The 106,168-nt window shown below is 49.2% G+C and overlaps 5 protein-coding genes and 1 long non-coding RNA gene across 14 annotated transcripts; 4 read left to right on the top strand and 2 right to left on the bottom strand.

The window, feature by feature from the left end:
- The first annotated feature begins 11,067 nt into the window (after positions 1–11,067).
- KDF1 (keratinocyte differentiation factor 1) lies at positions 11,068–21,980 on the top strand. Of its 6 annotated transcripts, XM_054664412.1 has the most exons (5): positions 11,136–11,205; positions 17,636–17,737; positions 19,136–20,206; positions 20,791–20,865; positions 21,396–21,980. In XM_054664412.1, the coding sequence occupies exons 3-5, from the start codon at positions 19,168–19,170 to the stop codon at positions 21,476–21,478; spliced, it is 1,197 nt and encodes a 398-aa protein (XP_054520387.1). In that variant the 5' UTR covers positions 11,136–11,205; positions 17,636–17,737; positions 19,136–19,167; the 3' UTR covers positions 21,479–21,980. The 6 variants fall into 6 exon arrangements, with proteins under 6 accessions (XP_016812530.1, XP_054520379.1, XP_001146912.1 ...); XM_016957041.3 differs by lacking the exon at positions 17,636–17,737 and having other exon boundaries at positions 11,068–11,146; XM_001146912.6 differs by lacking the exon at positions 17,636–17,737 and having other exon boundaries at positions 11,087–11,205.
- A 3,176-nt stretch (positions 21,981–25,156) lies between these two features.
- On the bottom strand, positions 25,157–49,885 carry NUDC (nuclear distribution C, dynein complex regulator). Of its 2 annotated transcripts, none has more exons than XM_063801474.1 (9): positions 49,121–49,855; positions 47,436–47,513; positions 29,893–30,096; positions 29,735–29,800; positions 28,780–28,899; positions 28,491–28,685; positions 26,084–26,167; positions 25,871–25,989; positions 25,157–25,424 (listed from the first exon to the last, which is right to left on the bottom strand). In XM_063801474.1, the coding sequence occupies exons 2-9, from the start codon at positions 47,445–47,447 to the stop codon at positions 25,373–25,375; spliced, it is 852 nt and encodes a 283-aa protein (XP_063657544.1). In that variant the 5' UTR covers positions 47,448–47,513; positions 49,121–49,855; the 3' UTR covers positions 25,157–25,372.
- A 7,678-nt stretch (positions 49,886–57,563) lies between these two features.
- On the top strand, positions 57,564–60,071 carry NR0B2 (nuclear receptor subfamily 0 group B member 2). 2 transcript variants are annotated; one of them, XM_063784049.1, is made up of 2 exons: positions 57,564–58,154; positions 59,157–59,335. In XM_063784049.1, exons 1-2 carry the CDS (start codon positions 57,623–57,625, stop codon positions 59,246–59,248), a joined length of 624 nt encoding a protein of 207 aa, XP_063640119.1. In that variant the 5' UTR covers positions 57,564–57,622; the 3' UTR covers positions 59,249–59,335. The 2 variants fall into 2 exon arrangements, with proteins under 2 accessions (XP_063640119.1, XP_001146990.1); XM_001146990.5 differs by lacking the exon at positions 59,157–59,335 and adding an exon at positions 59,475–60,071 and having other exon boundaries at positions 57,573–58,154.
- Positions 60,072–60,325: 254 nt separating this feature from the next.
- LOC134807348 (uncharacterized) lies at positions 60,326–70,996 on the bottom strand. Its single transcript, XR_010147549.1, has 3 exons — positions 70,799–70,996; positions 69,155–69,239; positions 60,326–60,433 (listed from the first exon to the last, which is right to left on the bottom strand). It is a non-coding gene; the product is annotated as an uncharacterized LOC134807348 (long non-coding RNA).
- Positions 70,881–81,043, top strand: GPATCH3 (G-patch domain containing 3). Of its 2 annotated transcripts, none has more exons than XM_513237.8 (7): positions 70,881–71,528; positions 73,798–74,222; positions 77,123–77,297; positions 78,085–78,144; positions 78,742–78,863; positions 78,995–79,122; positions 80,308–81,043. In XM_513237.8, exons 1-7 carry the CDS (start codon positions 71,078–71,080, stop codon positions 80,519–80,521), a joined length of 1,575 nt encoding a protein of 524 aa, XP_513237.3. In that variant the 5' UTR covers positions 70,881–71,077; the 3' UTR covers positions 80,522–81,043. The 2 variants fall into 2 exon arrangements, 1 of the variants encoding a protein (XP_513237.3); XR_010147547.1 differs by having other exon boundaries at positions 71,022–71,528; positions 78,085–78,235.
- On the top strand, positions 81,036–92,162 carry GPN2 (GPN-loop GTPase 2). The gene is made up of 5 exons (XM_001146839.7): positions 81,036–81,845; positions 82,410–82,566; positions 85,396–85,556; positions 87,245–87,375; positions 91,794–92,162. The coding sequence occupies exons 1-5, from the start codon at positions 81,435–81,437 to the stop codon at positions 91,864–91,866; spliced, it is 933 nt and encodes a 310-aa protein (XP_001146839.2). The 5' UTR covers positions 81,036–81,434; the 3' UTR covers positions 91,867–92,162.
- The last annotated feature ends 14,006 nt before the right edge of the window (positions 92,163–106,168 follow it).

Here is a 106,168-nt window from a genome sequence, read left to right on the forward strand (position 1 = left end):
AGCGCCTCCTCAAATTGAGAAGCACTCCTGGAATCCCTCCCCTGGGACCCAACGAGCCCTGGATAACCTTCCACTGCAGCATTAAACTGTCGCCTCTCACGTTGTGTTGGCATCTCTGGGCATAGTCTGTGTCCTGACACACTGTGGGCTCCCCAAGGTCACTCGCTGAGTCCTGTTCTCTCAGTGCTTGGCCCAGGGCTAGGCACGGAGTAGGGGCTCAGGGAGACCTCTTGGGTTCCCTACCTCGATTACTGCCCCCTCCCCACCCCCACTCCCACCCCACCCTGCCTCACCATACCTGCCAGGGACTTTGTGTCTCCACTGCTGCTGACTCTCCCAAGCCCAGTGTCCTCCTGTGTCTAATTTGGGAGGTCCTGGGCAGGACCCTGCACCATCACCCCATGACCTCTGGCAAACCCCACCCACTCCCCTCTACCCTTGAATTTCATTCATTTCCTTCTACCACAAATGTAGGGGGTGGTGCTAAACTGTTACACTGGTGGCCTCCAATGAACCATGGTCTTGTATGGTCCCCTCCCATGTTGACTCTGGGCTTGGCTGTAGGACTTGTTTTGGCAACGGGACACCAAGAAGCATGAAGCAAGCAGAGGCTTGATAAGCATTTGCACACTGGGGCTTGTCCTCTTGGAGGCCAGCTGCCACGCTAAAACACGGTCGGCTAGACTTCTGAATGATGAGAGGCCGTGGAGGAAGACAAGCCGTTTTGGGTGATCCAGTCTCAGCTAAGCTCCCAGCCACATGCATCAGCCAGGCGGAACCAGAACTGCCCTGCTGAGCCCCAGCCAAGCCACAGAATTTTTAGAAATAATATATCATTGTTGTTTTATGCCACTAAGTTTTGGGGATAGTTTGTTTCTCAGCAATAAGTAACTGAAATAAGGGATACCCTAAGTCCCCTCTTCCCTTACCCTCTGCATCCAGTCCTGTGGGATCCGCCTCTGGAATATTTCATGGATCTGACTACTTCTCACCATGTCCCCAGGTGCCATCATCTCTCACCTGGACTCCCCGCGTAAGCATTGCCTTCCTGCAATCACCATACAGCAACCAAGGCCACTCCCTGGCTCAACACCCTCCAGTCAGTTCCCATATCCCTTAGATTAAAAGAAGTCCCGGGCAGGCATGGTGGCTCACATCTGTAATCCTAGCACTTTGGGAGGCCAAGGCGGGCAGATCACGAGGTCAAGAGTTCGAGACTAGCCTGACCAACATGATGAACTCCTACTCTACTACAAACACGAAAATTAGCCAGGCATGGCGGTGCGCACCTGTAATTCCAGCTACTCAGGAGGCCGAGGCAAGAGAATCACTTGAACCCAGGAGGTGGAGGTTGCAGTGAGCCGAGATCGCACCACTGCACTCCAGCCTGGGTGACAGCATGAGACTCCGTCTCAAAAAGAAAGATTAAAAGAAGTCCCTCTCCCCCTTGCTCACTGCACTTGGACAACACTGGCTTCCTTCCTGTTCCTCTAACATGCTGAGCTTATCCCAACCTCAGGGCCTTTGCACCAGCTGTTCACCCTGCCTGGAACACTCTTCCTCTCGGTCTTTCCATCTAGGTCTTTCCATTCTCAGCTTAAATGTCTCCTCCTCAGGAATGCTATCTATAGAAGAGGAAACTGAGGCTCGGAAAAGTGAGGTCATTTCCCAAGTTCACACAGTTAGGAAAAGGCTGGACCAGGATTCCATCCCAGGTCTGTTTGACCCTCTCTCCAGGGCACTTTCTCCCACATCGATGGTTTGGGAGGCAAAGCTGGTGGTCACGGGCTCCTGAGAAAGGGGAAGAATTGGAGGGGCCTCCTTCACTTACCCCCTCCATAAACACTCCCAGCCAGAGCCTTTGGGCTCTGCCCTGGCTGGGTGCTGGGGACTCAGGGATGAATCAGAACAGACCTTGCCCACTGGGAGCTTCAGTCTGAAGGCAGGAAAAGCAGCAGGAGAGGTCAAGATCACTCAGGGACCCAGATGGCCTTGACTTAGCATAGGGGACAGCCTTCTAGCTGGGGGCTCTCTAGGAAGGCTTCCAAGAGGCATTGGCTCTTGGAAGTGACATTGGCTGGGGTGGGCAGAAAGTAGGGGGTGGTGTTCGGTGGCCAGAGCTGCAGTGCTCTCTCTGAGTGACCAGGAGCCTCAGCTTGGCCATGTGTAGCCTTGCCTGTGTGTGTGTGTGTGTGTAACAGTGAGGGAGTAGTATGGTGGGGGATGAGGGTGCAGCCAAGAGAAGGGCTGAATGAATAAATGCATTTCACTGATGTAGAAACTAAAGCCCAGAGAGTCTGAGTCACTTGTCCAGGCTCACAAAGCACCAAGCAGTAAAGGCAGGATCTGAACCCAGGTTTAACCTGACACCACACAGAGGCAGGTGAGGAAGCAGAGGTCCATATTCACCAAGGCCCACCCCTTACTCACTATGTGACCTCAACTAAGCTCGTTCCCCTCTCGCACCTCATTTTCTCATTGGCAAATTGAGGGGGTTGGGTGAAGCTTCTTTTAGCTCAAGGACTCTGGAAAATACTTTTACTAGGGACTTGGAACCAACCAGCAGATCCTGCCTCAACCTGGCACAAGATAGGATTCCTCAGCCTGCAGCTCCCTCTAGGCCCAGCCAATGGGGTGCAGCACTGGCTCAAGCCAGAGAACCCCAGGAATCCCTGGGGGCTCCCGTCTAACAGTGCAGCCTGGAGTTCCAGGGGGCTTCCCCTGCACCTCTCTCCACAGCTCTCACACAGTACAGAGCCCTGTTCGCTTGCCCCTCACCCCCTTCACCGCCACCCCCACCCCACAAGCATAACAGTTTTTTTGTTTTGTTTTGTTTTGTTTTTTGAGATGGAGTCTCGCTCTTGTTGCTCAGGCTGGAGTGCAATGGTGTGATCTCGGCTCACTGCAACCTCCACCTCCCAGGTTCAAGCGATTCTCCTGCCTCAGCCTCCCAAGTAGCTGGGATTACAGGCATGAGCCACCATGCCCAGCTAATTTTGTATTTGTAGTAGAGATGGAGTTTCTCCATGTTGGTTAGGCTGGTCTCGAACTCGTGACCTCAGGTGATCCGCCCACCTCGGCCTCCCAAAGTGCTAGGATTACAGGTGTGAGCCACCGCAGCCGGCCTCTAAGGACCCAGTTTCTGGGGGGCCCAGAGGAGCCACTGCAAAGAGCTCAGGCTCTGAACCAGAATGAACTTGGGCTCAGCTCTAGGCTCTGCCACTTACTAGCTATGTGACCCTGGGCAAGTGGTTTAAATCTCTGAGCCTCTGTTTTCTTAGCTGTAAAACAGGAGTTTGAGATCCGTTTACTGAGTTATTGTGAGGATTTTTTTTTTTCGCTTGGGGGACAGGGTCTTTCTCTGTCACCCAGGCTGGAGTGCAATGGCATGATCACTGCTCACTGCAACCTTGACCTCCTAGGCTCAAGTGATCCTCCTGCCTCAGCCTCCTGAGTAGCTGGGACCACAGGCGTGCATCACCATACTGGCTAATTTCTTTTCTTTCCTTTTTTTTGGCAGAGACAAGGTCTTGCTGTTTCCCAGCCTGGTCTGAACTCCTGAGCTCAAACGATCCTCCTGTCTTGGCCACTCAGAGTGCTGGGATTGCAGGTGTGAGCCACCCTGCTGGCCTTATTATGGGGATTAAATGGAATAAGGCACATAATAAACCTAACATGTTGTAGGCAGTCGTGGTCAATACCAGTAATTTGCTCAGCTTATTCTCAGAGGCAGTGGTCTTGCCTTTGAGAGTCCCAGCCCCAGAATGGCGGGGCAGGGAGCCAGAGGGTGGGGTGTGGAGGTGAGGAAGGGGGTTAATATAAAATAGCTAACATCTGTTTAGCATTTACCATGTGCTGGTCTCGGTTGTAATCACCACATGAAGCTATCACCCACACTTTACAGATGAGGTGTCTGAGGCACAGAGGAGTTCAATAACTTGGCCAAAGGAACACACAGCAAGTACGTGTATGAGCTGGGGCACGAGTTCAGATCCTGTGGCTCCAGAACTCACACTCTAAACCACTGTGTTATCTTACCTCATGTTAAAACCATTTTGGATGAGAAATGCTGAGGTCCAGGCCAGGCGTGGTGGCTCATGCCTATAATCCCAGCACTTTAGGAGGCCGAGGTGGGCGGATCACCTGAGGTCAGGAATTCGAGACCAGCCCGGTCACATGGTGAAACCCCATCTCTACTAAAAATACAAAAATTAGCTGCACGTGGTGGCCTGTGCCTGTAATCCCAGCTACTCCAGAGGCTGAGGCAGGAGAATCGCTTGAACCCAGGAGGCAGAGGTTGCAGTGAGCCAAGATCGCACCATTGCACTCCAGCCTGGGCAACAGAGCGAGACTCCGTTTCAAAAAAGAAAAAAAAAAAAAAAAAAAAGGAAATGCTGAGGTCCAAAGAGGCTAAGTTCACACCACAGCTGAGCATCTAGTATTCCAAGTCAGAACCTGTGACCCTGAAGTTCTGGAAATTTCCACTGTTGTGTGCTGTCCCCTAGTGCCCTTATGGGAGAAGCACACCAGAGGCAAGCAGCAGATACTCAGGGAAGGAAGGGAAGCAGGTCCACTGAAGCCGGCTCCACAGACCACTGCCCACATTCCCCTGACCCACGGCTCCTCCGCAGCCCCAGCGCTGTACGTGTTGCAGCTCCTAAACAGCACTCCAAAATGGCATCCATGGATACAATGGTGATATGTCTGGGCTATCTTACAGACCCTCAAATTCAATAGGTCTAACACTATGTTTGCATTCTTACACCCCAAACTGGTCCTCCCCAGTCATCTCCATTCATCCAGTAACACAGCCAGAAGCCCAGCGTCATCCTTGATACTTCCCTCCTCCCACCAAGCTGTCACCACCAGCCTGGGAGCCTAAACGGTGGCTGAGAAGGGTGATCAGAAAAGTAAAAATTGAACAGAGTGGAGCAACCATGGGGAAAGCAGGGGATTGGGACAATGGCCCCAGGTCAAGGCCAAAAGGAAAAACTGAGCTCAAGAGGCTGATGACAGAGGCAGTTGTCCACTCTGCTTAGAAAGAAACCCAGACACGCTGGGTGCGGTAGCTCATGCTTGTAATCCCAGCACTTTGGGAGGCTGAGGCGGGTGGATCACGAGGTCGGGAGATTGAGACCATCCTGGCTAACTCGATGCAACTCCGTCTCTACTAAAAATACAAAAAATTAGCCAGGTGTGGCAGTACACGCCTGTAGTCCTAGCTACTAGGGAGGCTGAGGCAGGAGAATCACTTGAACCTGGGAGGCGGAGGTTGCAGTGAGCCAAGATCACGCCACTCCACTCTAGCCTGGGAGACAGAGCAAGACTCTGTCTCAAAAAAAAGAAAGAAACCCAGACAGAGCTGTAAGGGCTTGGAGGAGGGCACAGTGAGGAACATTGTATGGGGAGTCAGAAAGATGGGGTTCCCACCCAGCTTTACTACTCATTAGAAGTGTGGCCTTGAGCAAATGGTCTAACCTTGATGGCCTCAGTTTCCCCACTTGTAAAAATGAATATGACATTGCCAACCTCATAGGGCTGTAATATGGATCAAATAAAAAATGTGTTTGTTTTGTAAAGTGTAAAGGAAAGTGCACAGGAGAGGCAGGTTGTGACCTGGAAAACTCACCCCAGTAGACCTCTCTCTCCTTTGTCGGCTGAATGATGGACCTATAAGGTACTCTGTTTTGCTTCAAAGAGTGTCAATTTTTTGTTTGTTTTTTGTTTGTTTGTTTGTTTTGTAGGGAGGGGGTTGGGTTTTTTTTTGTTTATTTTTATTTACTTATTTATTTTGAGACAGATTTTCGCTCTGGCGTCCAGGCTGGAGTGCAATGGCGCAATCTCACTGCAACCTCCGCCGCCTGGGTTCAAGCTATTCTCCTGCCTCAGCCTCCCGATTAGCTGGGATTACAGGCATGAGCCACCACGCCTGGCTAATTTTTTTGTATTTTTACCAGAGACGGGGTTTCACCATGTCAGTCAGGCTGGTCTCGAACTCCTGGCCTCAGGTGATCCGCCCACCTCGGCCTCCCAAAGTGTTGAGATTACAGGGTGAGCCACCGCGCCTGGCTTGTTTTGTTATTTATTTATTTATTTATTTTAAAAATTTTATTTATTTACTTAAATTGACTAATAAAAATTTATTTACTTAAATTGATTAATAAAATTATTAGTATTTTTATTATTGTTTGGTTTTTAATTGTGGGAAAATACTTCTACATAAAATCTGCCATTTAAACTATTTTAAAATATAAATTTAGTGGCATTAATTACATTCACAGTGTTGTGCAACCATCACAACTATCTATTTCCAAAACTTTTTTTTATCACTCCAAACAGAGACTCTGTACCCATTAAGCAGTAACTCCTCATTCCCCTCTCCCTCCAGCCCCTGATAATGGCTAACCTTTCTGTCTCTATTAATTCGACTATTCTAGATATTTCATGTAAGTGAGAATCATAGAATATTTGTCCTTTGTGTCTGGCTTATTTCACTTAGCATAATGTCTTCAAGGTTCATACCTGTTGTTGCATGTGTCAGAACTTCATTGTTTTTATGACTGAATAATATTCCCTTGTACGTATATATCACATTTTGTTCATCCATTCATCTGTTGGGTTGTTTCTACCTTTTGGCTATTGTGAATAATGCTGCAATGAACACTGGCATACAAGTATCTGTTTGAAGCCCTATTCTGATTATTTTTTGTATGTATCTAGAGTGTCACTGATTTTTTTTGGTTTTTTTTTTTTTTGAGACAGAGTTTTGCTCTTGTCACCTAGGCTGGAGTGCAATGGCGTGTTCTTGGCTCATTGCAACCTCCGCCTCCCAGGTTCAAGCGATTCTCCTGCCTCAGCCTCCTGAGTAGCTGCGATTACAGGCTTCTGCCACCATGCCTGTCTAATTTTTGTATTTTTAGTAGAGACAGGGTTTCACCATGTTGGCCAGGCTGGTCTCAAACTCCCGATCTTAGGTGATCTGCCAGCCTCGGCCTCCCAAAGTGCTAGGATTACAGGCGCCCACTACCACGCCTGGCTAATTTTGTATTTTCAGTAGAGACGGGGTTTCACCATGTTGGCCAGGCTGGTCTCGAACTTCTGATCTCAAGTGATCCACCTGCCTCGGCCTCCCAAAGTGCTAGGATTACAGGCATGAGCCACTGTGCCTGGCCCAAGAGTGTCATTGATTTTTGACAGACTTTTTGAATACACACCGTGGCAATGCGAAGGACCCTTCGGAACAGGGCCCAGTATCTTTGAGTGAGGGAGGGAGACGAGCAGAGAAAGGGGAGGTTTCAGTGTGGCTATAATTAGAATAACAGCTACCTTGTGCCTATTGCAAAACTCTTCACAAAACACTCACCAGAAAGCGTAGCCAGAGGTTCAGAGATCATATTTATTTATTTCCTTCCTTCCTTCCTTCCTTCCTTCCTTCCTTTATTCTTTCTAGGCAAGGAAAGTAGCTCTGAGCTGCTTCAGTCATCATATTCTTATTAATCTACAGCATTTTAGGTACCACAGAATTAGAATTTTGTAGAGCAATTCTGCACTTCTACAACTAAAGTTCTGGAAAAAGCAAAACTATGGAAACAGAAGAAAGATCAGTGGTTGTTAAGGGCTGGAGTCAAGGGGAGGAACTGACTACAGAGGGGTTCAGGGGAATTTCTGGGAGGTGATGGAACTGATCTATATCTTGATTGCTGTGGCGGTTGTGCCATTGTATGCATTTTTCAAAACTCACAAAACTGTACACTAAAAAGGGTGAATTTTACTATAGGTAAATTATACCTTAATTTTTTCTTTTTAAAAAAAGAATGAATAAATAAATGGGGAGAAAACTAAATAATACTTAATACTCCCAGCTACTCGGGAGGCTGAGGTGGGAGGATTCCTTGAACCCAGGAGGCGGAGGCTACTGTGAGCCAAGATCACATCTCTGCACTTCAGACTGGGTGACAAAGTGAGACCCTGTCTCAAACAACAGCAACAACAACAACAACAACAAAAACTAAATAAGAACCTAGGCCGGGCGCAGTGGCTCACGCCTGTAATCCCAGCACTTTGGGAGGTCGACGCTGGCGGATCATTGAGGTCAAGAGATTGAGACCATCCTGGCCAACATGGTGAAACCCTGTCTCTACTAAAAATACAAAAATTAGCTGGGCATGGTGGTGCACACCTGCAGTCCCAGCTACTTGGGAGGCTGAGGCAGAACTGCTTGAACCTGGGAGGCAGAGGTTGCAGCGAGCCGAGATCGTGCCACTGCACTCCAGCCTGGTGACAAAGCGAGACTCCATCTCAAAAAAATAAAATAAAATAAAATAAATAAGACCCTAGGCTCTCATGTGTTTGCATATCTTGAGAACTTTGCAAGTGACATTAACTCTAATTATTTAGCATTAGAGCATAAACTTCTATTTTTTCATTCATTCATTATAAAATGAAAGCCCCTGAATCCACTATTCACGAAAACCAGAACATTGCTAAAAATTAAATCTACCTATGGGTTTCTCTCCCACAGGTAGATTTAATAGGAGGATCCCTGCATCCTCCCCCAGGTAATTTTGTGTGTGTGTGTGTGTGTGTGTTTGTGTGTGTGTGTCTGTGGTGTGTTCCAGGCTGGAGGGCAGGGCAGTGGTGTTAATATGGTTCACTGCAGCCTTGACCTCCTGGGCTCAAGAAATCCTCCTGCCACAGCCTCCCAAGTAGCTGGGACCACAGATGCATGACCAGCCTTTTTTTTTTTTTTTTTTTTTTTTTTTCCTTCCATAGAGACAGGTCCTTCTATGTTGCCCAGACTGGTCTTGAAGTCCTGGGCTCAACCAAACCTCCCAAATCCTTGGCTTCCCAAAGTGCTGGGATTATAGGCATGAGCCACCATGCCTAGCCCCCCAGGTATTCATTATTCTGAACTTTGTGTTTCTCATTCCCTTGCTCTTTTATTTCTTTTCTTTTCTGAGATAGGGTCTTGCTATGTTGCCCAGGCTGGTCTTGAACTCCTTGGCTCAAGAGATTCTCTTGCCTCAGCCTCCCAAGTAGCTGGGATTACAGGCCCAGGCTATTGCACCCAACGCCCTGCTCTTTTCTTAGTTTTTTTTCACGTAAAAATTAGGCTGAAGCACATGAATTTGCCATTACTTTTAGATCAAAACAGGTCAAATAACAGCAAATTCATATGGTTCAACCAAATATTATGCTTAGATGTAGTAGTTCTAGTTATTTTTGAATCATATATAAAGGATGTCATTCCATATGTAGTCTTCTGAGATTTGCCTTTTTTCAACCCAATATTATATTACCATGATCCAACCACGTTGCTATTTTTCATTCATTTTCTACTGCTCTATAATTAATTCCTTCACATGAATATCCCACATTTCTCTATCTCCTGTCAGTAGCATTTCCGTGTTTTCGGTTTGGGGCTACCACAAACAATGTTTCTAGTAACATTCTTGTATACATTCTCTCCTGGTGCATTGCACAAGAGCTTACTGTGGCTGTACCATAGGAATGGACTTGCTAGGTTTTAGAGTACACAGATGTTCAACTGCACAAGATGTGACTGTGAAGTGAGGATGTGACTCATTCTCTGAGCTCCAAATAAGAATACAATGTGCACTTTCCTCAGGAGGGAATGTGGACAAGATGTGGTGGGAGGCGCTGGGATGGAGGGTCTCTGGTGGAAATTGAACACCTCTGCCTATGCATCCCAGTGATATCTTCCTGTTGCATCCATGATCTCTTTTAATCCTCCCAGTTAAAGAGAGGTACTACTATCTCCAGAGATTAGGTTTAGAGAAGGAAAGTGCCTTGCCAAAAGTCAGTTTGTGCCAACTGCCTGAGCAAACAATGTCCCCTCTCTAAGCTTCAGTTTCCTCTTACTGTAAAATGGATATGATAACACCTGACCCACTTCACAGATTAACGGCTTCGGCATGCATGGCTCCTGGAGATGCTCCCTAAAAGTCACTTGTTTGTTTGTTTGTTTTGTTTATTTGAGACAGAGTCTCGCTCTGTCGCCCAGGCTGGAGTGCAATGGCGCGATCTCGGCTCACTGCAACCTCTGCCTGCTGGGTTCAAGCCATTCTCCTGCCTCAGCCTCCCGAGTAGCTGGGATTACAGGCACTTGCTACCACGCCAGCCTAATTTTTTGTATTTTTAGTAGAGACTGGGTTTCACTATGTTGGCCAGGCTGGTCTCAAACTCCCACCTCGTGATCCTCCCGCCTCGGCCTCCCAAAGTGCTGGGATTACAGGCATGAGCCACTGCGCCCGGCCAAGTCACTTGTTTATTAATGCTATTGTTAAGTTATTGAGTTGTTATTAATATTAAGGGGAACAGTAACCCAGAATAGTCTGAGCCTTGCCTTATTGACATTCAATGGTGTTGCCTCTTGCAGAGACCTTTTTTGGATGTAGTGACCATGGCCCATTTTGGCCACCACTTCTGATCCTGGATGTATCTTTCAGAGCTGCATATCCGGTCCCCCTCCTCTACCCTACTCGGGGCCTCAGAGCTGAGGTTCCTGTCTTTACCTGCAGATTTCTCTGAACAAAAGAAAAGGTAAACTGATCAGCGGCCCAGGCTCCCAGTTCTGCCTCAGGGCAAAGGGAGAAATTGGGGCCCAGGGCCTCATTCAGTGGAAAATATTTGTTGAACACCTAGTATGTGCCAGGACCTGTGCTGAGCACCAGGAACACAGGGGAACAAGACCAAACCCTGCAAGGTAGGAGGCTAAAAGAGGAGACAGAAGACAAGAAAACGACAGTGTGCTGAGTACAGGAACTGTTCTAACCAACAGAAAAACAGACAGGATCAGGGAAAGCTTCCCAGAAGAGAGCTTCCCTTTGAGTTGGAGCTTTACGGCCGGGCAGAAGTTCCACAGGTGCTCAGAGACTGACAGGACCACCAGCCTGTTGAACAGAAGAGGAGACTGAGCCCCAGCGCCTCTCGACCCCTCCCCGCCACACCTCACCTACCCGGACTAGGCCGAACGGGCCGAGCACTCGAGCGGGGACGCGCAGCTCTCCAGAGCCCCGGGGCGGGGCCTCGGTCCAGGTGCGCGGTAGCGCTTCGCGGAGGCAGGAAGTGTGTCCCTAGCGGCGGCCCGTGCAGCGCTCCCGCGAGACGCTCACCTGCGCCCCAGGTGAGCGGCGAGGGGGCGGGGGAGGGGCTGAGCCGGAGGCGGCTCACCTGGCGGGACAGGTAAGCCCCGCGTGGGCCCAGGGGGGCGCAAGCCAGGGCGGCGCCGGTGTCGGGAGCCCCCCGAAGCTGAGCCCGGACAGGAGAGGGTCCCGGGCCCGGTTCCTCGGGGGCCACCCTCCTACTTCCGGGGTGCGCGGGCCGGGCTGGGGAGCGGCCTGAGCGGGCGCCCGGGCTGGGCGCGCAGAATGGGGTGAGGGGCCGCGTTCGCCCTCAGGGCTGCACTGGCTGGGTGCGGGGGCCGCACTCACCGGGGGGCAGGGTCGGGATGGGACAAACGCTGGTGCTCACCCCGAGGAACAGCATCGGGACGGGAGGGAGGCTGGGTCCGCCCGCGGGGTAGGGCCCTTGCAGCTGGAGAGGGTAGTGCTCGCCCCGAGGGCACAGTTGGTGTAGGGGCTGTGGTAGCCCGGGGGACAGTGCCAGGATCTGGTTCTTCCTTGTCCCCAGGACTAGGTGCCCGCGGATATGGGACTCTCGGGCTGCACCTTTGGGGCAGGAGGCCGAGGGTGCACTGAGCCGACGGCTGTTTCTCGAGCAGGACTGGGGTGGTCCTCCCCGACCGGGTGTCCGAGGCTTGGCACTGGGCTGGGGGCAGAGGCTGGTGCGGCCGGGCCTGTCCTGGGGACCCTAGGAGGAGGGGACGATACATAGACCCTTGAGTGTGTGTGTGTGTTCGCGGGACTAAGGGGGAAGAGGAAAGCATCAACGAGAAATCCAGGGAGGGCGGGCCGGGACCCTCTGACCCCCGGGAACATCCTTGCGGTGCCTTAGATCGCCTAGTGACCTAGCCCCTCCCATGGGCAAGGCCATTGCGGGAAGCCCCCTGCACTCAATATTTCATTTAAATCTCACGGGATTGGCGGGGCATGAAGATACTAGTCTCTCCTTATTTAAAGATGAGGAAAGTGAGGTTAAGAATCTTGCCTCAAGCCACAATAGGGACAGGGAGCCTCCCCTCACTAAACCAAGTGACCAGGTTCCTAGGATTGGGCGGGGTGGTGGCGGGGCGGTGGCAGCAGCAGGGTCGGGGAGATACAGCCTGGAAGAAACTGCCTGAGTTTGACTTCAGGAGGGTTCAATGGCTGGAGGGAAGTGGGGGAACTGAGGCAGGCATTGTCCTTATCCCAGGTCTTCTCTTCTCATCCCACCACCGCTGGAGATGTGTGGCACACACAAAGTACGCAGGCTCCAGAGCCTGGCGGGCCACAGTGCAAATCTTACTCCAGCCCTCTCTTGCTAGGTGTCTCTGGGCCAGTCACTTCACCTTTCTGAGCTTCAGATTCCTGATCTGTGAAATGGACATATACTACTTATTTTCAGAGCAATTGTGAGAGTCAAATAAGGTGAAAGTCCTCTGGCCCATTCACTGCTGTTTTCTCAGCATTTATCACAACGCTGGGCACCTCGTTGGATTAATTTAATCAATAATAGAGAGTCCTAAAGCTTTGGAGGTTGGGGAGAAGACAATAGCCAGTCCATCCTCAGGAGCCCCACGTACTTCCGAGCTCAGCATGGTTAACTGTAGATCTGTCCACTCTCCTGAAGGCTTGAGCCTGGAAGACAGGGCTCCCAACATGGGCTCTCTCTGGGCACACGCTGGTCCATGGAGCTGGCAGCTTTGACTGCCTCTTTTCTCCCAAGTAATAGATGGGATGGGGTAGTGGATAAGAGTCTGGGGCCAGGCCAATTGTGTACAGATAGATGTATGGCTTTGGACAACTTATTTAACCTGTCTGTGCTTTAGTATAATAATACAGGTAATAATATTACAAAGAGGGTTGTGAAAATTAATTGGTTATTATGTCTGAAGTACTTAGAACAGTGTAAGCCATCAATAATCAACTCTCACTGGATTGTAAACTCCTGAGGTTGAGGGATTTTGTCTGTTTTATCACTTTATCCATAGAATTTAGAACAGCTAGGCCAGGCGCGGTGGCTCACGCCTGTAATCCCAGTACTTTGAGAGGCCGAGGCGGGTGGATCACGAGATCAGGAGATCAGACCATCCTGACTAACATGGTGAAACCCCATCTCTACTAAAAATACAAAAAATTAGCCAGGCGTGGCACGCGCCTGTAGTCCCAGCCACTCAGGAGGCTGAGGCAGGAGAATCGCTTGCACCCGGGAGGCAGAGGTTGCAGTGAGCCAAGACCACGCCACTGCACTCCACTCCAGCCTGGGCAACAGAGTGAGACTCCATCTCAAGAAAAAAAAAAAATGAATTTAGAACAGCTGGCTGGGCGCGGTGGCTTATGCCTGTAATGTCAGCACTTTGGGAGGCTGAGGCAGGTGGATCACTTGAGGTCAGGAGTTCGAGACCAGCCTGGCCAACATGGTGAAACCCCATCTCTATTAAAAATACAAAAAAATTAGCTGGGTGTGGTGGCACGCACCTGTAATTCCAGCTACTCAGGAGGCTGAGGCATGAGAATTGCCTCCACCTGGGAGGCAGAGGTTGCAGTGAGCCAAGATCGTGCCATGCACTCCAGCGTTGGTGACAGAGTAAGACTGTCTCAAATAATAATAATAATAATAATAATAATAATAATAAATCCAGCATGTGGCACACAGTGGGCCCTCAGTAAATATCTGTTAATTGCGTGAATGTGTGAATCCATACCCCACATTTCTCAAACTAAAGCAAAGATTTTTAACCACTTAGCTCAGATTGCAAGGGAATTTAAAATCACCTGTTACAATTTTAGTTGGGATACCTTTGCAGATGGGATTTCACTCTCCCCCTCACCTCCTATCCCCCATCCATACTCTGGTCAACGTAGAGCCTAAGTCTTTTTTTCTTTGTACCCAGTGGTGCTGGTTCTACCCTGAGGCAACCTGAAATCTGTCAGTCCCCTGAGGCACCTAGTGTACCAAACCCTGTTCCAGACCCTGAGGCAGAAAAGAATTACACACAGTCCCTGCACTTCAGGGTCATGGTCCTTGGGGACATAGACTTATCCTCAAACAATCAGTACAAGGCTGACCCAGCTGACAGCCCAGCAGAAGGCCGTGGGGAGAGGGCCTCCCATCTGACTAGTGGTTCCAGAAGGTCCCTGGAGAAGGAGTGCTGAGTAAGGCCAGGAGAGTAGGTTAAAGAGTTGTAGGAATGGTTAAAGAACTGTATCCTAGGCCAGGCACAGAGGCTCATGCCTGTAATCCCAGCACTTTGGGAGGCCAGGGCAGGAGATCACTTGAGGCCAGGAATTCAAGACCACCTGAGCAACATAGCAAGATCCCATCTCTACCAAAAAACAAAACAAAACAAAAAACTAGTGGGGCAGGGTGGTATGCATCTATAGTCCTAGCTACTCAAGTGGCTGAGGCAGGAGGATCACTTGAGCCCTGTTGTTTGAGGCTTCATTGAGCTAGGGTTGCACCACTGCACTCCAATCTGGGTGACAGAGGGAGACCTTATCTCTAAAAATAAAATAAAATAAATAAAAGAACTGTATCCTTCACATCCCCATTTACCATGGGCAACATTCCCTCTTTCCCTTTCTCTACACACACATAACTTTTGTTCTTTTGTGTTTGAACCATTTGAGATTAGGTTGCAGATAATCCTGCCCCTTTATCCCCAAGTGCTTCAGTGTATGTTTCCTAAGAATAGAACATTATCTTATATAACCACAGTAATCAAATTCAGAAAATGTAACATTGATATAATACTATCAAATAACATATTTCACCAGTTATTCACATTATCCAATTTCCAATTTTTTCCTCCCAATCCAGGATCCTTTCTAGGATCACACTGCATTTAGTTGTCATGTTTCTCAACTTGGGCTTGTCTATTATTTCCTCATTATTACATTCAGGTTATGCATTTTTGACAGGAATACTTCGTGAGTTGTATCCTCCTTAGTACATAGTATCAGGAGGAACTTGATGTCAGTTCATCCCATTATGGTGATATTATCTTTGATCATTTGATTAAAGTGGTGTCTGCTGTGTTCCTCTAAACATTTTAAAGTTTTTACTTGCTACAGCAAGTAAGAGGGAATGGAAGTGGCCAGAATGGCGGCTGTGACAGTATTTGGGTGAGAGATAATGATGGCCCTCTTTAGGGAGGTGGCATTAATTTTCCCAAGTGCCAAATCTGGGGTTAGATTAGGGCCAGAACTGGAACTAAAACACAGATATCCCGATGCCCAGTTCTACGTTCCTCACACACCCCCGGTTTAAGACCCCAGTGCCATTAATTCAGGAATAAAAGGATAAGGGATCAGTGTCTCAGAAAATCCAAGCTAAGGATAGTTACTGCCTGGCAAACCCCTACATGAGATCAAGGACCTTCCCAAATACACTACTGCATAATCTTCCTTGACTCTCTCAGGCAGAGTTATTTACTCCCATGATGCTTCATATATCCTACATGCTCCATCTTACAAACTTTGTTTGTTTGTTTGAGATGGAGTCTCACTCTGTTGCATAGGCTGGAGTGCAGTGGTGCGATCTGGGCTCACTGCAACCTCCGCCTCCCAAGTTCAAGCGATTCTCCTGCCTCAGCCTCCTGCGTAGCTGGGATTACAGGCACGCTCCACCACGCCCAGCTAATTTTTGTATTTTTAGTAGAGACAGGGTTTCACCATGTTGGTCAGGCTGGTCTCGAAATCCTGACCTCGTGATCCACCCGCCTCAGCCTCCCAAAGTGCTGGGATTACTGGCATGAGCCACTGTGCCCGGCCCTCATCTTACAAACTCTTAAGCATCTGTTTTCCCTGCAAAACCATATGTGAATCATCAAGAACAGGATCTATAATTCATTCATCTTCGGTTCTACGGTACCCAGCACAGGGCCAGCCTCAGTGTTTATGAAGTAAAGGAAGTCCTAGCTCTGAGCTTCCTAGCAACCAGGTCAGAATGGGAAAGAAGACATATTTTGTGGCTCAGCTTTTTTATCTAATCAAAGGACACCAACAGTGGTTGGTGTTAAATGTTGCTAGCAGGGCAAATGTGAGTAAGACTGAAATATTGACAGACCTTGTAAATTCCCATATCTGATTTGAAGGACCAGGAGAGGGAAAAAGGTATTAATGATCAGGTTCCATAGCAAGTCTTATGGAAAGGCATTTGTTGAGCAGCCACAGAGGCTCTCAACAAGAAAAACTTACCAACAGCAGGAAGAAACTGGGGGAAACCACTTCACAGAAAGTGAGATCCAGGAGATCTTTCTGTAAAATAGCTATAAAAGTTACCATAGTAGGCTGGGTGCAGTGGCTCATGCCTGTAATCCCAGCACTTTGGGAGGTTGAGGTGGGCAGATCACCTGAGGTCAGGAGTTCGAGACCAGCCTGGCCAACATGGCGAAACCCCATCTCTACTAAAAATGCAAAAATTAGCTGGGCGTGGTAGCGGACGCCTGTAATCCCAGCTACTCCGAGGCTGAGGCAAGAGAATCGCTTGAACCTGGGAGGCAGAGGTTGCAGTGAGCCGAGAATGCGCCATTGCACTCCAGCCTGGGTGACAGAGCGAGACTCCATCTCAAAAAAAAAAAAGGTAACTTATTAACCTTTTTTTTTTTTTTTTTTTTTGAGACAGAGTCTTGCCACTCTGTCACCCAGGCTGGAGTGCAATGGCGCCATCTCGGCTCACTTCAACTTCTGCCTCCTGAGTTCAAGCGATTCTCCTGCCTCAGCCTCCTCAGTAACTGAGATTACACGTGCCCATCACCATACCTAGCTAATTTTTGTATTTTTAGTAAAGACAGGAGTTCACCATGTTGGCCAGGCTGGTCTCGAACTCCTGACCTCAGGTGATCTGCCCACCTCAGCCTCCCAAAGTGCTGGGATTACAGGCATTAGCCACTGCGCCTGGCCTAACCTTTTTTTAAAGAAACCACATTTGGCCAGGCGCAGTGGCTCATGCCTGTAATCTCAGCACTTTGGGAGGCTGAGGTGGGCAGATCACCTGAGGTCAGCAGTTTGAGACCAGCCTAGCCAACATGGCGAAATCCTGTCTCTACTAAAAATACAAAAATTAGCTGGGCGTGGTGGCACGTGCCTGTAATCCCAGCTACTTGGGAGGCTGAGGCAAGAGAATCACTTGAACCCAGGAGGCAGAGGTTGTAGTGAGCCGAGATGGTACCACTGTACTCCAGCCTCAGTAACGGAGTGAGACTCCATTTCAAAAAAAAAAACAAAAAAAAAACATATTTAAGCATCATTCCCATATTTAAGCATCATTCCTGTGGCATTAAATACATTCACATTGTTGTACAACTATTGCCACCATCCATCTCCAGACCTTTTTCATCTCCCCCAGCTGAAACTCCCTACCCATTCAACACTAACTCCCCAGTCCCCTCTGCCCCCAGCACCAGGCAACTACCATTCTACTTTGTGTCTCTATGAATTTGACTATTCTAGAGATGTCATATAAGTGGAATCTTACAATATTTGTCTTTTTTTTTTTTTTTTTTTTGAGACAGGGTCTGGCTTTGTTGCCCAGGCTGGAGTGCAATGGCACGATCTCAGCTCACTGCAACCTCCACCTCCAAGGCTCAAGTGGTCCTCCCACCTCAGTCCCCCAGGTAACTAGGACTACAGGTGTGCACCACCACGCCCAGCTAATTTTTGTATTTTCAGTAGGGATGGGCTTTCACCATGTTGGCCAGGCTGGTCTTGAACTCCTGCGCTCAAGTGATCCACCCATCCCAGCCTCCCAAATTGCTGGGATTACAGGCATGAGCCACCGCACCCGGGCTATTTGTCCTTTTGTGTCTGGCTTATTTCACTTAGCGTAAGTTCTTCAAGGTTCATCCATGTTGCAGCATGTATAAGAATTTCCTTTCCTTTTTAAGGCTGAGTAATATTCCATTGTATGTATATACCACATTTTGTTTAGTCATTCATCCATTGGTAGACACTGGGATTGTTTCCACCTTTTGGCTATTGTGAATAATGCTGCTGTGAACATTGTCTAAACATCTGAGTCCCTGCTCTCAATTAGATTGGGTATGTACCCAGAAGTGGAATTGCTGGGTCGTGTGGTAATTCGATGTTTAATTTTTGGAGGAACCACCATACTGTTTTCCATAGCAGCTGCACCATTTTACATTCCCACCAGAAATGCACAAGGGTTCCAGTTTTTCCACATTATTGCCAACACTCATTATTTTCTGGGGGAAGGGAGATTATTTTTAAATACAGATTGAGAGATTGAGTATCCCTAATCCAAAAATCCAAAACACTCCAAAATCTGAAAGTTGAGCACCAGCATGATACTTAAAGGAAATGCTCATTGGAGCATTTCAGATTTTTGGATGAGGAATGCTTAACAGGTAAGCATAATGTATACAATCCACAATTCAGAATCCAAAACATTTCTGGACCCAAGCATTTCAGATAAGATGTTCAACCTTTCTTTTTTTCTTTTTCTTTCTTTTTTTTTTTTTTTTTGAGACACAGTCTCGCCCTGTTGCCCAGGCTGGAGTGCAATGGCGTGATCTTGGCTCACTGCAACCTCTGCCACCCGGGTTCAAGCGATTCTCCTGCCTCAGCCTCCCAAGTAGCTGGGATTACAGGCACCCACCACTACACCTGGCTGATTTTTTTTGTATTTTTAGTAGAGACGGCGTTTCACCATGTTAGTCAGGTTGGTCTCGAACTCCTGACCTCAGGTGATCTGCCTGCCTCGGCCTCCCAAAGTGCTGGGATTACAGGCGTGAGCCACCGCGCCCAGCCAATGTTCAACCTTTCATAGCCATCCCAATAGGTCTAAGTCACAGGGAATTTTGAAATCTGGGTTAGACCACAGAGACTTTCTCTTTGTGGAGGGAGGGCCACAAGAGATAAGGGTTTTTGGGCATACTTGGGTCCATCCACATCCCAGGCCTCTCAGAAACTAGAAATGTGAAGCTGCTCAAGTCAGCCCAGGAGTTTGTCCCTCACCTCTGATCCTGACTCCTTCCTGGCCTCTCCCCCCACAGGTGCCTGGCTGCTGCAAACCATGCAATGAGCCATGCCCCGCCCTGGACACCCCCGCCCAGCATCTGGGCCTCCACGCTTGGGACCCTGGGAGCGGCCAACAGAGCTATGTCTGGAGACATATGATAAACCACCTCAGCCCCCACCAAGCCGCCGCACCCGTAGACCAGACCCCAAGGACCCTGGCCACCATGGGCCAGAGAGCATTACCTTCATCTCTGGCTCTGCTGAGCCGGCCCCTGAGTCCCCCACCTGCTGCCTGCTCTGGCGACCCTGGGTGTGGGAGTGGTGCCGGGCTGCCTTCTGCTTCCGCCGCTGCCGGGATTGCCTCCAGCGCTGTGGAGCCTGTGTGCGGGGATGCAGCCCCTGCCTGTCTACTGAGGACTCCACTGAGGGGACTGCCGAAGCCAACTGGGCCAAGGAGCACAATGGAGTGCCCCCCAGCCCTGATCGTGCACCCCCCAGCCGGCGGGATGGCCAGCGGCTCAAGTCAACCATGGGCAGCAGCTTCAGCTACCCCGATGTTAAGCTCAAAGGCATCCCTGTGTATCCCTACCCGAGGGCCACCTCCCCAGCCCCTGATGCGGACTCCTGCTGCAAGGAGCCACTGGCCGATCCCCCACCCATGCGACACAGCCTGCCCAGCACCCTTGCCAGTAGTCCTCGTGGCTCTGAGGAGTACTATTCTTTCCATGAGTCGGACCTGGACCTGCCGGAGATGGGCAGTGGCTCCATGTCGAGCCGAGAAATTGATGTGCTCATCTTCAAGAAGCTGACAGAGCTGTTCAGCGTACACCAGATCGATGAGCTGGCCAAGTGCACATCAGACACTGTGTTCCTGGAGAAGACCAGTAAGATCTCGGACCTTATCAGCAGCATCACGCAGGACTACCACCTGGATGAGCAGGATGCTGAGGGCCGCCTGGTACGCGGCATCATTCGCATTAGTACCCGAAAGAGCCGTGCTCGCCCACAGACCTCGGAGGGTCGTTCAACTCGGGCTGCTGCCCCAACCGCTGCTGCCCCTGACAGTGGCCATGAGACCATGGTGGGCTCAGGTCTCAGCCAGGATGGTAGGTGGGGGCCCCATGGGGCTGAGGGGCAGAGTAGGGGAGGCTCTGGCCAGGGGAGGGTTGGAATGGGGTCTTTAGTCACTGTGGGTCTACCCCTCAGCCAGTCCCTGCCTTTCCTCCTCCTTTCTGTCAACTCTTGCATCCCCTCTCCCCAGCTCCCACTTTGTCCCTTCCTGGTGAGGTCCGAGCAAGGCTGAGAGAAGCATGCAGACCCTGGGAGAGCTCTCTGGCCATCGCTGCTGTCCCCAGAAAGGACAAGGTTCCCTCTGCATTCAACAAGTTTACCCAAAAGGCTCCTCTCTCTGCTGTCTCCTGCCAGAGTAGCTTCTAGGCCTGGTCTGGTTAACAGGACCTAGGGACCCACATGAACTTGGGCCTCTGACCTGTTCTGGGCTAACCAAAACTCCCACTCATCCATCACTCTGCGCATGCACATGTTGTCTATGTCTCTGTCTTTAAGCATTATTTTTCTAGCCCTGCCCAGGAGTGAGTGGCTCCTCCCTCATCGGGCTGGGAACAGAAGTAGGAAATAGGGTTGAAAGAACGTGCTAATGACCACTGCTTGCCTCACGTTCCCTCCCTAGAGCTGACAGTGCAGATCTCCCAGGAGACGACTGCAGATGCCATCGCCCGGAAGCTGAGGCCTTATGGAGTTCCAGGTGTGGTCTTGACCTAATGAGGGGTGTGGAGGGTGGGGGACTACCCTAGGGGCCCCTCACCTGCTGCTCTCCCAGCTTTCTCTTGGGGTGATGAGGATGACATCAAAAAGGGACGGGGACCTAAGCAGCCACAGACCTGTCTCCATCTAGCAAGCTGGCTTAAAGTGGGTGCAGGTGCCCAGAACAGGCAAGCTGAAAGTGATCAGACCCCAACCTTCAAGCCCAGATGACTAGGAAAGTAGTGGGTGGGGGGCCATCCAGCATGGTGCTGGAAAGACACCCATGTGGTTCTGTTGCGGTCTTCTTGCCCTTGACAACAACCCCCTGAGAGTGGAATCATTATCCTTTTACAGAAAGGGAGGCTAGGGCTCAGAGAGGTCAATAAACTGAGTGGGTCATCCAGCCAGGATCAGACTGACCCAGGCTCAAGTCCCACTCTGCTCCTTCTCAGCAGGCTTCTCCCTGGTCGTGGGATCTGGATGAGCTCCTTCCCCTGAGCCTGTTTCCTCCTCTCCTCTCCTTCCTACCAGGGTACCCAGCAAGCCATGACTCATCCTTCCAGGGCACCGACACAGACTCGTCGGGGGCACCCTTGCTCCAGGTGTACTGCTAACTCCTGCCAGGCCCAGCTGCCACACCCTTTCTGGGAGAAGCACGGCCTACAGAATGAAGAGGGGGACCAGGAACCCCTGTGGGAGAGGCTTAGACCTGAAGCAGTGCCCACTCTGGCTCCTCCTGCCTTGGCTGACTGGGTTCCTGGACCATGTGCATTTCACTGGGCCATGGGGTCTACATCTCCTTGCATCCCCAGCTGGTCTGATCCCTGCCTGGGCCCCTTCCTTCCTGCTCATGGTCTTCAGGTGGCCTGATCATGGAAAGTAAGGACTTAGGCATTAACTTCTGGGAGTGAACCCTGACTCCATCCCCCTATTGCCACCCTAACCAATCATGCAAACTTCTCCCTCCCTGGGGTAATTCAACAGTTAAAAGAAGCTTATCTTAAATGTATTGTATTGGGGGGTGGGCAGGGCCCACTCTATGTTATGTTAAGGAGTTGGTTCTGGTTCTTGGCTGATGTTCTGTATCTTAACATGACCATAGTTTGTAAGTAGAAAGGTAATTGGTATCTGCCTGCTTATCTTGGCTGTCCTTTCTCTCCCATCTGCCTCACTTAACTGCTGCCCAGAGCAGGAGACAGGATATGTGTCCAGCCTGGCTTAGTGCCCTGCAGTTAAAGTAGGAAGGATAAAATGGGAGTAATGCTGCCCCCATTTCAGGTTCACTGTGAGTTCCAGGAGATAAAGAACCAAGCACAGAGTCTGTGCCTGAGAAAGGTTGGATAAATGGTTTCTGACATTGTTTGAGAGGTTCTTCTAGGGAGGCCTGTCCGAACTGCCTCTGCTCTCCCAGTCCACTGCCTGCAGGCTGGCCTGCTTCTGCCCAGCCCACAGTTTCCCCAAAGCCCTGATCATTTGTTGGCCCTACCCAGCCTTGGACCTGCTACTCCCCTTCCACTCTCTCTGTGGTAGTAACAGAGCACTGTGGGTTTTTTTTTTGTTTTTTTTTTTTTTTTTGAGATGGAGTTTTTGCTCTTGTTGCCCAAGCTGCTGGAGTGCAATGGCGCAATCTTGGCTCACCGCAACCTCCGCCTCTCGGGTTCAAGCGATTCTTCTAACTTAGCCTCCCGAGCAGTTGGGATTACAGGCATGCGCCACCACGCACAGCTAATTTTGTATTTTTTTAGTAGAGACAGGGTTTCTCCATGTTGGTCAGGCTGGTCTCGAACTCCTGACCTCAGGTGATCCGCCCGCCTCAGCCTCCCAAAGTGCCGGCATTAGAGGCGTGAGCCACCGCGCCTGGCCAGCACTGTGGTTTTCACCAGTATCTTCTTGGCCTCTCCAATAACGTTGGAGAAAGGACATTATTCTTTCACAGAGAGGAAACGTGGGGCTCACAGTGAGGTCAAGGAACTTAGTGGGACACGCAGTTAGTAACTGTGGCTCTGGCCTTGCTGGGGCAGATGCAGAATCCCTTCACTAGGTAGCAGAGCCCAGATGAGTTCAGGAGGATCCTACTTGGCTGCTCCTCACACACAGGCTTATCTACTGGTCCTTTTTCAGCAGAGAGGCCGGGGCAGGCCCACCAGCCCATTCTTAATTAACAAACAAGCTAGAAAGTGTTGAGGATCCCCCCACTCCAGCTCCCATTTGACCTGCTGCCCCCACCGCCCTTTTTATTGTTCCGAAAGGCACCCTTTGGAAAGTAACTACTAGACAAATTGTACTTGTTTGTCCAGTTTCCTAAGGGAAACAGGATGATCTCTCAGGGCTATGAACATAGGGTTCAGTTCTAACTCCAGGCTCTGCTGTCGCATCCGGGTCAAGGCCTCCAAAAGATTAAAATGACCACGGGGCAGAACAGGAGTACAGAGCGGTAGAGTGACACCACGAACCAAGCCTTAGCTCTAGAGCACCATTTTCCAAACCTAGCCTTTTAAACCATTATTTGCATTCCCAGAAAAAAAAAAAAAGGTTTAGCAAGTTTGGAAAACAGACAAAGCTATGTACTGCATAGCCTCTCTGAAATCTTTAACAAGCTATTCTGAATTTTTTTTTTTCCCCGAGACAGAGTCTTGCTCTATTGCCCAAGCTGGAGTGCAGTGGCACGATCTTGGCTCACCACAACCTCAGCCTCCCAGGTTCAAGTGATTCACCTGCCTCAGCCTCCCAAGTAGCTGTGATTACAGGCACGTGCCACCACACCCAGCTTTTTTTTTCTTTTTGGAGACGGAGTCTCACTCTGTTGCTCAGGCTGGAGTGCAGTGGCGCGATCTCGGCTCACTGCAAGCTCCACCTCCTGGGTTCACACCATTCTCCTGCCTCAGCCTCCCAAGTAGCTGGGACTACAGGCACCCGCCACCACACCCGGCTAATTTTTTGTATTTTTAGTAGAGACAGGGTTTCACCGTGTTAGCCAGGATGGTCTCGATCTCCTGACCTTGTGGTCCATCCACCTCGGCCTCCCAAAGTGCTGGGATTACAGGCCTGGGCCACTGCACCCAGCCAACACCCAGCTAACTTTTTATATTTTTGGCAGAGATGGAGTTTCTCCATGTTGGCCAGGCTGGTTTCGAACTCCTGACGTCAAGTGATCTGCCCGCCTTGGCCTCCCAAAGTGCTGGGATTACAGGCGTGAGCTACTGTGCCCAGCTATTCTCGAATTCTAAAAAAGACATCTGTGTTCCAGAAATTTAGGAGCCAAAGAACTAAGCACTCACAGCAAGTCTACCTAGACATTCTTGCTATAACCTCTGTGGCCCAAGCATTCTGACCTCCACCCTCTAGCCAAAGTGGGGCAGGGGTCAGCTCTGTGGGCTGGATCTGAGCAAAGGGGAGCACCTCTTCAGCCCTGGGAGCTGGCTTTGAGAAGGCCTAGAATCTGCAGAGGTCCAAGTCAGAGATACAAACAATGGAGCCTCACTGGACTTTACTCTGTCCTCCTGGTAAGGTCCCTGTACCACACACACCAGATCTGAGGCCTGAGCTGTCCTCCTGGTACCCCTCCCCTGAGCCAGGCAGTGTCACCTTGGCCCTTGCTGCTCTTCTGCCCTGGGACACAATAGTCTCTAGTTTCAAGAATACTTGATTCACGGCTAGAGGGCAGACCCGCTGCAGTGGGAAGTAAAAATCAGATCAACAAGTCCAGCGGTCTTAAAACTTTTTTGGGTCATGCGCCCCTTTGAGAATCTGACGTGTGTTCTGGTCTCTGTAGCCAGAAAAACTCAACCTTTGCTCAGAAACATACATAGACTAAAAGCCTTGTTTTATTTATTTATTTTTTTGAGATGGAGTCTCTGTCACCCAGGCTGGAGTGAAGTAGTGCAATCTCGGCTCACTGCAACCTCCGCCACCTGGGTTCAAGCGATTCTCCTGCCTCAGCCTCCCGAGTAGCTGGGATTACAGGTGTGCACCACCACACCCGGCTAATTTTTGTATTTTTAGTAGAGACTGGGTTTCTCCATGTTGGCCAAGCTGGTCTCAAACTCCTGACATCAGGTGATCTGCTCCCCTCAGCCTCCCAAAGTGCTGGGATTACAGGCGTGAACCATCACACCCGGCCAAGCCTTGTTTTAATCTTTAAGTAATGAGAAAATGAGGCCCAGAGAGGGGCAAGGATTTGCCCTAGGTCACATGGCAGAATCTGGGCTAGAAGCCAAACTCCCAGTTCCCAGCAGCAGCCGTAAGAGGCCTGTACCCCAGAGAAAGGCCAGAGGCAAGAGAGGACACAGAAGGAGCTGGGCAAATCGTTTTAATGTGTAACAGTAGGCCAACTGGGGAGGACAAGGTCCCAAGCCCCAGCCTTTCTCCTGATGCCCCGGGACCTGTGTGCCTGGGCCAGTCCCATGCCTGCCCCAAGCCCTGAGGCCCACAAGTCCCAGAGAAGAGTGGGAAAGAAAGTTGGGTGGTTGCAGCTCAGCCCCAAGAGTTCAGGGAGGAAAAAACAGGGGCTAGTTGAATTTAGCCTTGGAAAAATCCATCTCCGGATGTTGATCCATGAACCTGGAGAAAGGGAAGCAAGAAGATGAAACAGCTCATCCTTCTCTTCTAAAGCTGTCCCTTCTCCCAGCACCCCCGTGTCAAGTCTAATCTCTTTAGACCTCAGCAACACCAAGCCAGGCTGGGCAGGAGCAGGGCCCAGGGTATCTGAGACCCATTTGAGTCCCGAGGCTGGAAGCTGAGGCACCAACACTGGCATTGTTTTCCTGTAGGTGGCAATGACCGCCTGTTACCCCTTCCCTCCTATCATGCACCATGAGCCGGCCTTGCCCTCAAGATGACCTCAGCAAATGACAAGAGTAGGCAAGCCAAAGCCATAAAGCCATAAACATGGCTGGAAAGGGGGCAGGGCAGCTCCTGAGGCAGTGCAGTGATCCACTCACTGCTGTCACCGAAGTCTAAGCCCCCAGGCACCCACGGTCCCTCAACCCCGTCTCTGAATTGCTCACTTCTTCAGAATCTCCTGTTTCTTCTGTTCGTCTGAAGTTGGCAGCCCCATGGACTTCTGTCGCTGGTCATACATCATCTTTTCCACCATGCTGCGAGTCTCACTGTCCAGGTCCGACAGCTGAGGGCAGGCAGTGACAGGAATCGGTGAAGCTCTGGAAACAACGAGGCCCCTCACCTTCCTGCTGAAGCTCCCCCAACCAGCCAGGGCTCACCTTGGAATTCTCAGGGTTAATCTTCTTGGTGTTGATCTCAGGGTCACTGGACACCAAGCGGCTCCACCACTCCATCTTATTGATCTGTGAAGAGAACAACCAGAGGGTGGGAGGTGGCCTGCTCTGTGCACCAGGAATCACCCCTTAACCCTTTCACAACCAAACTCTCTCCCATCCACATCCTGCACCTGAGACCCTTGCAGGCCTACACTGGATCCAGAGGTACAAGACTGTGCCCTTCCTGCAGCTAGGGGAGACACAGAGGCAAAGAGTTACAAATCAGTGTGATAAGGGAAAGAAGAAAGCAGAAAGGGAGATATTCATCCAGGGTGGAGGGAGAAAAGTTTGAAAGTGACACTCGGGCTGAGTCTTAAGACACAAAGCAGTATTCCAGATTTAAAATGGGAAGAAAATAAATATATATATTTTTTGAGATGGAGTCTTGCTCTTCTTGTCCAGGCTGGAGTGCTGTGGCACCATCTCGGCTCACTGCAACCTCTGCCTCCTGGGTTCAAGCAATTCTCCGGCCTCAGCCTCCCGAGTAACTGGGATTATAGGCATGCACCACCACACCTGGCTAATTTTTGTATTTTTAGTAGAGACGGAGCTTCACCATATTGGGCCAGGCTGGTCTCAAACTCCTGACCTCAGATGATCTGCCTGCCTCAGTCTCCCAAAGTGTTGGGATTACAGGCGTGAGCCACCATGTGCAGTGGTGCAGTCAGCTCACTGCAACCTCCACCTCCTGGGTTCAAGCGATTCTCCTGCCTCAGACTCCCAAGTAGCTGGGATTACAGGCGCCCACCACCATGCCCAGCTAATTTTTTTGTATTTTTATTAGAGATGGGGTTTGCCATCTTGGCCAGGCTGGTCTCAAACTCCTGACCTCGTGATCTGCCCACCTCAGCCTCCCAAAGCGCTAGGATTACAGGCATGAGCTACCACGCCCAGCCAGAAAAAGTTTTTAAGCAGGGAAGTGCCAGGTGCAGTGGCTCCTACCTGTAATCCCAACACTTTGGGAAGCCAAGGCAGGAAGATCCCTTGAGCCCAGGAGTTTCAGACCAGCCTGGGCAACATGAGACCCTGTCTTTACAAAAAACATTTAAAAATTAGCCAGGTAGGGTGGCGCTCACAGTTACTCAGGAAGCTGAGGTGGGAGGGTCGTTTGAGCCCGGGAGGTCAAGGCTGCAGTAAGCCGTGATTGCGCCACTGCATTCTAGCCTGGGTGAGAACAAGACCCTGTCTCAAAAAATAAAAAATAAATTTAAAAGGCAGGGAAAGGGCTGGGCATGGTGGCTCACGCCTGTAATCCCAGCACTTTGGGAGGCCGAGGTGGGCGGATCACAAGGTCAGGAGATCGAGACCATCCTGGCTAACACGGTGAAACCCTGTCTCTACTAAAAAATAGAAAACAAAACAGACAAAAAAAAAATACAGGCATGGTGGCGGGCGCCTGTAGTCCCAGCTACACTAGAGGCTGAAGCAGGAGAATGGCATGAACCCAGGAGGCGGAGCTCGCAGTGAGCCGAGATCGCGCCACTGCACTCCAGCCTGGGCGACAAAGCAAGTGCAGAGGCATGGAGGGGTGAGTGAGTGAGGGCAGCCAGTGCCAGTCGGACAGGCTGTGACAGGGTCTTATGTGCCCTGGGAAGTTCTCCTCAGACCCTTGGCCCTTTTCAGACCACCTTTATTTACTGATCTCTGTGTCCTACCTCTCTGTAAAGGCAGTGAGGTTGAGAATGAAGGCTTCCTGAGGGCACATATTTTCCTATGTTTTGTTCACTGTTCTCTTTCCAGCACTTAGAACAAGAACAGTACCAGGCACAGAGTAGGTGTTCAAGTATTTGATGAATTGAATGCATGTACAAACCTAGTGAAAAAGAAGTGGCTTTAGAAACTAAGACTTTCAATTCTGACTCCACCCCTTCCCAGAGGTAGGAGCTTGGGTAAATCAACGAGCTCTTTTCCTGACTCAAGCCTGTAATCTCAGCACTTTGGGAGGCCAAGGTGTGAAGATCACTTGAGGCCAGGAGTTCAAAACCAGCCTGGGAAATATAGTGAGACCCCCCGGTCTCTACAAAAAAATTTATTAACAAAAATTAGCCGAGCGTGGTGGTGTACACCTGTAGTCTTAGCTACTCAGGAGGACAAGGCGAGAGAATTGCTTGGGCCCAAGAGTTCAAGGCTGCAGTGAGCTAAGAAGGTGTTACTGCACTCCAGCCTGGGCAACAGAGTGAGACCTTGTCTTTAAGAAAATAAAATAGAGACAGATCTACTTTAAAGAGTGTTGTCATGGGGATTAAGATAATCCCACAGTGCCCCCAGCATGGCTCCTGAGTAAAAAAGCACACATCCTCCCTTCTACTTCCATCAACACCCCAGGCTAGAAGGGCTGGGCCTCACATACCTTCTCCAGATGCACAGTCACCACCTTGCCGTCCTCAATGAGCCACGAGCTCTCCTCCACCTTCACTTCATTGTAGAGCTCCCCATCGATGATCGCTGGCTGCCCCTTGAGCCCCACCCGGAGGTGCCGCCGCTGGATGTCCACCACCACGTCCTTCCCTTTCAGCCGGAAGTTCACACAGAAAGGGACCGCCAGCTGCACAGGGCAGAGGCAGTCAGAAGAGGCCACCAAGTGCTGCTGGTACCCCAGGCTGGCCCCCTAAGCTTTACCTCTGGTCCCTGACACTCACGTCCAGCTCCGACAGGGTCTGGGTCCAGCGGTAATTGGGCAGGTCTGCCCCGTTGCCTAGGTTGGGCTTCAGTTTTCCTTTGTCCTTCTCATCTTCCTCCTCCTCATCTTCCTCAGTCTCCTGCTTACAATCAGGGACACTCAGCTACTTACTTGACAGACAAGACACAGATTGAACCCTCACTGGGCCAAGCCCAGGGCTAGCACTGGGCATACATCCACAAAAGAAAACAGACCTGGTCCCTGCCCACTCCACAGAGGGGCAGACCCCCAAGCCTTGGTCCACTGGGAACCAGGTAAAACTTGGTTCTGATCTCAGTCTGAGAGGAGCTCAGACTATTATACCATGTGACAAAGGATATGGCTGGGCCCACAGAACCCAGCCAACCTCAGATGGGACCTGTAATAGGCACTGCCCTCTCTGGCTATTGGGTTTTCTTGCCATAAATGGGTTAAGGTCAGTCGATTTTTATTTTATTTTTTTGGGAAGGAGTCTTGCTCTGTCGCCCAGGCTGGAGTGCAGTGGCGCGATCTCGGCTCATGGCAACCTCCGCCTCCCGGGTTCAAGCAATTCTCTGCCTCAGCCTCCCGAGTAGCTGGGATTACGGGCACCCACCACCATGCCTGGCTAATTTATGTATTTTTAGTAGAGATGGGGTTTCACCATCTTGGCCAAGTTGGTCTTGAACTCCTGACCTCGTGATTTACCCACCTCGGCCTCCCAAAGTGCTGGGATTACAGGTGTGAGCCACTGCGCCTGGCAGGTTTTTATTTTTTTAACCTGGATCCTTTGGTTCAATGTCTCTGAGTGTGATCTTAAAGTATGGGGAAGATTCCCAAAGCCAGGAGGGGAGGGGATAGGATAAGGAAGGGTATTCCAGAGAAAGCAGTAGGCAGGAGATTTCCTGTAAGTTCCAAGCTCCTGGCTCATCCCAAGTCCCTGCAGTCCATCTCACCTGCTTCCCTGGGGAGTCAAGGCTGCCGTTCTTGAGCTGGGCCTCATGATTCTCTGCATCCTTTTTCTGGGGCAAAGAGCACAGCAGTTGGCAACAGGACCCCACTGCTCAGTGCCAGGGGGGATCTGAAGGGTGGAGAAGGGAAGCCCACCCTTCACCTGGTCAATCTCTAGCTGCAGCCTCTCTGCCTCTTCATCAGTTAGCTCCTTGATCTGGGGCCCTGAGGTCTCTGACTTGGCTTCCTTGGCCAGTCTGGCTGCCCGCTCCGCCTTCTCCCGCCGCTCGGCCTCCTGCCGGGCTCTCTTCTCCCGCCGGGTCTTCTGTGCCAGCTGATTGTGGTGGCTGAAAGTCTGTGTGATAAGCTGGAGAGGGAAGAAAGGCCATGAGGCATCAGAGCAGGGGACAGTGTCCCATAGCCTGGAGTCCAGCCCCACTCTCTACCTGCTGGGTGCAAGGGCAAAGCACTGCACCCAGAAACTCGGTTTCCTCATCTGCAAAATGAGGAAAATACATCTATCTCATAGGGTTGTAATGACAATACCTGCAAAGCACCTGTCTCAATAAACTGGCTGTTTTAAAAAGTGATGCTTGGCCGGGCGCGCTGGCTCACACCTGTAATCCCAGCACCTGGGGAGGCTGAGGAGGGTGGATCACAAGGTCAAGACCATCCTGGCCAACATGGTGAAACCCTGTCTCTACCAAAAAAAAAAAAAAAAAAAAAAAAAAATAGCTGGGCATGGTGGCGGGGGCCTGTAATCCCAGCTACTCGAGAAGCTGAGGTGGGAGAATCGCTTGAACCTGGGAGGCAGAGGTTGCAGTGAGCAGAGATCGTGCCACTGCACTCCAGCCTGGTGACAGAGCAAGACTCCATCTCAAAAAAAAAATAATAATAATAAATAAAGGAATTGGAGACTAGTCTGGCCAACATGGTGAAACCCCGTCTCCACTAACAATACAAAAAAATTAGCCAGGCGCGGTGGCGTGCACCTGTAATCCCAGCTACTCAGGAGGCTGAGGCAGGGGAATTGCTTGAACTAGGGAGGTGGAGGTTGCAGTGAGCCGAGATCAGGCCACTGCACTCCAGCATGGGTGACAAAGCGAGACTCTGTCTCAAAAAAACCAAAACAAAAAAAGTGGCGCTGTTTAAAGTAAAAACTCAAGCCTCAGTCCCTCACAAGCCTTTCCTGAGTTCTCAGGCCCACTCCTCTGACTAATCACTCTTACTCTTAGTGCATCCTGTCTCCAAGACCACAGTCCAGCTATGCAAGACTTGACACCACAGCCAAAAAGGCCACGTTAGCAGAAAGCCAGGGAGCTTTTTTTTTTTTTTAATTTTTTTTTTTTGAGATGGAGTTTCACTCTTGTTGCCCAGGCTGGAGTGCAGTGGCGTGATCTTGGCTCACTGCAACCTCCGCCTCGCGGGTTCAAGTGATTCTCCTTCCTTAGCCTCCCGAGTAGCTGGGATTATAGGCATGTGCCACCACGCCTGGCTAATTTTGTATTTTTAGTAGAGATGGGGTTTCTCCATGTGGGTCAGGCTGGTCTCGAACTCCTGACCTCCAGTGATCCGCCTGCCTCGGCCTCCCAAAGTGCTGGGATTATAGGTGTGAGCCACCGTGCCCGGTCAAAGTGCTGGGATTATAGGTATGAGCTACCGCGCCAGGTCAAAGCCAGGGAGCTTTCTTGAAGGAAGAGCCTGTTCACCCTCTCTCCAGCCAGCAAGCTATCAACTTCAAATCCTTTTTCTCCACTACACCTTCCCAGGAGGTTTCCACTCCAGGATGTGCTAGCCAGCCTCCCTGCTACCCAAGGGCTACCCTCCACCCATACTATTGCCACCTGTCATTATTTGGCTCCTGGCCCTAGACAAGTGAACAACTTTGACTCTTTCTAAGCCTGTTTCCTTATCCGTCATGAGGATTGAGTATGACAGCACAAATCAAGAGCCTAGTGAGGTCCACATCACAGGGTTCCCCTGACCTGCAGCATCAGCATCACCTGGAACCTGTTAGAGACGCTAAATCTTAAGCCCCACTCCACATCTACCGGATCAGAAATTCTGGGGTATGGCCAGGCAATCTGTATTTTTAACAAGCCCTCCTGGCCAATTTCCATGCATACTTCAAAGTCACACCTAGATTTGAGTTCCTGGTCTACTCTTACCTGCGTGACCCTGAGGTCATGTCTCTGTGCCTCTATCTTGTTATTATTATTATTATTATTGAGACATGGTCTCACTCACCCAGGCTGGAATGCATTCGACCTCCCTGGGCTAAGGTGATCCTCCCACTTCAGCCTCCCCAGTGGCTGGGACTATAAGTACATGCCACCATGCCTGGCTAATTTTTGTATTTTTTTGTAGAGACAAGGTTTTGCCATGTTGCCCAGGCTGGTCTCAAACTCCTGGGTCAAGTGATCGACCTGCCTCATCTTCCCAAAGTGCTGGGATTACAAGTGTAAGCCATTATGCCTGGTCTATGTTATTATCTCTAAAAACAGTCTTGGCCAGGTGTGGTGGCTCATGCCCGTAATCCCAGCACTTTGGGAAGATGAGGCAGGTGGATCACTTGAGGCTGAGGCGGGCAGATCACCTGAGGTCAGGAGTTCTTGACCACCCTGGCCAACATGGTAAAACCCTGTCTCTACTAAAAATCCAAAAATGAGCCCGGTGTGGTGGCACATGCCAGTAGTCCCAGCTACCTGGGAGGCTGAGGTGGGAGAATCACTTGAACCCGGGAGGCAGAGGTTGCAGTGAGCAGAGATCGCGCCACCAGCCTGGGTAACAGAGGGAGACCCTGTCTCAAAATAAATAAAAGCAATCTTGGCATGTGTTGTTCTTTGCCTAGAATGTCTCATCCCCATTCTCAGGTCACCTGGCAAACCAATTCATCCTCCATGACCAGTCAAGTGTCAAAGTTTCACCTCTGGCCAGGAACATACCCTTAGGACACTCAACTCAATGCCAACCCATACACAGTGTGCATGTGCACACATACGCACATACCCCTAGAGGCCTTGCAGGGCACTTGCCATGTGATCAGTGGTCAATAAACCCTCTTTCAAGCATCTCTAAGGCAGAACTGCAGGGAAAGCTCTGCAGGGGCTCAAGGTCACAGAAGTCACCCACGGGCCCCCAGACCTGGGGTTCTGCTAAATGCCCTGTGGATTCTCACCCATTTGACGCCAAATTCTCCTGCTATGCCCAAACCCCCTGTCCCATGCCACACCACAGTAGCTCCGCACTCTACAAGGTTAAAGAACACCAAACGTACCCCCTAAACCACGAATTAAACTGGTAGGGGAGGCCATTCTGCTGTCAGTAGAAACAATAGGTCATAATTACACCAGCAGAGGCTGTTCCACCACAGGGCCTTGGTCCTAAGTCCCTAATCAGAGAGACCTTGAACTAAAGGCATTTGCCAACCAGTGGCCAAAGGGAGGTGGGAGCAGGGCCCTCCCCTCTCCCGGCTCCACTGAATCATGTCACATCCCATTTGTACTTCCTTCCTAGCTCCTGGAGGTTAAGCAAGGGCAGAGCTAAACCACCAGGCAGAGTCAAGGCCAATCACAGCAGCCTCTGACCCATCCTCCCATCAGCTTGACTTAGGCCCAGCCTCAGACAGATAACCCCAGGGGTGTGGAAGCTTACCCAGAGGCTGTCACCGATTCAAGCTTCGGTCACTGGACACATCTTTGGGAACCACAGCCAACCAGGGTGGGGAGGGCTGGGCCTGCTCTAAATCCAAGCCTGTCACTCTCCCCCAGAAGAGGCCCAGGACAGTACAGGCATGTGCCACCATGCCAGCCTTCTCAAATACTTTTCAGAAGGCAGAAGAATTTTATGAAATAGCTGTTATTCAAATGCTAATCCAGGTCGGGCACGGGGGCTCCCATCTGTAATCCCAGCACTTTAGGAAGCAGAGGCAGACAGATCACTTGAGCCCAGGAGTTTGAAACCAGCCTGGGCAACATAGGAAGACCCTGTCTCTATAAAAAATACAAAAATTAGCTGAGTGTAGTGGTACCTGTAGTTCCAGCTACTCGAGAGACTGAGGCAGGGGGATTGCTTGAGCCTGGGAGGTCAAGACTCCAGTGAGCCATGATCACATCACTGCACCCCAGCCTGGGTGACACAGCAAGACTCTGTCTCAAAAAAACAAACAAATAAATAGAAATAAAAATAAATAAATAAAATGCTAGCGCACTGAGGAACTACATCTGTGCAAATAAATTTAAGTTTACCGGGTACAGTGGCTCATACCGGTAATCCCAGCACTTTGGAAAGGTCGAGGCGGGCAGATCGCTTGAGCTCAGGAGGTTAAGACCAGCCTGGGCAACATGGTGAGACCCCGTCTATACCAAAAATACGAAAATATTAGCCAGACACGGTGGCATATGCCTGCAGTCCCAGCTACTCGGGAGGCTAAGATGGAAGGACTGCTTGAGCCTGGGAGCCGGAGGTTGCTGTGAACTGAAGGTTACAGTGAGCCGAGATTGTGCAGCTGCACTACAACCTGCGTGAGAGTGAGAACCTGTCTCAAAACAAAAACCCCCCTAAACAATGGGGTTTGGAGTTTCTAGGGTGGTGAACACATCAAGGTGTCGGGAGGGTGGCACACCCAGAGAGGGTATGGAGGCTCCAGGCCCCACCCCCATACCTAGCCCTACACAGCTATTTGGCTGTTCCTGAGTTATGTCCTTTATAATAAACCAGTAACAGTAAATAAAGCACTTTCCTGAGTTTTGAATCATTCTAGCAAATTATTAAACCTGAAAAGGTGGTCATGGCAAACCCCAGTTTACAGCTGGTTGGTCAGAAGTACACGAGGCAACTTGGAACTTACAACTGGTGTGTCAAGTGGGCACTGTCTTATGGGACTGAGTCCTTAACCTGTGGAGTCTGCAGTAATTCTGGGTAGTTACGGTCAGAATTCAATTGAATTGTAGGATACCCAGTTGGTGTCCAGAGAACTGGAGAACTGGTCGTCGAGTGGTGGAAAAACCCCACACATTTGGTGTCAGAACGGCTGTGAGTAAAAACCATTCTTAGGATGCAATACGCAAAATCCAGATTGTGGGAAACTTTGCCAGGACAAACGACCCTTTATTCAAAAAACAAATTGCAAGGAAAAAAGAGGTCTCTTGTGTTTTATTTTTTAAATCTTAAAATTTTTTTTTGTAGGCCAGGTAGGGTGACTCACGCCTGTAATCCCAGCGCTTCGGGAGGCCAAGGTGGGTGGATCACCTGAGGTCAGGATTTAGACCACTGGAGTTCGAGACCAGCCTGGCCAACAAGGTGAAACCCTGCCTCTACTAAAAATACAAAAATTAGGCTGGGCTCGGTGGCTCACACCTGTAAACCAGGCACTCTGGGAGGCCGAGGCAGGCGGATCACCTGAGGTCGGGAGTTCAAGACCAGCCTGACCAACTTGGAGAAACCCTGTCTCTACTAAAAATACAAAAATTAGCTGGGCGTGGTGGCGCATGCCTGTAATCCCAGCTACTTGGGAAGCTGAGGCAGGAGAATCGCTTGAACCCAGGAGGCAGAGGTTGTGGTGACCCGAGATCAGGCCACTGTACTCCAGCCTGGGCAACAACAGCATAACTCCATCTCAAAAAAAAAAAAAAATATATATATATATATATATATATATATATATATATATATTAATTAGCCGGGCGTGGTGGTGGGTGCCTGTAATCCCAGCTACTTGGGAGGCTGAGGCAGGAGAACTGCTTGAACTCAGGAGGCGGAGGCTGCAGTGAGCCAAGATCATGCCACTGCACTCCCGCCTCAGCACCAGAGACTCCAAGTCAAAAAAAAACAAAACATTTTTTTTTTTGTAGAGATGGAGTCTCACTATATTACCCAGGCTGGTCTTCAACTCCTGGGCTCAAGTGATCCTACCACCTCAGCCTCCCAAAGTGCTGTGATTACAGGCCTGAGCCACTGTGCCTGACCCTTAATTTTTTGTTTTTGTCTTTGTTTGAGGTCTCTTAATCTACAGGTTTCTATCACCCAGTGTAAAGTGTGAACCTTACTTGAATTAGGAATCAAACAATCGTAATCAAATACCCAATAAAAAAGACAAATGTCTTGACTAGATGATATATGATATCATCTAGTTCTGTGTCCCCACCCAAATCTCATCTTGAATTGTAGTTCCCATAATCCCCACATGTCATGGGAAGGACCTGGTGGGGGGTAATTTGAATCATGGGGGTGGCTACCCCCATGCTGCTTTCTTGATAGTGAGTTATCATGAGATCTGATGATTTTACAAGGGGCTTTTCCGCCTTTGCCTGGCACTTCTTCCTGCCACCTTGTAAAGGTGGTACCTGCTTCCCCTTCACCTTCCACCCTGACTGTAAGTTTCCTAAGGCTTCCTCAGCCATGCAGAACTATGAGTCAATTAAACCTCTTTCCTGGCCATAGCACATGAGGGTTCTGTATTAGTCTGTTCTCATGCTGCTATGAAGGAATACCCTAGACTGGGTAATTTATAAAGAAAAGAGGTTTACGGCTGGGCACGGTGGCTCACGCCTGTAATCCCAACACTTTGGGAGGCCAAGGGGGCACGGAACACCTGACGTCAGGAGTTCGAGACCAGGTTGGCCAACACAGTGAAACCCTGTCTCTACTAAAAATACAAAAATTAGCCAGGCGTGGTGGCAGGCACCTGTAATCCCAGCTACTTGGGAGGCTGAGGCAGGAGAATCGCTTGAACCCAGGAGGCAGAGGTTGCAGTGAGCTGAGATCGCCCCACTGCACTCCAGCCTGGGTGACAGAGCGAGACTCTGTCTCAAAAGAAAAAAAACAAAAAACAAAAACAAAAAAACCTCTGTCCTGGCCGGGCGCGGTGGTTCACGCCTGTAATCCCAGCACTTTGGGAGGCCAAGGCAAGTGGATCACGAGGCCAGGAGATCGAGACCATCCTGGCTAACACAGTGAAACCCCATCTTTACTAAAAACACAAAAAATTAGCCGGGCATGGTGGGGGGTGCCTGTAGTCCCAGCTACTGGAGGCTGAGGCAGGAGAATGGCGTGAACCCAGGAGGCGGAGCTTGCAGTGAGCCCAGATTGCGCCACTGCACTCCAGCCCGGGCGACAGAGCGAGACTCCATCTCAAAAAACAAAAAACAAACAAAAAAAAACCTCTGTCCTTTATAAATTACCCAGTCTTGGGTATTTCTTCACAGCAGCATGAGAACGAAGTAATACCTTGTCACAGATGAGCTTTGGACTGGGACTGATGGGTTAATGCAGAAATGAATTAAGACTTTGTGGGGCTGTTGGAAAGGCATGATTATGTTTTGAAATGTGAAGACATGAGATTTGGGGGGGGGGGACCAGGGGCAGAATGATACCGTTTGGCTCTGTTTCCCCACCCAAATCTCACCTTGAATTGTAATTCCCACATGTCAAAGGCAGTACCAGGTGGAGGTAACTGAATCACCAGGATGGTTTCCCCCATGCTGTTCTCATGATAAGAGTGAGTTCTCACAAGATCTGATGGTTTTATTAGCATCTGGCATTTCTTCTGCTGGCACTCATTCTCTCTCCTGCCAATCTGTGAAGAAATGCCTTCTTCCATGATTTTAAGTTTCCTGAGGCCTCCCCAGTCATGCAGAACTCTGAGTCAATTAAACCTTTTTTTTCTTTTTTGAGACGGAGTCTCGCTCTCTCGACAGGCTGGAGTGCCATAGCACAATCTCGACTCACTGCAACCTCTGCCTCCCAGGTTTAAGCGATTCTCTTGCCTCAGCCTCCTAAGTGGCTGGGAATACAGGCACACGCCACCACACCCAGTTAATTTTTGTATTTTTAGGAGAGCTGGGGTTTCACCATGTTGGCCGGGATGTTCTTGATCTCCTGACCTCGTGATCTGCCCACCTTGGCCACCCAAAGTGGTGGGATTACAGGCGTGAGCCACTGTGCTCAGCCGTAAACCTCTTTTCTTTATGAATTACCCAGTCTGGGGTATTCCTTCATAGCAGCATGAGAACAGACTAATACAGAATCCTCATGTACTATTAGTGGTAGTGTCAAATGGTGCATCTGCTATGGAAAAGATCATGGCATTTCCTCAAAAAACTAAAAACTGGCTGGATGCAGTGGCTCAAACCTGTAATCCCAGCACTTTGGGAGGCCGAGGCGGGTGGATCACCTGAGGTCAGGAGTTTGAGACCAACCTGGCCAACATGGTGAAACCCCGTCTCTACTAGAAATACAAAAATTAGCCAGGTGTGGTGGCAGGTGCCTGTAATCCCAGCTACTCAGGAAGCTGAGGCAGGAGAATCGCTTGAACCCAGGAGGCAGAGGTTGCAGTGAGCCGAGATTGCATCATTGCACTCCAGCCTGGGCAACAAGAGTAATACTGTCTTTAAAAAAAAACAAAAACAAAAACTACCATATGATCCAATAGATTACACTGCCGAGTAACACCTACAAGAATTGAAAATAGAATCTCAAAAGATTTGTGCACCTATGTTCACAAAAGTACTATGCACAATAACCAAGGGGTGAAAGCAACCCAAAAGTCCATCAGCAGAAGAATAGATTAAAAAAAAAAAATTGTGGCCGGGCGCGGTGGTCAAGCCTGTAATCCCAGCTCTTTGGGAGGCCGAGCCAGGCAGATCACAAAGTCAGGAGTTCAACACCAGCCTGACCAATATGGTAAAACCCCGACTCTAATAAAAATACAAAAATTAGCCGGGCGTGGTGGCGTGTGCCTGTAGTCCCAGGTACTCGGGAGGCTGAGGTTGCAGTGAGCCAAGATCGTGCCACTGCACTCCAGCCTGGGCAAGAAACAGAGCAAGACTTCTCTCAAAAAGAAAAAAAAAAATTGTGATATATACATATAATGGAATATTATTCAGCCTTAAAGGGGATGGAAATCCTGTCACATGCTACAATGTGGATAAATCTGTGGACATTACATTAAACGAAATAAGCCAGTCACAAAGAGATACATATTGTATGATTCCATTTATATGAAGTATCTACAGTAGTCAACCTACACAGAAAATAGAACAGCAGTTACCAGGAGGTAGGGGAGGGAACAAAGCGAAGTTGCTTAATGGGTACAGGGTTTCAGTTCCCTAAGATGCAAAGAGGTCTTACAAATATGTTTCTTAGTGTAAGTTCACTTAACACTACTGAACTGTACACTTAAAAATGGTTAACATGGGCCAGCACAGTGGCTCACATCTGTTATCCTAGAACTTTGGGAGGCCGAGTCAGGCAGATCACTTGAGCCCTGGAGTTAGAGACCAGCCTGGGAAACATGGTAAAACCTCATCTCTACAAAAAAAATAGAAAAATTAGCTGGGGGCCGGGCGCAGTGGCTCACACCTGTAATCCCAGCACTTTGGGAAGTCGAGGCAGGAGGATCATGCGGTCAGGAGTTCAAGACAGGTTTGACTGACATGGTGAAACCTCATCTCTACTAAAAATACAATAATTAGCCCGGCATGGTTGTGCGCACCTGTAATCCCAGCTACTCAGGAGGCTGAGGCAGGAGAATCGCTTGAACCCGGAAGGCAGAGGTTGCAGTGAGCCAAGGTCACACCACTATACTCCAGCCTGGGCAACAGAGCGAGACTCTGTCTCAAAAAAAAAAAAGAAAAAGAAAAAGAAAAATTAGCTGGGCATGATGGCACTGGAGTCCAAGCTACTTAAGGGGTTAAAGTGGGAGGATCACCTGAGCCTTGGGGAGGTCAAGGTAAGCAGTGATCATGCCACTGCACTCCAGTGGGTGACAGAGTGAGACTCTGTCTCAGAAAAATAAATAAATAAATAAATAAAATAAAAATTTAAAAAAAAAAAAAGGGCCAAGCGTGGTGGCTCACACCTATAATCCCAACATTTTAGGAGGCCAAGATGGGCGGATCACAAGGTCAAGAGTTCGAGACCAGCCTGGCCAATGCTACTGAAACCCTGTCTCTACTAAAAATACAAAAATTAGCCAGGCGTGGTGGTGGGCACCTGTAGTCCCAGCTACTTGGGAGGCTGAGGCAGGAGAAATCTCTTTTTTTTTGGGATGGAATCTCGTTCTGTCGCCAGGCTGGAGTGCAGTGGCGATCTTGGCTCACTGCAACCTCTGACTCCTGGGTTCAAGCGATTCTCCTCCCTTAGCCTCCCGAGTAGCTGGGATTATAGGAGAGTGCCACCATGCCCGGCTAATTTTTGTATTTTTAGTAGAGACAGGGTTTCACCGCGTTGGCCAGGATAGTCTTGATCTCCTGACCTCATGATCCGCCCACCTCGGCCTCCCAAAGTGCTGGGATTGCAGGTGTGAGCCACTGCGCCCAACCGGTACGAGAAATCTCTTGAACCCAGGAGGCACAGGTTGCAGTGAGCCGAAATGGTGCCACTGCACTCCAACCTGGGCGAAAAAGCGAGACTCTACCTCAAGAAAAAAAAAAAAAAAAAAAAAAAGGCCAGGCGCAGTGGTTCATGCCTGTAATCCCAGCACTTTGGGAGGCTGAGGCAGGCAGATCACCTGAGGTCAGGAGTTCGAGATCAGCCTGGCCAACATGGTAAAACCCCATCTCTACTAAAAATACAAAAATTAGCCAGGGGTGGTGGCACACGCCTGTAATCCCAGCTACTCGGGAGGCTGAGGTGGGAGAACTGCTGGAACCTGGGAGGCAGAGGTTGCAGTGAGCCAAGATGGCGCCACTGCACTCCAGGCTGGGCAACAGAGCGAGACTCCGTCTCAAACAAACAAACAAACAAAAACAAAACAAAGGTTAAGAAGGTAAATTTTATGATGTGCTTTTTACCACACTTTTTTTTCTGAGACAGAGTCTCGCTCTGTGGCCCAGGCTGGAGTGTAATGGCGTGATCTCGGCTCACTGCAACCTCTGTCTCCCAGGTTCAAGCAATTCTCCCACCTCAGCTTCTCGAGTAGCTGGGATTACAGGCCCCTGCCACCATGCCCAGCTAATTTTTGTATTTTTAGTAGAGACGAGGTTTCACCATTTGGCCGGGCTGGCCTCAAACTCCTGACCTCAGGTGATCTGCCCACCTCGGCCTTCCAAAGTGCTGGGATTACAGGTGTGAGCCACCGTGCCCAGCCCACTATTTTTTTTTTTTTTTTTTTTGAGACAGGGTTTAGCTCTGTTGCCCAGGATGGATTACAGTGCTGTTTATCATGGGTCACTGCAGCCTCAAACTCCTGGGCTCCAGAGATCCTCCCACCTTGGTCTGCAGAGTAGCTGGGACTACAGGCTTGTGCCACCACTCTTGGCTATGATTTTCTATTTTTTGTACAGATATGCTCTATGTTGGACCAGACTGGTCTGAACACTGGGCCTCAAGTGATCCCCCCATCTCAGCCCATATTTTTTAAAAAAACAAAAGAGCTGGGTACAATGGCGGCCGCAAAGGCGGGTAGGTCGCTTGAGATCAGAATCAGAAATTCAAGACCTGCTTGGGCAAGATGGTGAAACCCCCACTCTACAAAAAATACAAAAATTAGCTGGGTGTGGTGGGGCACGCCTATACTCCCAGTTACTCAGGAGGCTGAGGTGAGAGGACCGCCTGAGCCTAGTGGTCATGGCTGCAGTGAATCATGATCGCACTACTGGACACCATCCAGGCTGGGCAGCAGAGCGAGACCCTGTCTCAAAACAAAACAAAACACAATAGTAAGAGAGCATTGAGGGAAATCAGAACCCTGACTGGATGTGGATCTCTGGTAATATTTAAAGAATTGGTATGCTTTTCTGGAGAAGGTAATACCATTACAGTTACATTTGTTGTGGTTGTTGTTGTTGTTTTTGTTTTTGAGACGGAGTTTCACTCTTGTTGCCCAGGGTAGAGTACAGTGGTGCGATCTTGACTCACTGCAACCTCCGCCTCCTGGGTTCAAGTGATTCTCCTGCCTCAGCCTCCCGAGTAGCTGGGATTACAGGCGCCTACCACCATGCCCAGCTAATTTTTGTATTTTTAGTAGGGACACGGTTTCACCATATTGGCCAGGCTGGTCTCTAACTCCTGACCTCAGGTGATCTACCCACCTCAGCTTCCCATAGTGCTGGGATTACAGGTATGAGCCACTGTGCCCGGCCCTACAGTTATGTTTTTAAACAGTAACTTTTCTTTTAGATAGTCACATAATATTTACTCATCAAAAAATATGCCTTCAATTATATGTAAGTGGAATGCAATAGGGTAGTCCCACCGTACCCACGACGATTTGTTTCAGGACCACTCCCCAACACTAATTTCCGAGGATGCTCAAGTCCCTTATATAAAATGGCATTTTATTTGCATATAACCTACATGCATGCTCCTGTATACTCTCAATCATCTCTAGATTACCTAATACCTAATACAATGTAACTGCTACGGATGTAAGTAATTAGATTGTATTTTTTTAATTTGTTTTTTGTTTTTGTTTTTTCAGAAGGGGTCTTGCTATGTTGCCCAGGCTGATCTCAAATTCCTGGGCTCAAGCCATCCTCCCATCTCAGCCACCCAAGTAGCTGGGATTACAGGTGTGTGTCACCACGTCGGGCTTAATTCATATTTTTTTATTATTGTACTGTCATTTAAAAAAATTTTTTTTTCCAAATATTTTCCATCAGTGGTTGGTTAAGCTCATGGATGCAGAGCCCACGGATACAAAGGATCAACTGTATTTGTCCTTTTGTGACCAGCTTATTTCATATAACATGATGTCCTCCAAGGTACATCCATGTAGCAATGGACAGGATTTCTTTCCCTTTTAAGGCAGAATAACATCCCAGAGTATGTCTATACCACATTGTTTATCCATTCACCTGCTGATGGAGCCTTTGGTTCCTTCCACCTTTTGGCTGTTATGAATAAGGCTGCTGTGAACATGGGTGTGCAAATAAATCCTCCTTCTAATTATTTTGGGTATATACCCACAAGCATGACTGCTAGAACATACGATAGTTGTATTCTTTAACTTTTTGAGAAACCGCCATAACGTTTTCCATAGCAGATGCACCATTTGACATTCCCACCAACAGTGTACAAGGGTTCCAGTTTCTCCCTATCTTTGTCAACACTTGTTATTTTGTTTTATCTTTTAACGGATGCCATCCTAACAGATGTGAAATAGTATCTCATTGTGGGTTTTGTTTTGGAAACAAAGTCCTGCTCTGTCACCAAGACTGCAGCGTAGTGACACAATCACGGCTCACTGAAGCCTCAACCTCCCAGGCTCAAGCAATCCTCCTACCTCAGCCTCCTGAGTGGTTGGGACTAAAGGCATGTGCCACAAGGCCTGGCTAATTTTTATTTATGAGTTCCTAAATATGAAATTCACAATTAAATGTTATTTTTCCTCTGCACTGCATATTTTCTCATAATCTGGTGTTCTTCAATTGACTTAAATGTCTTTTACCATTTACAAAGTTTCAGCATCTGAAAAGGCAAAGAGCTATCTCTTCTTTTATAGCTTCCAGTTTTCTAATGCTGAAAAGTCTCCCCCACATAAGACTATAGTTTCCTAGCTTTCCTTACAGGATTTTTATTATTGGTATTTTTATAGAGTATGACAGATGGCAAATTTTGTTTTTTTAACCAAAAAAAATTCATGTAGCAGCATGACTTATTAAATCATGCTTTGCCTACTGAACTGAATTACCACAGTAGAGACATTAAATCTTCATAAATGCTAGACTTTATTTCAGGATTCTCTATTCTGCTTCACTGGTCCATTTTTCTCTTCTATCAATACCATATTGATTAGATCACTATGGCTGTATTCAAGTCTACAATTCCTAGCCCCAAAAGCTATAAAAACTAAAGTGCTTTTGTATTTTTTTGTAAGTTCGTGGCATGAGGTATTTACAGCCTTCATTTCTTCTACTTGGTATGTATATTGATATATATATCTCTGCAGAAATATTAATGTGTTTTGTTGCAGGATGCAGCTCCTGGCCTGGGATTAGATTATTGTATGTAATGCACATTATATGCACTGTATTGCCTTTCTGAAATCCAAATAATTTTAAATACCAAAACACATGTGGTCCCAAGGGATTCTGAAGTGGATTGTGGTCTTTGCCTTTTTTTAAATCCTCGTAACATCCTTGTAAGGTAAGGACTGCTCCCTCTTACAGTTAAGAAAAATTAGGGGCTGGGCGCGGTGGCTCATGACTGTAATCCCAGCACTTTGAGGGGCCAAAGCGGGCAGATCACGAGCTCAGGAGTTCGAGACCAACCTGACCAACATGGTGAAACCCCGGCTCTACTAAAAATACGAAAATTAGCCAGGCATAGTGGCGGGCGCCTGTAATCCCAGCTACTCAGGAGGCTGAGGCAGAAGAATCGCTTGAACCTGGGAGGCGGGGATTGCAGTGAGCTGAGATCGCTCCACTGCTCTCCTGCCTAGGTCATAGAGCAAGATTCCGTCTCAAAAAAAAAAAAAAAGAAAAAGAAAAATTAGGTAGTCCCAGCACTTTGGGAGGCTAAGGCGGCTGGATCACGCCACTGTGCTCCAGCTGGGACAACAGAGCAAGACCCTGACACACACACACACACACACACACACACACACACACACACACACGGTTCATCTCTCTCCCTTCTTACAGCCACTGTGCTCCAGCTGGGACAACAGAGCAAGACCCTGACACACACACACACACACACACACACACACACACACACACACACACGGTTCATCTCTCTCCCTTCTTACAGCTATTCATCCTTCATATCTGAAGCGTCACTTCCTCACAAAGTCTTCTCTGAGCCCCGAACCTAGGTTAGTTTTATGTTCCCAGGGATTCTGCCCCAACACCCACTACTTTTTCACTGCTTGTTTTTTTTATTTTGGCTACACTGTGAGATCCATGAAAACAAAGAACAAATCTGTATTCACCTCTGCAATCCCAAAAGGTTTGATATAGCACCTAACATAATCCAAAGTGTTAAGTGTTCAATAAACATTCATTGAAAAAAGTAGGCCGGGTGCAGTGGCTCACGCCTGTAATCCCAGCACTTTGGGAGGCTGAGGCTGGGGGATCACCTGAGGTCAGGAGTTTGAGAACAGCCTAACCAACATGGTGAAACCCGTCTCTACTAAAAATACAAAATTAGCCAGGCATGGTGGTGCATGCCTGTAATCCCACCTACTTAGGAGGCTGAGGCAGGAGAATCACTTACAACCTGGGAGGCAGAAGTTGCAGTGGGCTGAGATCGTGCCATTGCACTCCAGACTGGGCAACAAGCATGAAACTCCGTGTCAAAAAAAAAAAAAGAAAGAAAAAATAAATGACTAGTCCCAAAAGCTATAAAAACTAAAAGTGCTTTTGTATTTTTTTGTAAGTTTGTGGCATGAGGTTTTACAGGTAGTCTGACCCACAGAAAGGCCAGAGGTGTTAGTGACAATACAGAAAAAATATCTGAGCTAGAAGGGGTCTACTTTCTCCCATTTTACAGATGGAAAGATGGAAAAAACCAGAGCATTGCTGGGAACTCGACTAGGTGACAAAGCTAGACCAAGAACCTGGGACTCCTACTCTTAGGTAATGTGTCTATGACAGAGCGGCCTCAGACCTTCAGGACACATTAAAGAGTTTACCAACTTGTTAGAATCCTGAAGCCACAGAAAACGGTTTGCAAAGAACGTCTACGTCTCCTTCTTATTATGTCTCTTGTTTATGTCTATTATAAAGATAATGGCGCCGGGCGTGGTGGCTCACGCCTGTAATCTCAGCTACTCAGGAGGCTGAGCACAATAATTGCTTGAACCCAAGAGGCAGACATTGCAGTGAGCCAAGATCGCACCATTGCACTCCAGCCTGGATGAAAAGAGCGGGACTCCGTCTCAAAAAAAAAAAAGAAAAAAAAAAAAAGGCTGGGCATGGTGGCTCACACCTGTAATCCCAGCACTTTGGGAGGCCGAGGCAGGCGGATCACCTGAGGTTGGGAGTTCAAGACCAGCCTGGCCAACATGGTGAAACCCCATCTCTACTAAAAATACAAATATTATCCAGGCGTGGTGGTGCATGCCTGTAATCCCAGCTACTCGGGAGGCTGAGGCAGGAGAATTGCTTGAACTCGCAAGGCGGAGGTTGTGGTGAGCCGAGATCGTGCCATTGCACTGCAGCCTGGGCAACAGAGTGAAACTCTGTCTCAAAAAAAAAAAAAAAAATTCCTCATGATATAACAATTTTCAAAAGTATAATTACAACCTTAAGGAATCAGAAAGAAGTTCAACGTCTCAGAATCAATACTACAAAACAGAAATCCTTAAACTCTTGAGTCACAGCATCTGGGAAGACATGCCTCTGAGTATTTCTAAATTTATTTCTTTTTTTTTTTTTTTTTTTTGAGACGGAGTCTCACTGTTGCCCAGGCTGGGGTGCAGTGGCGCGATCTCGGCTCACTGCAAGCTCCGCCCCCCGGGGTTCACGCCATTCTCCTGCCTCAGCCTCCAGAGTAGCCGGGACTACAGGCGCCCGCCACCTCGCCTGGCTAATTTTTTGTGTTTTTAGTAGAGACGGGGTTTCACCGTGTTAGCCAGCATGGTCTCGATCTCCTGACCTCGTGATCCGCCAGCCTCGGCCTCCCAAAGTGCTGGGATTACAGGCGTGAGCCACCGCGCCCGGCCTTCTAAATTTATTTCTAAGCATCAGTTTCTAATATTTGCCCAGTCTCATCTCCTAGGTAATTAGTTAAAACCTCCTCAGGCCGGGTGCAGTGGCTCACACCTGTACTCCCAGCGCTTTAGAAGGCCGAGGTGGGTGGATCACTTGAGGTCAGGGGTTCGAGACCAGCCTGGCCAACATGGTGAAACCTCATCTCTACTAAAAATACAAAAATTAGCCAGGCATGGTAGCGCCTGCCTGTAATCCCAGCTACTTGGGAGGCTGAGGCACAAGAATCACTTAAACCCAGGAGGCGGAGGTTGCAGTGAGCCTACATTATGCCACTGCACTCCAGCCTGCGCAACAGAATGAGACTCCATTTCAAAAAATAAAATAAAATAAAATAAAATAAATAAAAGTAAAAATAAAACCTCCTGGCCAGGCACAGTGGCTTATACCTGTAATCCCAGCACTTTGGGAGGCCGAGGCGGGTGGATCATGAGGTCAGGAGTTCGAGACCAGCCTGGCCAATATGGTGAAACCTCGTCTCTATCAAAATACAAAAATTAGCCAGGTGTGGTGGCGGGCGCCTGTAATCCCACTTACTCGGGAGGCTGAGGCAGGAGAACTGCTTGAACCCGGGAGCCGAAAGTTGCAGTGAGCCGACATTGCGCCACTGCGCTTCAGCTTGGGTGACAAAGCAAGACTCTGTCTCAGAAAATAAATAAATAAATAAAACCTCCTCATTGGAAAAGGAACTGAGAGGCACTGTGTCGGGGCAGAGGACAGGTTTACAACAGACTGGTTTCAACCCTGGTTCTCCCACAGCTCAGCTCAAGACTTTGGATAAGGTGCAAAATTCTCTTGAGCCAATTTCCTCAATGGGGATAGTTAACACCTGCCCCTCTTGTAGAACTGCAAAAGTCATGGGAAATAAGGTAGATAGAGGGCTGAGCAAGGAATGGAGCTTGAAGAAATGACAGCTTCCTTCCCTTCCCCAATTCCTCACCTTTGGCATTTCGCTTCTGCTGAAAGTTACTATTATGCCAAAGAAAGGCCAGGTGAGCTTTTCTTCTGAAGAGACAGAGCCGCCCAAAGGACAGTGGTTTCCAACACTTACCTTCTCTGCCATCCCTTCTTCTCCTCCAATGAAAAAGTCTGTTTTGCGTCGAAGGAAGCTGAAGAAGGTGTTCACAAGCTGAAAGAGGGGGAGAAGATTAAAGTTGTAGAGCTGCATTTGGGAGCCCTTCAACTGCACACAAGTCAACTTGTTTTGTCTAGGAGGGAACTTGGGACTTGACTATTTTTCCTCTGAGCTTCCCAACTGAGGAGATTATCTCCCCAGCAGGTTCTCTTAGTCACTTCCACCATGAAGCAGATTTCTCATATCCTGTGTGTGTGTGCGTGTGTGTGCCTTTCACTTTCCTTGTGATGCTAGAAGCAGCCTAAGCGTATGGAACACTCCTCTGCATCCAGGGCATGAAAAGCCTGGGCCCAGCTTTCCTCTCCAGAAAGTAAAAAGCCCATCAAGACACTGGCTCACACCTGTAATCCCAGTACTTCAGGAGGCTCAGGTGGGCGGGTCACTTGACGTCAGGAGTTCAAGACCAGCCTGGCCAACATGGTGAAACCCCGTCTCTACTAAAAACACAAAAATTAGCTAGATTACAGGTGGTGGGCACCTGTAATCCCAGCTACTTGGGAGGCTGAGGCAGAGAATCGCTTGAACCCGGGAAGCAGAGGTTGCAGTGAGCCAAGATCGTGCCACCGCACTCCAGCCTGGGTGAGAGTGAAACTCTTGTCTAAACAAAAAAAAGACACTGGCTAAGTTACTGGCTCAAAGCAAGAAGGAGGAGAGCAAATGAAGCCACTTCAAAGGAGGATAAGATGCATTAATTCTGGCTGGAGTACAAGTGTAGCCAACGGTTTGAGTATCAGATGGACATATATTACCTTTTGACTTTGCAGAAGTTTCTTAACTCTGTACAACAGGAATAAGATGCAGTACCTATTTCTAGGGACCTGGTGAGGATCATGAGGTCATGGAGGTGAGGCCTTTAGCAATGTATGGCACAGAGCAAGAGACCCACTGGCAGAGGGTAAACACCTTACAAATAGGAACCATGAACCATGGCTTAGTCTATCTGCCACCTGCAATGCTGGGCACCAGATATGGCTAAAGGTACATGCTCAGTAAAATTCTTGCTGAATGAAACAATCTTGTGGTGACTCAAGGTCAGCACACACAAACCCTTTATTTGCCCAAGAGTGGGTCTAAATCTGATTAAATCTGATGCTAGAACATATCTCAATGGTTTCCGTTCTTGCTTCTAGACACTTTTTCAATTTGCTCAAAAATGAACTCGCTCCCAAATCCAGTTTTGTGCCAACAGTTTAGAGGAATGGAGACAGGAAGGCTTTTCACACTTGCAAATGAGAAACACTCTCCCCACCACAAAGGGCTTAGAAGTCCTTGGTCACCAGACACCTAGGTTACATAGGAATAGAAAGTTCAATGGAAACCTACCTCCAGTAAGACACAATCAGCCATGGACTCTGGGAAGCACATTGACCTGTCTAGGTGAGAACCATGTTGCATGATCTAGGCAAATCCTTGCCACTTCTCTGGCTCTGAGAAGGAGAGTTCTGATCCTGACAGACTTTTCTACCTCTAACTTTGTGTTTGTTCCAAAAAAACCAACTCCAGAATCTGTAACAGTTGGCCCTTATTGTTGAGTGTGGGACACACATCAATTACACGACAAATATTTGTTGAATGAAAAAGCCTTATTACTGAGAACTTACGGTTCTTAACTACTCTCTGGAAACCGGTATTCGCAGCTGTCTCACAGATAAGGAAACTCAGGCTTGGAGAGATGTAAAGGTTCCAAGTTGGTAGGTGGTGGAAACTAATCGTGAACACAGGCCTCCTATTCCCCCATTCAAGGCCTAACAAGACCACGTGCTAACATCAGCCCGCTCCCCTACCACACACATTCGACGGCTCGCCCCAAGCCTTGGTGGATCCAAATCACGATATTTGCGACGGTTCTTACTAAGGGATGCTCCTCGGAAGCCGCCATCAAAGTGGAAACGGGGGTGGGGGCATATGTGAAACTAAAGGGGGATCCTAAGCTCAAGGACGCGATAATTTGCTACTACTGAGGGGCGCCGGGGGCCCGGGACTGATGCGAACCGGGTGAGACCCGCTGGCAGGTGGCCAGGCCGGAAGCTGGGCGCAGTGAGAATGTGGGGGCATCCCAGAAGCCCGCGAGCCGCTGGGTGGGTCTCAGCCCTCGAAGGCAGAGAAGGGCGGAAGGAGCGTGGCCAAGGCCGCCGGGTGGGCCGACGCCGCGCGGGCCGTTACCTCCTGCACGCCGCCCTCGTGCTGCTGAGCCATGGCCAGCAACATGCCGTCGAACCGCTCCTCCTCCTGCTCTCCGCCCATCGCGCCGACTCCGATCCACGTCCCGAGCTCTGCACTCTAGTCCCGCGCTCTCTACGCTCCCGCGGGTCGCGCCGGGCCCAACGACTCTAGTCGTCCGCCTTCCGCAGCGGAGCCGGAAACACGCACGCGCGCGGCTGCCCAGGCCCGCCTCCACCTCCTCTCTTCCCGCCTTCCTCCCGGTTTGCGGCCATTGACCGTGCGGCAAGCAACCCGCTTCGCCGACCATTGGTCGACATTCGGAGCCAATCAACAAGCGCGTCCACGAAGCGGTAGGCGGAGCCGTGGGCCGGAGAGTTTGGCATGAGTTGCTATGGTCACCCGATGCCGTGGAGACTTCTAGAAAGCCCTGGACTCAAATCTGGCAGGGTTGGAAGTTAAAAAGGGACAAGTTTTGCTCCTCTCCCTTGCTAGTGACCCCCCAGCTTGTAGAGCAGTGAAGCTGAAAGTAGCCTTACTCATCTCTTCCAATCCTAGAAGGGACTTACCACAGGACAGCCTCCTCCTCATCGACCTCATTGCGTACTTGACTAGGGCCAGCTTCATGGGAGTACAAATTGCAGTCGCACAGCACCCAGGCTTAGAAAGGCTCCACGCTTGATTTCATGGCCTTCTGTTATAGTCTTGAAATTCTTAATAATTTTGGAATAAGGAGACCCACATTTTCATTTTGCACTGGGCCCAGGAAATTATGACAGGTGCTGAAATTGACTTTCACTTCTGTTAATGCGGGGACAGGACCCAGCCATCCAAGCTAATCCCTCCACTTGTGCAATGAATCTCATCATCTTAGTCTTTTCAGGAACTCTATCCCTGTTAATTATCCCTTTTTTTAGCTTCTGCATCACAAATATCTTTCTTCTTCCCTTCAATTTACAAACACGCTTTAATATCTTTTTGTCTGTTTTTAGAGATGGGGTTCTTGCATTGTCACCCAAGCTGGAGTGCAGTGGCACCATCATGGCTTACGGCAGCCTTGAACTCCTGGACTCAAGCCATCCTCCCCACTTCAGCCTCCAGAGTAGCTGGGACTACAGGCTCACATCACCACGCCCTGCTGTTTTTTTTGTTTGTTTTTTTTTTGTGTTTTTTTTTGGTAGAGATGGAGTCTGTGTTGCCCAGGCTAAGTCTCAAACTCCTGGTCTCAAGCACTCCTCCTGCCTCAGCCACTCAAAGTGCTGGGATTACAGGTGTGAGCCACCATGCCCAGCCCTGTTTTTATATTATTATTCCATGGCCCCACTTTCTTCTGCTGCTACCTCTCCAATTTTCAGCTCTCATTTGCAGCAAACTTGTTTGCTTGTTTTTCTACTCCCTCACCTTCCATCTCTCTACAGTATATTCTAGTCTATCTATTCTTCTTTTTTTTTTTTAGACCAAGTCTCACTCTGTTGCCCAGGCTGCAGTGCAGTGACACGATCTCAGCTCACTGCAACCTCTGCCTCCCAGGTTTAAGTGATTCTCAGCCTCCCAAGTAGCTGGGATTACAGGCACCACTATGCCTAACTAATTTTTTTTTGTATTTTTAGTAGAGGGGTTTTCACCATGTTGGCCAGGCTCGTTTCAAACTCCTGACCTCAAGTGATCCACCTGCCTCGGCCTCGCAACGCGCTAGGATTACAGGCATGAGCCACTGCGCCCGGCCTATTCTAGTCTATTTTTTAAAGGCTCTGATATGGTTACAGTGCTACATATTGCCAAAGCCAGTGAGCCACTATTATCTTACTCAACTTCTCAGGTGCATTTGACACAGTTGACGCCTTCTTCTTTCCTTTTTTCCTTTAGGTTTCTCTTTTGGTTGGAATTGCGTGTTCCCCACTTCAGACTAGAGACTTCTCCCTTTAGATTAGAGATTCCTGGAGTTGATCTGTGTCTTCTCCCTCAGACTGAGGGCTCTTGAGGGCAGGGCCTTGCACTTGCACGGGCCCATCCTAGGCACTGGGAGCAACCCCAGCAATGTCTTCATAGCGTCAAATACATATTTTTTTTTCTTTTAACGTGCAAAAGCAAAATTCTAAAATTGCAATTGGTTAAGACTACTATTTCTTCCCACTCTATCTCACTTTCCCTTGAATCAGGTGATATCAGAGATGCCATGAGGATTTGGTGATCCAGCTAAGGTGAAGTTGAGTTGGAAATACACTCAGTTTGGATTGATTTGGTGGGATATAGCTGGGTGGCTGGCAGTCACTTTTGTGTATAGTTAAGTCATTGTGAGCTGTCCTGGTGTGTGGAAAGGGCTTCCAGGAATATTCCTACCATTTGCTGTACCTCATGACCCTTGCTGTACAGGATCAGAAGTCTTATCCCAATATAAATGATTCCCAAGACAACTGGAAGTATGTGAGCAGTGAAAGAAACAAGTTTATGTGTGGAACAAGAAGCAGATCCAGGCCAACTGCGGAGGCTCATGCCTGTAATCCCAACACTTAGCAAAACATAGCAACACAGCAAAACCCTGTCTCTACAAAACAATTTAAAAATTAGCGGAGTTAAATAATGAGTTGATGGGTGCAGCACACCAACATGGCACATGTATACATATGTAACAAACCTGCACGTTGTGCACATGTACCCTAGAACTTAAAGTATAAAAAAAAAAATTAGCGGGGCATGGCAGTGGGAGCCTGTAATCCCAGCTACTCAGAAGGCTGAGATGGGAGAATCACTTGAGCCTGGGAGGTCAAGGCTGCAGTGAGCTGTGATCACGCCACTGCACTTCAGCGTGGGTGACAAAGCCAGACCCTGTCTCAAACAAAGAAAAAAAAAAAGTAGCTGGATGTGGTATTTCATGCCTGTAATCCCAGCACTTTAGGAGGCCGAGGCAAGTGGATCACTTGAGGCCCAGAGTTCAAGAGCAGCCCGGCCAACATGGTGAAACCCCATCTCTACTAAAAATACAAAGATTAGTTGGGTGTGGTGGTGTGCGCCTGTAATCCCAGCTACACGGGAGGCTGAGGTAGAAGAATCACTTAGGCCGGGTGCAGTGGCTCACGCCTGTAATCTTATCACTTTGGGAGGCTGAGGCAGGTGGATCACCTGAGGTCGGGAGTTCGAGACCAGCCTGCCTAACATGGTGAAACCCCATCTCTACTAAAAATACAAAAACTTAGCCAGGCATAGTGGTGGGAACCTGTAATCCCAGCTACTTGGGAGGCCGAGGCAGGAGAATCTCTTGAATCTGGGAGGTGGAAGTTGTAGTGAGCCGAGATTGTGCCATTGCATGCCAGCCTGGGCAAGAAGAGCAAAACTCCATCTCAAAAAAAAAAAAAAAAAAGCTGGGTGCGGTGGCTTATGCCTGTAATCTCAGCACTTTGGGAGGCCGAGGCGGGCAGATCATGAGGTCAGGAGTTCGAGACCAGCCTGGCCAAAATGGTAAAACCCCATCTCTACTAAAAAATACGAAAAATCAGCTGGGCGTGGTGGCAGGCGCCTGTAGTCCCAGCTACTCAGGAGGCTGAGGCAGGAGAATTGTTTGAACCCGGGAGGCGGAGGTTGCAGTGAGCCGAGATTGGGCCTCTGGGCCTGGGTGACAGTGAGACTCCGTCTCAAAAAAAAAAAAAAAAAAAGAATCACTTGAACCCTGAGGCAGAGGTTGCAGTGAGTCAAGATCACTCCACTGCACTCCAGCAGCTGGGGGATAGAGCATGACCCTGTCTCAAAAAAAAAAAAAAAAAAAGATAAATCAAGAATAATGGACACCAGATTCCTCAGTGTGAAAGACAGGAAGTATAAATACACAAGGGGCAAAAACTAGAATGAACCCCATGATATGAGCTTGGAATTGGAGATGATAGTCTGAATTCATGTTGTTTAGTATGTATAATTATAGAAATAAATATAATTGTAAATGTGTGTGTGTGTGTGTATGTGTGTGTGTGTACACATTCATTAGCTCTAGGAAGGACTGGGAGTAGTGACCCTCATAACAATGAACAGTTCTGGTTTCTTCTTTTTTTTTTTTTTTTTTTGAGACGCAGTCTCACTCTTGTCGCCTAGGCTGGAGTGCAGTGGTGGGATCTTGGCTCACTGCAACTTCCGCTTCCCAGGTTCAAGCGATTCTCCTGCCTCAGCCTCCCAAGTAGCTGGGATTACAGGTATGCACCACCATGTCTGGCTAATTTTTGTATTTTTAGTAGAGACAGTTTTGCCATGTTGGCCAGGCCGGTCTCAAATTCCTGGCCTCAAGTGATCCGGCCACCTCAGCTTCCCAAAGTGCTGAGATTACAGGCGTGAGCCACCATGCCCAGATGGTTTCTTTTATTTATTTATTTTTATTTATTATTAGTATTTTTAGAAAGAGTCTCACTGTGTCTCACCCAGTCTAGGCTGCAGTGGCATGATCTCAGCTCACTGAAACCTCTGCCTCCTGGGTTCAAGCGATTCTCCTACCTCAGCCTCCCGAAAAGCTGGGACTACAGGTGTGCACCACCATACCCGGCTGATTTTTGTATGTTTAGTAGAGATGGAGTTTTGCCATGTTGGCCAGGCTGGTCTCGAACTCCTGACTTCAGGTGATCCATCCGCCTCAGCCTCCCAAAGTGCTGGGATTACAGGTGTGAACCCCCACATCCAGCCCTATTATTATTATTATTATTTTGAGACAGGGTCTCACTCCGTTGCCCAGTCTGGAGTGCAGTGGCACTATCTTGGCTCCCTGCAACCTCTGCCTCCCAGGTTCAAGCTATCCTCCCGCTTCGGCCTCTCTAGTAGCTGGGACTACAGGGGCATGCCACCATGTCTGACTCATTTTTGTATTTTTAGAAGAAACAAGATTTCACCATGTTGGCCAGGATGGTCTCGAACTCCTGACCTCAGGTGTTCTGCCTGCCTTGGTCTCCCAAAGTGCTGGGGATTACAGGCGTGAGCCACCACGCCTGATTTTTATTTATTTATCTATTTTTAGTCAGGGTCTCACTCTGTTGCCCAGGCTAGAGTGCAGTGGCATGATCACAGCTCACTGCAGCCTTGCCCTCCTGGATTCAAGGAATCCTCCCACCTTAGTCTTTCAAGTAGCTGGAACTACAGGTGTGCACTACCTACCTAGCTAATTTTTGTATTTTTCTGTAGAGATGGGGTTTCACCATGTTTCCAAGCTGGTCTTGAGCTCCTGGGCTCAAGCAGCTCACCCACTGCAGCCCCCAAAGTCCAGATTACAGGTGTGAGCCACCGTGCCCGGCCAGTTCTTGGTTTTTTAGTATGATTCTAGTGCCTACTTCATGCTTTCTAAATATTATTTTCCACTAAAAGATTGAATCAGAGCTCTTTGGAGTATTGGTTGATTCCAGGGGCTGGAAAAGTTGATATCTTGCTATATCAGAAAGCAAGTGTTCCAGGAATTATGGAAGCAGGCCAAAATGACACAGACACCAGCTTGAAAGGGTTCCCATTGACCACATTGATCAAATAAATATAAATATTCAGGGTCTAAGGGGAGGTTTTGTGTGTGGGGTTTTTTTGTTTTTTTTTAGACAGAGTCTTGCTCTGTCTAGAGCAAGGCAGGAGGGCAGTAACACAGTCATAACTCACTGTAGCCTTGAAGTCCTGGGCTCAAACCATCCTCTTGCCTCAGCCTCTCAAGTAGTTGGGACTACAGATATGCCCCACCACACTGGCTAATTTTTTTTTTTGGTAGAGATGAGGTCTCACTGTGTTGACCAGGCTGATCTTGAACTCCTGAAGCCTCAAGTGATCCTCCCACCTCAACTTCCCAAAGTGCTGTGATTACAGGCGTGAGCCACCGTAACCGAGTGTGTATTCTATTCTTAAAGAGGGTCCTCCAAATCGTAACCTTCAGGCCCCATAAAACCAATATCCACCTCCAGACATTCTTGTCACCGTTTTAAAAATGAGGAAACTGAGGCACAGAAAGAGAAAGTGATTTGCCCAAGGTCACTCAGCTAAGTGAAGCAGGATTTGAACCCAGCCAGTCTGACTCCAGAGTCTGCTTCAAGGGGACACTGTGAGAATTCAGTGAGATTTAAAGACATGAAAGGAACTTTATAAATTTAAGGATTAAGACTAATAATCAAATGAAAGAGGTGTGCCTGTTTGTCCACTGGTGCTCAGCTCCACAGAGGAAAGGGGCAGAAAAATCCTCCTACCGTATGCCAGAAACCACTTGGAATTTAACAACCAGGACCTCATTTTGTCCCCATGGCAGCCCTACAGCCAGGCATTATTGTCCCAGGGAGGCTTATCGAGGTTCAAGGATCAACCCAAGTCACATAACCGAAAAGTGATGGATTCTGGAGCAGATGCCAGGGCTAGTGATGCCAGAGCCTCTCTCTCCCCATCCAGGGCACCAGGCTGCCCAACAGCATGCAGCAGAAGGCTTGCCACACTGGACTGGCCAAGGTCCAGGAACATGACACAATCAAGGGCCTCTCCACCTTCTCTCATCCCCTGTGCTCCACCATCTGAGAAAGATGCCCGGGACAGAGGAGCCACGTGGCAGCAGAGCAACATTTCTGCCCAGATCACAAGTGGGCAACGTCTGCAAAGCAGGCAGCAGCAAGGTGGGGGCAGCTAGCCACAAGCTCTGAGAATCTCAGGCTCTGGCTGTGCAATTGGGCCAGTGGGTCCAGGGAAACAAACAAGGACTTTGGAGTCAGGCAAGATCTGGGCTTTGCCTTCCTGGTGGGATGACCTTGGGCAAGTCACTTTAGCTTTTTTAGTCTCATAAAGTAAGAATCTAGCCTTAGGAAGAGGCTGCCAATATTAGAGTGGGAAGGGCCTGACACATAATAAGTGCTTAGAGAATGGCAACCATATATATATATATATATATATGTATATATATACACATATACATATACATATACATATATATATTTTTTGAGACAGGATCTTGCTCTGTTGCCCAGGCTGGAGAGCAGTGGCATGATCTCAGCTCACTGTAACCTCTGCCTCCCAGTTTCGAGTGATTCTTTTGCCTCAGCCTCTAGAGTAGCTGGGACTACAGGCACATGCCACCATGCCCGGCTAATTTTTGTATTTTTAGTAGAGACGGGATTTTGCCATGTTGGCCAGGCTGGTCTCGAACTCCTGACCTCAAATGATCCCCCTTCCTCAGCCTCCCAAAGTGCTGGGATTACAGGCATGAGCCACCGTGCCCGGCCGGCAACTATCTTTTATTATAATTCTGTGAGTTCTCAGCAGACCTGGCCTTTCAGGAGTGGTAGGAATCTGGCTGGGGATAAGGATTCTGAAGGACCTTATTCCTGCAGGGGGCCCAGAACTGGAATCAGAGGAGGAGGCCTCCTAGACTGGACAGTGGGCAAAGTCCTCCCAGCCCCCAGGGTCCTGGCTCCCTTCCCTGTAGCCTGCTTCTGGCTGACAACAGAAGCAGGGCCCCAAGGTTAGGCAAACAAGCTAGTGATAAGGCACTTCCAGGTTGGGCCTTGCATTCAAGGCCCACCCAGCACTGGGGCTGGCTTCCTGGCTTAGCAAAAGCCCTAGTCTTTTGTGCACACAAGAGCGGGCACCAATGGGGACACCTGCTGATTGTGCACCTGGGGCCTTGGTGCCCTGGTACAGCCTGAGTTAATGACCTTGTTTATCCACTTGAGTCATCTGATAAGGGGCAGCTGAGTGAGCGGCAGGTGGCCCTGTGCCCTGCACCGGCCACTTCATTGACTGAGATGATATCAGCGCCACGTGGGGTTCCCAATGCCGCCTCCCCCACCACTTCCCCACCATTCCTGCCAGGGGCAATGTCTGTGTGTTTTTTTCAATGAACATGACTTCTGGAGTCAAGGTTGTTGGGCCATTCCCCCCGTTCCACCCACTGGGAATATAAATAGCACCCACAGCGCAGAACAGAGAGCCAGAGAGCTGGAAGTGAGAGCAGATCCCTAACCATGAGCACCAGCCAACCAGGGGCCTGCCCATGCCAGGGAGCTGCAAGCCGCCCCGCCATTCTCTACGCACTTCTGAGCTCCAGCCTCAGGGCTGTCCCCCGACCCCGTAGCCGCTGCCTGTGTAGGCAGCACCGGCCCGTCCAGCTATGTGCACCTCATCGCACCTGCAGGGAGGCCTTGGATGTTCTGGCCAAGACAGTGGCCTTCCTCAGGAACCTGCCATCCTTCTGGCAGCTGCCTCCCCAGGACCAGCGGCGGCTGCTGCAGGGTTGCTGGGGCCCCCTTTTCCTGCTTGGGTTGGCCCAAGATGCTGTGACCTTTGAGGTGGCTGAGGCCCCGGTGCCCAGCATACTCAAGAAGATTCTGCTGGAGGAGCCCAGCAGCAGTGGAGGCAGTGGCCAACTGCCGGACAGACCCCAGCCCTCCCTGGCTGCGGTGCAGTGGCTTCAATGCTGTCTGGAGTCCTTCTGGAGCCTGGAGCTTAGCCCCAAGGAATATGCCTGCCTGAAAGGGACCATCCTCTTCAACCCCGGTGAGCTCCCAGACACTCCTGGGTGGGGGGCAAGGCCGAAGCAGGGGCCAGCCAGGGAAGGTAGCTTCTAAGGGTTTGATATCTGTTATCTCATTGGGTCCTCATTTTCTTTTTATTTTTCTGAGACAGAGTCTCACTCTGTCACCCAGTCTGGAGTGCAGTGGTGCGATCTTGGCTCACTGCAACCTCTGCCTCCTGGGTTCAAGCAATTTTCTCTGCCTCAGCCTCCCGAGTAGCTGGGATTACAGATGGCCGCCACCACTCCCGGCTAATTTTTGTACTTTTTAGTAGAGATGGGCTTTCACCATGTTGATCAAGCTGGTCTTGAACTCCTAACCCCTCAGGTGATCCACCCACCTTGGCCTCCCAAAGTGCTGGGATTACAGGCGTGAGTCACCGTGCTTGGCCAGTCCTCATTTTCATCAAATAGCCATCTCACAGAAGAGGCACAGAGAAGCTAAGTGACTAGCTAAAGGTAACACAGCCAGGTAGGGACAGACCAGGATGGCAACTCAGGTCTATTCACTCCAGAGACTGGCCCTTGCCACTCTGCCTGAGAAATTTGCTCTGACCTTTACAGAAGGCTGTGGGGAGATGGGGTGGGCAGACACAGCTGTGTCTCAGTCACATCCTCAAAGGAAGGCTGCATGGTGAAGCTCTAGAGCTAAAACTCCTCTGTGGGTTCAGAAAGATCACAGAAGAGATGACTGAAAGGGGTGTAGGGAGGACAGGAAAGGAGTCTTTATGGAATTTGGCCAGGAGAGCGGCAGATGGAGACAGTGCTGTTTGTAATCTGGAGAGCATCTGAGATGAGAGTTCCCCAGGAGTCCCTTGTGGCACGCATAAATCGTAGTAATTAATTGTAATAATAGTAGCAAATACTCATATCACACTTACCATATGTTAGGCCCTATTCTAAGGGTTTTACATATACTAGTTCATTTAAATCTCATAAAAGCCTAGGAGACAGGTCCTATTAATATTATTATTCCCGTTTTACAGATAAAGAAACTGAAGCCCAGAGATTAAGTGACTTGCCCAAGGTCACCCAGCTAATAAGTGACAGTGCTGGGATTCATACCCAGGAAGCCTAATTCTTAACCATTACTCCACACTGCCTCTTCATAAATGGATGGATGAATACATTGAAAATTGATAAATAAATTACCTCCTCTAAAGGAGGAGGTAGTAGTGGGACCTCAAAGGCCGAGCAAAGGAGGCAGAGGGGTGTCTCTGATGGCCCAGATCTTGGGCCAGTCTTGTCCTTTGGTGGCTGGGAGTAGGGTGCTCACCAGCCCTCTTCTCCCTCTCTGCCCACAGATGTGCCAGGCCTCCAAGCCGCCTCCCACATTGGGCACCTGCAGCAGGAGGCTCACTGGGCACTGTGTGAAGTCCTGGAACCCTGGTGCCCAGCAGCCCAAGGCCGCCTGACCCGTGTCCTCCTCACGGCCTCCACCCTCAAGTCCATTCCGACCAGCCTGCTTGGGGACCTCTTCTTTCGCCCTATCATTGGAGATGTTGACATCGCTGGCCTTCTTGGGGACATGCTTTTGCTCAGGTGACCTGTTCCAGCCCAGGCAGAGATCAGGTGGGCAGAGGCTGGCAGTGCTGATTCAGCCTGGCCATCCCCAGAGGTGACCCAATGCTCCTGGAGGGGGCAAGGCTGTATAGACAGCACTTGGCTCCTTAGGAACAGCCCTTCACTCAGCCACACCCCACATTGGACTTCCTTGGTTTGGACACAGTGCTCCAGCTGCCTGGGAGGCTTTTGGTGGTCCCCACAGCCTCTGGGCCAAGACTCCTGTCCCTTCTTGGGATGGGAATGGAAGCTTAAGCTGCTTATTGGACCAGAAGTCCTACCGACTTTATACAGAACTGAATTAAGTTATTGATTTTTGTAATAAAAGGTATGAAACACTTGGAGCCTGATACTGTCATTTGTGCATATGGAAGGGACTGTCTCACCTCCAGGGCCTACCCTGCTGCTATCAGAGGTAGCCCAAGGGAAAAAATCCACAGGGTTGCTGGAGCTAATTTTCCAGGGAACAGTATCAGTTCACAATCCCATCACCTCATTGTCTTTATCCTCAGGGGAAGGAGGTTGCTCTCCCATTCCCAAACCCTTCACTAACCGCTCCCCTGGCTCCTACCCACTTCAGGCGCCCTCTTACCACAGTGAAAGCCCAATCACAGCCAATCAGGAAGCAGCCCACTCCCGAATTGAAACAGACAAGTTCACTGCCATTTCTGTAGTTTGAGATCATTCACTTCCCCCATTCCTGCAGATGACAAAAGAGAGTGGTCCATTATTTTCCCAAAGGGAAGGGAAAAGGGTACCCAGGGCTGGCCTGGCAACTGCTTGAAGGCCAAGGCAGACCAAGGTTTAGCTGGACCACCAGGATTTGACTACATCAGTTGTTTAAGTCTGAAACCCTTCCATGACACTTGGCTCACAGCCACCGCCCTGAGGCCTCCCCAGTTTCCTTCCCTGCCCCTCTGCCCCAGCCCCTCTCCTGGGATTCTCCTCCCAGACATTCCCACTGTCTAGCAACTAAAGAGGCAACTCTTGGCATAGCCATGACCTCCCTGACTGCTCCATTCAGAATATGACTTGTGTCTATTCTGACTGGTCAATATCTGTGCCTCACTGTTTGTTAAATATTTTGACCCAGTTGCCATGGGTCAGGGTGAGTGACCTGAAGGGTGGGCAGGAAGGAGTGATAACAACACACATGCCTATAGGATTTTCCGGCCTCCCCCTTTCACCCGCAGTAAGTCCTGCCCTGACCAGTCCCCACCCTCTTCACCATAACAGTTTGGATTCTTCTCACAGGGGCCAAGTTAATGATTGCTCAATAAGAGGCCATTCACTTGGGGATAACAGTCTAGGCGTCATCATTCAGGCCTCTCTCTAAGCCCCCCAGGTTAGGACTATAGCTAATTAGCCTCGTACCCATTATGGTGACCCAGTGCCAGCAGCAAGGGGAACCCTGTCCCTTACCCAGCCTCTCACTCACAAGTAAGACACCAGATAGAGACAAAAACACAGCTGAGATCTCACACAAATACAAACAACACAACTTGGACACCCCCCAACACACACATACTAAGATGTACAACTCAGGCACACCTACACAGACCCATAAAACAGACTCTCCAACCACCCACTTATAGCCCAGAAAAGCACTGCCCAGATACAGTCACTCAGCAATGTACTGCAGACTCCCACACAGTCACACAGCAGAAGCACGCACCCTTGCACCTGAGGGTGGGGCACACAGTGGGGAGACACCCCCATGCCAGAGTGTGTTCATCTTCCCTGCGTCATAGTAAAGGGAAAAGTGGCCCCCTAAGTAGGCAGACCTGTGTCTGTGCATCTTCAGGATCCTCTTGGAGTCTGTAAGCCCAGGCCAAACTGCTCTGCCTGGCATTTGGGACCCCAACTAGCCATTCATCCTCTTTCCCCCTGGTGACTTCAATGTCCCTCCTCCTCTCAGCTCAACAACTGTCCCCACCAGGACCTAATCAAATCCCCAATAAAGGCATCCTTCAGGGCCCAGAACAAGGCCTGTATCCCCCCACCTCCCACCAGATGCCCCAAACTCAGACCTCAGGCCCCCAGGACTCTCTCTGACCTGCCCTCCCCATCCCTCTGGCACATACCACCCCGTGTAACCTTGTAGACGCATGAGACCACTCTTTCAAGAGCAGAAGCCCTGTTTCCCACATAGGACCCAAATCCAGAAGATTCAGGGATTTAGGGTCATTCTACATCTTTTATGCCCTACCAGTTTCTGCCTCTATTAGTTAATTGCCACATCTCTCTGAATCCTCAAGCTGGGTCTTCCCACCTCTTACCCTTCTCCTTCTCCGGCCCTGAACAACCGTTAGGAAGCATTCCTCTCTATGCCCCACCCTAGGCTTTTTCCCTCAACTTATTTAATTTTTTCCATCATCCAAACAGCTTCCCTTATTAACTCTACCTTGCCAGGCACCACTGATGGCTCATGCCTGTAATCCCAGCACTTTGGGAGGCTGAGGTGATAGGATCGCTTGAGCCCAGGAGTTCAAGATCAGCCTGGGCAATGTAATGAGACTCCTGCCTCTACAAAAAATTATAAAATTAGCTAGGGGCCGGGCTCAGTGGCTCACACCTGTAATCCCAGCACTTTTGGAGGCCAAGCCAGGTGGATCACCTGAGGTTAGGAGTTCAAGACCAGCCTGGCCAACATGGTGAAACCCTGTCTCTACTAAAAATACAAAAATTAGCCAGGCATGGCAGCACTCGCCTGTAATCGCAGCTACTTGGGAGGCTGAGACAGGAGAATCGGTTGAACCCGGGAGGTGGAGGTTGCAGTGAGCCGAGATCGCACCACTGCACTCCAGCCTGGGCGACAGAGTGAGACTCTGTCTCAAAAAAATTAAAAAATAAGGCCAGGCAGATCACGAGGTCGGAGTTCAAGACCAGCCTGGCCAAGATGGTGAAACACCGTCTCTACTAAAACAAAAATTAGCCAGGTGCGGTGGCTCCCAGCTACTCGGGAGGCCGAGGCACGAAAATCACTTGAACCCAGGCGGCAGAGGTTGCAGTGAATCGAGATTGCACCACTGCACTCCAGCCTGGGCGACAAAGTGAGACGCCATCTCAAAAAATAAATAAATAATAGTAAAATAAAATAAAGTAAGCTAGGTATGGTGGCTTATGTCTGTAGTCCCAGCCACTCAAGAGGCTGAAGTGGGAGGATCACTTGAGCTGGGAGTTGGAGGCTGCAGTGAGCATGGGAGCATCACTGCACTCCAGCCTGGGTGACAGAGCAAGACCCTGTCTCAAAACAAATAAAAAAACAACAACAAGAAAAATCTCTACCTTGATCCTTTTCAAATTTCTTCCCTACCAATCCACATGGTTGGGGAGCTACACTTCTGTTTCTTGTCTGCGTTTCTTGAGTCATTCCCCGTGCCCTATTTCCTTGCCTTGAGCAAAGAACATAAAGACAAATATGGCAAAACTAAAGAGATAATTACGGTACAATGTGGTAAGGGGAATCGTGCTTTCTCCATGAGACTGTAGGCTTTCCAAAAGTGGGGAAGTATGTCTCCATGATCAGCATCCTGGGTTGGGATCTGTGTCTCATTGCCAGTGAGGGAAGAGGAGGAAACAGGCTCAGATGGCGTATGTAACTTAAGGTCTGGGCTGATCACTGTCTGTGCTAAGACTTTTTTTTTTTTTAGATGGAGTTTCACTCTTGCTGCCCAGGCTGGAGTGCAGTGGCGCCATCTCGGCTCACTGCAACCTCCGCCTCCCAGGTTCAAGCAATTCCCTTGCTTCAGCCTCCCGAGTAGCTGGGATTACAGGCACCCACCACCACGCCTGGCTAATTTTTGTATTTTTAGTAGAGATAGAGTTTCACGATGTTGGCCAGGCTAGTCTCAAACTCCTGACCTCAGGTGATCCACCTGCCTTGGCCTTCCAAAGTGCTGGGATTACAGGCATGAGCCACCGCACCTGGCCTGTGCTGAGACTTGTACTCAAACCTGTGAAGTTCTGGAGGGTTCTTGTCAGCTGCACAAGCTGGAGTGAGTCATGGCCAGGATCAAGCCGTCAGGAACCAGCTCAGCCACTGTTGACTGACCATCTACCTCTGAGCCATGATTCCTGTCCTCAGGCCCAGCCAGGAATGACTCACTGGAAAGCAGGAGAGTGGCTGTGGCTCTGGGTCAGCCTAGAGTACCATTTTATTGTCATCATTATCTCTATCTTCATTAGCCAAATCGTTGACTGCCTATTAAGTAGTCAGACAGCTGACGCATGCTGTGTCCCCCATTAACCCCACCCTGTCCTTGGGGCATTCAAATATCCTAGAACCCGTGATGCTGGCAAAAAGCCAACACCCACTATCCATCCATTAATTCATTCTATCACTCAATGTCTCTCAACCTCCATTTGTACCAACCCCTGTGCTAGATGCTGGGGTAGGCGGCACAGAATAAATAAGATACATTTCTTACTCTCATGAAACATCTTGTCTGTGGCAGAGGAAGACACGTAAGTAATTGTAATGCAGAGTGATCTGAGCTGTGATAGGGGTACATACAACAGGCAACAGGAGAGATTAAATCTGCCTGAAGGTGGGAAAAATGCTTTACCCAAGTGGTGACTGGTTTGAGCTAAAGAGAATGAACAGGGTTTTGCTAGGCAACCCAAGGGATGGGCATTCCAAACAGATATATGCAAAGGCACAGAGATGTCAGAGAGCAAGAGGTGCTTAGTTAACTGCAAGTGATGTGTGGGGCCCAGGGTAGGAGGAAATGGGCCTGGAGAGATGACAGGGACCACCTCACAGAACAAGACAGCAAAGAAAGGAAATCCCAATGAAACTGGTGGAGGTGACAATGCTAAGATCTCAGGGGAATCAGAGTTAACAAAGGAGACCTCCTCTTCCTGGCAGGGTATGGCCAGAAGAAACCCCAGGCTGTGGGTGCTCACTCTGGGTAGCTACTAAACTATAACCACATTAACATTTATTTATTTATGTATTTATTTATTTTTATTATTATTATTATTTTGAGACGGAGTCTTGCTCATTCGCCCAGGCTGGAGTGCAGTGGTGCAATCTCGGCTCACTGCAAGCTCCGCTTCCTGGGTTCACACCATTCTCCTGCCTCAGCCTCCCGAGTAGCTGGGACTACAGGCGCCCGCCACCATGCCCGGCCAATTTTTTGTATTTTTAGTAGAGACAGGGTTTCACCATGTTAGCCAGGATGGTCTTGATCTCCTGACCTCATGATCCGCCTGCCTTGGCCTCCCAAAGTGCTGGGATTACGGGTGTGAGCCACCACGCCCGGCCCACGTAACATTTATTGAGAGCTGTGCTCTAAACACATTTCCTGGATTATGGTATTTCACTCTCACAACTCTGTGCTGGAAGTACTATCATTATCTCCAACCGCTTTATCTTTCTTTTTGAGACACAGTCTCATTCTGTTGCCCAGGGTGGAGTGCTGTGGTGCGATCTCGGCTCACTGCAACCTCCTGGGTTCAAGCGGTTCTCGTGCCTCAGCCTCCCGAGTAGCTGGGATTACAGGCATGCGCCACCACACCCAGCTAATGCTTTTTGCATTTTTTCGTTTTTTTTTGAGACAGAGTCTCACTCTCTTGCCCAGGGTGGAGTTCAGTGGCGCGATCTCAGCTCACCGCAACCTCCACCTCCCAGATTCAAATGATTCTCCTGCCTAACCTCCCAAGTAGCTGGGATTACAGGCATGCGCCACCACGCCCTGCTAATTGTGTATTTTTAGTAGAGACGGGGTTTCTACATTTGGTCAGGCTGGTCTCAAGCTCCCAACCTCAGGTGATCCGCCCGCCTCGCCCTCCCAAAGTGCTGGGATTACAGGCGTGAGCCACTGCGCTCGGCCTTTTATGTATTTTTTAGTAAAGGCGGGGTTTCACCATGTTAGCCAGGTTGGTCTCAAAGTCCTGACCTCAGGTGATCCACCCACCTCCACCTCCCAAGGTGCTGAGATTATAGGCATGAGCCACTATGCCCGGCCTCCATCCATTTTATAGACAAAGAAACTCAAGGAGTGAAGGATGTGCCAATGTGCCAAACTGGTATCTTGATCATTTTGGGTTGAAAATCTTGGAGAAATTGTAGTTTCAGAAAGGGTGAGCTGACCTGCCTCTTCCTGCATGCAGCAAGCCATCAAGATTCCTCTGTGAGGGATACCCTCCCTATACCAGGGCAAAAAATTACCCCTGATTACCAGAGACTGGGAACTCGGGGCTGCAACGGACCTGAATAAATATACTTTTCAAAGTAACCCTTATCTTCCACTAGTTTTACACTTCCACCTCAAATATATCCTCATCACTCACCTAGAAATTTACTGCCCCTAGCCAGATGTCCCTTGTCCTATGACTTCTCAAATTTATTGTTGTCTAAAAAGTATAAAAGCATCTTGTGGCTGGGCTCACGCCTGTAATCCCAACACTTTGGGAGGCTGAGGCGGGAGGATCACCTGAGGTCTGGAGTTCGAGACCAGCCTGGCCAGCATGGTGAAACCCCGTCTCTACTAAAAATACAAAAATTAGCCAGGCGTGTTGGCAGGTTCCTGTAATCCCAGCTACTTGGGAAGCTGAGGCAGGAGAATCGCCTGAACCCAGGAGGCGGAGGTTGCAGTGAGCCGAGATTGTGCCATTGCACTCCAGCCTAGGCAACAGAGTGAGACTCTGTCTCAAAAAAAAAAAAAAAATAATAATAATAATAATAATAGGCCAGGCTCAGTCGCTCACGCCTGTAATCCCAGCACTTTGGGAGGCCGAGGTGGGCAGATCATCTAAGGGTCAGGAGTTCGAGATCAGCCTGGCCAACATGGTGAAACCCCATCTCTACTAAAAATACAAAAATTAGCTGGGCGTGGTGGCGCATGCCTGTAAGCCCAGCTACTCAGGAGGCTGATGCAGGAGAATCACTTGAACCCAGGAGGCGGAGGTTGTAGTGAGCCAAGATCTGCCTGGGCGACAGAGCAAGACTCTGTCTCAGAAAAAAAAAAAATTATATAATAATAATGTATGTTTTTCTCCTGTTAATTTACCATGTGTGAACTTAGTTTCTATATCCAGCAGAAGAATTCCCATAAGAGCTAAGGGGGGTTGGAGGTGATCTCTCACTCTCCTGTAGAGGTACAGAGAGATTAAGTAAAGTGCTCGAGGTTACACAGTTAATAAGTGACAGAATCAGGATTTGAACTTAGATGATCTGTCTTCAGGGCCCATGCTCTTAAACACTATACTTGTGTCTTTAAAAGTCAGGGGTGAGCCAGGTGCAGTGTTTCAAGTCTGTTATCCCAGCTACTGGGGAGGCTGAGGCAGGGGGATGGCTTGAGGCCAGCAGTTCAAGGCTGCAGTGAGCTATGATTGCGCCAATGGACTCTAGGCTAGGCAACAGACTGAGACACTATCTCTAAAAAATATGTGTGTAATAATGAGTTGGGTGGATCACTTGAGGCCAGGAGTTCAAGATCAGCCTGGTCAACATGATGAAACCCCGTCTCTACTAAAAATACAAAAATTAGCTGGGTGTGGTGCTTGCCTGTAGTCCCAGTTACTTAGGATAGGAGGCTGAGGCAGGAGAATGGCCTGAACCCGGCAGGCAGAGGTTGCAGTGAGCCAAGATTGCATCACTGCATGCACTCCAGCCTGGGTGACAAAAAAAAAAAAAAGTATGTAATAAAATAAAAAATAAATAAAATCCAGATATGATGTGGGTTTAAACCTAGATATAATGGTCCTATCTACAATTTCTCACTCATTAGAAGACTTTGTTATTTTTATTTTTGTATGTTTGTTTATTTATTTATTTATTTATTTATTTATTTATTTATTTTGAGACGGAGTCTTGCTCTGTCACCCAGGCTGGAGTGCAGTGGCGCGATCTCGGCTCACTGCAAGCTCCGCCTCCCGGGTTCACACCATTCTCCTGCCTCAGCCTCCCGAGTAGCTGGGACTACAGGTGCCCGCCACCACGCCCAGCTAATTTTTTTGTATTTTTAGTAGAGATGGGGTTTCACCGTGTTAGCCAGGATGGTCTCAATCTCCTGACCTTGTGATCCGCCCACCTCGGCCTCCCAAAGTGCTGGAATTACAGGTGTGAGCCACCGCGCCCGGCTTATTTTTTATTTTTATTATTTTTTGTAGAGACAGGGTCTCACTATGTTGCCCAGGCTGGTCTCCAACTCCTGGCCTCAAGCAATCCTTCTGCCTCGGCCTCTCAAAGCGATGGGATTATAAGCATGAGCCACCATGCCTGGCCATGTTTTTCAATTTTTAAAATTCATCATATAGCTGTATATTTGCTATCACAAGGTAACTATTGCTTTCTGAAATGAGTTATTTTCACTTTTAATATTTTTACATTTTAAACATTGAGTAAAACAAAATAATATTAATAAATATGTGTAAAGTATAAAGAATAACAGAATGAACTCTGAAGTCCCTTTCTAAATCTATCATTTCCCTCCAAAGGTAACAACTACCCTGGATTTTATGTTAATCATTTATTTGCTTTTCTTCCTGATTTTAAAGCTTATTTATTTATGTAGCCCTAAGAATATTTTTTAGTTTGCATTTTGGGAACTTTGCATAAATAAAACAATTCTGTGTTTTCTGACTGGCTTTACCTGAGATTATTAGTACAAAAAGCCAGCTTTTTGCACTTAAAAAGACTGTAGCTATGAATATTTATATATACTGTGAAATAAAAAACAAATCCAGGCTTGGTAAGGAGAGATTTTATTATAATTTTTTTTTTTTTTTGAGACACAGTCTCGCTCTATTGCCCAGGATGGAGTGTGCAGTGGTGTGATCTCAGCTCACTGCAACGTCCGCCTCCTGGGTTCAAGCGATTCTCGTGCCTCAGCTTCCCTGAGGAGCTGAGATTACAGGCGCATACCACCATGAGTGGCTAATTTTTGTATTTTTAGTAGAGACGGGGTTTCACCATGTTGCCCAGGCTGGTCTCGAACTCCGGACCTCAAGTGATCCGCCCACCTCAGCCTCCCAAAGTGCTGGGATTACAGGCATTAGCCACTGCGCCCAGCCATTATAATTTTTTTTTTTTTTGAGACAGATTCTCATTCTGCTGCCCACCGAATGCATGGCACAATCATGGCTCACTGCAGCCTTGCTCTCTTGGGCTCAAGTGATCCTCCCACCTCAACCTCCCGACGTGCTAAGATTACAGGTGTGAGTTACCACACCCTGCCAGGAGAGATTTTATTTGAAAGGATTATTACAAGGGAAGAAAGGAACTATTGCAATAGAAGGAGGAAGAATATTGCAGCAGGGAGGACCCTCTGACCATAATATCTGCAAGTGACTCAAGGGTTAGGCAAAAAGGGTTCTTCTCTCATAGAGAGGAGTAAACAGGGCAGAACTGGGTGGGAGGAAGTGGGATGATCAGGAGTGGCATGATGGGACAGTAGATCAGATAATGCTTTACCTTGAAGCCAGCCTATTCTCAAGAGAGGCTGTTAAGGAGGAGATGTGCGCTGGCTCAAGCTGAGGGTAAGCCAAAGTTCGGGAAGCTGGGGGAAGGAGAGAAGTTTTAACCAAAGTTTGTTCCAACTGATCAGTGGGGACAAGAAGTTCCTCAAAGCTTTCATGAGGAGATTTGGAATATGGAGTCTGTGTCTGGCTTTGTCATTGGTGAACCAGAGGGGCATACACCAGTCTTACCTAACTCACTTGGGGAAGGATGTTTTTTTGCAATATGCTGTGTTTCAGAACACAAAACAGTGGGAAGGCATTTCTTAAGGTTTAGTTTTCCAGGATCACAGGGCTTGGGTAAAAGTCAACATTATCAGTAAGTCTTCTGATAAACATGTGCAGTCATTTTTTTTATTGTTTAGACAAGGGTCTTGCCAACTTGGCCAGGCTGGTCTCAAACTTCTAAGCTCAAGGGATCCTCCTACACCAGCTTGCCAAAGTGCTGGGATTACAGGCGTGAACCACTGAGCTTGGCCCTTTATTTTTTGCTTTTGTTTGAGGTCTCTCAATCTACAGGTTCCTCCTATCACCCAGTATAATGTGTAGACTTTGTCTGAATTATGAATCAATGAATCAATAGTAATCAAATAACCCAATTAAAAAACGGACAAAGAGGGCCGGGTGCGGTGGCTTACATCTGTAATCTCAGCACTTTGGGAGGCCAAGGCGGGTGGATCACCTGAGGTCAGGAGTTCGAGACCAGCCTGACCAATATGGTGAAACCCCGTCTCTACTAAAAATATAAAAATTAGCCGGGCGTGGTGGCACGCACCTGTAGTCCCAGCTACTCGGGAGGCTGAGACAGGAGAATTGCTTGAACCCGGGAGGCGGAGGTTGCAGTGAGCCGAGATCGCACCATCGCATTCCAGCCTGGATGACAGAGCGAGGCTCCATCTCAAAAAAAAAAAAAAAAAAAAAAAAAAAGACAAAAAGCCGGGGACCGTGGCTCACACCTGTAATCCTAACACTTTGGGAGGCTGAGGCCAGTGGATCACTTGAGCCCTGGAGTTCAATATCAGCCTGGGCAATGCAGTGAGACCCCATCTCTACAAATAGTTTAAAAAATTAGCCAGGCATAGTGGGTTGCATCTGTGGTCCCAGCACTCCAGCCTGGGCGACAGAGCGAGACCCCAACTCAAAAATAAATAAAATATTACCTACAAGTGCTGAGTCAAATGATGTGTAGCTTTGCTTTTACTAGATAACGCCAATTGTTTCCCAAAGTGGTTGTATCAACTTACATTTCCACCAACAGTGTATGAGAGCTCCAGTTCCACCATGTTGTCATCGACTGAAGGTCTTAAAGTTTGCCAACATAGTGGATGCAAAGTGGGTCTCGCTGCATTTCTTTTATTATTGAGTTGCGCATCTTTTCTTTAACGTAAGCCTCTAGCAACTCATAGCACTTTCATTGTAAATTGGACCTGCGTTTCCTCTTTTGCGAAGTATCTGCGGCCCATTTTTCTACCGGGTTATCTTTTTCTTACCGATTTGTGGGAGTTCATCAACACATTTTGGAAAAATAAATGGAAGAACGAGTAAAGGTTCAGAACTGAGGAAGGTTGAGATTAGGTGTGCAATATCCACAACTAAATACCTCAAAAATGACCCCTCCCGCAGGCTTCTTATTTGGTCCTCATGAGAGCTTTATGAAAGAACTCTATGACCTCATTTTCCAGGTGAGTTTTTCCATCATCGCCGGCTTCCCTCTGTGGGAAAGGAACACAGAAGACTTCGGATCTTCCAGCTCCGGGTTCCACAACCCCAACCCCAAAGGACTAGTTAGAATTTTCACAATCTCGCGACGCAGGCGCTGGAGCGTTGCTCGCGGTGTTCTCGCGAGACTTGGTTCTAGCCGATCATGTGACAATCCAAGATGGCGGTGCCCGGCGAGGCGGAGGAGGAGGCGACAGTTTACCTGGTAGTGAGCGGTATCCCCTCCGTGTTGCGCTCGGCCCATTTACGGAGCTACTTTAGCCAGTTCCGAGAAGAGCGCGGCGGTGGCTTCCTCTGTTTCCACTACCGGCATCGGCCTGAGCGGGCCCCTCCGCAGGCCGCTCCTAACTCTGCCCTAATTCCTACCGACCCAGCCGCTGAGGGCCAGCTTCTCTCTCAGACTTCCGCCACCGATGTCCGGCCTCTCTCCACTCGAGACTCTACTCCAATCCAGACCCGCACCTGCTGCTGCGTCATCTCGGTAAGGGGGTTGGCTCAAGCTCAGAGGCTTATTCGCATGTACTCGGGCCGCCGGTGGCTGGATTCTCACGGGACTTGGCTACCGGGTCGCTGTCGCATCCGCAGACTTCGGCTACCTACGGAGGCATCAGGTAAGAGTGAGAAAGTTAATAGACTGGGCCTACGGGCCTGGAACAGAGGCACCTTTTCAGAGAAGTGGTGAGGATAAGTCAGGCCTCTGGTTAGGACTCTATTAGTTTAGTTCATATTCTAGACAGAGCCTCAGGCTCAACTTGCAGGGAGTTAGTCCAATACATGGAGAAAAATAAACCGGAGAGGCTTTTTCGGAAGAGCCTTCATTTTGTTAGGTCCCTTTTGAGACCCTTTCTCTATCCAAGGGGTTGATTTTGCACTAACACAGAAAGAAAAAAGGAAATCCAGTCTCTAACCCTCTTACTGTCTTTCTCTCCTGCTCTCTCTGTGCTTCCTACCCAGTCCTTTCAGTAAGATACAAATGAAGAGACAATCTTTTCTCTGGACAGCTCCCACTTTCATGGGAAATCAGTTTGGTGGGGAAACAGGACAGTGCAGAGCCCTCCAGTTCACACATTCAACAAATGCTTACATTGCTAGACCTAGTGTGACTAGCTGGGTATGCAGAGAACAGTTGGACATAGTGTGTGCTCAGAATCCACAAAGGAAGAGATTTGGAAAAAGGTAATTGCCACAGAGATGTCATTCTAATTGTTAGCATTCACTGAGTACTCTGTGTATTTAGTAGGCACTGTTCTAAGCCTTTTGTTTTCTTACCCCTCTCAACAGTCCTATGAGATAGGAGCTATTGTTTCTCCCATTTCATAGGTGAAGAAACTGAGGGAAGCCGAAGTTATGTGACTTGCCTGAGGTTACAGAGTTAGTTAGTGTCAGAGCTACAACAAACCTAGGCATCTGTTCCAGAGCCTATACTGTTTATCACCAAGTGCTGTGAGATGACAGAGAAGGGAGAAACTAACTTCCTAGACGGATCATGAAATGTGACTTTCCATCTGGGTCTTGAAAAATAAATAGGAGTTAATAGGAGAGAATGGTGTTTCTGGGTTTCAGGGTAAATGGCGTTTGCAAAGACACAGCTTTGAAAGCCCGTGAAAAACTTTCAGGGCATGTTAAATTGTTCATTGTGGGCTGGGTTGCAATGGCTCGTGCCTGTAATCCCAGCACTTTGGGAGGCACAGGTGGGCGGATCTCTTGAGCTCAGGAGTTCCATACCAGCCTGGGCAACATGGTGAAACCCTGTCTCTACCAAAAATACAAATTAGCCGGTTGTGGTGGCGCATGCCTGTAGTCCCAGCTACTTGTGAGGTTGAGGTGGGGTGATCACTTGAGCCCAGGAGGTGGAGGTTGCAATGAGTCAAGATCGCGCCACTGTACTCCAGCCTGGGTGACAGAACGAGACCCCATCTCAAAAAAAAAAAAAAAGAAGAAAAAAAGAAATTAGGAGAAAAATTGTTTGGTGTGGCTGGAACACATCGTATGAAGACATGCAGGAGGTGGGAGTTGGTGACAGCCGAGAATCAAAAGGTCATCAGGTGGGTAGATATCACTTGAGGCCAGGACCAGCCTGGACAACATGGCGTAACCCTGTCTGTACTAGAAATACAAAAATCAGCCAGGCATGGTGGCACATGCCTGTAATCCCAGCTACTTGGGAAGCTGAAGTATGAGAATCACTTGAACCCGGGAGGCGGAGGTTGCAGTGAGCTGAGATCGCACCACTGCATACGCCAGTCTGGGTGACAGAGTGAGAATCTGTCTCAAAAAAAAGAAAAAAAAAGTTCATCAGGAGCCAGAGCTGGAAGAAACTTGTATGCCCAGCCAAGGTGATGAGAAGTGACATGAAACTACTAGGTAGTTCTGTAGTTCCGCTTGGGGAGAGATGAAAAGACCTGGAGAAGTTTGAGAGGGAGGAACAGCATGAGGCTAATGGATTTATTTTATTATTTATTTATTTATTTTTGAGACAGGGTACTCTGTCGCCCGAGATGAAGTGCAGTGGTGCAATCTCGGCTCACTACAGCCTCACCTCCCAGGCTCAAGCAGTCCTCCTGCTTCAGCCTCCCAAGGAGCTGGGATCACAGGGTGCACCACCACTCCCAGCTAATTTTTTTATATTTTGTAGAGATAAGGGTCTCACCATTTTGCCCAGGCTGGTCTTGAACTCCTGAGCTCAAGCAATCCTCCTGCCTCAGCCTCCCAAAGTGCTGGGATCACAAGCGTGAGCCACTGTGTCAGCCTAGATTTTTACTAGGGATTTACTAGATGTTTACTAGGGAAAGGGTAACAGATTTAAACATTGGCCAATTTCTGGCTCAAGTGTTGCTGGAGGCTTCTGGGTTTCAAGATCTATTCTCCCTCCTTTCCAAGGTCTGGGATCCTTTCCCTTCAAGACCCGGAAGGAACTGCAGAGTTGGAAGGCAGAGAATGAAGCCTTCACCCTGGCTGACCTGAAGCAACTGCCAGAGCTGAACCCACCAGTGCTGATGCCCAGTGGGAATGTGGGGACTCCCCTGCGGGTCTTTTTGGAGTTGATCCGGGCCTGCCGCCTACCCCCTCGGATCATCACCCAGCTGCAGCTCCAGTTCCCCAAGACAGGTTCCTCCCGGCGCTACGGCAATGTGCCTTTTGAGTATGAGGACTCAGAGACTGTGGAGCAGGAAGAGCTTGTGTATACAGCAGAGGGTGAAGAAATACCCCAAGGAACCTACCTGGCAGATATACCAGCCAGCCCCTGTGGAGAGCCTGAGGAAGAAGTGGGGAAGGAAGAGGAAGAAGAGTCTCACTCAGATGAGGTGAGTACAGTGTGCTACCCTGTCCTTGCTGGCAGCTGAAAGAGGCCGAAGGCATTAATAATACCACTCTTCAATTGTCTATTACAAGGGTTCTTAACCTGGGGTCCTCAGGAGGGTTCCAAGGAGTCCAAGAAGGAATGTAAAACTATATTTGCATGTGTGTTTCTGTATTTCTCTAGGGAGATGGTCCAGAGCTTTTACCAGAAGATTCGTAAGTGGGTCTTATTTTTCATTCCCTTGGAAGGGATATATAAGGATGGTTCCTTTTTTTTTTTTGAGACGGAGTCTTGCTCTGTCGTCCAGGCTGGAGTGCAGTGGCACGATCTCGGCTCACTGCAAGCTCCGCCTCCCGGGTTCACGCCATTCTCCTGCCTCAGCCTCCCAAGTAGCTGGGACTACAGGCGGCCACCACCATACCCGGCTAATTTTTTGTATTTTTAGTAGAGACGAGGTTTCACTGTGTTAGCCAGGATGGTCTCAATCTCCTGACCTCGTGACCCGCCTGCCTCAGCCTCCCAAAGTGCTGGGATTATAGGCGTGAGCCACTGCGCCTGGCCAGGATGGTTCCTCTTTATTCATTTTTTTCTTTTTTTTTTTGAGACAGAGTCTCACTGTGTCACCCAGGCTGGAGTGAAGTGGTGCGATCTCGGCTCACTGCAACCTCCACCTCCTGGGTTTAAGTGATTCTCCTGCCTCAGCCTCCCGAGTAAGCTGGGACTTCAGGCATGTGCCACCACACCCGGCTAATTTTTTTTTTTTTTTTTTTTTTTTTTTTGTATTTTTAGTACAGGCGGGGTTTCACCGTGTTAACCAGGATAGTCTCAATCTCCTGACCTCGTGACCCACCTGCCTCGGCCTGCCAAAGTGCTGGGATTACAGGCATGACCCACTGCGCCAGGCCCATTTTTTCTTTTTTAAAAATTATTTCCAGCCAGGCACAGAAGCTCTTGAACCCGGGAGGCGGAGGTTGCAGTGAGCTGAGAAAAAAAAAAAAAAATTCCACATGAAAGACCAGATAAGGAGAGTTCATTTTCATAGATGAAAATGTGCTGACCAAGACATGTGCAGTGACTTGTCTAAGATCATCTCAGGAAATAGAGGTAGAGCTGGGATATGAACCCAGTTCTTGCTTCTTCTCTAACCTGTGCGTGCTGTCATAATGTGGCTGAACAGTCATCTCTATTTTCTGACCTAGAGTCAGCAGATTGAACAGTAGCCTCCACTCTCACTTCATTAGTGACATAGACATTTCTTTGGTTCCTTTCTCCAAACTTGGTTGCACATCCATAAAATCAAGTAAGGTGTGATTTGTTGGGAAAACTTTTTTAAAAATGTGTACTCCGGGTAAAAAGTAATTCACCCATGTTTCAAAGCTTCCAGCCAGCTGGGTGCAGTGGCTCACACCTGTAATCCCAGCACTTTGGGAGGCCAAGATGGGTGGATCATTTGAGGTCAGGAGTTCGAGACCAGCCTGGCCAACATGGTGAAACCCCGCCTTTACTAAAAATACAAAAATTAGCCAGGCGTGGTGCCTGTAGTCCTAGCTACTGGGAGGCTGAGGCAGGAGAATCACTTGAAGCCAGGAGGTGGAGGTTGCAGTGAGCTGAGATCGCACCACTGCACTCCAGCCTGGGCGATAGAGTGAGACTCTGTCTCAAAAAAAAAAAGCTCCCAGCCAAGATTGCTAAGACATCTGGACCACATCCTTAGTGTGGTACCATCCTGACTTCCCCTCTCCTCTTCTCTCCCATTCCTTCCTTCCTTTCCTTTTTTTTTTTTTTTTTTTAAGCAGGCTCCGGTTCTATTGTCCTGGCTGGAATGCAGTAGTGCAATCTCGGCTCACTGCAACCTCCAACTCCCTGGGCTCAAGCCATCCTCTCACCTCAGCTTCCCTAGTAGCTAGGACTACACTCACACATCACCACACTTGGCTAATTTTTGTATTTTTTGTAGAGATAGGGTTTTGACTTGTTGCCTAGACTGGTCTTGAACCTCTGAGCTCAAGGGATCCTCCCACCTTGGCCTCCCAAAGTGCTGGGATTACAGGCGTGAGCCACTGCGTCTGGCCCCATCCTGACTTTTCTTCAGCACTTGAAGGCCTGCAGGGTTTCAAGCTAGGAGTCATTCTATCATTCCACAAGTCCCGTCAAGCCAAGGGCTAGTGTGGGATTCCAAAGGCATTCTAAGACCCATTTCCTGCCCTCAAAGAGCCTAAAATCTCCCTGAAGAGAAAGAACCAGCATCTGGAGATGCTGCACCTGGATGTGGCCACCCGGGTTTGCATTGCTGGCTCTGCTGCTCCCTCAGTGTACTCTTTTGGACAAATAAATTTTTACTCCCCTGAACCTAGGTTTTGTCATCTGTAGAATGGGAATAATGGTACTTATGTCACAGGGTTGTTGCAGTGGTTAAAGGAGCTAAGCTATGGGAAGGGCCTGACACACCAGAGACAATAAGCGTTATTGTCCATTCTTTCTTTGTGATATGACATAAAAAGGCCTAACCAGTGTGTACTGATTAGCATTGGGAGTTCAGAGACTGGTGTGAGAGCTGTGGGCCTAAATGTGGGGGGCTTCATGTAGGCTGTATGACTTGAGGGATGAGGAGGATTTAATCAAGTGGAGAAGAGAAGGGTGTGGGAGAGGAAAGTGGGTATTTCAGGCAGGGAACAACATGGCCAAACGCGCAGAGGTGAGTCAGGCTTGTGGGGACAGGAGCAAACTGTTGAGAATTATCAGGCTGGAGATGTGTTGGTCAGGGGCCAAATATGTGCTGCTTCTTGGAGAAATCTGAAGGAATGGCGCTGAGGCTAGCCACACATGCCTCCTGTGCCCTGAGCTTCCCTCCCTCGGGGCATGAGGTCAGGAAGCTCAGGCAGATCACCTCTCCCTGCCTTTTAGGACGATGACCGGGGTGAGGAATGGGAACGGCATGAAGCGCTGCATGAGGACGTGACCGGGCAGGAGCGGACCACTGAGCAGCTCTTTGAGGAGGAGATTGAGCTCAAGTGGGAGAAGGGTGGCTCTGGCCTGGTGTTTTATACTGATGCCCAGTTCTGGCAGGAGGAAGAAGGAGGTAATGCTGGTACCCAGGCAAAGGCAGGGGTGACCCCTGCTGCATTCTCTTGGGGTTCCCTGTTCCACACGGTAGATTCTGTAGTGGTGAGCCCAAACAAAAGGCTAGGGAACAGGCTGACCTTTATTGTATACGAGAGACCAATCATCCTTTTTAAGAGTGGGGATCAGTGAGATGGAGAGAAAATGCCCCCCGCCCCGCCCCCCACAAATTCTGAATAACCCTCCCAGAGGAAGGATCTTAAAATACAAACAAGCTGGGTGCAGTGGCTCATGCCTGTAGTCCGAACTACTTAAGAGACTGAGGCAGGAGGATCACTTGAGCCCAGGAGTTCAAGGTTGCAGTGAGCTATGATCCCACCACTTTACTCCAGCCTGGGGGACAGAGTGAGACCTTCTCTAAAACAAACAAATGCCCCGCTGGGTGCAGTGGCTCACGCCTGTAATCCCAGCACTTTGGGAGGCTGAGGCGGGCAGATCATGAGGTCAAGAGATGGAGACCGTCCTGGCCAACATGGTGAAACCTCATCTCTATGAAAAATACAAAAATTAGCTGGGTATGGTGGCACGCACCTGTAGTCCCAGCTACTTGGGAGGCTGAGGCAGGAGAATCACTTGAACCCGGGAGGCAGAGGTTGGAGTGAGCCAAGGTCGTGCCACTGCACTCCAGAATGAGATTCTGTCTCAAAAAAGAAAAAAAAAAAAAAGCCAAAAAAACTCTAGGTTTAACTCTTAATAGAACTGAGAGTCCTTAATGCACTCTGTTGGATGCTTTTCTGTCCCTACAGATTTTGATGAACAGACAGCCGATGACTGGGATGTGGACATGAGTGTGTACTATGACAGAGGTACTGGGCAAGGAGTGGCAATACTAGAGGTGAAACAGGTGCCCTGGCCTTGCAGTGACACTTTACCAGAGCTAGCAAAGGCTGAGACAGGGTACCGTTCCCGTTCCCTTGGGGTAGCCCACTGAGAGGGTTCCTCTTAAAACATCTTTGGTTGTGTACATTAAGTGCTAGTTTTGGACAGAGCCTTCATCCTTTCTTGGAGGAGGAGGAGGGATAGATAGCCCTCAGGGGCTCTGGGTCTGATGGTCAGGCCCTGGTAGGGTGGGCTGGTCAGAAGCTCAGGCTCTAGTAAGGGTTTAGATTTTAGAAGAGGAAATGACCCAGGTGGGGGAAATAGCCAAGTAGGGGAGGGAAGACCTGGGTTCTAATCCTCTCTTTGTCATTTGTTGGCTCTGTTACTTTTCTGCACCACAATCTTCTCATCTGTATGATTGGGGAGAGCCATGGTTCCTACTTTTGGGGAGCTCCCAGTCTAATGAGAGAGATACAGAACACTATTAAAATGAATAAGTCAATCTTACGAGGGGGTCCTAGAAACCTGATTCTTCCCCCTTCTTTGAGAGGGACGCTTCCATAAACTGAGCTCTGTTTCCTCAGATGGTGGAGACAAGGATGCCCGAGACTCTGTCCAAATGCGTCTGGAACAGAGACTCCGAGATGGACAGGAAGATGGCTCTGTGATCGAACGCCAGGTGGGCACCTTTGAGCGCCACACCAAGGTGAGTTAGCACTGTGCCCACCCCATGGACCCCTCTCTTTTCCTTCTCTACTTTAATTCCTTCTCCCATCCCCATTCTCCCTGCTCCCAGCAGGAGCCCCATTTCTTGAGTCTTGTCCCTTCACTCTGCAGGGCATTGGGCGGAAGGTGATGGAGCGGCAGGGCTGGGCTGAGGGCCAGGGCCTGGGCTGCAGGTGCTCAGGGGTGCCTGAGGCCCTGGATAGTGATGGCCAACACCCCAGATGCAAGCGTGGATTGGGGTAAGTGTGACTGAGGGACTTGCCTGGGGGCCCAAGCCTTTCAGCTATGCCCTGGTTTCCCTCTTCCCACTGGTTTTGGCATGGCTGCTGGGTACTCGTGCGGGATGAAATTCAAAACAGTTAAGAGGAAAAAGTGGATCTGGGCCAGGCACGGTGGCTCAAGCCTGTAATTCTAGCGCTTTGGGAGGCTGAAGTGGTAGGATTCCTTGAGCCCAGTTTGAAACCAGCCGGCAACATATGAGACTGTCTCTGTTAGAAAAATAAAAAGTCCGGGCGTGGTAGCTCACGCCTGTAATCCCAACACTTTGGGAGGCCCAGGTGGGCAGATCATTTGAGGTCAGGAGTTAGAGACCAGCCTGGCCAACATGGTGAAATCCCCGTCTCTACTAAAAATACAAAAATTAGCCGGGCGCGGTGGCTCATGCCTGTAATCCCAACACTTTGGGAGGCTGAGGCGGGTGGATCACGAGGTCAGGAGTTTCAGACCAGCCTGATCAAGATGGTGAAACCCTGTGTCTACTAAAAATACAAAAAATTAGCTGGGCACGGTAATGGGTGCCTGTAATCCCCGCTACTCAGGAGGCTGAGGCAGGAAAATCGCTTGAACCCAGGAGGCAGAGGTTGCAGTGAGCCAAGATGGCGCCACTGCACTCTAGCCTGGGCGACAGAGCAAGACTCTGTCACAAAAAAAAAAAAATTAGCTGGGCATGGTGGCATGCGCCTGTAGTCCCAGCTACTCTGGAGGCTGAGGCAGGAGAATCGCTTGAACCCAGGAGGTGGAGGTTGCAGTGAGCCGAGATCACGCCATTACAATCCAGCCTGGGTGACATAGTGAGACCCCATCTCAGAAATAAATAAATAAATAAAGTAAATCTGACTTTTTTTTTTTTTTTTAAAGACTAAGCCCTAAGGCTTAACAAGATCATTCATACCGTTTGTTGGAGGAGTTTGGACTTGATGGTTACTATTAGGAAGTCTGTAGTGACAGAATGAAAATTTTATATGAGGCCCCTTCTTGCTGGCACTGTCAATGGATAGATAAGAGGGCTGGAGAACAAAGACCCAGATTTAAAGCCTCTGTCTTTGGACAAACCAGATATGTAGTAACTACTTCCCCGTCCTCTCCCAACCCCTTTAACTGGAGTTTGAGAGCAGCCTTCTCACTGAGAGCCCGTTTTTATCCAGGTACCATGGAGAGAAGCTACAGCCATTTGGGCAACTGAAGAGGCCCCGTAGAAATGGCTTGGGGCTCATCTCCACCATCTATGAGCCTCTACCCCAAGACCAGACGGAGTCACTGCTCCGCCGCCAGCCACCCACCAGCATGAAGTTTCGGACAGACATGGCCTTTGTGAGGGGTTCCAGTTGTGCTTCAGACAGCCCCTCATTGCCTGACTGACCGGGTTGGGGGCTTCCTTTCATAGCTACATGATGAAAACCCTCTGCCCTGGCCTCATCTACCACTGAAGCAGAAAGGAGTCTGGGAGCAGCAGTCTTCGTGGCTGGTTCAGGGTGTTTTGTTCCGAGCCTTCCTGCCTGCCGGTTCTATACCTCAGGGGCATTTTTACAAAAAGCCCCCTCCCGTCCCCTCCCCTTGGATATTAGGGGTAACGACCGCTTGTCTTTGGTCTCTAACCCTAATCTCTGGGCTTGCCCTTTGCCTCCTGCAGAACTTTAAAAAGCTGGGTTGAGTGAGGCTATCAGCGCAGCCTTCCTTGGGGACTCTGAAGGTGTCCCCACGAAGGCCAGAAAGGGGGAAAGGGACCTGGGCGAGGAGAGGATTTGTGGTGCTTGGAAGAGCCGGCCTTGGGTGGGCCCTCCACCGCCTCTACCCTCACTGGGTGGGACTGCCAGCAGAGAGTCCGCGGGAGGTGGCTTGGGTGTGCGACGTCACGGAAGAATAAAGACGTTTACTACTGGAGCTCCCTTACTTTTCTAATTCGAGTCTGAAAGTTAGAGAAATTCCGAGAGCGATTTTCCCGCAAAGACCCCACATTCGACCCACTACCCGCGAGAGAAATGCGGCTGCGCCGCCCGCCCCTCGGCGTCTAGCTTCGTCCCCGCCGTGAGGGCGGGACTTCCTCTCGTTGGCTCGCCGTTTCCGACGCTGTCCGGAAGTCGAGTTAGTCTAGTTAGTACCGGCCTGTTACCTCCTTTTGCGCGACACGGTCCCAGCTGTTCCGCCTGAGGCGAGTGACGCTGGCCGCCAACGAGGTATACGTACTGGGACCCTCGCCCTCAGTCTCGTCTCCGGCGCGGCTACCTGCCCCGTTTTCCCTGTGAGTTGACCTGCTCCGGGCCGCGGGCCGCCAATGGCAGGGGCCGCTCCGACCACGGCCTTCGGGCAGGCGGTGATCGGCCCGCCGGGCTCAGGGAAGACCACGTACTGCCTGGGCATGAGTGAGTTCCTGCGCGCGCTGGGCCGGCGCGTGGCGGTGGTGAACCTGGACCCGGCCAACGAGGGGCTGCCGTACGAGTGTGCCGTGGACGTGGGCGAGCTGGTGGGGCTGGGCGACGTGATGGACGCGCTGCGCCTGGGGCCCAACGGCGGCCTGCTCTACTGCATGGAGTACCTGGAAGCCAACCTGGACTGGCTGCGTGCCAAGCTCGACCCCCTCCGCGGCCACTACTTCCTCTTCGACTGCCCGGGCCAGGTGGAGCTCTGCACGCATCACGGCGCCTTGCGCAGCATCTTCTCCCAAATGGCGCAGTGGGACCTCAGGGTGCGTCTCAGGGCGGGGAGGCCCATTTTGCGGATGGAGTAACTAAGACAGGGAGGACAGACGCCACGCCCCCATGTCACACAGGGAGGTAGGGGCTGAGTCGCTTTGGAGTAAAACAGGCATGAGTTCAGAATCTGGCTCTGCTACTGACCGGCTGTGTGGTGTTGATAAGTCAGTTCATCACTCTGAACCTCAGTTTCCTCACGTGTAAAATGGATGTGTTAGTAGCCAACTTGGCGATTTTGGAAGTATGGAAGGGGTTAATGTCGAAAGTGGCATGGAGATTGTTGTAAATTGGTGGGCAAAAGTAAATGAAAGAGTGGAGTCAGATGCCATGGGATTTAAACCCCTTGCCCACTGGGAGGCTCAGTGCAAGACCTCTTGTAAGAAAAAAAAAATGACTCCTATTTCCTGGGAGAAGGAAACCAGGGTGGTTATTAGAAAGAAACAGAGGCAGGAGACTAATGGGGAAAGCTTCCCCTCTGTCCTCAAGCCCTCATTCTCATGAGGGAATGCTGATCCCTGTTTCTCCAGGCCACTCTCACCCTGTCTATTCCCTCCCAGCTGACTGCCGTCCACCTCGTGGATTCTCACTACTGCACAGACCCTGCCAAGTTCATTTCAGTACTGTGTACCTCCCTGGCCACCATGCTGCACGTGGAACTGCCCCACATCAACCTCCTTTCCAAGATGGACCTCATTGAGCATTATGGGAAGCTGGGTAAGAGCTTCTGTTCCAGGCGAAGAGCAGGGCAGCAGCTGGGCTAGAATGAAGCAGACATCTCAGCTGAAGGTAGCTGCCTCTGGTGCCTTGCGTGGTCTGGTGATAGTAGCCACAGGCAGGTTCTAACTCCTGCCCATTTATTTTGTGCCACTCTGTGCTAGTTACCGTTGTAGATTTTGGAGACAAGAGAGCTACAGATGGTGTTAGGTGTTACAAAGGAATTAAAGTGATACGACAGTGAATATTTGGGAGTGAAGTGAGTGAGCTTTGGAGTAAAACAGGCATGAGTTTAAATTCTGGATCTGCCACTGAATCATCGTGTGGTCTGGGTAAGTCAGTTCATCTCTCTGGACCTCAGTTTCTCACTTCTGCTCTGAGGCAGTGGCATCTGAGCTGAGATGAATGGTGAGAAGGAGCCAGCCAAGGGAGGACTGTTCTATGCAGAGGCACTAGTAGGAATAAAGGCCTTGTCTTAGTCAGTTTGTGCTGCCATCACAAAAATACCATAGACCAGATGGCTTAGCCAATAAATATTTATTTCTCACAGTTCTGGAGGCTGGTAAGTCCAAGATCAAGACACAAGCCGATCTGGTGTCTGGTGAGAGTCTGCTTCCTGGCTCCTAGACAGCCTCCTTCTGTCCTCACAGAAGGAGGCTATATTCTCACCTGGCAGAGAGACAGAGAAGGGGTGGGAGGCCAGGGACAAAATAGGGAAGATTGAGGTAGAAGCAGGCTGGTATGAGGCAGGGGAGTTGGCTAGAGTCCCAGTGGCCAGCTTTTTTTTCTTGATAAATTAGTACTCTCGGCTGGGCGTGGTGGCTCACGCCTGTAATCCCAGCAGTTTGGGAGGCCGAGGTGGGCGGATCACCTGAGGTCAGGAGTTCAAGACCAGCTTGACCAACATGGAGAAACCACATCTCTACTAAAAATACAAAAAAGTAGCCAGGCATGGTGGTGCATGCCTGTAATCCCAGCTACTCGGGAGGCTGAGGCAGGAGAATCGCTTGAACCTGGGAGGCGGAGGTTGTAGTGAGCCGAGATCTCGCCATTGCACTCCAGCCTGGGCAATAAAAGTGAAACTCTGTCTCAAAAAAAAAAATTAGGCCAGGCGCAGTGGCTGACGCCTGTAATCCCAGCACTTTGGGAGGCCGAGGCAGGTGGATCACGAGGTCAGGAGATTGAGAACATCCTGGCTAACACGGTGAAACCCCATCTCTACTAAAAATACAAAAAATTAGCTGGGCATGGTGGCGGGCACCTGTAGTCCCAGCTACTCAGGAGGCTGAGGCAGGAGAATGGCGTGAACCCAGGAGAGGGAGTTTGCAGTGAGCTGAGATCACGCCACTGCACTCCAGCCTGGGCGACAGAGCAAGACTCTGTCTCAAAAAAAAAAAAAATTAGTACTCTCCTGAACTGGGGACATTGTTCCCTAAATAGCATCTCTAGCAACAAAGGAACCTAGAGAAGACAGATAAAATGACCAGCACATGAGCAATAGGGAGGTTGTTGGGAAAGGGAGGTGTCGGGACCTTGTCCAGGGAGGCCAGTTAGCTTCTAGTCTGGACATGGAGTGATGTAGAGTCCTCAGCTTACTTTAGGATAGAGCTGCCAGGGAGCCCAGATACTTAAGTTTTCTGGGCAGAAACAGGCCACTAGGGGGAAGTCCAACTTACTTCTTTTAGTGAGAAATGATTTATAAAACTGAATCAGGGACCTCAGCATCATCTAGTCCTTATTTTACATTAAGAAATAACTGGTTCAGAAAAGGAAAGTGATTTACCCAGGAGGCTACCCTGCTAGAATGTAGCATTTATTCAGTTTAACCATTTACAGAGTCTTTGCAGTGTATGTGCCAGGTCCTGAGGGTATGACCTGACTATGAGCTCTGTGAGGTGAGGACGACCATGCACAGTTCTTGGTACATACTTGTTATCATTATTTGCAACTTTTTTTTTTTTTTTTTTTGAGACAGAGTTTCGCTCTTGTTGCCCAGGCTGGAGTGCAATGGTGTAATCTCGGCTCACTGCATCCTCCGCCTCCTGGATTCAAGCGATTCTCCTGCCTCAGCCTCCCATGTAGCTGGGATTACAGGCATGTGCCACCACGTCCGGCTAATTTTGTATTTTTTTTTTCTTTTTTTTTGAGACGGAGTCTTGCTGTGTCGCCCAGGCTGGAGTGCAGTGGCGCGATCTCGGCTCACTGCAAGCTCCCCCTCCTGGGTTCACGCCATTCTCCTGCCTCAGCCTCCTGAGTAGCTGGGACTGCAGGCACCCGCCACCACGCCCGGCTAATTTTTTGTATTTTTAGTAGAAACAGCGTTTCATCGTGTTAGCCAGGATGGTCTCGATCTCCTGACCTTGTGATCCGTCCACCTCCCAAAGTGCTGGGATTACAGGCTTGAGCCACCGCGCCTGGCCTAATTTTGTATTTTTAGGAGAAATGGAGTTTCACCATGTTGGCTGGTCTTGAACTCCTGACCTCAGGTAATCACCCACCTCGGCTTCCCAAAGTGCTGGGATTACAGGCATGAGCCACCGTGCCCAGCCTGTTTGCGGTTATTGATTAAGCACTTCTCTGTACCAGACACTGGGGTTTATAGCATTTAATTTTCATAACAGTCCTATGAAGTAGGTACCTGCCTATATAGCTAGTAAATAGCAGAGCCAGCAGGTAAAACCAAATGCTTTTTTTCTTAGTAACTTCATTTTACTGTGTCAAGAAATATTTGAGTGCATGAGTGCACAAAGGAAAAAAGGAAAAAGGAACCTCCTCCTCAGGTCTTTAGCCTGATACTGATTGCTCCTGAACACTGGTTTCTCTCTTTAGCCTTCAACCTGGACTACTACACAGAGGTTCTGGACCTCTCCTACCTGCTTGACCACCTGGCTTCTGACCCTTTCTTCCGCCACTACCGCCAGCTCAATGAGAAGCTAGTGCAGCTCATCGAAGACTATAGCCTTGTCTCCTTTATCCCTCTGAACATCCAGGTACTAGGGGCTAAGATGGGACTCTTGACAGTGCATGGGATTCACCAAGCGAAAAGCACAGGAAGCTTTGAGGGCTTAAAGAATGGTCTTTGCCGGCTGGGCGCGGTGGCTCAAGCCTGTAATCCTAGCACTTTGGGAGGCCGAGGCGGGCAGATCATGAGGTCAGGAGATCGAGACCATCCTGGCTAACCCAGTGAAACCCCGTCTCTACTAAAAATACAAAAAATTAGCTGGGCGTGGTAGCGGGTGCCTGTAGTCCCAGCTACTCAGGAGGCTGAGGCAGGAGAATGGCGTGAACCCGTGAGGCAGAGCTTGCAGTGAGCCGAGACCACGCCATTGCTCTCCAGCCTGGGCGACAGAGTGAGACTCCATCTCAAAAAAAAAAAAAAAAAAAAAAAAAAGAGTGGTCTTTGCCCTGGGTTGAGTATCACTGAGAGTAACCTTAGTTTCAGGACCGGGGCTGCTGTAGGGGCAGAATTCCAGTAAAGAGAGTGGACCAAACTTTTGCCCTGTCTATTTTGTGTTGCTGGATCCTCTCTTCACATGTTCTGTCCTCTGTGAAAATGGGTGAGTTCAGAAAGTCATCAGCAAGAAAGTTCACCAGGACCAGGGACAAGTCTCTTAAGCCCTTTCAACTGGGCAACTGTCTGTTGACTTTGCAAAGTGGTACCCAACCCCTGTGCCTCTCACCTTTACCCTGCAGAGATAACCTGGGAGACGCAGGTGCATGTTAGATTCCTTTCTGCAGTGGGTGGACTTGAGCTAACTTGTCTCCTCCCTTCTAATGCCACACTTTTCTGATATGAGGAGATGAACTCTATAATATCAATCACAACAATTACCTCTTATTTATGGCTTTCTGTGCTGGGCACTGTGCTAAGGACTACACATACATAATTTTGCTTTGTCCTTCTCACCATGTGATATATAGATTGTTCTTATCACTGTATGTGGATGAGGAAACAGTTATAGTTTTGTTTTGTTTTGTTTTGTTTTTTGTGACGGAGTCTCACTCTGTCACCCAGGCTGGAGTGCAGTGCGTTATCTTGGCTCACTGCAACCTCTGCCTCCTGGGTTCAACCGATTCTCCTGCCTCAGCTTCCCAAGTAACTGGGATTACAGGCATCCGTCACCATGCCCAACTAATTTTTGTATTTTTAGTAGAGACAGGGTTTCACCATGTTGGCCAGGCTGCTCTCGAACTCCTGACCTTAAGTGATCTACCTGCCTTGGCCTCCCAAAGTGCTGGGCTTTACAGGCGTGAACCACCGTGCCTGGCCCAGTTATAGATTTAAAACATGCATATTCATTGGATGTCTACTTAAGAGAAGTACTGTGCCAGGCACTGGGAATACTGCGACAGATGACCTGGCCCTAAGGGGTGTTTAGTTGAGTAGGGGAGGCAGGTGAGTTAATAGGCGTTTATTACATGGCAGGGATACCATGTACAATAGGTGTAAACCCAGGGGACTGTGGATATGCATAGGGGAGCTTATCTGTTCTAATCTGAGTGAGTTGGTGGTCAGGAAACATGAGATTTATCCAGCCTTTGGGGACATGTAGAACTACTCCAGGCCAAGAAAGCTACAGGTACAGAGGCGAGATGGAGGAAGGTGTATTTAGAGATTGCAAGCAGTTTTACATACTTCTGTTTCACTCACAGAACTGTTTCTCTCCTCCCTGCTCAGGACAAGGAGAGCATCCAGCGAGTCCTGCAGGCTGTGGATAAAGCCAATGGATACTGTTTCGGAGCCCAAGAGCAGCGAAGCCTGGAAGCCATGATGTCTGCCGCAATGGGAGCCGACTTCCATTTCTCTTCGTATCCTTGCCAGCTTCCTGGCCATAGCAGAGAGGGTGAGACATGGGACTCAAGAATGGCCACAGGAGGTGCAGTCATCAACCTTGTGGATGACCAATTTCTTTCTTTTTTTTTTTTTTTTTTGAGATGGAGTCTTGCTCTGTTGCCCAGGCTGGAGTGCAGTGGCACGATCTCAGCTCACTGCAAGCTCTGCCTCCCGGGTTCACGCCACTCTCCTGCCCCAGCCTCCTGAGTAGCTGGGACTACAGCCACCCACCACCACGCCCAGCTAATTTTTTGTATTTTTAGTAGAGACGGGGTTTCACTGTGTTGGCCAGGATGGTCTTGATCTCCTGACCTTGTGATCCACCCAATTTCTTTTTTCTTTTTTTTTTTGAAAGGGAGTTTCGCTCTTGTTGCCCAGGCTGGATTGCACAATGGCGCAATCTTGGCTCTGTGTAACCTCTGCCTCCCATATTCAAGCAATTCTCCTGCCTCAGCCTCCCAAGTAGCTGGGATTAGTGTGCGCCACTGTGCCCAGTTAGTTTTTATATTTTTAGTAGAGATGGGGTTTCACCATGTTGGCCAGGCTGGTCTGGAACTCTTGACCTCAGGTGATCCACCTGCCTCAGCCTCCCAAAGTGCTGGGATTACAGGCATGAGCCACTGCGCCCAGCCGTGGATGACTGATTTCATATTGATCAGTTGGGCTTCCTGATGACTGTCTCTCATGTGCAAAGGTGGTCCCTTGGCTTCAGAGTTGGTTGTACTGAGGACAAGAGAGGATATTGATCAATAGGAGTAACAAATACAGAGGCCCAGAAATGAGAGGGCATTAGTCATTCGGGAGAGATGCAGGAGTCCAGTTGCCTGGTGTGTTGCATGTGAAGAGGAAAGGGCGTTGCAGGGGTACAGGCAGGGCTGCCGAGGGAGGGGCCTGAGTGCCCTACTAAGGAATGTGGACTTCAGTTCATGGGTGGGCAGTGGGAGCAAGTATTCAAGCAATACTGTTGAACAGGATGTGACACAATCAGATGTACATTTTAGAAAAGCCCCTGCAATTGTGGAAAATGCATTTAAGGGACGTGATTGGGGGCAAAAGAGTTTTACAGTCTTGCTAGGTGAGAAGGGTTGAAAGATTTGTAGTGAGAATAGAAAGAAAGGTGTAGAATGGAAAAATACTAAGGAGATAGACTGTAAGAGTCAGTGACTGAATGGGATAGATGGAGCTGGAGCAGAACTTAGCTTCCCGGATCTCTGGCTTAGACGGTGGGTGGTTGTACTAATCACTGAGGCAGGAAAAGGAGGAGGGAGTAGGTTTGTCACATGGATGAAAGGGACAAGAGCTGGCAGATGTGCTGTGTTCAGGGGTCCATGGGACATCCAGAGCTGTCCAAGAGGCAGCCAGACTTTTGGAGCTTGGTTAGTGACTAATGAGGCTGGAGCCAAGGTCATGGGTAGGTGTCCATCAGGTCACAGAGGCCATGCGTGAAGCAGGACAGAAAAGTCCAGGCCCTCTAGCCTGATGCTCTCACAGATTCAGCATCTATGCAGCATGCTGGAGACAAGGGGGACTCAGGAGTCTTAGGGTATAGAGGAAAATAATTCCAGCCAACACTTACTGATGTTTCTCGAGCCATATGTGGGAAACAAAGCTCATGGGGTGGGGGTTGGAGGAATGACTTATAAATGATGGCAGTAGAGTGTGCAGTCCCTGATGAAGGTACTAAGGAGCTGCGTCACACCTGCAGTTAATGTAGGCCAATTGGACTGCATGTGCTCAGCAAAAGAGGGGAGGAGCAATTTTTTTTTTTAATTTAAGATGGACTTTCTTTTGCTGTTGTTGCCCAGGCTGGAATGCAATCTCCAACTCCAGGGTTCAAGTGATTCTCCTCCCTCAGCCTCCTAAGTAGCTGGGATTACAGGCATGCTCCACCACACCTGGCCCTTTTTTTTTTTTTTTTTTGAGACGGACTGTCAATCTTGTTGCCCCAGTTGGAGTGCAATGGTGCAATCTCAACTCACTGCAACCTCCATCTCCCACGTTCAAGCAATTCTCCTGCCTCAGCCTCCCGAGTAAGTGGGATAATAGGCGCCCACCACCACGCTCAGCTAATTTTTTGTATTTTTAGTAGAGACAGCATTTTACCATGTTGGCCAGGCTGGTTTCGAACTCCTGAACTCAGGTGATCCACCTGCCTTGGCCTCCCAAAGTGCTGGGATTGTAGGCGTGAGCCACCATGCCCGGCCTGCAACTTTTATATTTATTTCTTAGAGGCAGGGTCTTGCTCCTTTGCCCAGGCTGGAGTGCAGTGATGCAATCATAGCTCACTGCGACCTTGAACTCCTGGGCTCGTTACCCTCCCACCTCAGCCTCCCAAAGTGCTGGGATCACAGGCATGAGCCATCGTCCCCAGCTGGGAAGGGCAGTTTATGTTTGTTTATTTTGTGAGGCAGAGTCTCACTCTGTTGCCCAGGCTGGAGTGCAGTGGCGCGATCTCAGCTCACTGCAGCCTTGACCTCCCTGGGCTCAAGTGATCCTCCCACCTCAGCCTCCTGAATAGCTAGGACTATGGGCGTGTGCCACTGTGGCCAGCTAATTTTTGTAGAGATGGGGTTTCACCATACAGCCTAGGCTGGGAGAAGCAATTTAAATAATGTAGTATTTTGTACACCGTACAGATGGTTCCCAACTTATGATGGCTCAACTTTATGATGGTGTGAAAGCTATATGCATTCAGTAGAAATCATACTTTGGGTACCTATCAATCATTCTTTCACTTTCAGTACAGTATTCAATAAATTACATGAGATATTCAATACTTTATTGTAAAATAGGCTTTGTGTTAGATAATTTTGCCCAAATGCAGCTAACGTAAGTGTTCTAAGAATATTTAAGGTAGGCGAGACTAAGCTATGATGTGTGGTAGGTTATGTGTATTAAATGCATTTTCGACTTAAGATATTTTTGATTTAGGATGGGTTTATCAGGATGTAACCCCATCATAAGTCAAGGAGCATCTGTACGTTACTTTATGTATTCGTATATATAAAGGATTCTATTCACAAAACCATGTATGCTGCATTTAACAAATAATTTGAGGAATTTTAAAGAGTATTTTTAACCATATACATTTGTGCTGATTTTAGATTCTGCCCTGACCCTAACCCCCTTAAGATTCAGCAGCTCTCTGTAAGAGAGTAGGGACTGATACAAATAAGGGAGTGGTCAGCTTTGCTGAAGGGTAGGTGGGTAAGGAAAGCTTTATGGAGGCATGACACGTGAGTTGTGTCATTTCAAGGTGAGGGTTAGCCAGTCTAATGAAGAAGAAAAGGGAATTCAAGTTAAGAGAACAGTATATGCAAAGGCATAGGGGTTCAAAGTTGAGACAGGTTTCAAGGGTTGCAAATAAGATGGCATGGGCCAAGTGTAATGGCTTCATGCCTGTAATTCCAACACTTTGGGAGTTAAAGGTGGGAGGATTGCTCAAGGCCAGGAGTTTGAGACCAGACTGGGTAACATAGTGAGATCCCATCTCTCTCTCTTTTTTTTTTTTAAAGTATAAAAATTTATTTTTGGCCAGGCGTGGTGGCTTACGCCTGTGATCCCAGCACTTTGGGAGGCCGAGGCGGGCGGATCACGAGGTCAGGAGATCGAGACCATTTCTGTCAACATGGTGAAACCCTGTCTCTACTAAAAATAGAAAAATTAGCTGGGTGTGGTGGCATGTACCTGTAGTCCCAGCTACTCTGGAGGCTGAGGCAGGAGAATTGCTTGAACCAGGGAGTTGGAGGTTGCGGTGAGCCGAGATCGCGCCACTGCACTCCAGCTTGGTGACAGAGTGAGACTCCATCTCAAAAAAAAGAAAAAGAAAGGTCTGTAACTCGAACATCATTTGGTGGGCTAAGTGCTTTACTTGCAGGGTCATTTAATTCTCATTTCAACCCCTTTTATAATTGAGGCGACAGGCCCAAGGTCCCTCTCCCGGGATGTTTTGGAAGAACAGTTCAAACCTTGGTTTTGGTGGGTGTAGAATCTGTTTCTTACTTTGGAGCCATTTGATAGTACAACAGCCGTGGTGTCCTAACATAGCCAACCTAGCCATGGCTAACCTCCATGTCCTCGTCAGACCCCAGACCCAGACATCATCAGGATTTGAACTCCCTTAGTCTGGCTCCAGAGCATGTGCCATACCGCAAAATTGCAAGGTTAGCACTCTCCAGTCCTTTGATCCGCAGCAGTGTGTGGAAGAGGCAGATAGAGGAGCATTTGAGTCTGGGTGTTTTTGGAGGCTTCTCATACCTGATTGGTCCCTATAATTATGAGGAAGAGAGGGATGGACATGGTTGGAGTGTAGGCATCAGCGGAAGTCAGATCCTGCCCAGACCAGCTCCCCATCCTCTGCCTATGCTATCAGCCTTGACGCACCCTTCCTCAGCACACTGGGCATCCAGGAGAAGTACCTGGCACCCTCGAACCAGTCAGTGGAGCAGGAAGCCATGCAGCTGTAGCAACAAGGTGGACCCTGGAGAGCAGGATGCATAATCCAGCACTGGGGAAAGTGGAGGCTCCTGATGCAGGCTGCAGACCCAAGAGCAAGTCCTCCCAGCCAGAGCTGGCGGGCTGGCAAGGGGATATTCAGCTCTGCAAAGGACTTCTGGCCAAAAAGCCAGACATGGTGCCAAGCAGAACACCCCCCATACTGTCAGTGGTGTCCGTGAGCTCTGGGCCCTGCCACCAGAAAGTCGAGCACTGGTCCTAGTCAGGCTGTGATGAAATGTGCTACAATACAAGAGTTTATTTTCTACTTTTTGTGACTTCCAAACTTTTCTTCAGTCTTCCGGGCCCAGGGGTTTGGGGAAGAATGAGGGAGTGTCACCTAGCCTTGGAATAATCAGTATTTCCCCAAAGCATATAATTCACATTCAGTCACATAGGATTTACATTCAGTCTCCAGTCATGTGTTTTTATTAATCTTCAGTTTTTGGTTCTGAGGTTTGTTTTTTAAAAGATGGGGTCTTGCTATATGGCCCAGGCTGGACTCAAACTCCTGGGCTCAAGCGATCTTCCCGCCTCAGACGCCTCAGTAACTGGGACTACAGGTGTGAGCCACCATGTCCCACAATTTTCAGTTTTAACAGAGCCTCAAGCTTCAGCTTTCACAGGCAACACTTCCTAACTAGAACTTTGTTAATGTTTTATGTTCACTGTATTTGTTTTATGGTTTTATTCTATTGTTGACAAGTGTTAACTAGTTTTCCATTTACAGTAGTGGTTAAAAGTTTACTTCAAGGCTGGGTGCGGTGGCTCACGCCTGTAATCCCAGCACTTTGGGAGGCCGAGGCAGGCGGATCCCAAGGTCAAGAGATCGAGACCATCCTGGCCAACATGGTGAAACCCCATCTCTACCAAAAAATTTTTTTAATTAGCTGGGCATAGGTGGCGCGAGCCTGTAGTTCCAGCTACTTGGGAGGCTGAGGCAGGAGAATCGTTTGAACCCAGGAGTCAGAGGTTACAGTGAGCTGAGATTGCACCACTGCACTCCAGCCTGGTGACAGAGCGAGACTTTGTCTCAAAAAAAAGGTGTACTTCAAAAATGAAATACAAGGCTGGGCATGTTGACTCATGCCTGTAAGCCCAGCACTTTGGGAGGCTGAGGTGGGCGGATCACCTGAGGTCAGGAGTTCGAGACCAGCCTGGCCAACATGGTGAAACCCCTCTCTACTAAAAACATAAAAATTAGCTGGGCATGGTGTTGCATGCCTATAATCCCAGGTATTGGGGAGGCTGAGGCAGAAGAATTGCTTGAAAACCCAGGAGGCAGAGGTTGCAGTGAGCCAAGATTGTGCCTACATTCCAACCTGGGCGACAGAGCAAGACTCTGTCTCAAAAAAAATAGTAAGTTGTGTAAAGAAAAATATTAATTATATAATATGGCAGTTCCTATGAGAGTGTGGCAAAAATCAAGAGGGCTTGGAAGTTTTTTCTTTGCTCTTGCAACTGGCTGGATGCAGTTCATATATTTTTCAACCAGTAGGTGGCACCCCAACCTAATTTTTTGCAGTTGTAACCTGGTGGCAGAAGGGGCAGGACTGATGGCTTGGGCAAGACTGTTATGCCAAGTTTTATTTGCATGTATTTGGACTTTCTTTTTTTGGAGACAAAGTCTCTCTCTGTCGCCCAGGCTGGAGTCCAGTGGCGCAATCTCGGCTCACTGCAACCTCCGCCTCCCAGGTTCAAGCAATTCTCTGCCTCAGCCTCCCGAGTAGCTGGGATTACAGGCGCCCACCACATGCCTGGCTAATTTTTGTATTTTTAGTAAAGACGGGGTTTCACCATGTTGTTCAGGCTGGTCTTGAACTACTGACCTCATGATTTACCCGCCTTGGCCTCCCAAAGTGCTGGGATTACAGGCGTGAGCCACTGCACCCGGCCACATTTGGACTTATTAACACATATGAAGTGCTTGGTATTTTAGAGTGCTTCCACACACACAATCTTCATTAGAGATAGACAGGATGGGGAGAATTAATAAGCCATTGCCCGTGTTACAGTGAGGAAGCAGAAAGATGAGAAGTTTGAACTTTGGTCAGCCTGGCTTTCTCATAACCCATTTTGCTGACTAAATTGCGAGTATCCCTCCTTTGGTATATTTATTGGTGAGAAGTCACAGCCCTTGTCCCACAGGTTTTGCAGCCAATCAGGAGAAAGAAATTAGGCACCTGTAAAGTATTACTGAATCATAAATAGTTCACCAGTGGTTTGGGCAGTTGGCAAATTAATTTAGGGACATCTGTTCTGAAACAGCATTGAAATAGGACTGACTGCTTTGCTTTCTGGTTGTGGCAGCCAGAGCCAAAGGCAGATGAATGAGGGGCTATGAGGAGGCTACTGTGGCTGGAACAGTATGAAAGCAACCTCAGCTCCCACGCCTGGCTGTAAAGGGGATAATAACTGGGTGCTGCTTCCCAGCCTCTTTCATCTGAGAAGTTCAAAGCACCTCACCCCTATTAACACCCCACAGAGTAGGTAGGAAGTACCAATAGAGCAAGCCAGGAAAACTGAGGCCAGGAGGCACAGCCTGGGGCTAGCTGTGAATCACCTGTGGGGCCTAGAGCCCAGGAATCCTGACGCCCAGGCTGCTGGACAAATCCTTTATCAGGGCGTTAGGGTGGGTGCTATGCTTTTGAAAGCAGTACCAACGGCTGTGGTCGTGGGTTTTGATGCTTGCCACTCACAGAGGCCCCAGCTCTCACCAAAACAAACCAAATGGGGGCCGGAAGGCATCCTTTACAACTTTATGGCCTCGTTTGCAAGCACCCTCAGCATTCTCTGCACCCATGGAGTGGAGATGGGTGGGAATAATCCAAGGCCTTTATTTTCAGGCCATGGTTTGACAGCAAGGGTATTTTCTTCCCCAATAAACGTAGCTTCTGTCTACCTTCCACTGGCAGCAAAATGATTTTCTGTTCTCTGCATATACTGAGGGGATCTGCACAGTGCAGAAAGGAAGATGTCCGAGATCCAAGTGAGGCCTGTTCAGTGTGAAATGTCTAGGGTAGAAGAAAGACAATCCTCCATTATGGCTGGCATGTGGCAGTCATCCTTAAGATTATTTTTAAATTTCCTAATAAATATAGGAAAGTAAAAAACTTAGAAAATGAAAGAGAAGGCCGAGCACGGTGGCTCACGCCTGTAATCCCAGCACTTTGGGAGGCCAAGGCGGGCTGATCACCTGAGGTCAGGAGTGTAAGACAAGCCTGACCAACATGGTGAAAACCTGTCTCTGCTAAAAATACAAAAAAATGAGCAGGGCATGGTGGCATGCGCCTGTAATTCCAGCTACTTAGGAGACTGAGGCAGGAGAATCGCTTGAACCTGGGAGGCGGAAGTTTCAGTGAGCGGAGATCGCGCCATTGCACTCCAGCCTGGGTAACAAGATGGAAAGTACATCTCAAAAAAAAAAAAAAAACGAAAATGAGAAAATGAGTCACCCAGAATCCCATAACGGAAACTTTCTATGGGGTCATCTGTTTAAGAGAAAAATAAATTCTATATTCAAATGTATATTTTGTGTATTCTCTTTTTTTCTCATCTCTGTAAATACCTGGAGATATTTTATGTATTCTTTCAGCCTTATTTTTATACCTGGGGTGGATATTGCATTTACATAAGTGGGATATTTTATAATTGTGTTGTATCCTGCCTTTTTCAGTTAACACCATTCCATGTAATAAAAAATAGATACAATTCCTGTAATTCCAGGACTCTGGGAGGCTGAAGTGGGAGGATCACTTGAGCCAGGAGGTGGAGGCTGCAGTGAACTATGATTGTGTCACTGCACTCTAGCTTGGGCAACAGAGTGAGACCCTGTCTCAAACAATCAAGTAAATAACCTTTTTAATGTCACTTTGGTAATAGTCCATGGTTTGGCTATAACATTGTTTACCTATCCATACTCCCGTGGTTAGCCTACTACTAGCCTACAAGTCATCACCAACTTTTACTTTTGTAAATAGTGTGATTAATATCCTCGTACCCAAATCATTGTCTGAGTCTCTGATTTTTAACTTGTGAGGTAGTCCTGGAAATGAAATAACTGACATATTCCAGGTTCTGGATTCATGTCGCCAAAATGCTTTCCAAAAAATGTGCCACTTTACATCTCACTGATAGTGTCTGAAATTGCTCTTCTCATCTCCAGACCTCCCTTGACAATTCTCTACAACTTCGGGAGGGAGGAAGCCCTCTCTTGAGTGTCTTAGAAGGGACCTTCCTGGTCATCCCTACTAACCACTGACATTAGGTTATATGCATTTCTTGGCTCTGAACTGGGAACCTCAACAATTAGAAGACAGTGTAGAATTGGAAGAACTTAGCAGGGACCACAGGTAATTGGAAAGGTTTCCAGCCTGACAAAGAGGCTTAGGCATGAGGGTGAGGCCCTAAAGCCCACAGAGCTGAAGCACATCCAGTCTGCCTGGATTAGCAAAATGCTCACCCGCTGGTGGCTGAGAATATAGGAAGTATGGTCCCATTAGGATCTGTGGGAAAGAGAAAGGGAAGGCCGATTTGAGGAATTCTCTGTCCCTTTCTCAAGAATCCTGAGGGGGGAGGGGAGTGGCTTCAGACCCACCCAAGCACTATTAAGGTCCTCGCCAATTTTGAAAGCAGTGAAGAGGCCCAATTATCCCGGAATCCTAGAGGGAAATTCTCTAGCAAAACACTAGTCCCCTCCTCTCTCTCTTCTCTTGTCTCTGGCTTTTGAGTCTTTACTTACCCAGCCTGATCTGGGCCATTCACTCTCTTTTCTTGTCCCGTTTAGAAGGAGTTGCAGCACATACCTCCATGGCATCAGGCCTGCTAAAGATGTGGAAACCTGTGTCCCTCATTTCAAGCCCAGTGTGACCTTTTCCAGCCAGGGAGCTAACTCCAGGCAGCCCCAGAAGCCCAGGTGTCTAGATGGGCCAAGACAGGGGCTGTGACAAGATGGGGTGGGGATTTAGGGGCCAATTGAGGTGGAAAAAAGAGTGAAAAAAAGTAAAAAAAGACAGTATTGGTAAATTGCTCTGGATGAGAATGCACAGCGAAGGTTGTTTTTTTCTCCTCATTCTAAAACTCTGAAGCAGTTGTGGAGGAGGGACATGAGAGGCCCCTTCACAGCCATGCCAAATAAACGTGAATTTTTTTTTTTTTTTTGAGACAGAATCTTGCACTGTTGCCCAAGCTCACTGCAACCTCCACCTTCCAGGCTCAAGCCATCTCCCACCTCAGCCTACTGTGTAGCTGGGACTGTAGGCCCATGCCACCATGCCTGACTAATTTTTGTATTTTTTGTAGAGATGGGGTTTCGTCATCTTGCCCAGGCTGGTCTCGAACTCCTGAGCTCAAGCTATCCTCCTGCCTCAGCCTCCCAGAGTGCTGGGATTACAGGCATGAGCACCCGGCCAAATGTGAAGTCTAATGCAGTGTGCTTGCCATGTCAATGTAGCTTCCAGGAATGTCCCCTAGTGCCTCCCTTTGCACTGAATTGTCACCTCCAAGTTCTTCCTATATTTAATCCTGGAGCCTCCACATTGTGGAGTCACAGAAACAGCAAAGAACGGAGACTGGGACATGGGTTAAGATTTCCCTCAACTCATAAATCATATAATCTCAGTAATCTCAGAGGTCACATAATTTCTTTTTAGTAGAGACGGGGTCTCGCTATGTTGCCCATTCTAGTCTCCAATTCCTGGGCTCCAGCAATCTGCCTGCCTTGGCCTCCCAAAGTGCTGGGATTACAGGCATGAGCCACCTCACCTGGTCACATAATCTTTTTTGACATGAAAGTTTCACATAATTTTTTTTGAGCTAAAAGTCATTCCTCTCTACAGTCAGACAAGGAAATCTCAGATTAGCTTTACTCTAGAGGAGAAAAGGGAGAGAATGTCTCCCTGCCTTCCTTCTTTCAACAAATATTTCTTTAATACCATAATATGTATTCAATGCTGTATCTAGCCCCACCGATTTGAAGACTTGATGCTTTTCGAGTCCTGGATTTTTTTTTTTTTTTTTTTAGGCCAAGTTGTGCTGTGTCACCCAGGCTGGAGTGCTGTGATGCTATCTATCTCAGCTCACTGCAACCTCTGCCTCCCAGATTCAAGCAATTCTCCTGCCTCAGCCTCCCTAGTAGCTGGGATTACAGGCACCTGCCACCACACCTGGCAAATTTTTGTATTTTTAGTAGAGACCAGGTTTCACCATCTTGGCCAGGTTGTTCTTGAACTCCTGACCTCGTGATCCACCTGCCTCGGCCTCCCAAAGTGCTGGGATTACAGGCGTGAGCCACTGTGCCCAGCCCAGAGTCCTGGATTTTACTCTTTTATTTCTTTTTTTTTTTCCAAGACGGAGTCTTGCTCTGTCGCCCAGGCTGGAGTAGTGCAGTGGCGAGATCTCGGCTCACTGTAAGCTCCGTCTCCCAGGTTCATGCCGTTCTCCTGCCTCAGCCTCCCGAGTAGCTGAGACTACAGGCGCCCGCCACCACACCCAGCTAATTTTTTTTTTTTTTTTTTTTGTATTTTTAGTAGAGACAGGATTTCACCATGTTGACCAGGATGGTCTCGATCTCCTGACCTCGTGATCTGCCCACCTCGGCCTCCCAAAGTGCTGGGATTACAGGCGTGAGCCACCACGCCGGGCCCTTACTCTTTTATTTCTAGACAAAGGGTTAAATTTCCCAGAGAGCTGTAAGGAGAAGATTGGGTGGAGATGAGAGATGAATCAGCCTCTGACACCCCCAGAGTGACATACCTGTGTGCTGCCCCCACAGACATTCCTGGCTCCTGACTCGGTAGGTGGGACTAGGGGGATTCTGAGAGGAGGGGGACCTTCCTTGTAGAAACCTGCCTTTTCCACTCCCCACACAGCAGGGATGAGGTGGACCCTGTGAACAGGGTGACGAATTTAAAGGAACTAAGAGTGGAATCAGGTTAAGAGAACCTAAACTTGGTGAATGAGCCTGGAAATTGGTCCAGTTCACAGTCTTCTCATTTAAGACAATTATTTTCTGCCAGAGACTAGGGTGGAATTAGATTGACAGGAGAGCAAGGCGGCTTTCTTTTAATTTTATTTATTTTTTGGAGACAAGAGTCTTGCTCTGTTGCCCAGGCTGGAGTACAGTGGTGCAATCTCAGCTCACTGCAACCTCTGCCTTCTGGTTCAAGAGATTCTCCTGCCTCAGCTTCCCAAGTAGCTGGCACTACAGGTGCCTGCCACCATGCCTAGCTAATTTTTGTATTTTTAGTAGAGATGGGATTTCACCATGTTGGCCATGCTGGTCTCGAATTCCTAACCTTAAGTGATCTGCCCGCCTCAGCCTCCCAAAGTGCTGGGATTACAGGCGTGAGCCACCACACCCAGCCAGAAAAAGGCTTTCTTGATTCTTAGGAAGTCTAAGATAGGAGCAGGGCACCATAACATAATGTAGTTAGTTTGGGTTTTTTTGTTTGTTTTGTTTTGTTTTGAGACAGAGTCTTGCTCTTGTTGCCCAGGCTGGAGTGCAATGGTGCAATCTCGGCTCACTGCAACCTCTGCCTCTCGGGTTCAAGCGACTCTCCTGCCTCAGCCTCCCGAGTAGCTGGGATTACAGGTGCCCACCATCACACTCAGCTAATTTTTTGTATTATTATTTTTTTTTTTACACGGAGTTTTGCTCTCGTTGCTCAGACTGGAGTGCAATGGCACAATCTCGGCTCACTACAACCTCCGCCTCCTGGGTTCAGGGGATTCTCCTGCCTCAGCCTCCCAAGTAGCTGGGATTGCAGGTGTGAGCCACTGCGCCCGGCTGCCATTTTTTGAATTTTTTAGTAAAGATGGGGTTTCACCATGTTGGCCAGGCTGGTCTCGAACTCCTGACTTCAGGTGATCCACATACCTCGGCCCCCAAAGTGTTGGGATTACAGGTGTGAGCCACAGCACCTGGCCAAATGTAGATATTTTTTAACTGGTGAAACTCTAATATACGAAACTGACATATGTGTGGCTGTTTTGGCCAAAGTATACAGAAACGGGAAACTGACCACTCGGCTCCTGCCCCATGGCAGCTTCTGGGAAACCACCTGAACACAGTTTGAAAACAGCTATTGTAGTTTAAAAATCATGGGAATGGCTGGGCGCGGTCTCATGCCTGTAATCGCAGCACTTTGGGAGGCTGAGGCAGGCGGATCACCTGACGTCAGTAGGTTGAGACCAGCCTGATCAATATGGTGAAACCCCGTCTCTAAAAAAAAAAAATTAGCTGGGTGTGGTGTCACGCACCTGTAATCCCAGCTACTTGGGAGGCTGAGACAGGAGAATCACTCAAACCCAGGAGGCAGAGGTTGCAGTGAGCCGAGATGGCACCACTGAACTCCAGCCTGGGCAACAGAGCGAGACTCCGTCTGAAAAAAAAAAAAAAAATCATGGGACTTGGGCCAGGCATGGTGGCTCACGCCTGTAATCCTAGCACTTTGGGAGTCCGAGGTAGGCGAGTTGCCTGAGCTCAGGAGTTCTAGACCAGCCTGGGCAACACGGTGAAACCCCATCTCTACTAAAATACAAAAAATTAGCCGGGCGTGATGGCATGTGCCTGTAGTCCCAGCTACTCGGGAGGCTGAGGCAGGAGAATTGCTTGAACCCAGGAGGCAGAGGTTGCAGTGAGCCAAGATTGTCTCACTGCACTTCAGCCTGGGTGACAGAGCAAGACTCCGTCTCCAAAAAAAAAGAAAATCATGGGGCTTGGAGTCAGACCCTGTTCCACTCCCCAGCACCAGCACATGAGTAGTTGTATAACCTTGGTATTAGGTTATTTAGCTGCTCTGAGCTTCAGTCTTTTTATTTGCAAAACAAAGGTAATAACATGTATTACTGTGAGGATTAAGGTATGAAACTGCCTGACACACACTTATCATGCCTGCTGCTGCTGCTACCATACTCTGTTCTCTAGCAAGAAGCAGAAATGGGACACTGTCGGTCAGAAGAGCAAGCCTTGATGCAAGCCTCTGGACATCTGGACGTGTGTGTGTGTGTGACAGAGAGAGAGAGAGAGAGAGAGAGAGATGGAGGCAGGGAAGAGTACCTTGCTTTTTCTGGAAGGAGCCACAGTGGCCTTGGCCTTGCTGGGGTGCCTGGCTGGTTGTGAGAAGGCAATCTTGGCCTCCATCACCTACTCCTGTGGATTCTAAGAGCCATTTGGAAGTAACTATGCATAACAGAGGTAAGAGTAGATATCTTCACTTGGTAATTTTAGGTTGCAGATTTTCTCCATACCATTCAAATTCTTGGGAGGAGAAGATATTTGCAAGCGCTGGGCCTCCATTTTCTGGGGGATAATCTGGCAATATAGAAAAGATAAGGCTGAGGTCCCTTGAATCTGTGTGAGCCCAATCTCTGGACAGCCCTTCCTCATCCCAGGACCGGCTGTATTTCCATTTCCATCATGATTTGGAACTAATCCTGGTTACCAGGCATTTGGAAGGGTAGTTTTAAATCAAGTTCTGGCCAGGTGCAGTAGCTCACACCTGTAATCCCAACACTTTAGGAGGCTGAGGCTGGAGAATCACCTGAGGCCAGGAGTTCAAGACCAACCTGGACAACATAGTGAGAACCTGTCTCTACAGTAATTTTTTTTTTTTTAGACAGAGTCTCGCTCTGTCACCAAGGCTGGAGTGCAGTGGCCGCACTCATGGCTCACTGCAAGCTCCGCCTCCTGGGTTCACGCCATTCTCCTGCCTCAGCCTCACGAGTAGCTGGGACTATAGGCTCCCGCCACCACGCCCGGCTGATTTTTTGTATTTTTAGTAGAGATGAGGTTTCACCACGTTGGTCAGGCTGGTCTCGAACTCCTGACCTCAGGTGATCCACCCGCCTCGGCTTCCCAAAGTGCTGGGGTTACAGCTGTGAGCCACCGTGCCCACCGTTTTTTTTGTTTTTGTTTTTGTTTTTTTTTTTTGAGATGGAGTCTCGCTCTGTTGCCCAGGCTGGAGTGCAGTGGCGGGATCTCCACTCACTGCAAGCTCCGCCCCCGCAGGGTTCATGCCATTCTCCTGCCTCAGCCTCCCGAGTAGCTGGGACTACAGGCGCCCACCACCACGCCTGGCTAATTTTTTTGTATTTTTAGTAGAGGCGGGGTTTCACAGTGTTCGCCAGGATGGTCTCGATCTCCTGACCTCGTGATCAGCCCGCCTTGGCCTCCCAAAGTGCTGGGATTACAGGTGTGAGCCACCGCCCCCGGCCTTTTTTTTTTTTTTTTTTTTTTTTTTTTTTTTTTTTTGAGAGAGAGTCTTGCTCTGTCACCCAGGCTGGAGTGGCAGTGGCGCAATCTTGGCTCACTGCAACCTCTGCCTCCCACTTTCAAACGATTCTCCCGCCTCAGCCTCCTGAGTAGCTGGGACTACAGGCGCATGCCGCCATGCCTGGCTAATTTTTGTATTTTTAGTAGAGACGGGGTTTTGCCATATTTTCCAGGATGGCCTTGAACTTCAGGCCTCAAGGGATCTGCCTGCCTCGCCCTCCAAAGTGCTGAGATTACAGGCATGAGCCACTGTGCCTGGCCTTGAAATTGTTCAAATATCAAATCTAGGCCAGGAAAAGTTGGCAAGAAGTGTTCACCAAGAGATTAAAAAAAAAGTCATGGACAAAAAGGTTTGGGATCCTTGTGGTCAGAACTTGGTGCCTAATATGTACAACTATTATGTACCCATAAAAACTAAACATTAAAAAATGAAAAGAGCCTGGACGCGGTGGCTCACGCCTGTAATCCCAGCAGTTTGGGAGGCTGAGGTGGGTGGATTGCTTGAGCTGAGGCGTTCAAGACCCACCTGGGCAACATAGTGAAATTCTGTCTCTACAAAAATTAGCTGGGTGTGGTGGTGCACACCTGTAGTCTCAGCTACTTGAGGGGCTGAGGTGGGAGGATAGCTTGAACCTGGGAGGTCAGCTTCAACCTGGGAGGTCAAGGCTGCAGTGAGCCGAGATCGTGGCACTGCACTCCAGCCTGGGTGACAAAGTGAGACCCTGTCTCAAAAAAAAAAAAAAAGAGAAAAGAAAAGAAGAAAGGAGAGAGAGAGAGAGAGAGAAAAGAAAATAAAAGAAGCTGGTGCCTAAGCCAGCTCACATTTAGCCCTGGTAAGCATCTGATTTAGAGATATTCCAATGCACAGCATCTGGTTTAAAATCCTTCAACACCGACACACTACCTTAGGGCAGCTCACTTCTCCCCATGTGGGGCAACCACGAGTGGTCCAGAGCTAACAGACAAAAGTCAGAGGCTGAGAGAAAAGAAAGAAGTTCCTTTCCCAGGATGTAGCCCATTAAGAGAGAGTCACCAGACCTGTCTGGTGAGAGAAATCAGGTCACCTCTAGATCTGAGTGGAGTTACTTGCCCTGCCTAGAGTCCCTGGTTTGGAGCCTTGAAATCTGACACACCTCTAGGAAAGGAAGGGAGAAAACAGGGGACCCAGAAGGCATCAGAGTGGTCCTGCCGGCTTCCCCTGTAGAAGCAGGAGTTCTGACAAAAACCCTTCAGTTTTGAGTCCTATTGGTGTGGCCAAGCTTGGACCCTGGGCTCAGCTCTCTCCATCTTGCCAGGTGGAAGAGTGACCACCTGATGTGAGGGCAGCATTCTCAGGGGGCTCAGCAGGCGTGCAGGTCAGCTTTGGCAATAAGGCTGCCCCTCAGGACTGGGCCTGCCTCATGATTCTGCTTTAGGCATAAAAATGCTGGCCAAATCCTAGACTTATTGAAGCTGGAAGGATTCGTTAATAGCTGACATTTGAGGCTGGGTGAGGTGGCACAAGCCTGTAACCCTAGCACTTTGGGAAGCTGAGGCAGGAGGATTGCTTGAGCCCAGGAGTTTGAGACCAGTCTGGCCAACATGGTGAAACCTTGTCTCTACTAAAAATAAAATAAAAAATTAGCTGGGTGCGGTGGCAGGCACCTATAGTCCCAGCTACCAGGAGGCTGAGGTGGGAGGATTGCTTGAGACCAAAAGCCACTGTCACGCCTGGGGTGACAGAGCCAGACCCTGTCTCAAAAATAAAAAATAAAAATAAAATAAAAAATAGGCTGGGTGTGGTGGCTCACGCCTGTAATCCCAGCACTTTGGGAGGCCAAGGTGGGTGGATCACGAGGTCAGGAGTTCGAGACCAGCCTGACCAACATGGTGAAACCCCGTCTCTACTAAAAATACAAAAAATTAGCTGGGCATGCTGGTGCATGCCTGTAATCCCAGCTACTAAGGAGGCCGAGGCAGGAGAATCGCTTGAACCCAGGAGGCAGAGGTTGCAGTGAGCCGAGATTGCACCACTGCACTCCAGCCTGGGCAACAGAGCGAGACTCCATATAAAAATAAACGAAATAAAAAATTAGCTGGGTGTGGTGGCAGGCCCCTGTAGTCCCAGCTACTAGGAGGCTGAAGTGGGAGGATCACTTGAGACCAGAAGCTCGAGTTTGCTGTGAGCTGAGATCACGCCACTGTTGCACCTGGGTGACAGAGCCAGACCCTGTCTCAAAAAAAAAAAAAAAAAAAAGTCCTGGCGCAGTGGCTCACTCCTGTAATCCCAGCACTTTGGGAGGCCGGGGCAGGCGGATCACCTGAGGTCAGGAGATTGAGACCAGCCTGGTTAATATGGTGAAACCCCGTCTCTACTAAAAATATAAGAAAACTAGCCAGTCTGGTGGCATGCACCTGTAATCGCAGCTACTTGGGAGGCTCAGGCAGGAGAATTGCTTGAACCCGGGAGGTGGAGGTTGCAGTGAGCCGAGATCGTGCCACTGAACTCCAGCCTGGGCGACAGAGCGAGCATCTGTCTTTAAAAAAAAAAAAAAAAAGCTAACATTTGTTGAGTCTGTCCTATGGGTTACTTTACAGCAACTATAAAAGGAAGGTACTGTTTTTCAGTTCCCCTGTTTATAAATGAGGACACAAAGGTAAGCAAGATTAAGAGCCTTGGCCAAGGCAGGCTGGGAGTCAAACCCAGGCTGTCTGAGTCCAAAATCGCAAATTTTCTTTCTTTTTTTTGGGTGGGGGGACGGAGTCTCGCTCTGTCGCCCAGGCTGGAGTGCAGTGGCGCGATCTCGGCTCACTGCAAGCTCCACCTCCTGGGCTCATGCCATTCTCCTACCTCAGCCTCCCGAGTAGCTGGTACTACAGGTGCCCGCCACCACGCCCGGCTAATTTTTTGTATTTTTAGTAGAGACGGGGTTTCATTGTGTTAGCCAGGATGGCCTCGATCTCCTGACCTCGTGATACGCCCGCCTCGGCCTCCCAAAGTGTTGGGATTACAGGCGTGAGCCACCGCGCCCGGCCAAAACCGCCATTTTCACTCTTGTGTTAGCCTTTAGTCCAAGCCCCTTATGATACAAGAGGGAAACTGAGGCCCAGGGAGGTATAACGGCTTTTCCAAGGTCGCACAGCCAGCCAGGGACACAATCTAAGCCGCTCGGCGACAGGTCCAGGGCTGCTTGGATTCCGGAGTGTGGTGGGGGCATCTTGGCGGCCTTTTTCCAGCCAACCCCCGAGGCCGGCCCGGCCCAGGCCCAGCCGGGTGAGCTGATGACTCAACGGGCAAGCACTGCATTTTGCGATCCTGGCTCGTCCCGCTGCTCTAGAGGGTTCCCAGCTCTCGGGCCGGACGGGTGGCAACTTGTCTGAGTGAAACCGGGAAAGCTCCGCCCCTCGGCGCTCAGCGGGCGGCGGGGGCGCCTCTCAGTCAGTCAGCGAGTGGTGGTGTCCGCCAGGCCTGGCGGGCGGCGGGAAACTCGCCGCTCACTTTCCCATTGGCCAGTCAGGCCCCCGGGGCGGTACCCTGGGGCAGCTCCCTCCTGTGATTGGGCGGTATTGGCCTCGGGCCCCGCCTCCAGTCCAGGGCTGTGAAGGCGGGACGGAGCAAGGCGGCTGCAGGTTCCGGCGTGTTGCTGGCTGCAGAGAGCTCAGGCAGCGGGCTCGGCAGGCACAGCTCCCAGCGGCCCTTCCCACCCAGCTCGTCCTTCCTCCCCTTCAGCCCGTTTCCTTTTGTCTCCATCTCCGAACTCTGTGGGACGTGACCCTCTCCTAAGATCTAGGCTTTTATGGCGGCGCTATACCCCTGCCTCAGATCGTACTCCCCTCCGCTGAGATCTGAGCCCTTGATGAAACTGTGACCCGCCTGCAAATCGGGTGCTCAGTGCCGCTCACTACTGCGGCGCTGTCCTTAGATCTCACGCCGGAGACTTCACTATTTCCTGCCCCGCTCCACCAGAGCTCGTCAGCCTCCCGCGCCGTGGCTCCCACTCACCTCCCCTCAGCCCGGCAGA

This window comes from Pan troglodytes, chromosome 1, assembly GCF_028858775.2.
Source record: "Pan troglodytes isolate AG18354 chromosome 1, NHGRI_mPanTro3-v2.0_pri, whole genome shotgun sequence".
Classification (NCBI taxonomy): Eukaryota; Metazoa; Chordata; class Mammalia; order Primates; family Hominidae; genus Pan; species Pan troglodytes.

Excerpts from the sequence above, each read along its gene's own strand:
- GPATCH3 (XM_513237.8), top strand. The coding sequence starts at position 71,078 with ATGGCGGTGCCCGGCGAGGCGGAGGAGGAGGCGACAGTTTACCTGGTA. Across the intron at positions 71,529-73,797 it reads GCTACCTACGGAGGCATCAG|GTCTGGGATCCTTTCCCTTC; the intron begins GTAAGAGTGAGA and ends CTCCTTTCCAAG. Across the intron at positions 79,123-80,307 it reads AGATGCAAGCGTGGATTGGG|GTACCATGGAGAGAAGCTAC; the intron begins GTAAGTGTGACT and ends GTTTTTATCCAG.
- GPN2 (XM_001146839.7), top strand. The coding sequence starts at position 81,435 with ATGGCAGGGGCCGCTCCGACCACGGCCTTCGGGCAGGCGGTGATCGGC. Across the intron at positions 81,846-82,409 it reads TGGCGCAGTGGGACCTCAGG|CTGACTGCCGTCCACCTCGT; the intron begins GTGCGTCTCAGG and ends ATTCCCTCCCAG. Across the intron at positions 85,557-87,244 it reads TTATCCCTCTGAACATCCAG|GACAAGGAGAGCATCCAGCG; the intron begins GTACTAGGGGCT and ends CTCCCTGCTCAG.
- KDF1 (XM_054664404.2), top strand. The coding sequence starts at position 19,168 with ATGCCCCGCCCTGGACACCCCCGCCCAGCATCTGGGCCTCCACGCTTG.
- NUDC (XM_063801474.1), bottom strand. Across the intron at positions 28,686-28,779 it reads AGACCCTGTCGGAGCTGGAC|CTGGCGGTCCCTTTCTGTGT; the intron begins GTGAGTGTCAGG and ends TGCCCTGTGCAG. Across the intron at positions 25,425-25,870 it reads AAACAGGAGATTCTGAAGAA|GTTCATGGATCAACATCCGG; the intron begins GTGAGCAATTCA and ends CCCTTTCTCCAG.
- NR0B2 (XM_001146990.5), top strand. The coding sequence starts at position 57,623 with ATGAGCACCAGCCAACCAGGGGCCTGCCCATGCCAGGGAGCTGCAAGC. Across the intron at positions 58,155-59,474 it reads GACCATCCTCTTCAACCCCG|ATGTGCCAGGCCTCCAAGCC; the intron begins GTGAGCTCCCAG and ends CTCTGCCCACAG.